Below are 131,221 nucleotides of genomic sequence, written 5' to 3'. Positions count from 1 at the left end.
GCCTCGTCCTGGAAAACGTGAGCGAGCTCCCTCTTTTCTTCCGGGAGGTAGTCACATAGGGAGGCGATCTTCTTCCAAAGGAAGAGTTGATAACGGGCCATGGTAGCCCGTTGGCCACCTTGAAGCCCAATGCCGCTGAAGAGTAAATCCTTCTACCCATTAAGTCGAGACGTCTTCCTTCTTTATCTGAAGGGGAAGCATGGGCCCTCTGTGACTTTCCCTGTGACGACTCTACAATAATGGAGTTGGGTTTAGGATGTGTAAAAAGGAAACCTACATCCTTGTCTTGTACTCGATAAAGAGATTCCAATTTTCTTGATGTGGGGGCCATGGTAGCTGGAGATTTCCACGAGAGTTTGGCTGTTTGTAGTAGTGTCGGTAGAAAGGGGATCGATACCGGTGCTGCTGCTTTGGTGTAGATGGCGTCAAAAACTGGGTCTTCAATTCTTTCTACAGGTTGATGGGTCTGGATGCCCAAGGATTGAGCCATCCTTAAAATTTGGTCGTTGAAGTGGAAGGTGTCCTGCGATGGAGAAGAGTCTTCTGGCGTTTCGACTGCCTCGACGGGAGACGGGATCGATGGCCGTGGTGACGACATCAATGTGGCATCGGAAAGGTAATCATCGTCAGAACCTGAATCCGATTGATTGTCGTTTGTGTGCCGTGTTGGTGGCGGAGGGAGTGGATGGTCATCGAAAGATGGTGCCACTGATGCTATGGCCGTTGGTTTGGCTGTGAGGGAAATGCCCCGATGTGGGACATTTCCCGTGGTTGGTGGTTGGTCCCGTGGTCTCGAGATGGTGGCTGTGGCGTGTCGGTGTGGAGTGGAGGAGCCTGATCGGGCTGCTCTGGATTCGTAAAGATCATGGTCTGAGTCTCGAAAGGCTTGTTGGTTCGATGGGATGGACCACGCCGAGGGTCGCATCCAACTTCTGTCTCTTAAAGGGGATCTGTTCCCAGAATCATAAGCGCTATGTCGAGGTGTATTAGATGCTATGGATAGGTTAGAGTCATAGGCCCGTTGTCTGGGAGATAGCTGCTGTGGCAAATCTATGACAATAATCGGGCCTGGTGGGAATGAGTCTTGAATCTCGCCCTCCGAGAGTGATGCGGTGTTGTGACGGCTTCCTCTTGATGTATGAGGCTGATCCTCCCGCCTCGATGAGTGGTGGCTATATGTCGGCATAGGTTCTCTCTGTGATCGAGAGACGCTGCCTTCTCGGATAGTCTGTGTTTCTCCATGATCGACCCTCGACATCGAGCGTATCGATGTCGACGGGGATAGGCGTGGGCGCGGCGGCGAGGTGAAAGGCGCTGGGGATGTAAGAGCGACCCCTGATTTTTTCGCCTTTTTTCCTTCCTGCTTGGAAGTATCTGCCTTCCTCTTCTTTGCCCTTGCTTCATCAAGGGATTGATGTTTGGTCTTTTTCTTCTTGGGCAGTTTTTCTGTGCCCGTTGAAAGAGGGACAGGCGCCTCTTGCCCTCGTGAGGGTGTGCCCGCTGGGCGTTCTGTCGACATGGTTCTCGGTTGGTCAACTGCGAGTAGTGCGTTCTTCCAAAGGACGGCCTTTAGGCGGTCGGAACGATTTTTTCGAGTTTGTTTGGAGAAACTTATGCAGTGGGTGCAGGAATCAACTACATGCGCCTCTCCTAGGCATAGAAGGCAGAGGGAATGACCGTCTGCCGGTGGAAGTTTGCTGCGGCACTTTACGCACTTCCTGAATGGAGCTCTAAGTGCCATGCGCTACTAGAGAGTAAAGGTAGATGTCGAAGGAAGAGAAGAGTATATAACGATTTTTTTTTTTTTTAGGAAAGAAGGAATGGGAGCAAGTTGAAGAAAGAAGAATAGAAGAAGAATACAACAAACGTTCTTGAAGAGGTTGAATAGGTAAGTATAGGAGCGAAGTCCCGAGTGTGTTGCCAGCAAGGCGGTAGAAAAGAAACTGAGGAGGTAGGCGGGAACCTGCGGTGCATGCGCACTCGGTGGTGGGGGAGGGGTTCCCGCCAAAATCAACGTTCTCAGCTTTAGAAGTTCCGACGGTTGGCTCAGCGCAGGCGCAGAGCCCATATGTGTGTGATGCACAGAGACCACGAAAGAGAAAGGGTAGATTCATGAAACTACAGACTGGTCCGCCTGAGTGAATACTGAGCAAAATTCTCAAGTGGATGATCAGTCTGTATCTAGAAAATAATTATTGATTACTAGGAGTCAACATGGTTTGTCAGGAATAAGTCATGCCACACAACCTTATTTCCTTTCCCCCCAATAGAGTTACTGGTTTGGTAGATCAACATTTTTATAAATGACGGATGAGGGTTCAGAGAGGTTACGTATCAAATTTGCAGATGACACAAAGCTACAACATGAATGAAAACATGATCAAGATTCAAAAGGATCTAGACAGGCTGGAATGGATCTGACTGACCCAGGGAAAAGCGTCTTTTAAACCTTGTCATATTTTCAGGAGATCCTTCTACACATTGCAGCCTCCTCCCATACACCCAGGAGTGTATGTACTAGAGTTTGGTCTATTTTTGGAGCTGGATTTGGTCAGAGCCCCAGGCACTGTGTGCAGCTTTTCCTGGTCAACTACTGGAGAGGATTGCAGCTGGGACCTCTGTTTGCTTTCTCCTGCTGCTTCTTCATGCTCCACCTCACTTGTCCAAATCCACCAGAAGATTTGGTGAAGTTGAGGGTGGTAATTTAGAGGCAGGAGCAGAGCACAAATGACAGGCCCCATAGTCATGCCCTCAAGGAGAGTCCACCCATCCATGGGTGTCCATAAGGATTTTTACAAGGGAGGCATTGTAAGATGTTTTTAGGGCTGCTGCACACATAACAGAAATAAAATAGTGATCACCGATATGGGCTACAGTTACAATTCCACTGACCAGAGATGGGATTTCCTGGGTATCTTTTGATTTGTTTTGATTCCCCTCTGCTGTGGAGTGAAAGAGACAGCTGTCCATAAGAAATAATGAGAAATGCAGGTCTTTAGTGTAGCTGTAATAGTGTCTCCTGGAGCCCCCCTGAAAGAAGCAACAACAGGGCAACAGTGTCCCCCAGACATCCCCCACCCCTGAAAGAAGCAACAATGGTCAAATCCAGGTCATTCTGTGTGGAAAAAGAATCAACGTGCAAGTTTTTTCCCCTTCAGAAGACATAAAATGAACCTTTCAACTCAAACTGAAAGCCAGGCAATACACACAAGTATAACCCTGTAGTATTTACCAACATTATGTACCTGGGACAACACTAAAATGCACAAGACCTTTTTATCTTTGTGTAAGATATAGAAATAAATGCAGGGGAAATGTGACTTAGTTGTGGCTTCCTGGTGCTTGTTTATGCTGTGTATACAAGGTGTTTAAAAATGATTTGTATGCACTTCAAATATTACAATTTTAGAGTTAATGTGGATATGTAACAGGTACCCACTGGCACTGTGTGCCATGTTGCTTTCTATAGGAGAGACTTTAACTTTTGTAAACTGCCCAGAGAGCTTCGGCTATGGGGCGGTATATAAATTTAATAAATAAATACATTTAAGAGGATTGTTCCCCCTGCCCCAATGGTAAATCAAAATACAAGAACATTACAGGAACATCACTTCATTTCACAGGAAGATAGCTTTTAGGGGGCATTTTGCTGTTTAGCTTCAGGTTAAGAGAAAAAGGACACAGAGCTTATATTTTAAGGCAAGGCATTTCCAGTACCACTTTTATTTTTAAAAGCAGAAAAATAACCAGAAGTGGTTTTGCTTCATTTCTCCTTACTTTTTAATACATGGGAGTTCTCTATACAGCACGTTTCTGACTTTTAGGAAATCATGATGCTTCATTTATAAACCTTTACTTCATTTAAGTATTCAAAAAGAACCGACTTGTGCTTTACTATTGGTTTTTACATGTGTGCACATACTACTGCAATGTCAGCATAACAGAGGTACAGCATAAATATACAGTGCACCTTGAGAAGGTTAACCAAACATTCACTGAATTTCCAGACAGGATAAGGGTTTGTCCTTTGGCTGAAGGAGCCTGTAAAAAAAGTTTCACACAGCCCGTGTGTACAGGTAGAAGGTTCTTTAATTTTTATAAAAGTTACAGGGAAGGAAAGTGTCACGTCACTGGAATTCCCCTCATCTGACTTCCCTTTTTAGCTATTGAAGCTGTGTTTCTCTGGATCAGGACCAAATTACCAGCCACCTATGTAACATGAATGCTTTTTTTGATACATGGCACACAACAAACACTGTACAAAAATGTTTTACCAGAAAAGAGAAGATATTTTATTCAAGAAATACAAATTGATGGTACCAGCCATCTTTGGAAGCCACTACCATGAGGCAAATAGGACATTAAACCCAAGTCCTTTACTCGTCACATTAGAGAAGAGTGTCGTTACACACCTCCAGCTGCCTAGTGCACAATTGTAGACATTGCTCAAAAGGCTATCTCCAGTTACTAGACATTCCCAGGACGTGGAGAAGAGAGGCACCAGGAAGGCCCTTAATAGAAGGCCCATTTCAATATTTCAGTAAAAGCCCCAACAAATTGTGTTTTCAAAAACAAACAAAACAAAATCCCCTTTTAAGTTGTCTCCCATCTTTGGCTGGATTCAGTTGCCAGGAAAAAAAAGGGGAATTAAATAGCCAGATGCATTCTTAGGATCTCTGATGAAAATGTTCATGCTTGCATTTTCTATTTGACAACATGGTTTGATCCACAGATCATTTGCACAATATCCAGAAATATCCAATACATAGCCTCATCCATTTCTTCATGGACTGCCAATGCCATATGGGGTCAGATCAGTGGGGTTCAAACCACATAAGGCAAGGAACTGTGTTTAAACCAAAACCAAAACACTACCCCATCTCCATATTATTCATACTCCTAAGCTTAATGATATGCATCACAGTACACTCCTCTCTCAAAATGGGAGTTACAACCCTGGAGTTAGTTCTCTTGGACTCCCTATACATGGAACCAGAGCTACATAGCAAATAAAGGGAAGAGGATAAATATGACCAAATTAAATTAAGAATACTTCTTTGACATAGAATTGTTTTTAAATCAGCCTAATTAGTACTTGTCAAAATAACTGTGAAGTTGCAAGTATGTAGTTTTATATTCCCCTTGCAATGGAATAAAACAATGCTGGAAAGGCAGTTCACTTCTGTCCAAATTCAGTTCAGTATCTCTCATACGTAATATTTCTTTACAACATTTACATACTGTTAGGTACAGATTGTTGTTTTTATTAAACACACTTGGGGAAAAGGTTGCAAGTAAAGGACATCAAAGTTGAGTATTGCCAGATAGCTGAAGAAATTGCACCCCCAAAAAAGCTCCACATAGTTTTAAGCAAACGCTACCTAGGCAGGCACAATCATGTAAAGAAAACCTGGGAAGTGCTCTCTGTTAGAGAACCAGATAGTTCCAGACATCTGATATGCATAACTGTAACAAATTTTAAACAAGATAGAGACAAATTAAGAGATATGTCAATGCTTGCAATGCTAAAATGATTTCTTAAAACAACACAAAACTGCATTAGCCTAGCAGAAATATGTTTCTGTTATTTTATTTTCTCCCTAAGGAGTAATGCACTTAATATGCAGGGCCATTTCCTCATTTTGTCAGTGACATTTGTCATCTTGTTTTATCAAATATTGTGCCACAGCTGAATATATTGCTCTATCACATCAAAAAGAATCCTGATGATTTTTGTAAAATGAATTATGGAACTACAGTATTAAGAAAAGCAAGGGATATTATCTTTCCCATCAAGGTACTCTTAAAACCCAGTTTATGACACTGAAATTTCACAACACATAATTTCCCTAACATGTCCCTTTAGAGATCAAGGGAATTATAAATACAGACAGATTTTTTAATTGAATAGTAAAATTACATGTGATGCTTATTCTAATACAGTGGATCAAAATTCCAAATCATATGTTTCTTTTCCAGAACAGAATGAAGCACAGTGAGCATTATTTGTTTCCATTCATTCTCTCTCTCTCTCTTTCTCTCTTACACAATGCAGTACAAATAGTGCTACTGTCCTTTTGCCTTTCAAGCTATTCCAGGACAAGCAGATTACAGACAGTCCATTACTTCTGGGTCATGGACTAGTGACACTTTTGCAATAACAAGTGTGAACACCAAAGCTGTCTGCTAAACAGACCTGCTGCCACCATATGTTTGTAGATATAATTCACTAGCAAAGGGAAGAATGTTAATCAGAAGTGACACACAAATTCATTGTAGCTGTAATAAAAACTGTCCTGTTACTGTTTGCTTGTTTGCTCTTGATAGCATAAAGTCAAGTGTTCTGTCTTTATAATGCATACCTCTGAACACACACTCAGCTTGGGCAAGGAGAGAAAGAGGCACAACTTCTAGACCAGGAGAGGTTGGGCTGGCCATGGGTCAGACTCCAGTCTGCATACAGATAAACTTTAAATGCACTTAACAATGCTTGTTAGAATTGATCTTCTGTTAAAAGTAATGAATGAAATTGCTTGGGGTTGGAGATAAACAACAAGGAACACTCACCACTGGCTTGCTCATTATAACTTCTGGGTGAAGGTGGTGATGGGTGCACATCCTCAGTGACAAGACATATTCATAACCTACAATCATGTTCTCCCTAAAATGATTTGTTTCAAGAGCAGTAAAGAGGAGGATGCAAGAAACTTAACAGGGTCCCACTTTGTTCTGAGATGCATGCACTTCCCACTCAAAAGTAAAAAGTACTCATACCTGAGGAGATAGTTTTGCTTAAAGAGGCAGAGCTCCAGAGGTGACAAAACTTGATCACCTTGCTTATGAAAGGACGGTAATCCTTGAGTGCCTACCATCAGTGCAAGAAGGAGGTATATCAGTTTATCATGCACATACATTTACACGCCAAGTTCAAAATTGGTCCTTCATTACTGTTATCAGAATCTTTATCGCCATTCTAAGTGTAGGAATAAATTAGGTTTTTCTTCCAAGCTATCCCATTCTAAATGCAAGGGTAGGAGCAGGACTCCCCTTTTTTCAGGGCAGCAGGATCTGGCAATTTGCATATTATCACCTTAAAAAGTGGGATCTAAATGCACATTTTATTACACACACACACACACACACACACACTCTGATTTATAAATATTTGTCAGAGCACAGGAGATGATCATTGCATTAAAGAATGAGCCCAACTCTGTCATGCAGAGCGTTTCACTGCATTCATAAATGCCATTGTGGTGGTGGGAGGGTAGAAAAGAGAGGAGCTATTCAAATATCATCTTGTAACTGTTCTTTAAGAACAGTCTGACTACTGCAGTGTTTTACAGCTGGTTACTTTCCAAGTTCTTTGCCAAATATTTAAAATACTTGTTGAAAACCTACTCTAATCGAGCATGGCCAGTGCCATGGGTTGGCATCCTCAGACAGGTGCTGACGTCCTATTTCTGAACAACAGAGATGACTGGACAAGTCTCCATCCTTCACACAGAGGAAGAGGACAGGTGGAAGTGGTTGCTACTTGCTCACCTGTCCACTTCTTGTTATGGATGAGTAAGTGGCAACAATGGCAGGGAGCAGCTGCTTTGACTCACATCGATCCAGTTCTTCCTGCCGGGCGGGTAACTGCCAAAGACAACAAGGACCACCCCACCCAGGCCTACAGTGATATGAGGAGTGGCTCAATGGAGGGCATCTTGTGTCTGTCCCCACCACCCCTGGGGCAAACCCTGAAGCTGTCCTTGTCATCAAGCAATATAGTTTAAAAACACTTTAACTAATCTTGGAGATCACGTTCTAAACAGCTGGATTAATTGTTAGCAGCTATAATTCTTTCCCTAACAATCGTAGAAAAAGAAAAAAAGATACATACTTTTGTTTTCCAAGACATGCGTCTTCTGATATGTAGTGGCTGCGGCTTGCACAGAATACACTGCATGTTTCTTACTAAGAAAGACAAAGGAACTATACCAGGTACCGACTGAATGGATGAAAATCTAGGAGACTTACCAAATACAATAGCTTTCAAAGTTTTGTGTAACAATCTAATACTCCTTTTACCTTCAGTGTCTGATGACTTTGGAAAAAATTGAAACACATTTAGATTCCATCTTAAATACTCCAATTTTATAGTCAGTATGTATGTATCCTTAGATACGGATGCAGAATTTGTATCATTTTGAACTTCATTAATGATGTGTTTGCTCCTAATATTAGTGCAAGTGAACCTGGTTACCAGGGAAAGTGAGAGACTTAGCCAATACCTAGAAAACAGATGTTCTTTTGTTGTATGCTGTTATCAGGACATTTAAATTAACTGGCCTGAAACTACACTAAAAGATCACTCAGTAGTAAACAGTGCCTAGAAGAGTTCTGTGATTCTGATGCACAATGCTACACTTGTGTCCATATTTGACAAGTGGCTCTAAATTTGGACTCCACCCCCAATATAAGCTCATTATGCTTCCCATTATAATTTCACACACCCCTTTTGAAACTAGCTGACACTGAAAATACCATAAACCTAATCTTTGTTTCATCGTCCCAGTTCTCACAGCAAGATATCAGTGGACCAGAATACTTTCCCGAAGATAAACTTTAAAAGGAGAGGGCCACATGCTAACAGACAAGCAGATTTGGTGCTTGGGCAGAAGAATGTTACTGAAAGCTGTCTGAAAAAATAATAATAGTGGTGCTAACAGGCATATCGCTTCATCGAAAACAAAGGAGAGAACCAATGGTAACAAAAAGTTCATAGACTCTAAATAAGAGAGACAGACACACTTCTTTTAAAAGGGTGCACATGTTTGACCAGTGTCAATCATCCAAATTTAAATTGGCTATTGTAAATGGAGGGCTACTAAAAATTTTGCCCAGAGCACTCTTAAAAGGATACACCTGCTCCTCTAAAGAATAGCTTGCTTTCACATTCTGAAGGGAAAATGCTGTATGATATTGCTAAGGTCACTCTCAGGCTCCAGATAAATGACATGTCAGATGCATGAGTGTGAACAGATGTAACAAAGGCCATGGCAGGTAAGATAAAGAGTGCTTGAAAAGTTCCTGGGATGTGTATTGCTTTTCACAAACCAACTGAATCCACATCTTTGTCAAAATATCTAGGGATCTGGGGAAAGTAACACAAATACACATGCAATGCAGAGTTCCCCAAAATGAACTGAAAGCTCTAATAGTGAAATGGAATGATCAAGTATACAGTATCTTCACCTGCCAGGGAGTATATTTTTAATCCTTCCTCCCATATCTATCTCTCTGGGCAAATAACATATTGTGTGCATGTACTAGTTAATTGGCAAGTAAATATAAATGTCAGTGGGAAGAACTTACAAGATGCTGTAAAGCAAGTTGCATATCCTTGATATATGGAGCCCAAGAGCTTTCTGAGCTTTTCTCCTATAATTTGTTCATAGCTACTGCTATGGATAAAGGGGTTTTAAAGTCACTATTTTGGGTTAAATCATTAGAGAGGCTAACATATTAAGTGATATAGATCCTGTATCTTTTTTTGTCTCTCAGTCTGATGGTCCTTCAGTAATTGACTTTTTAAATTAGACACAGCAGTGCCCCATTTTCTGATCCCAGTAAATAATGGGACAAGTTTTCATGTTGCCAGGAGCCTTACAGTACACAAGCAATTCTGTACAATGTATAGATTTACTAAATTATTGCCTATTCCCCCCCCCCCCAAGAAGGCAGTATTTACCATACATTAAAGCCAGTAACGACACATCATGATTTGTTGTTAACTTGGAATGTACCATAACCTGTTTTCAAAACCTGAATTTGGGTTCAATCATAATATTATCAGAGTGTACCTCAAGGCTCATACCACACCCTTCACCATCCCCTTTTAAGTAGCAGCCTTATTGAGCCAGTAAGCAAAACCATAATAGAAACAATCCTTCCAAATATCACAGCACACTAGATTTACCAGACCAGCTGCACTGATTGGCTGAACTGTAAGTGATGCCGATTTCATGAAATAATTCAATTTGGTTTAATCCTTTAAAAAGTGCTTTCCCCCTTCATGGATCAATACTTCACTTACAGTTCAAAAGCACTGTTTTAGCTTTGTCTTCCTTAAACTGCAGGCCTGGTCTCTCTCTCACACATTTTTTTCTCATTTACTTTGTTAAGAGTTTCTTACTGTTGTGTTAAGAAGTACTAAATTGAGTGAAATCTTCAGGGGTAATTTAGGAGTGAACGTTTGTGGTTTCCCTTAAAGCTCCATCACAGATGGAATTTTTGCTGGTCATTGCTTGGAACCAATCCATTAGCAGGAGAGTATGAAAATAGTGAAAAAGTTCCCACATGATAGAAGAGCAGGAAAAGGAAAAAAGAGGCATACAAGGCAAAGTCAGTTCTCCACCGGGGTCGGGCTTGTTAAGGGCTGGCTCACAATGACTTGCACCACATAGTCCCTTGGTATTTTCAGCTCCTCCAGTTTCATTTTGTCTGCCAGTGGCCTGCCTGAAAAAAACCACCGCTGACTGCTGGGCTCCACACCCTCTACTGTGTGCAGTCTTCTCTTCATATGATATACAGTGTCCATACTGCGGACCACAAGCTTGAGGTCTTTGCCTGTTGAGAGGCGTAAACGAAGCTGGCATTCGTGACCAGAGTTCGGTGGTGGATCAGGAATGTCCAGAGTCTCTAGGTCACCCTTCTCTTCTATCATGTTGATAGGTGGGGCAAGGCAGTAGACAGGAAGCTGGTATCTGTTTCCCAGTTCATCATAGCACTCTGTAAGAGCACCTTCAGAAGAGAGGGGAAAGAAATGAGGGTAAGTGTCACAATTCTGATTTAAATAAGTATTACACTCCTTGAAGTGTTTGATCTTTGATTCAGGCACAGCTTACCTTTAGGCGCCAAAACAGTTTCTAACAGCCATCCCCCACCTCTCAGCTCCAGGATTTACGTATTATTACTGTGCATCTAAACCACGCCAGGTGACATTCTCTTCTTGTGAGCACCAAGAGGGCAAAAATTAAAAATAAAATCGGCTTAATTTACCAACGACAAGTTATGATTGGTAACTATAAAGGGATTGCAACGAACCTCCAACTTTTTACCTGTGCTTTCTGTGTAAAATAAAAGGTCTGCATATATAAAATGCTATCGCAGGATATTTATGTTTTGCTTCTAGAATCATGAGAGTGCGCATTTATGTCAACAAAATAATATTTAGTGGAGATATTAAAAGACACAGAATGATCTACAATAGTAAAAAGGATGGAAACACTCTAGGAAGCAGATAAATTGAAATGGCTTTCCCATTTGCCTTCAATCCTCACAAAGTTTGCATCATGCATAGCATTCTGAGATAAAGGGCAGTCAGGTGGCTCATTTGGTATCACTAAAAAGCAAACAAACATCGCTGTATAACATATTTAGAAGAGAAACAAGACCTTGTAAATGCTCCAGATTTCACTTATGCAGCTCTGAGGGAATATATCAGAATAATTGGTATGTGTATGTAGTAACATAAATTCTACACATTTATCTATGGACCGAGGCCATGGTGGTTTTTTAAGCAAACACTTTTATTGCTGGAAGAATGCTGATTGCAAATTCAGACCCACAATAAAAATAGCTGCTTTTAAACTTGCAATAAAAATAGCAAATATAGCATAAGACTAATATGATCATAACTACCCATGTAGTTATTTCAAAATAGAAGTAACACATTTGTGATGATCAGGTTGTCCACACCGTGCTAATAGATCTGAACCTTCCAGACCACTGGATGGAGATGCTCTCTGTCTTTAGAGATCTTAAGAAGCATGCTAAACAACTGATTGATTGCATTAGTTTAGTGCAGGGGTGGGCAACGTATAGCCTGCAAAGTGCATGCAGCCCCCCTCCCAAAAATTGGCAATGTCAGAAAAAACTAATTTGCAAAAAATATTGATGCTAAACGTGCCATTTTTTTTAAAGCTATATTGTTAAAAAAGAGCTTTTAGCGTTATGGAGTTTACTGCTAAATTTCTGCCTGAGGCAGAAAGACTGACTGGTTAATCTTTGGAGATCAGTTTTGAATGCATAACTGAGAATGCCAATGAGTGAAGATGAAGTGTCCATTGTCTTAATAAGGCTAGTTTGGATTTCTAGCAGAAGATTGGACGACTACCTGGTTGGTCATTTTACATCCAGACGAATTTATCTTAAATTGCTTTTCAATGGAATTAAAAGGCATGCAACTGAAAAAGACCAGGTAAGGGCAGTGTCTTTCTGTCCGGGTGTTATCCACTACAAATGAATTTCCAAATTCTTGCCCCTAGGTGGAGCACACACACTTAGTAGATAACCCATCCTTTTGTAATTACACACATCTGAAGATAAGCCAAGCCCTTCAGCGACAACATATTTTAGAAATGCTGACTCATCTCTGCACACACTGCCCCAACTGTTTCTCATTAAAAAATAATGATTTTAGAAAAAAACCAAAAACCTAGCTCTTATGTTCATGCAGACAGCAGAGTTGTCCGAAACCAGCTGTTCAGCAAAACCTGCTAGAAAAAATTGTGACTTGGGGACACTGTACTGTGTAATGTCTCTTATTTCTTCGACGGATATCATGTTTAGCATCTAACTTTGACAGAGAGTATGGAGAACTGGATTCTGCTCTGCAAGACTATTCTTGGCTTCTGAAGACAGACGTAACAACCACCCTTTAGGAACAAAGGAGGCTGACTAGCAGGTTATTATAGGCTTGTTAAATGAGATGGGGAGAGCAATCCCATGCCCCCTAGACAACATCTGGGGACGGATGGACACAGGAGTCTAGAAATCATGCTCCCCTCCCCTTCTGCCCTTGTAGCCAGCGTGGTTCTCTCTGCTCTGGCTATGTCTCCACACTTGGAAACAGAGTGCAGAGCCGGGGAAAAGGGGGTGGTCCCAGGGGTGGAGAAAGGAAGATACCAGGGAAGCTGCATTAGGAAGCTTCCTATGCCTGTCCCAGCCTCCTTCCTTCCTGCTCACAAAACCCTTTGAGGCAGCTTAAGTTGACAGCCATTGATTGGCCCAAAGTCATCCAATGAGTTTTATGACTGAGTGGGGATTTGAACATGGGTCTCCTCAGTCCCTGTCCAACACTTTAACCACTACGCAATATTGGCTAGCATCACCGCTTGCCAGAGAATATCTAAACAGTATTAAATGACAAAATTCTTCCTGTTTCCCTGGGCAGCATTAGATTATAAACTAGCGTGAATTACAACAACATTTTAAATGATTGGGGGTCATAGGGAGGAGCACAAATTACTTTACAGTTGGCAGTTGCGTAAGAAGCGGCCTCATTTGTTGTCAACCCCACCAAGTTAAGTGCAACAGATCTAGCAACTTCATTGTAAACCTAAAAGCTTACTTAAAATTAGAGGAAGAAGCAAATGTTTAGACAAAGGAATGCTATCCTACCCCTTCCTGGTGGCTCAAGCCACCTCCTTGGTGGCTCAGGGTGGTGATTATTCCGATACACCACATAACAACAACAAAAAGCCCAATTGAAAAAAAGAAAATTACTCCAGATAACCTTAACCCCAGTTAAATGCTAGTTATTAAATGCCACTCCAAACAAGGTCATAGAGCAGCCTTCCCCAACTTGCTGCCCTTCAAATGTTTTAGACTTCAAATCAGCACCAGTCAGCATGGCCAATGGTCAGAAACGCTGGGAGTTTTAGTCCAAAACATCTGGAGGGCACCAGGTTGGGGAGGCTGTCTTATAGTGCTGTCAGAAAATTATTCAGGATGAATTGTGCTCTCTCTAAAGGAAAGGAGCTCCACAGATGTGGGATAGCCAGCAAGGATGATGTTCTCCATATCCTCACTGTTTGACTTTGGTGCATGTAGATCAGGAAGGCCCTCTTGCTATTCAGGGTCACAATCCTCAAGGCTGTGAAAAGGACACAAGGGTTCTGCAAAGCAGGAGGTGTCAAGCTGTTTATGGTTCTGAGTTCTAGCACTATTCCCAGATCAAAAGCCGGACATGCAGTACTCCAGGAAATGAATGCTACCCAGGTGTGCTTGAAGAGGGAAGGTGCCTGCTTGCTTAACAACCTTCCCCCAAAAGAAAAGCTGGAGGACAGCCATCTGGGGAGTCTCTATTCAGGGGCTAAATGACAACAGATGTGAACATCTGACAAACTGGAACACCTGAGTGCTGCTGCTGTCTCTGCTGCCAGAGACACAAAGTCACAAAATGCAGGAAAAACACAGGATAAGTTCCCTCTGCATCACTCCTCAAAGCAAGGCAGAGGGAACCCCAAGCTTAAAGGAAGTAAAAAGGAGAGTCGTAGTAGTTATTCCTTGTTGGAAAGCTAGAGCAGTCATTTACAAAACTGATATTTTGGATTACAACTCCCATAAGCCCCTGCAAACACAGCCAGTGGTCATGGATTATAAAAATTGTAGTTGAAAAATCTGGAGGGCATCAGATTGCCTCTCCCTGGGTGTAAGGAATAAGGGAGTCCATCATCACACCCTAGAATGATGGCAGCCATGTCAGGAAATGTGACACAAGTCCATGTATCTAAGAAAAGGGATGCATCCAGAAACCTGAGTTGTTGAGACACCAGCATATATAAAGTGAGTTGGTTATCCATGCTTTCATCTTTGTAGCAGTATTGCTGCTTTGCTGTCAGTTCTCTGCATCGCTAAAGTTTAGCTCTAATATATTAGCAGAACAGCTTTCATATTCAAAAAGCAATGCATCTGGATTCAAGACAATTCCCATTAGTCCAAAATAGAGTATTAATGGGCTATCCAGCTTTGGATTTCACTAGAATTATCTGCCATACATTCATACCCTTTTCAAAAATATTCTTGAAATTTCCATGGCAGCATTTTGCGATTTACATTTAGAGGACAACTTGCTGCCCCACCCCTTCAAAAGGAAGCATCTAAGAACGAATGTAATTTTCTGCTCAAATGAGTTAAAAGCCTGGCAAAACTCAGTGATAGAATCTAGTGAACTGTAGAAACTGTGCCCTGTAGTTTTTAAAGAAACAGGGACAGACATTACTAAGGCTTGGGGGCAGAAGCAGTGGAGTGACCAACTGTAAAAACCAGTCAGTGATAAGGGGCGGTGAGGGTGGGTAGGATATTTTGGATAGTTCTTTCCACTGAGGAGCCAGAAGCAGCACTGAAAATGGGGAGACTGAAAAAAGAAGAAAAGAAAAGCTTTGTGAGCAAGCAATTATAGAAATATCAGCGCCCCCGGTTAATATGTGTATTTCATTTGCTTCTAACTTAGTCCTGGTGCACATTTGATACGTGCACAACATATATGAGACGATGTGGAATTTGCAAAAATGATCCTTGAATACTGGGAAGCGTGAATTGTGAACTCTTGCTATCCAAGAGTGGGCACACTTCATATTTTACATGCTTCAGTCAACATTTGAGGAAATTACTAAAGCCTTAACGAGAATTCTTAGCACCACTCCTTCCCCAACAATCCACCCATAGCTCTAGCAAAGAGAACATTATCTGGTGCTCTGGCAGCAGTCAAAAGAGAACTGAGCAGGAAGGTGTTTGCCTGCAACTTGAGGCAGACATATGCCTTGGGGGCTTCCCCTCAAGGGGAGGGACTGGAATGTCTGCTCCTGCCTTTTAGCTCTAGGAGTTTCTGAGATGTTGCAGCATACAGGTGCAGATCCCACAGGTGTGTGTTTGCACAAGGCCCTGAAGAACCACCTACATTTCGCTCATATAATCCTCATTAACCACTCTTAAGAGCATTTAAGAACTAGTTACACTGTACTATGGAAAATATATTTTCTAATTTGTAAAAGTCAGATTATATACACAAAGTACAGAATCATGTGTTATCACTACTTTAACCTGACACAGTGATAAAGAAACAGCAGCAAGAACAACCTTACAGTAGGTCAGGTCAATTTAATTCTCTCTCTTGTCTTTTACCTGACAGCAAAATGCTTCCTTTGTTCTCTTCTCACTTATTACGTTACATATTATCTGAAGGAAGGAAGAACGTAGCAGCTGCCCTTGAGAAGGACTGACTACATAATCTTAAACACATCCCAACTTCTTAACAAATTATTTGAGAGAGGTAGCCATACTGATCTGTTGTATCAAATACAACAAAGTACTTCCCAGACAAACAAATTTAACATGGCATAAGCTTTCATTGACTAACACTCACTGGGTCAGATGCAGTGTTACGCACAGTTAAAATCTAACCAAATATAACAAACGGTACAGGATAAAAAAAGTTGACTCTCTTATCTTGTGTATATTTGGGCTCCTCATAGAAAAGTGACAGGCCAACTGCTACAACATGAATTGCATGGCCTTTTAACTCTACTTGTTTATAAACTTTTTATACCTGCTAACAGAGGGCAACATCTGATGAAGTAGCTCTATGAAGGCTTATGTCACAATGAAAATAAATAAATAAATAAACTTATTTAAAATATTTGTGTCCCACCTCATGAAGAACCTTTGAAGTGGCTTACAATCACAACATTATCTATTACATTTTATACCACCTTACTTGCAAGGAGTTCAGCCAATATACATGTTTTTCTCCCACCCACTTTATCATTACATTATTTATTTATTTATTTATTTGTTACATTTATATACCGCCCCATAGCTGAAGCTCTCTGGGCAGTTTACAAAAGTTAACATTTACCCTGTTCGGTAGGTTAGGCTGGCCCAAGGTCATCCAGTCAGATTTGCTGCTAACTCGGGTCTTCCTGATCTACACCACATTGGCTCTCAAACAATTAAAATATAAAACATTGACATGGCAAAAAAGATTTAAAAAGTATTAGGCACATGGGGGGGTAGTTAGTATCCAATAGTGGCTGTGTGTGTATGCCCAGCCCTACCAGCCCTGGTCTGCACATGCCAGCTCACCAGCCCAGGTCCGTGCGTGGCTTGCCCTTCCAGAAACCAGCGTTCTTGTTTGTGTCAAGGTTGCCCCTGGAAGTGCTATATTGTGGCCATGCGGGGACCTCAGTTAGCAGGGCTGGCTATGCACACGGCTCCTATTGGATAAAAAAAGGTTAAAACAGCAGCAGAAGATACAGTCCAGCAATAGAAATTACTATGACTCCAATAGCAGAAGGCCGTAAAATAGAATTATAAGGCTTGGGTGAACAGAACCTTTTTTATCGGGGGTCCAAAATTCATAAGGCTGGATGTCAAGCATACTGACCTATTGGAAGGCATTCGCACAGAAGGGTGCCACCACTGAGAAAGGCTGATCCCTGGTGAACACCTGCCTAATCTCAGTAGGCAAAGGTACCAGCAAAAGGGGCTCCAGAAATGATATCAGGGCAGGTTCATATGGCAGGAGGCAATCTTTGAAATAAAATGGTTAGTCTAGGGGATGCCACAAAGCAGTTGTTTTTTCTAATAAGTTAAGCAATTTGCAAACTGCCTTCCACAAGCATCAAGGTGCAGAAACATAATGTCTTGAAAGGTGGCCAAGAAATATTTTACAGCAATAAAATAAAATAAGTATAAGCCACTAATGAAATACTGTAATAAAGCAATGGAGAATAAAGCCAAATGGGCTTTTCTCAGTTCACAGGTTAAACAAGGAACAAAGGAGGGAGTTCCCTGGGGAAAGAGTAAAAGCTACTTCTTGGAAATAACAAGTCAGTCAAGGGTGTGAAATTTAAAACCCATTCCGGGCTGTGTGTTTCTGTAACAACAGGACAGGACAGAACTGTACCAGTCGCTGCCCATTCAAATCAGCAGTAGATGAAGCTACTGACATTGCCATACTGCTGGTGGGGGATGGGGTGGGCAGAGGTCTACATCATGCTAAAAAGCCCCAAACTCTGCTTTTCATTCTAGTAATAATATATTATGTGGAAGTCTCATTTACTAATGTTTATTTCTGCAACACTAGTAGTTATTTTTAAAACAGGACACAACCAAGTAGCCAAACAGAAATAGACAGAATTTTGAGCAACATTCCTCATTAATCTAGTTTCGTGCAAAACCCACTTCCATATCACTGACAGTTTCATCAAGCTGGAGATTTTTAGCATTTGGCTACTTCTTATAGCAACTTCCATTAAAATAGTGACAGCTAAAGGAAATAGCAAGTGCTAAATGGAAGCATTAATTGATACTGGAATTTCAGTCATATAATCCTCTCAATTCGTATTCAGACAAGTCTTCATGTATTGCTAACAGAGAAGTCTCCTTCTGTCTGGAAGCCATATGACAATTTTTAAGCTGCCGAATTAGCTGCTAACCAAGAATACATGCCTGCACATGTACACCCAAACTCTGTCACACAACTGATTCACACAACTGTCTCTTTCCAGCTCTGTGTTGTCAAAACCCTCTGCACCTTTTGTCATTCTCTATATGTGACACCACTCCTTAAATCCCTACACGGACTTCCTGCTTGCTCCCAAATCTGACATGAACTCCTCATCCTTACAGTCAGAGTACCACACAGCCTTCTTCCATCTTTTGTCTTACCACAGAAAATCTATTAAGGAGATAAAGGTGGAATAGCTGCACAATGCCTTCTAACTGGTAATTCTCCATCTGGAAGCAGCTGAGATCTCCTGTTTCTTTTAATGACTCCATCTTGTCTCTCTTGCTACTTCTTATGCTTGTAGCTTCCACTCAGAACATCTGCATGATTCTACTTCACTTGCTTCCTTTAGATCCCTCCTCAGAAGCCTTCATTTCCATGAAGCATTTGGCACAATCCCTTAAATCCCATGCACTACTCCCCACCTCTTTGCTAAATTACAGATTCTATCCTCTGGACAGGGCTGTCCTTTTGTACTCTGTAAAATGTCATGCACACCAATTGCACTCTATAAACACAACACCAACACCAGCAACAACGACAACTATTATTACTCTTGGGCCTCATTTTCAATCTGTGCCAAGATATTCTTTGAAAATAGAGCTTTAAATCTGTTCATCAGAGCATTCTTCCCTGATTTAGTGGGTCACTAAAAAAATAATTTGAAACATATTCAATGACAAAGTAAACCTGGATTTGGGCTCAGAGTGGCCATTCAAGAGGAGGCACAATGAACCTGCAGTGGTAGAAAGTCAACACAGAAAATCATCTTACATATACATGTACATATATGAACATGCACACAATCTCTTTTCTGCATTGCACATTTCCTCCAACCACCCCCTACCTCACAACCCCCCTTTTTCCTATATCAACAGGGCCATTTCATCCATTATTTCCTATTTTTGTTCTTCAAGCACAGTTTATTCATACAAGAAGCCTATCGAAGTGGTTGCAGCTGAATGCCATGAGTTCCTAATTTATTCCTAGTGAGTAAGGGAGGGGGCTCAGAGGAAGAGAGGCTGACATTATTCATCTTACATAAATTGAAGCTGCTACGCAGAACTGTGACTTTTAGTTAGCCTATAAGGCACACAGTATAAAGCTTTGTGACAATCTAGACAGATATTTGGTAGGTAGCAGCTGGGACAGTAGATTCTATTTACCAGGTTCTTTAGAAAGGCTTTCATAGCATGTATAGCAAAACTAGGTCCTATTTTGTCTTTTCTTGATTATTATTATTATTATCATCATCATCATCATTTAAAATTTATTGTTGGTCCATTTCATAAAGTATTTCATTCCAGATGCACCAGCATTTCTGTGTTGATTTAAAAAAGAAATATGTTATAGACATCAGATACTAGACATCAGAAAGGGCAGTTCTGGGTTCAAATCCGAAGACAATTAGGTATGCCACTGAGTGGGCTTGGGCAAGTCACTCTCACTTTAACTTCCCCCATGTGATTGTAATAAGGATAAAATGGGATAATACCAAAGCTTTGGAAGGGCAGGATACAAATCGGAACAATTTTGAATTTTGTTACTTATGAAACATAGCATTAAAACCTCAGTGCTTCATAAAAAGCATATTTTGATCAATGATAAATCTTACAATGAAAACTCGAATTGTGTTAAAAGCACTAACTTCTGATCTGATCATTTCATTGTCATAAAATCTTGGGCGTTTTTTTAGCATTTCACTGTTCAGCATTTTTAGCATTTCAATGACTGCATATACAGTATGTTGACAAATTTGGGTTTCAGTTTGGAGACCAGACTTAAGCCAAAATTTGTCAACGTATATGCAGTCATTGCTGGGATATTTTGTTTCTATTATACATACTCCATCTACACAGGAGCAGAATTCTCAGAAATATTTTGATTAATACCTTGGGGTAGAATAAAGGAATTACCCTTTTACTTTCAGATAGCGATAGTGATAAAATTGATAATTACCGGGTTCATATACAATCACACAAGCTTATGATGCCTGGTGCTATTATGCATCTACAACCGCTTCCCCCTAAAATTCTTTGCCAGCTTGGAATGTTAAATGAGATACTGGACATGCAAGGCCAGCATTCAGCAGAGTATGTATCCAAAGCCAACAGCTTTGTAGGCACATTTGCAGAGGTTTATACTCTAGTTATTTGTAAGAGAATTCATTAGCTTTCATCGAGTGTTTTAAAATTTTAAATTATACACTTTGTGTATAATTTTGTGTATACACTAATTTAACTTTACAGCTTAAATTAGAAAAGTTAGAAAAAGATGGTTTCAGCCATCTTGATGACATCATAAAAAGCTTAAGCAACCAGCCAGAACGGGCTATCGTATGAAAATACAATCTAGAAACCTACACCTTTCGAAAAATCCTAATGAAATTTTGCTATTTTATATGATACAGATTTTTAGTATGGGCTCATGGTCTGTTTAGTGTATTTTTAAAAATGTATTTCTGCAAACCTGACAGTTTCCCCGAGCACGTTAATAACTCCTTCTTGTTTCTTTGTGGCCCCACTTTGGCTATAGTTCTGTTAGCATGCAGGACCTGAATTGGCTATTAGAAGGAGTGATGATCTTATTAAATATTTATCTCTAATGGAAGGTCTTTCCTTGAGCCAGTGCAATGACAATTCTGAGAAGTTCTAACTTCAGAGAACTACTACTAGGTATGTTATTAGGGAAACAGTCCATTGATTTCTGGCTAAACATGTAATTTGCTTTTGTACAGGGAAGTTAATATCTGCAGTAGTTTTAAAATTAACCACTCTATATCTGTGATGAAATAATTACAGCACAGGGGTGACCACATGGGAATAGTACTACTCTAGAAGGGTTGGCGCACTGTATCTTACTTTAAACGTATTTAGCCTTTGCTTTACATCTGTGGTGTATATATAACTGCTAAACTGGAAAGATTCCATGGAAAGTGTCAAATATTAAATATGACAACCGTTAAGCAACTTAAAGGGGCTGGAGCTTATTTCTTTTAAAACTAAAGAGATTATTAATCAATAATTTACAAGCATATTGTGTGTGTGCATACATGCGTGCATGAGAGAGAGAGGGGGGAGAGAGAGAGGGAGAGAGAGAGAATATGTATATATAAGCCTTATTCAGACAATGTGCTAAGCCATGTTTGGCCACCAACCCTTTTGTGGTTAGTGAGTGTGTTTAAACCGAGATTATGTATCCATCATAGTTAGGAATGGTTCACACGACACACTAAACCAAAATGTTTAGCTCAAAATGCTTGACGACTGTGGCTTAGCATGACATCTGAACAGGGTCTATTACATAGATAGATAGATAGATAGATACTTAAAGACCGCCTGCCTCCAAACTTAGCTCTTTACATTAAGATCTTCAGTGGATGTTGTGCTTCCTGCAGTTACCCAATGCAGGTGCTGCCAAGACTCTTGTTCATGCATTGGTTATTTCTCGGTTGGACTACTGCAACCTTCTTCTCTCTGGCCTTCCTTCTTCTCACATCAGTTCGTTGGTTTCTGTTCACCACTCTGCTGCTAAGATCATCTTCTTGGCTCGCCGCTCTGACCATGTAACTTCACTTCTGAAATCTCTTCATTGGCTTCCAATTCACTTCAGAATCCAATATAAACTTCTCCTGTTGACCTACAAAGCTTTTCACTGTCTAGCTCCTTCTTATCTCTCCTCTCTCATCTCACACTATTGCCCCGCTCGTGCTCTTCGCTCCTCTGATGCCATGTTTCTCGCCTGCCCAAGGGCCTCTACTTCCCTTGCTCGGCTTTGTCCATTTTCTTCTGCTGCCCCTTATGCCTGGAACGCTCTTCCAGAACATTTGAGAACTACAAGTTCAACTGCAGCTTTTAAAGTTCAGCTAAAAACTTTTCTTTTTCCTAAAGCTTTTAAAACTTGATTTTGTTCTGACTTTATACTGTTAGTTTTTTACTGTTAGTTTTACCCTACCCAGTGCCTGTTTACCCTACCCTGTGCCTGTTTGCTTTCTCTTCCCCTCCTTGTTGTTTTATTATGGTTTTATTAGAATGTAAGCCTATGCGGCAGGGTCTTGCCATTTACTGTTTTACTCTGTACAGCACCATGTACATTGATGGTGCTATATAAATAAATAAATAATAATAATAATAATAATAATAATAATAATAATGAGGCAAGGTGGGTGGCTACCAGAGAGAGGGTTTTCTTGATGATAGCACTCTAATTGTGGAACACACTTCCCAAAGATGTTTGCTAGGTGCCAAGTGAAGACCTTTTTATTTTCCCAAGCTTTTAAAATACAATTATTTAATGTTGTTGAATGTTTTATGAGGATCATGTGGCTTGTGGCCTTTGTAATGTTTTGTATTCACATTTTAATTCTTTTATTCTTTCCTATAAATCACCTTGAATGGCATCAAAATATTATATTAGCTTTATTATACTTTTATCCTGTTTTTCAGATAAATATTTATCTTGCTTTTCAAACAACCCAAAAGTTCCTCATAAAAGTTTATTGCTTTTTATGACGGTAAAGCACCCCAATTTTACAAATGAGACCAAAACAACAAAATAATAACCAAGACAAAATAATAAACAATGACAATATCGGAACATTAAATACATTAACAATATCATAGAGCCAATAGTAAATTTAATGATGAGCACATAATGTGCTTATGTGAATTGTAAAGAGGCATTTATAGCCAGTAGGATCCAAGCTGATCTTCCCTTGCTTATGGTCCTGACTCAATAGTGGTGCTGCAAATGACCCAGCAGCTCTTGTTCCTCTGGCTCATGGCAGAAGTCAGGGTGCATAAAAAACAAACAGATTGAGATTTCAAATGCCACCATTATGTGATCCTGGCAGTGGGTCCTTTTAGGAATTTCCCAACAGCCCTTAATTCATTTTACTTTAAACTGAGCAGTCTGAAGCTTATAAGATGAAATGTTTCTGGAATACCTTCACAGATATCTTAAACTAGAAAAGTGGCTTTATTAAGGTGTAAGGGTAAGCAACATCAGGCAGGAAGAAAATTTAAACATTCAACTAACTACAAGCATCCTATTCTAGGCAGGCAAACTTCATCTAATGAGTTGTAGGCACAGTGCTCAGGATAAGGACAGCTACACTCTCCTATGCCTGGCTTGGGCAAGGGGAGAAAGAGTTGCAGACTGAATGAAAGCTCAAGAAGAGAAGTGGCCTCATCCATTGACCATTTAACAGAAGTAGCCTCTACCCGAAGGCACAAAAGGACAGTTGACCACAGGAAACAGAACGGTGGCCAAGCTGTCCATGGACATACTGCTGACGAGTTCTCAACTATAGATGTTGTGGCATATTGAGGACATGATTCAGTGAGTACTTCAACCATACCACGCAGAAAACAAATGATGTGCATGGCAATTCCTGCCTCCAGCAAGATGGCTGGTAACAGTCCAGATACAAACAAGGAAGGAGTGATGAATTATATGAACTTATGAGCAGAATCCAAGACTGCTTCTGTGCACGTGCCCAAACTACCCGCCCCCCAGTTCCGTTCCTCAAGCGGCTTCCACTGCTTGCAGAATGGCAATTTAACTCAGCCAACCCGACCCCTTCTAGAAATGGGTGTTTCTGCACTTTTCGGGGCTTGCTCCTGGAAGTGCTATATCGTTGTCCCGCAAGTGGTGAGAGACGCTTGTGGAACAGAATTGGTGGGGCTGGTTACATATGGACTAGAATTGGTGGCTGTAGTCTGCCCACTGCTTTTCGATAGTCACCGGGAAATTTTTTTAATGCCCCAAGAGGGGATATATAAGGGTGTGTCATGCACACCCTTCCCAGGACTGTTCTTTTCTTGAAAGGAAACAGGTCCTGTCTCTCAAACTCAATAGGACAATGGAGTGGCAGAATATTTATTGATAATCAATAAGTGAATTTATGGAACTCTGGTGTATAATGTACATACAATTTTAACTTTGGCTATTAGTGGGTAAATGTACTCTTTCTCCATGTTCAAATCTGTTCAGAATTCCCCCCCCCCAACTAATACCTTCACTATTTTTTCACCACCTGAGTAGCTCAACAGCTTAAGAGTGGTGATTTTTAATTAACAGACATAGGGCTGATTCAGATGTAATGCTAGACCATAGTTTAGTGTTACTAAAATGACCTGCACAAGCCATGAGCTCACTTGTTCCTCCTCCACAGCTGTGAGGAAGAGCTCAAAAAGGTTTTGCTTCCATTTTAGATTAACTGTAGCTTATTTTTTTTCTCAGAATCCAGACAAAGTATGGTTAACCTCAGCTACGGTTAGCTGAAACATGCCAACTTCAGTCCATAGGTTCTGAAGTTGGTTTGTTTCAACTAACAAAAGTTAAGTTTAACCATAGTTTACAGTTCGGACAATGTACTAAATTGCAGTTAGCCTAAAAGGAAGCTTCTGATCTCCTCCTTGCAACAATGCTGAAGGGGGAGAGAGGAGGGGCTGCATGCAAGTTGAGTCTCACTAAGATTCATTCTTGCAATGCTACATCATGGTCTAGCATTACATGCTAATGCAGCTATTCTGTTCATTTGTAACTGATGTGGTCACTCAGGAAGCTTAGCTTCAAGAGAGTTATCCAAGTAAAATCTATTTTCCATTCACTACTGTTATCATCTATCCACTAGATTATGGGATATGGACATACTTACCATGGGGTAATGTTATGTTTGCACCATCAATGATTGCTTGTGCCAGTTCATGATCATTGTTCTCAAATGCATGTGCTGCAGCCTTCAGGGCATCCCAGATTTCCTTGCGGCCTTCAAAAGCAGGTGCTGTGTCCCAAAATTCGTCTCTCTTGCTCCGCAGCTGTCCATCTGTCATTGGATAATCACTTTTCCATTTTGGTTTCTCCTTTTTCAAGGGCTGATTACGACCTAGTGCAACTGTGGAAAAGAAATGAGACACTTTAATAAATAAATTTGCTTGTTTTCTCTAGCTGAGTTTGAGCAACAACCTCTGGCCATTTTTGCCCACAGCTCCAACGCCTATTCTATACCTTGTGATTCGTTCCAATAGCTTCTCTAGTACTGGATGATTCCTGAGTTTCTCATAAGCAGGCTTGCACGTAATTTCACAAAAGTTACTGGCGTACAAAAATGTATCAGACAGCTCACCTTCACATACTTGTTAACATTTTATGGCCTAAGAGAAGGAAAAGCAACTTTTGTAAAGCATCTTGACCAGCTCATTTGGAAGTGGTTGTTTCTTGCCACAGAGTGTACTATTTGCAAGGTTTCTTTGATCTTCCACAGCCACTTGGTTTTTCCACATTTTCTGCCATCTGTTACAGTCTGATTCATTACTCATAACAGAAATGGTTTCAGAATGCCTTTGCTCCAGCAATACAGTAAGAGGATCCTTGTTGTCACAAAAGGCAACAATGCATTTCAATCTTCTGCTTCTTGGTTGCCAGGGATGACCACAGCAACAGACTGGATGGTTCATCATTAAAGGCAATGATATAGAAAGCACTGCCACTATCTCATCTTTCTCTTATTTGCTTGTATATTTTGAGACTTTTGAATATTTAAAGCTAGTTTCTTAGAACAGAAATAGAACTCCCCAAGGAACAGGCAGATTTTGAACATGACAACCTCAGAGCAGATATATTTTATGTATATGAGATATTTGAGAAACCACTCCATTTAATCTAGAGCTATATAATATACATATTACAGAGCCAAACATCTTGCTAATGAATTGTGTTTGGAGATTAGCATTCTCAAGGGGTGGGCTGAATTAGGCCCTATGTACAGTTTCATCGGGCACCACGTGATTCCTCAAAAGCTCCATTCTAATTTGGTTCCCCCCTAAACTCATGTGAGATTTCTAAGGGAAACTGGTGGTGCCTGGCTCAAGGGAATTTATTGGAGGAAATTAAAGTGACATGAGAAACAAAGGGAAGTGATTCCTCTCTTTCATTCCTACAGCAGATTTCAATAGACCATGTAGGTAAAGCATTGTGAAAGTCAGTATTTTTCCTAATGTGCTGTACAAATCCTAACAAAACTGACACTGAAGGGGGGAAAGAAACTGAAGGAGAAATGTACATGACACTATATGCGTATAAATATTTTCATGCTTGTGTGTGAAAACAAAAGGAACACTTGTGCAAGTGGCAACATATTCATGTTCATGTTTATAAGGAAGCAGATGCCATGTATGTCTGAGTGTACATGTGAGTTCTTTAATTCAATGCACGGTCAGTTTACAACTAGGTGACCAAGAAGCAAAATGTCCCCTTCCCGCCAATACTTGCATAAAAGATACTAGGTTTTAATTGCATTCACAATAGCCCATGGTGGGTTAATAACCTACACACAATAATTTATTTTTGAAATAGTCTACAAATTCTTGCCACTCGAATGGGCTAATGAGTAGCTTTTTAAGCTACTATGTGTAATTTGATTCACCCCTTTCCCTGCCCCCTGTCCTGCTGCCGTCCTCCCACCCAAGCAGTGGCGCTGTTTCACCGCTAAAGTGCTGGAAGTTTGCAGTCGGGAGGCACTCGATCCAACGTCAAAACCCCATGCAACAATTCACCAAGGAGAGAAAATTCCGAGTGCAACAAAAAGAGCATGATGACTATAAAATCTTGTGTTGGGGGTGGGTTGCAGGATCGGGATAAAACTTCACACACAGCCTCTCCTAATCAGGAGGCACCTGATCCAACAACAAAACCTGAATGACTACTCACCAAGGACAGAAAATCCTGAATGCACCAATCTCAGCATCTTGTGATTTCTTCCCATCAGCATGTAAATGGCAGGGCTTGGTGGTAAATTGGGTCCCTCCCCACTAGGTGAGGCTCTGTGTAAAGTTTGGAGCCCATCCTGCAAACCACCACAAAGGTCTCAGCACCTTATAGTTGCAGATGCACTCAAGTTTGCCTAAAGCTGCAAGGAAAGACATTCTTGCCACTGTTCCTTTCCCCAAGATGAGAATAGAAAGCCCATCAGCATCAAGGCACCATTCATTTACACGCTGAGGAATGGAAATTCCGAGTGCAACTAAAACAGCAAGAAGAGAATCCAGAGAGAGAGAGAGAGAGAGAGAGAGAGAGAGAGAGAGAGAGAGAGGAGGGAGGGAGGGAGGGGCAATGTGCAAGGCCATTTCAAGTTTTGTCAGGTCGTTTAAAAAAAAAAGTTTCATTTTTAAAAAAGAATTACTGTTTTACTTTCAGTTTGATAGGCACAGGGCATGCATACAGGTAGTTCAATATTTTGTTTCAGGTCCATGCTTATGACCTCTAATGTGTAACCTGGGTGGCTATCAGCAAGTACTCTATGCTGCAGGTTGGGGTGTGATGGTGGAAGTGGATATACTGTTGCCCAACCCACTAATTTCCGTGGGCAACTCTCAGTTCCATTCTTGGAGACATTTCAAAATAGCTTCTTAGGAAGTGACCTATCCCAGTAGGTTCTTTCTAATCTTTATATATCTATGCTTGTATCGTTCTCTCCCCACTTTCCAGACACTCCATTCCAAACCCAGTTCATAACAATATGGCACTGGGGTGACTTTTAAACAGGCTTTCACAGAAAGCACTCATATATCTTCAGGATCATGGAATAGCTACATAATTACATCTGCTTCTATCTCCCACTCTGATTCAGTAGACTGTCAACTCCACGTCTAACATTACACAAACCAAATAGTTTTGAACCAAAATAAACTTCTGCAGCTGCTGTACCATCAAGCCCAGAGAGCTGAGGGCTAATAATCAAAGCTTTTTTTATTATAAAAAACTTAACAAGATATTGTGCTCCCCTGTCCTCACCCTTACTTTGGAAAAATCAAAACCTGCTTCTAAGCTCCATTCTATGGGTTCTGATGGCATCATATGCCATCATATGTGTAGAAAAGGCTTTACATTTGGGAGGGTTATTAACAAGCTCACTTTCAAGGGAATTATGTTCAGAAAACAAGGTTTCACATGCAAGTCACAAGACAAAGAATAACAGTTAAACAAAGGGATACGCATTGTTCAACACTTGGGCTACTTTTAATTGGCACAACATACAGTACACGAAATGCTATTGTGTTTCGGCTACAATCCTGCGTATTTTATAGTGACTTTCCTTTTGTAAGCTGAGTATCTTATCATGACGTTAGCCAGCTCTAAGTGCTGGTTTAGACATTGCCACTTGCTTATGCAGTTCCATGGAAAAGATCTTGTGTGTGATGATGCTCCTTACTGTATGCATTGCACAATACCACGCAAGTATGTGTCAGCACTGCCACTGTCAGAGATTTGCTGGCTCACATACTCAGCACGATTGGGCAAGGAGCATTTAAACATTACTGTTGCTGTGTGCAACACCACTGTAGGGGCTCTTGGGTGGCCTGCATAGTTTAGGTGGCTGACAACATTTAAACTGGTCTTTTGAAAGCTGCTTTATACAGCAATCATGTTTGCTAGTGCAACACAAAGTGTTATGGATAGATGCACATCAACAGGCAGTCACACACACACCAGGGATACATAACTGTCAAGGCTTCTGGGTATATTTCCACACCACACATTTGGCTTCCACATTTTACATGTTTACTCTCTGGAACATGGATGCAGTCACAGTAAACATGCTAGGTGCATAAAGCATGAAGAGCCTGTTAGGATTTTAATGGCATTTTGTGGCATCAGAGTTTGAATGTTTGAAAGTAAGAAGGCTTTTATTCACCAGAGGTGGCTTGAAGATGAGATTAGTTTAATCTGGTGCATTTTACTGATCACGTTTGTGCAGATGTTATACTAAGCAACTTAGAGTGAAAAATATGCAGGTAGTCAGTGGCTCCTCAGTGTTGAACAAGTTACCTGATATCAATTTCTCAGTTGATTACTGAAGTTAGAAAAATAAGCCAACTATACTCTGAATCTTCTTGCAATGAATTCCAAATTCTCTGAAGAACATCTAAAAAAAAAGGGGGGGAGAAACCTGCACTCTAGTGAGTTGTGAGAATTCTCAAAGAATGTCATTTTCTTTCAAGAATGTCTCACTACAAACACTCTATCACTGAGCAGCAAGAGCTAGGAACAACTTCAAAAACAAACAAAAACAACCCATACAAATGAAAACCCTTCCAACACTGGTACAACAAAATGCCACTCACATAAGTGTTCTCTCATGCAAATGGATGTATTTAAGTGGCTGCCGGTAATCCAAAAGGATATATTCTAGAAAACGAATGAGATTGGAGTTTCCCCAGGCACTGCACAAAGAATTTTAAGTCAACACATATCACTTTACAAGAGAAATACATAACCCAAGGTTACAGATAGCAGTTGCATTTTTAAACTTTATTAATCCAGCGAAAACGCATTCCATGGTTACCAATTCTAAACAGCATTCAGTTCTTAGAAGCAGTAGGCTGTGAACTCATTAAAATGATATAAGAATTTCAGAGAACAAGGTGACAGTGTTGAGTACAGCTAATGGTATTAAAGAAAAAGGAAGTCAAGGTGAAATACACACAGTTTGAAAGGTTGCGAGTGCTGTCAGGAAATGCAAACTTAAATCAGCTGAAAAGTCTAATTCATATTTTGATATTTGTGTGTGTTCCTCATATTTAATGAACACAATTAGGGTTCTTTTGCTGAGCCACAAAAAGCTTATTGAGTGACTATTAGCTAGTTACTATCTGTCAACATAACCTACCTTAGAGGGTGGTTGTGAGAATAAGGGGGCAGGGATGGATGTATGCTGGTCTGATCTACATGCACACCTGCTGCTGCTGTTTATGTTCAATGTGGCACACGGGAGAAAAAACCCACTTTTTAAGAGCACTACAATCTAGAACAGCATATGCAACTGTTTACAAAACACCCGTTTTGTTGAAAAAACCTAGATATTAGGGTTCCAAATTTTGTTAAACACAAGGGGACTGATCGCTTACTGCCATCCGGTGACATACTGGAAAAAATTAAGTATCACAGACAAATACACTAAAGCTTTTCAACATCCCTTTTGCATAATGGGGGACAATTCTTTTTAAAAAACAAAACAAAAAAATATTCTATGTATGTTTTAAATCGATCATCTAGAAGCCAACTAGTATCTCATCAGATTCTGAAATGCAGATGAAGCTTACTTTTATGGCAACCCCTCCAAAAAATTCAGTGTGGTTCAATAAGGATTTGCTTCACTAATTAGCTAGCCTTGTTTGTTTGAACATAAAACCAATGAATGGCAGTATATCTCACATGATTTTTTCCTTCCTTCCCCCAAATATTAATTATAGAAATGGTTTAAGAGGCAATTCCAACCTCGTTGCTGTTCTTGAATACTTGCTTTTTTCTTCTCTCCAGGTATCTGCCCTGCTGAGAAGCTTACCCTGCATGCTGTCAGGATACTGAATTTTATGTTCATAGAATTTTCTGTTCTGTTGATAGCTTGTTTATGCTATTTTCTTTTACTCAGGGTTTTTATATTTTATCTCTTCAATAATGATGGACAGGTCTGGGAAAGATTACCTAATGGAGTCCCCAATGGGATGCCTGTGGGCACTTGGCCCCCACAAGGTTCTCCAACTCTGATTTTTAAGTGTTTTTTTTCTTTAACAAGGAAGCTGGCATGCCGGAAAGCAAAATGCCAACCTCTAGAGCTATCTTTAAGTCCAAGAGTGCCTCTGCAGCCCACATGGGTGCTAGAAACATTCTTAGAAACAAAAATGGTGAGTGGCTGCAGCCCAGTGCTTGGTTTTGAAACAAGCCCAGCGACCCAGAAAAAAGGAAAAGATGAGCAGGAGTGATCGGGATGGGCAGAGAGGGTGTTTTGCCTCTCCTCTATATGTGTGTATGACTTGCCTGTTGTTGTTTGGTGTGGTCTGTGTAAACTGGTTTGTTTGTTTTGGTGTTTGTGTTTTCCCTGGGTTGTGTGTGTGTGTGTGCATGTGCTCATTCCCTAGGAGTGTATGTTTGTGTTGCCGGGGTGCTTGTGATTGTGTGACTATATGTTACACGTGTGTGTGTGTGCGTGTGTTTTGCCTGTGTTTCTCTGAGCATCACCAGTTTGCCTCCTGTGAAACAGGATATTTTGTTGTGCTTTGTGTGGCCAAATACATGATTTGGTATTTGGGACTCACACCCCACCTCTGCCTTGTTCTCAGTTTCTTTGGCAAGTTACAAGTAAGCCCCTTCATTTTGTTTTCTGTGAAATGTGTATTAGAGCAGAAAATTGTGGATTCAGAAAGAATGTTTTTTGCGTTTTTAAGCTCACAAACCACCTTTGTCTTTTACTTAGGTTTTTGGGGAAGCTACTTTTTTTTAGCATGTTTACCTTCTGGGAAATGCTTGCTTTGTGACTGACCACACCCACCAAGGCAGCCATTTTGTGAATGGGAAATACCCCCATGACAGCCATTTTGCCAGAGTGCCCAGGACACTCTCTCAATATCTCAAATGTGCCTTCTAGCCGAAAAACGTTGCGACCTGTGACAGCTGAAACCGTTTAGGAATAAAGGTGCTTGTACCTATTCACTATAAGCCAGGACAGATCTCCAATTCCTTTCGTATAGTTGAAAACTTTAAAATATAATTATCACCTTCAAACCTTTCAAGCTGGTTAATTTAACTTATACAATAATAAAATTTGCACTTCTGTTACTCATGGTAGTCTGCCTGGTACTGCATGGTTTTAGTTAATTTGGGTTAAGTGTAAACTCTTTGACTCATGGAAATTTTTCCATTCCATTCCATCCCATCCTCACCCTCACCACTCCTTTGTCAAAACCACACTTCCCTTCCTCCCTTGTAGACAGAGAGTCCTTTGGGAAAAGAGCTGTTGCTTCTGTCTTCTTTCCATTGTCTAGTAGACCGACAGTGCTAATTAAATATTTTGTAGCCATTATAAATAGGCTACATATGCATTACACAAGATTTGAGCATGGTAGGATTTTTACAAGCAGCTTTCTCCCGTTATTAAATGATGTTACTAAATATACTTCCTATGAGACTGTTCAAAGTCAGACAATCAGCAAACATGAGACTAAATATTCAAAAAGCTAATGTAGAAGATAATATATGGAATGCCCTGACTGGGGCAGTGCACTGAGAATCTTCCAGGCGGCAGCCAAGTTGGCAGCCAAGCTGTGTGACATCCCAGTTAGGACGACAGGCCACCCAGAGGACCTTGTTTTCTGCTGCTCCCAGACTGTGGAATGGCCTGTCAGAGGAGACTTAATAGTCTTTTAGCATTTAAGAAAGCTATAAACACTGATCTATTCCAGCAGGACTATCCAGTGGAATTTTAGGATGTTTTAATGTATACTATGTTTTTAATTCTGTTTTACGTATTTTATACTTATTGTTGTTCCCTGCCTCGATCCAAACGGAGAGGCGCGTAAAAAATAAAATTATTATTATTGTGTGTGAAGGGGAATCTCCACTATTATTTCCAATCAGTGATGAGAGATAACAGCAGAGATTATTTTCCCTGCACAGTGCAAAGGGGAATCCCCACACAGAGGAGGTGGGGCTTCAGAGGGAAACTTCTGCAGGCCAGATGGCGAACAATTTAGCATTTGGCCTATTTTTTATTACATTATTTTATTTGTTTATTACATTTTTATACTGCCCATCAGCCAAAGCTCTCTGGGCACTGCACAATCAACAACCATAAAATACAACTATACATTTTAAAAGTTAAAAAGGCAATAGAAAACCAGCTAAGTTAAAATTCCGGGAAAGACTGTGTGAAAAGGCATGATTTCAGGAGGTGTTTAAAAGATTTTTCCGCCTCCTGAACCTCACGTGGGAGGGTTTTTCTGAGGGTGGGTGCTGCTACAGAGAAGGCCCTCTGCCGAGGTTCAGCATGGCGGCATTCCATTTGTTTCAGAATGGCTAGCAGGACCTCCTCTGAGGATCGTAGCTGTCATTCGGGTGCATAGAAGGGAAGGCGATCTGCTACGTATGTTGGTCCCAAGTTGTTTATGGCTTTGTAGGATAACAACATAACCTTGTATTTGGCTCAGTAGCTAACAGGCAGACAGTGCAGTTCTTTTGACACAGGTTTTATATGAGCAGAGCTGCATGTCCCCGTGAACACCCTATGGGCCAGAGCTTCCCCATCCCTGCCATAAGTGTTAGAGTGCCAATGTAGTGGTCCTTTATTTTTATCTAGAACAAACTTGGAAGTTTTTTTTGTTTTTGCCAAGAACATGCATTTCGTAAGTGTTATTGATAGTAGTATGGATTTTATTAAAAAAAAAGTTTTATGTTCAATGTCATGAATCCATGAAGTTTATTTATATTCCCATCTGCAGCAAACCATCCTAGTTGCTAACTGCTGATTTAGTTATTTCAGTGTCCTAAGGCTACATTAATTAAAAAAAATCTTGAAAATTTATAACGCAGATTTTAGAAAGAAACTACGGACCCTATTAAGGAAGTCCTTTCCTCCTTCAGTCTGCAAGCATAGCACACCTGGACAGGAACCTTCTCATTTTGAACAGCCTGTAGCCTTTGGCCAACAGGCAGTAGCCCCAGCATTATGCCCAAGGAGGAAAGCAATAAACGTATCAAGGTTTTTGCCTATCTATTTAAAAGAGGGGCGGGAATATAGGAAAGCATGCTTAGGGTAGGTTTGGGTCTAGGAGAGTACAGGTCTCACCAAAGTTGAGGGCCACGCTAAAGACAGTCAAGTATAAACAATGGTGAGGGTGGATGGATATACTGAAGTTTACGGCTCAGCAGTCAGGGCTGCCCCTCAGCTGATTTTCTTGCTATGCCATCACCATGACCCCTGTGCTCATCTTCTGCTGAAGAGTGATGTTCAAACTACTTCATAACCATAGAAAACCTGCAAAATGGAACCAACTGGCAATGAAGTCAGGAGGTAAGAGCATTGTAGAAAAATAAATCTTACAAACAACAACAATAACACTAGATGTTTACCATGACTGGACAGCAAGACACTGTAATGCTGGTTCCAAATGATGCACACAGTCCACACAGGAAGAAAGAGATACAAAATCAGTAACATTTCATATTTAAGATGTCACTCAACCAATTCCCCAACCAGTTCCCTTAACCTATTAAGGAACTGTTGTGCAATTCAAAATTGATAGATGTATGGACTCCACTATGGACTCCAGAGCAGTGGGGGCATGCAGCAGCTCAATGGGTGAATTTGGGCCAGTCACTGACCTACGGCCTCTGACCTCACAGGATAGAATTTGTTTGTCTTTGAAGTGCCACAAGGCTCTTCGTTGCTTTAATTCCAATGTCCCTGTATTCGAAAGCTATGTGGTACTGTGTTCTGTTTTGCATTTTCCCTCCTGCTCTGGAAACAGGTGTAGGATTCGAGTTTGTAGCTGAACTTGGAATGTAAAATTGTACCCTGAATTCATGTTCCACATCTGATTCCACTATCTCAATATTCAATGGAGCTCTCATGTCACAAGCTGAATGCCAGATGTCAGACCAATGACCTCACTTCATTTGGCCAATTAACTGGCAAAAGGACCCAGGTGCTGCTGCTATCTATTAAATGAAGAGCAAATTATGTGGGCAATTAGTTGAAGCAAGAGACAACTATGAATTAAATTCATGCATAACCATCGGACATTACGTTTTTGGACAAGTTCACAATAGAGACAACTGCTCTTCTTTCCCACACAATTTCTCCCAATTATCCACAAGTAGAGGATATCACTGAGAAATTTGTAAACAGCAATGTCATAATTGCTTGTCTAATGTAAGAATCTCCTTCAAATACAATGAGTGAAATTAATGGTAAAGCAACCTGAATATTACATTGTGCAATGATGTCTTTGCAAAATGCCATCATTATGAGGATATGTGCGGGGTGGGTGGGTTGAATGTTGCCAAGACTCCCAGGGGGTGCGTTACACCTCCGTGCACCAAGCACAGACATACACTACATCCCTTTGCAAGATCCCTGTTAAATATGGACCAAGCTATCCAACACTCAGCAAGTTGGCTTCCTGGATTCCAGCTCAGTTACCTGCGAGCTGGCCTGACTCGATCTGTATCAAGTTGGGTCAGCTCGTGAATTCTTGAATTCCCTCCCCTTAAATCGCCATTAAAGCAAACTGTGGTGAAAATTTCCATAATTTACACAAATTTCGAATATAATTTGTGCAAATTATGGCTGCAATATGCACAAAATTAACCATTGTATGGCTGCAATTTGCATAAATTATGGCTCAAATTTGAGCAAAATAAGCAAATTATATCTGGAATTTGTGTAAATGGCAATTTAAGGAGGGAAAGAACCCCTCAAGAAAGTTCCTGGATTTCAGGGAAACCCTGCGGCTCAGCTCACAATTGTAAGCCGAGCTGAGGTCTCCAGGGAAATCTGGCGAGCCCATAAAGGGCTGGATTTACTGGCAACAGCCATCCCTAGCCAAGAGTGAAGGACAAGTTTTGACCTCATTGCGAGCGTCTCCAAGTACAACATAAAAAAGGAGGTGGCACAGCTTTAAATCAAATCCTGAGGGAAAACCGACAGGAGCTGGTAAACTGGTTTGGGTTGAATCCTATAGGATGAAGGTGAACATGTTCTTGATTGCCCAGATTGGGATGGGAAGGAAATAGTCCATGAGCATGTAGTAAAACATCATAGCCAGACAAAGAGGCCTAAGGGCCATAGCAGAAAATGCACATGCCAGAGATATCTAACAAAGGATCCTCCACATAGCACCAACTAACTCTAATAAGACAGATCTACGGGTTTCAGTTCACACCACAGTTTGTCCCTCTATGACATTTATTAGTAGGGATCAAGTTTCTCATTATCCATTTAACAAAAAGTCATTAATGGCCCTCTTCAGCTATTTGAGCTCATCAGTTAATTAGAAGATTGGCATAAACTTGAAGAGGAAACCTTAACTGACAAACTCACTAGCAATGACTACGTTTTGGAGCTGCTCAGGAACATGCACATACCTATGTCACAAAACTGCTGTGGGAAAAGAATACGTAATGCATTGTGGGTGTTCCAACCAAAGCTTATATTTTGCCATTGCCATACCTCATTCACAGAATTTTATGGGAGGTACAGATCTCAGCTTCTGCTTGTAGCTCTCCCGTGTTTTGCATCTATTTTCCTACTACAGAAAATCTCTATCTGGAAACACGCTATCACTACTTTGCCTTATTTCAAAAGCCATAATAGCCCTTTTTCAAGCATGAAAAAGTCCTAAGTTAGGAAAGGTTATGGGGGACATAGGGAAAGTTTGTTGAGAGCCTGCCACTGTATCTGACTGTTCATGATTATACAGTAGTGTTCAGTGTGATTAGGAACTATGCCCATTCAGCATCCCAAATCGCACGGCGAACCGTTAACTGTGTAGAGCAAAATGCAGTTAGTTTCTCTTCAGACTATCCCCTTCAACATGGGGAGGTCAGGGGTAGAGGAGACAGGGCCAGTAAACAAGTCCCCATATCCCCTCCACACTTGGAATTTTATAACGCCTGAATTGGGATACTTTCAATATAATCATATTCCATGTTCAGTTAAACTACCAAAAGAATACTATATACATGCTTTCAACAAAATTCCACTTTCTAAAAATTCCAGCATCACGGCAATCTACTGTTCCAATTTTTGACATAACTATGCCCCTGTAATTTCATAAAACATCTCTGTCACTATGAAATGAATTCAGCAGCTCTGCTCCGCACGCTTGCAACTATGCTGACCACCTGCAGCTGCAAAAAGACTGCATGTTGAATGTATAATGACAGGATAACATATACTCCATGCTCCTCAAATGTCAAGCTGCTTTTGGTGAATGTCTCTCACATGCATCTACAAACAGCTGGAAGTTCAGTTCTCAAATCCCACTATCCGCCACCCCCATTCACCTTGGCACAGTGATTTAAAGGCAAAGGCAAATTTAGACGTTTGCCATTTCTCAGGTCAATGGGCTATATTAACAGATTTCTTGCAGCACTGAATTAATGGCTAAAACATCAAGGACAGCTGCAGACCTACCACGAAGGACAAAGCAGTCACTACTGCAGGACAAATCTTAATGAACACCTCAGGTTCAGCTTTGAAACAAGAACTGGATGTTGCAGGAATGGGAAAAGGGAACAAAAGGCTTACATCACAGGGCTGGTTTCATCTGCATGATTTCTGCCCATGTGTATTTTTGAAGCACCATAATAATTAGTCCAGCTTCAAACAGAAAATTATTCTATGGATCGCCAGAGTTATACCACTTCCCCTATCCTGCCGCCCTTAATTGTTCCTGTTTTTCCCAAGCCCTTCACAACAGACAACGCAGGTCAGATGATGTCTATTACAGATGGCACAATCAACACAGATAACACTAAAACATTTGTATAGCAGTGATGTGGGTTATTCAGAAAATGTTAATAGGATAGTCTTCCGAGGCACGTAAATTTTATATGCATTATAAATCTCTCAGGTTTCTCCACAAGCCAAAAGTAATTGAATGGAAATATCTGCTTGGTGGTGGTGGGAATCAGTAAGTGCATGTAATGTGGTTTAAATGTTAAATACCAACAAATTCAAAGCTTTGCTTGGATGTTATTTTTATTGGAACACTTCTAAGTATTATAAAACATGACACTTCAACAGCATATACTTCCCTTTCACTTATATTGCTCATAGAAACAAATGTGTGTATAGATATATACATGAATATAAACATACATACATAGCCACACATTAAAGTATATTTATACATATGCATGCAAATGTATGGCTTCTACAGATAGTCACTTGAGAAAAATATTTTATTTATTTATAAATTTATGAAAATCTTACAGTCCAAATGCGGCCCCCCAAGGCGCACTAATGTTTGCTGATACACACAGCCTGTTCACTCTGGGTTGGGTCCTGCCACTAGCATTAGTGGCTAAACAAAGCAGGAATGGTTTGCTTAGTGTGTCATCCGATCTCAGGATTAGTTTTTTTTTACACCAGTTACAAGGCAGGTTTGTAAACCAAGGTTTTTCTTAGCTTACATATCCTTGTAAAGGGTGCAACAAGCCAGGATCCTGGGTTCAGACATGCTAAGCCAGGGATGGAGAACCTCTGGCTCCTAGTCTGCCATCTTCTCTCCTAGACCCTGCTCCAATGCTCAGCATTAGAGAAAGGCAGACTTTCTCTAGACTGAGCAGGTAAAAGCATTCCCTTTCTCCATGCCCAGAGAGGCAGGGGCTGAGCACTCCATGCCTCTTGCTGCACAGAGAAATGAGTCAGAAGATATCAGGGCAGGACTTTGGAGAAAGGGTGGGGTTTGGGGGAGGGAGAGGCCTGCCCTTACATAATCCAGCCCACTGTGGGTATCCCAGAGGCAACCCAGCCTCTAGGGCAAGTAAAGTTTCCCACCTTTATGTTAGGCAAAGAACTGCTGATTTGTTTAGCTGCTCATGCCAGAGAGAGGAACCAAACAGGAGCAAGTATTCATGGTAAGTTAGAATCCTGGCTTGCTGGTCTATATGAATGTGAGCATTATGTTAATACATTTTATGGAACAATGCATTTTTAGGAAAGGAAATGATTTTCGTAGAAAAATACATTAGTATAAAATTTTCTACTCTATGTAGCTGATCATTAGTGCAGTATGACATGCCTTTGGGAAAACTTGCAAATGCCTTGGATCCAAAGAACTGTGAGCAGAAAGAGATTTTCCCATCCTTTCTTCCACATGCACCCCCCCCCGCCTCCCAGCAAGATGTGTGGGGTCAGAAATAAGGTGCTGGTTATCAAATGTCAACTAATCACGAGTGCTTATTAATTTAACAAAATGAAGAAACAAGGAAAGCAAGCTGTCATATTAAACACAAATGGAGCAATCCTACAGTCCCTGGGAACGTGGCATTTTTCAGAGTTCCCGCTCTGATGCCATAGACACTGGTATGACCTTGGAATAGGAAATCTGAATGGGGATTGTTCCCCCTCCACCCCTTGCACTACTAGGGAAAGAACCACAATGGTTTCCTCACCCGATGTTGGAGCTCTGTCCTCAAGTGAGGATGCAAATAAGGGGAAGGGAGGGAGGATCTGCAACAGTGTGGTGTAATGGCAAGAGTGGTGGACTGGGAGTTGGGAGATCCAGGTTCTAGTCCTCACTTGGCCATTGAAACCCACTGGGTGACTTTGGGCCAGTCACAGACTCTCAGCCCAACCCAACTCACAGGGTTGTTGTTGTGAGGATAAAATGGAGAGGAGGAGGATTATGTACGCCACCCTGGGTCCCTTGGAGGAAAAAATGCAATAAATAAATAAATAATATAAGCAAACATCCTGAAGCTTTCTTGCTCTTGCCCCATCCCCGCCCTGCTACATCACTAGTCACACCTAAAAGTAGGTCTAGTGAGAAAAAGAACAGAAAGGAGGAGGGAGAGGCAGCGATTGCCTTTGTTGCTCCTTCTGCTCTGCCGTGTACACACTGCTAGAACATTGGATTTTTGGAGTGCTCACACATCGAAGTGCTCCTTCGGAGAGCATAGGCTTGCTGTGCCCAGCTTATATAAAGTTGGAAAACAAGTTAGTTTCTTTAGCAAAACAAACCAGAAATATAGAACTATGTTTAAATTATGAAGGGTTTTTCAGACTTCCATCAATGAGAAAACTGGCTCAGGGAAAAGAAGAAGAATGGCTTTGTTAGGGAGCACCGGCAAAAGCCATAGTTGTTGCTATGCTAGGGTGGCCTAGCTCACATCCAGTCACTGTAGCAAAGCTTGAAAAAGAAATCCTGCCCATAATGCATATTCCCATTGTGTCAGACATCCCATTAGGGGCAGGGGTATCCCATGTCAATGCTCTATTGGCAACTATCTTTTACTTGACAGTGGCATATATCACTTTACATATGCTACATGATTAAGATTTATTTATTTTTAAGTAGCAGAATTTAATAGCCTTCCTCCCAAGTTGAAGCATGCCAGAATTCTTGCAGACAGCTTCATCCAATTATTACAGTGGGCAGAGAAATCTAAAAAGAAGGCTTCAGAAGCTGGAAAGAATGGTTGAGGAAAAAGATAATGAACAAAGGATCACACTGTTCTAAGACAGAACACTCATTTTGCATAAGGAAAAAGCAAAACAGCTGTGTGGACAGGTTTAAATTATGAAAACGTAATGTAATTAGAAGCACTTTAACAATTTAGAGCAAGAAAAGGTATTTCAGTTCCACAATGTGGTAAAGACTGATACATTTTCTACCTAATGTGTCATGAGATCCTGTATACAACGGACTAATCAAACAATAGAAGAGATGGTACAACGCTGTGAAACGTATCCTCTATGGACTATAATTTGCACTGCCACGATGAAATACTTCTCTAATACCTTTTGGTTATCCATTTCCTCTATTAGAAAATGTAGACTGAAACAATTGCAAAATACTTGTCAAAACAAGAGGCAGATGTAGAGTTCTTTTGCAGCTGAACCTTTTTTTAAAATAATAATAATAATCTTGATTTACGATTGTACAATCTCAATCAAACAAGAGAAAAAGAAATGATATTATTAGGTACAGAATGAATATCAGTTTAGATACTCAAGCCAAGATTTATCTTCTCAGAGTTGGCAGATATGACAGCCTATATGGCAGGCTAACAGTCTGAATTAGAAGGGGGAAATTTCAGAGAGGCCATGTTTAGGTCTTCAACATACATAATTTGTTCTCTGGCTCTTGCTTTTTTGAAGGTACTTGCAGGGTTTAATAAAGTTTAAACCATAAAAGTAGATGTTATCATAATTAGTGCCAGAACCTTTGATTAATCTATCTCAGACTAGAAAGCAATACCAGTTTGTGCTCACATTTGTGTATCATTAGTACTTTGCAATGTGAGATAAGAGCTACTGGTACCTTAAGGAAATGAGGAAAATCTGGATCAGACTTTCTTGGCATGGGATTGTTTGGGCATATTAAATGGGTTTAATTAATTACTTGCTGTTTATCTTCAAGTTGGGTTAATTTGAAGCATTAGAGAGGGGCAACAAAAATCTATCTTCTCCCATCTTTACATTAATTAAAAAGTGTTATGCTATCAAAGAACAGTCAAATAAGATTTACTTAGCATCTCTGTATATATTTTGCAGCATGTGAAAATATTTTCATTATCTGCACAGATAACAGTATGCAATGAACCAAATGGCATCCAACACTTAAATGCAAAACAACTCCATTGGTTTCAAAATATCACAGAAATCTTCTACCAAACATAAAAATATTTTAAGTATTCTTAAAATAAGCAAACATTTCAGCCATTATATCTGGGCCACTAGATTACTGAACCAAGATGAATTAAGGCAACGAGTATTTTTCTGCTGCCACAAGAGTGCAAAAATATTTAGGTGCCTCTGGGGCAAATACTTAAGATAGTATTACAGCGCCACTTAACACACTAAAATTTTCTGTTAAGGAATTTGATTGAGTACATACAGCAAGATGTTCTTCCACCCATGTGTTAGATAAGCAGACATGACCATCTACATGCTAGTTTCATGCTAATTCTGATTAAAAGGTGGCTCGAAGTGTAGGAATTTGACCAGTTTTATTTTGAAAGAAAAAAAGAACCAGAAGTTCTGGCAAAATTTGTTGGAATAACTGAATAGGCAAAAGAGTTCCCTGACCGCTGATGTAAAATGTAAAAGACATATTATTATTATTATTATTATTTATATAGCGCCATCAATGTACATGGTGCTGTACAGAGTAAAACAATAAAATAGCAAGACCCTGCCGCATAGGCTTACATTCTAATAAAATCATAATAAAACAATAAGGAGGGGAAGAGAATGCACCAAACAGGCACAGGGTAGAGTAAAACGAACAGTATAAAAGTCAGAACAAAATCAAGTTTTAAAAGCTTTAGGAAAAAGAAAAGTTTTTAGCTGAGCTTTAAAAGCTGCGATTGAACGTGTAGTTCTCAAATGTTCTGGAAGAGCGTTCCAGGCATAAGGGGCAGCAGAAGAAAATGGACGAAGGAAAAGGGAAAAGGAAAAGGGGATGAGGAGGGGAAAGGAAGAAACTTTCAGCAGGGCTAGTGGAATGGCCTTGCTTCCCCTCTCACCTCACCTCCCTCTGTTATAATCAACATAAAACCAGCAAACCCCAAATTAAGAAAAGGCCATTGAAAATAGGTGGGTCTTCAAAGAATTGCCCTCAAGACCCAGAAGCCCTGATGGAAATTCATTCCAGAGAGATATATGTGTATGGAGAGACACTATCAAAAAGGCCCTTTGCCTCATACTAGCCAACCTAACTGCCCTTAGTGGGAGGCAAATGAGAAGGACCTTTGTTGATTACCTCAAAATATGGGCAGGCTGGTACAGGTGAAGGCAATCCTTCGAGTAACTTGGGCCCAAATTGTTTAAAGCCTTAAAGAATAAAACCAACTTTTTAAAGTGGGCTCAGAAGCAAACTGGCAACCTGTGCAGCTGGTGCAATATTGGTGTCACATGAGCCAATTGTTCATGATACACTATGGTGAGATGTATTGTATTTCTGTTTTAATCAGGAGAGCAACCTTTTTGCTCTCCAGGGCCATGTGGCAATGGGCATGGCCAAAGATGGTAGTGCGCATGACCTGGGCGGTGTCCCCCTCCCCCTGCACTCTCCCACACAAAATACACACATACAGCCTCTCCTCCAATCACTCTCTCACACACCCACACACCACCACCACCACTTTAGTCTGCAGGAATGGAGAGCTTTAAAGCCCTCTTCCCTACATACTGAAATGTCATAGTACTACAGCAGGCTACAGCCAAGGCCTGCGAGGGCCACAGGTTGCCCACCTTGATTTAAATTAAACTAATCCCTTCTGGATTAGCATATCTATTTATATATAAATGAGCGTGCACAAATTTTATGCAATTCTATTCTATCTTTTGTCCTCTTTTTGGGTTATGTTTAAGTGGCAACCCTACAGGACTACCAATGCATGCATTAGACAACTAGTAAAATTAGACGTGCCTATGAACAAGTAGTATTTCCACAGACCATTACATTACTTTTATCCTTCACTTTGACACCAAGACTCCAAAGAGCACTGAATTTATTCATGCAGAGTTAATCACATAAAAAGGTGAATTTAATACATTAACTATATTGAAATATTTATTACACCTTTGGCCTCAAAATCTATGGGCAGTGCATGCACTACAGTTGTTTTTTGGTAACATGAAAGCCCTCATGAGCTCAGGGACATGTTTCCACCTCAAATGAAAAAGCATCATCACAGAATGCAACGACACTGACATGATCCTTTTATTGTAAGAACTGTGCAAAATGACCTAGATACACTAATGCAGGGAATATTTAAGCAAAAGGACCGGCATTATGTTTTCTACTTTTGAATTACACGGACCTGGCTTACTAAATGACAGTTGTCTGGCAGATCACAAAAAATGATGCTACAAGGTATGAAATTAACAGTTCTTGCATTAATATATCCTCTAGACTGAACCATGAAGTTCAACTCGCTAGGAAATGCAGCCAGTTATGGTCAATCACTGCCTCTCATTGTGGAATATTATTCCTCTAGAGATTCCTCAAGGTCAAGCCTGTATGTTTCCCAGAAGCATTCTAAATCTTTGTTTGAGCTGGATGTTAATAGCTGTTAAGCACAGGAGGGGTAATTTTATTTTCTATATTTTACATAACATCTGAATTTTCTGTTTTCTTATACTGTTATGATCAAAAAGAAGGATGACAGTGGCCACTAATTTCCTTACCATTAAATGTTAACATCTGCTCAAACCAGACATGCAAATGACTAGACAAGCATGCATTCCCTTTTACCTACCAAGGGTTAGAAGACAAGAAAACTTTAAGAAGCAACCTATACTTGCTTTTGAACTTTCATCTATTGTTTATAATTTAGGCATGAAAACAGATTAATTACTTCCATAAATACATTCAAATACTGTTAAACAGGGCTGAGCAACAGTTGTCCCTCCAGGTGTTTGGCCTACAACTTTGAGCAACCCTAGCCAGCATAGTTAATGGTGAGGGCCAATAGGATTTTAATGCCAAAAACATTTGGAAGGCCACAAGTTGTCCACTCCTGGTATAGATTATTTGTTCCCTGGTCAATATAAGAATAAATACTGCCTTGCAATTTGGGTCTTGGGACTCAGCACTGAAAGGAGACCAGCTATTTTTAAATTTAAAAAAAACCCCAATTCTGCTCAATTTAGCTCAGTTTATAATATTGGTGTATTCATGCAAGTAAAACTGCAATCCTATACATTCTTACTTGGGAGTAAGTCTCAATGAACTGAATAGGGCTTACTATCAAGAAATCATGTACAGGATTACACTGCAAAGGGGAAAACATTCAAACCCTTCAGAAGTGTAGTGGAATGCTCTTGCATATAGCTCTACCAGCCTGAGTATTGTTACTTTTAAAGCTTCACCATAGAATGATTTCCCACACTGCACAGAGTACTATATAACAGCTACATGCAATTCAGTGATTTGTATAATATGCTTACTATATTTAAAACTTATAGCCCAACTATGAGAGAAATATTGGATTCTTCTGCAACGTTGGGGAAAATATATTAGGAGGGATTATTCTGTCACTATTGAAGCTATTATCAGAGAATACGCTGGTAGTGTATGATGAACAGGTTGGTGTTCTTTTTTTTAAAAAAAGATTTAGTGGCATCTATAATCCTCTAAGCATCCTAATTTTTTTAAAAAATATAGACAATTACTGTAGGATTCTAGTCAAAAGATTAGAGAAAAATCCATTGCATGAGAGCTCAGATTTGATTGCTGTCGATAGAGAGCAACCTGCATACATTAATCACTCTGCCCAAAAGAACTACTTAGCAATGATGAAATAATTTGACAAGACAAAATGGACATACTCTTAAAAATAAATTTAAAAAGCTAACAACACATTGGGCTGGTTCAGACGACATGCTAAACCATGGTTAGGCCGCCACCCTTTTTGCAGCCAATGGTTAGTGAGCATGTTTAAATCATGGTTATGTAGCCACCATGGTTAGGAATAGTTCACACAACATGCTAAGCCATAATGTTTAGCTGAAAACATTTAACCATGGTGGTTTAATGTGTTGTCTGAACTGGATAATTTATAAACCACTGTAAAGTTCTTGGATTTCAGAAAGGATTTTGATTGCTGCATCCTTTCTGCAAATGGAAACAAAATTACTTAAGACACAGAACTTGCTACTATAGCTGAAATGAAAATACATTAATTTTACAAAACTTGCTTTATTTATTTATTTATTTATTTATTTTATTTTATTTTATTTTATTTTATTTATTACACTTATATACCGCTCCCATAGCCAGGGCTCCCTGGGCGGTTTACAGAGGGCAGTAACTTTATCAATATTAATAGACTGGGATGACATTTATTCATCACAAGCCTAACATACGCAACTTTGAATTCTATAGCAGTTGCTCTCACTGGAGACACAGGAAACAACCCGGGCTCCTTTTACAAAGTAATCAACTTGATTAATGAAAATTCTACCATGCCAAATTCAAGATACTATCTTTGACATAAAGAAATACCTATACATTTAGTCAAAAGTTGCTAGCAATTAAATATAACTATGTCAACATAACACTATAAGTTCTTGTAGTTGTTAGACCATTAATGAAAAAAAGAATAAACAGAAGACTGCCAAAGAAATTCATGGTATGTAAGAGACATCTGGAGTGGCATAAGTTGATTCAAACAATTCAAGCTTCCAACTGAAGTTACATTCCAAAGGAGGGGGGAACAGAACACATGCATTCTCTATGGCAGGGGTCCCCAACCTATTTGGATCTGTGGGCACACTTGGGAATTTTAGAAACTGCTGTGGGCACCACCACAAAATGGCTCCCACAGAAGAGGTGGCTAGTCAAATAAAGGTGCCCTGGTGGCCTGGCTAGTCAAAAGACAAGTCATTCATTCAAGAAACTGAATACAAGCAGAGCAAGGGTCTGAACTCCAAAGCCAATCGCCACAGCACAACAAAATACCCATTTAGGGTTGTATTCTATGCATGCCTACATGAAACTCAGTGGGAATTACTTCTGAGTAGCCTACATAGGATTTTTTGCTCATCCCATGTGCGCGCATACACACATACACACACCTACCCCTTTCCCTAACCCCAAAAGGAAGAAAAGTTTTCTATATCTCAACCCAAAGCTAAGCAAGAGAAAGAGCAGTAAGAGGGAGAGAAAGAGCAAAGCTAGGGACTTGGAGGGAGGGGAAAATAGTGAGAGAAAGAGCAATGCTGGAGGCTAGGAGGGAGAGAAACAGTGAGATAAAGAGGTGGGGGAGGGAAAAGGCGAGGCTAGAGAATAGCATGTCAAAGGGGTAGAGGGGAGAAAACAGCCGGGGCTGGGAGGGAAAGGTTAGTAGCGAGAGAAGGAGGAAGGCTAGAGGCTAGAATGTTGGAGAAATCTGCAATACATTCAAATGAGTCAGATTTCTATGAATTCGACCTGGGGATTCAGCAGTGGACTGGCTTTTTCCAAGTCATGTAGATTCTATGGACTGCTTTTTCACCTTTGGAGGGGATTAGCACATTTGCATAGGTGCACATTAGTGCTAATATGAATAAACACAAGTAGAACAATCCTGGTTAAAAGAAAAAAAACTTATTATGCCAAAGAGCGGATGATGGAATGAAAGATGTCTGACAATTTGAAACATAGATGGAACAAATTTAACAAACTTCTGTACATCCCTAGCTAGGAGAGGGAGAAACAGCGAAGTAAAGAGGGGAGAGATATAGCAAGGCAGAGGCTGGGAGTTGAGAGAAACAGCAATATAAAGGGGTTAGTGGGAGAGAAAGCAAGGCTAGGGATGTAGAAGGGAAAGAAACAGAGAGGAAAGGGGATGGGGAGAGAGAAACAATGAGGCTAAAGAGATCAAAGGGGAAAGGCCTGGATGGGAAGGAGGAGATTGGGCTGGGACAGGAAGCAACTCTTTCCTTCTCTTTCTGCCCATCAAGCAGCTGATTAGTGGCAGGTTCACAGGAAGGAGAATCTAGCGTTTTTAAAGTTTTTTTAAATTATTAAAACAATTTTTTTGGAAAGGGGAGGGGAGAACATCATGGGCGCTGTGCTATAAACAGCCTCAGAATGTTTCCAGGAAATCAGGGTATGTGTATTTCATAGCACTGGTCCTCTTCCCAAGCCAGTGTATAGTATGAGACCAAACATAATTTATTTGTGAAGGGCCTTACACCTGGGGATACTGTAAAATTAGACCTCTCCCCACCACAATTTGTCTGTCATTAGAAGAGATTAAATCACATTTCTTTATGTTAGCGCACTAGAAAATGAGCCAAGCTTCCTTGTACACACTCAATATAAGCAATAGGAAATTTATAACCCACTGGACATTACCTATTGAGTTAAGAAATTGCAGTATTTCTGAATTCGGTCCAAATACTTCAAAGTAATCTTTTATTTCTTTTGTAAACCGCCCAGAGAGCTTCAGCTATTTATTATATAAATGTAATAAATAAATAATAAATTTCTCAAGGAACCCCTGCACTATACCAAGGCTCTTGAAGCTTTAATAGGTACATCTTCTTAAGTCAGGGAAAATGTATTTGCCATCCCTAACTTTCTTTACAATAGTGAAAGCATGTAGTGCTGAATAGGAAGTGAATTAGTCTTCAGTTCTTGGAGTGGAAGCAAGGCTGGCCCTGAGGGAAATAAAGCGGACTCCGCACCTCCCAAAACTGGCACCTCCTTAGGGAGGTAATACAGTGGATCTCCTACTCCTGCTCCAGAGCAGGAGGCCAGATGGACTACAGTCACCAGCTCTCTGTAACCCCCAAATTCTCTGACTTCTAAATTATGACTTTGACCAACGAAAGCAAAGATTCCTCTGGGTTAATGAAGCATAAAACACTCACAAGATAAAAAAGGGACAAAACCTAAAGATCCATTTATTAAGCACTTCAGGATATAACACCTTGTGTTCAAGACTAAATTAAAATTAGGCATGCAGCTGGCGTTTAACTTTACTGTCTCTGCATACTGTCACATTGAGTGCTCCTTTCTTTCTCCTTCGTAAGTGCATTAGTGATTCCATTGCTAGAACAGATGTCTTCCCTCCCTCTCTAGCCTGAAGGTGTTTTACTGTCAAGAGTGAGACAAACTGGCTTCCAAATAATATACCTGATGAGTGGACTGCATCAAATACACTTGAGGATGCTATGCAGTGATCTCTCTATTTCTATTGAGCTTTCAAAAGAGGTCCAGGGAGTCCTCAAAGCAGCGTACATAATATGCAACTGATTGCTTAATACTTGGAAGGTACTGAACAATAAAGTGTTAGAATTTCACACTATTTTAAATTTGCTATTTTAAAATGATATGTGGCATCAATAACAGAATTAAGGTTTCTTTTGGGGCCTTCTTTTTAACTGCATAGCTAGAATGAATATTAAATTATAAGCTGTATCTGCAGTAGACATGAATGAGTTCCTTCTTACTTTTTCAATGAACAGGGTTCTTGCAAAGTATCTGTCTAAAATGAAAAGGAAGCCTACCAGGTGAACTCTGATGGAAGATGCTCCTGGTTTAACAACAGACCTTCCAGATTTCCTTATTTATTATTGTGTCTTCAATATTGCCATTCTTCATTCTATCTTATGTACATGCAGTTTTTGGACAGGGCAGAATTGATCTGCCAATGAATTAACATCCACCTCCTCATAGCCAATCTGATTTCACCAGCATTTGAAATTTTATGAAGGAAAACTAAATCCCACCCACCTCCACTCCAAAAGAAACCCAGTCTGGGAATTCTTGAGTAAACTGGCCATTGGGAAGATAAACCATCCCGATGATCATAATATATACAGAAGAACTCTTAAACCATACATTTGTTAACTTTCACAAAATACTTGCCTGCCAAGATGAAATTCATCAGAATGTTTGCCGATATCGTACGAGACTGGATCTAGCACTATACTACAGAGATAGGGAATCAATCTCCGGCACGTGGGCCAAATCCAGCTTACAAGGCTGCCTCATCCGGCCTGCGGATGCTTTGGGCAAGGTCCCTGTTCTCCCTGAATCCCCTCTCCCCTCAGAGAAGGAAGAGGCACAGGACAGCAGCCAAGCCACGGCCTCAAGAAGTGCTCCAAGAGGCCACAGCTCAGTTTTGCTCCTCCCATGTTTTTCCTTGATTGGGGAAGGGGAAGGATAAGTGAAGCTGGCATGCAACTCTGCCCGCGTCTTGAGGTGTTGTCTGTGTCTCCTTTGCTCTTCTCTTGCCTTATCCAACTGGGCAAGTTGAGGAGGGATGAAGCCGGTGCACAATACAGCCAGCTCCTTGAGGAGAGACTTCTCCAGGCACTGGTGGCGTTGTGGCTGTGCATGAGTATGTGTATGGGGACAAGTGGGTTAGGGGCACATGCCAGCAGTAAGGTGGCCCCACCCACTGCTGGCATATAGCCTCTGGCAAGCCTTTTAGAGCCAATTTAGCCTTTGGGCCAAAATAAGTTCCCCAGCCCTGTTATACTGCCTGATATATTTATATGTAATGAATTATTTAGTTACCAGCCAAAATAAATGGCAATAATTTTGATGCAGTGTCCCAATAATCCTATTTAATTGTGCCTCAAATTTTCATACCCTCACAGAGTCTCAATTCTATCTGGCTGGCCACTGGCACAATTTTTAGTTAAATGGACCATTGGCCTGGACCAGTACCATAGTTCAAATGTTTCTGTGTCTCATCATAAGTTTGTGTTCTACATCTACTGCCATAGAGCTACTTTACACCAATATAAACTTTTTACACTCACTGCTGGAGTGGACCACTTCTCCCTTCTCTCCTGGAATAAAATCTACCACTTACAGAAAGTAAAGTATTCTACTTTCACTCATTCGAGATAAATTGCCTAGCAACAGCTGGGATGCATCTTTGTATGAATGCAAATCACATACCCTTAGATGAAATATGTCGGCATTTAACCAACCACTCTAACTACACAATAACTTGCCATGTGCTATGGTTGAATCTACTAGGATACAGCCCAAGGGCCCATGTCAAAATACTTATGTCATAAGATAAGGTTTGAGTAGCTGGACATCTTACAAAAGTTGTGGCATTTCCAAATGGTACCAGTTTCAGCCATGCACCTAATCATGTAATAAAGGGTCCTCTTTTTGGAGGGGTCAGAAAGAGGGTACACCACAACAAAGTCAGTCAGTTTTGACAGTCTGGAATTATTTATTCTATTCCCACATATTTCATAGTGCTTATTTCACCCATGTGCCTTATGATGTAATTATTGGCCCCAAAAAGAAGTTGGGGGGGGGGGGGCTGTCATCCCATAAGTACCCCAGCAATTGTTCATAAAAGACCGGCATTTTGGAGAAGCTACAACTTTTCCAAGATGCCCAGACAGTCAAACCTTTTGTACTTTATGATGTATTTTGACATGGACTCTTGGACTAATAGTTGTAACAACAATAGGCTCATAGTTTTAAATAATTTCTTTTTAAAAAGCAGATATCAATACAATTTCCCAAAACATTTCTCCCAGCTTCCAATGCATCACTGCAGTTAGAAGGACCACTTCACATTTACATTAAACATGTGGCCAGGTAAGAAGGGACAATTGCTTGCCCTATCCAGGGCCACCATCTATAGGTATACAGTTGTAACACTGGAACTACTAACATGGATGACACTGCACATCTGAGTCTTGCACTGGGGCATATTAAGAAGCCATGGCATAATACTATATCATTTACAAAGGCTGCCAATGCTTTAGCCTTTGACAGCTTGAGCAAAACCATCCCTCACTGAAAGAAAGCCCCCTTTTTAAAAAAATAAAATAAAAATCACTATGTTTTCCTCATGCATATTTGATAACCTACTTTCAATCCCACATTTCAAATTATAGGAAATCCATGTGGAAAGAAATCTAATAATTTGAGAACCACACAGATTGGAAAATATCAGTGAGAACCATCTCACTGTCTAGATAGGCCATGTCCTGATTCACATTGAGAAGCCATTTTTAAATGTCACCCCAGGGCATAAGTAAGGGCTGCCCATGATTGGACAACAGTGTTTAAACCCCAAAATGTTAGCAGCAGCAAAGAGGGGAGTATGTGCTCTAACCCAATCTTATTTTGAGTAAACAAATGTAAGTTTTAAAAAGTGTTTCAATATTCAAAATAGCCCTGCCAATGCAAATGCAGGTAATTATCCCCATATTGCAGGTTGGAAGGGCCTGTGGCTGGGACAGTCCAGCAGTATAGTTCACTCTGAATGTTACAGGCTGAGGGTCAGGCCCAGGCTGGGAGTGCAGCTGACATCAAACCTGCAGTGTTTTCCAGTGTTGTTATCCCCTCATTCCACAGTAAGAGGCAATCTGGGAGAGTGTAGCTTATGACAACCCTGCAATATAGACAACTATTACTATTGCATGTCAGAGGTGGAGACAGTGATGTGTGGCAGAAAATTTCCAGTGCTTTAGTTCTCCATGGAAAAGTTTTCACTTTCTTAAGACATGTTGTTTCATGGCATATCAGGCACAATTCTTTGATTGTACTAAAATTAGTGTGTCAACAATTTAGAGTGTCTTCCTTCCTTCCTTTCTTTCTTAAATTTAAACAAATAATGTAAGGGAATAGTAATATTTTCAAGATTCTATGTTCTCTGCATAGCTTCCTACGTTTTTCTTCTCGCTGCTTCATCAAAGAGACACACTTCTATGTCAAGGTTAAATTATTGTTCAGACAACAATTTTCATTCTCCACAGAATTGTCTTGTATTCATATTTTTGTTTTAGCAAGCAGTTTATAGTGTGTCTATATATTGAAAGCTACAAAGAATTCAATTTACTGACCATCCATTCATTTTTAAAAGACCATGTGGCAGTTAATGTAACTGAAAAAACTATTAGCAAGATTTTGTAAAATCCGAGCAAATCACAGATGTTTCAAATTACACACATGTGGAATCAACTCTCAAAAAGACCTCACAATATCATTGTTTCAGTAAAAATGACCGAGTAATAAAGTTTAATTGTTACAAAGGGGAAATAAAAAATGTCTTGTGAATATTTGAGTTTTAAAGAAATTTTTTTTTTAATTTTATTTTTAAAATGTGTATTTTTCCAGATTGTTCTTGGCTATTCAGATGGCCACTTGCACCACAGAGAGCTATCTATAAATACCATGTGGTGTCTAAATGGAGAGCTGCCTGCCCGTAGCATCCAGCACGGTGAATTTTACCACATCTCCACAACCAATCAGAAGTGTCAGATTGCAGATCCATGATAACATTCACCTCGCCATAAAGCAAGATGATACCGACACTGGCTGCCCACATGGCGAGTTTGATGTTCCTACCTTTTATCCCCTCAGATTTCTGCCTGTTAAATGCTGCAAATACTTTACATTACCAGGAACATGGTTACAGTTTATTCTAAGAAATACTTGAGTTGCTTGACGTTTGTTCACAGTTTATGATTATTTGCAGAGAAACCTGATGGATTCTTTGTGGTGTTCACATGTTAGATATATGGTAGTTTGCAACTGAAATCCAGTTAAGCATCAAGTCCTCAGTTGTAATTAAGTAAATCGGGAATGTTAGCTACCACTCAATGAACACCAAAAAGTATCTGAGTACAAACTAAACTTTAATATGCAAGCATTTTACTCTGTACCCTCTCATTCCTGCTAGCTTCATGTGATGGATTACTGCAGCCTCCCCAATGTGGTGCTCTCCAGATGTGTTGAACTACAACTTCTATGACCCACTGCCAACACTAGGTTGAAGACGGTTGGATTTCTGAATAGGTTTTTTTAAAAATTTAAAATGTAATGTAAATATGAACGCTGCCAGTATAACAAGTGGGTGCTTCTTGAACTTCATGAAACTACAACGTTTTTGGTCTTTTGTTATAGTGCAGTGGTTCTTCTGCCTTTTCACTTTTTCATCATCAGCCTGAGGTTACTAGACTTAGAAGCCATGAACCTACAACCCCTTTACTCATTCCTAGTGGAGTCACATTCTAGCTTTGGGAAATATTATAGTCTTAGTACCCATACTTCTACTTGTTTAACATCATAATGACCTGGTTCACAAGTAACGGTGGCAAATCGTGGGTTAATTAAAGAATTTTAAAGAAAAAATTAATTAACCCACAATTTGCCATGGCTCGTTCCTAAGCCATTTTGAATATTCAACCTCCGATCAGATTGATGGGTGGTGGTGGTGGTTGCTACATGATGTCTGAACCCGCACACATTAAGTTAATCATGGATTAAACAACTCACATTTAACTTACAATTAGTTGTTCAACCCATAGTGTCCAGGTTCAGACATCATGTAACAATCCCCGATTGGAGGCTGAATATACAAAATGGCTGTGCAATTCACCTGCATGAACTGTGACAAATTATGGGTTAATTAGCCCATGATTTGCTACCATTATATGCAAACAGCCCCATTATTGCTTAATTGCACACACACACGCACACACACACATATATAAAATTCATGTATTGTTTACTTTTGCCTTATCACATTGCCTTTGCTACGATACCAGCATAAACCTTGAACCACTAACACTTCTAGATTACTTCTGGTAAAACTATACTGGTTTCTCAACAGTTTCAAACTGCAATCCAATGCACACCTACTTGGGAATAAGTGCCATGTAATACAGTGGAGCTTAATTCTGAGTAAAAGCATGCATGGGATTGCTCTGTCAATGCTGCAGTAGTTTATCTGTCATGAATTATTTATTATTTAGAAGATTTATATCCTGTCTTTCTATTGAATGATGATGGCTTACAATTGATTATATTAATACATACACATGCATACATGCATACACGCACACCCACACCCACGCACACCCACACCCACCCACACCAAACCCAAATAAACTAGCTTTCCTTTGTCCTCTGCCTGATATATGGGGCCAGTATGCTTCCATTCAGCTCTGCAGTCTCAAGGTAAGAAAACTGCTATTTTTTGTTGCCATAACGAAACACAGACTTTCTAACAGAAAATGCACCACTTCTTTTAAATAAGCAGAACAACAGATGTAAAATCAAACCGTTAATACACCTTGGCTTAATTATATCTACTTTACAATGAACAGGAGACTTGGAATCCACCCCCTTCAACTAGAGTTTTAAAGTCCATTTACTTCTCTTGTTCCAAATAGAAAGTGAATACAAAACAATTGCTTGAGTTGCTGGAAACCTAACTGGAGTGGAGTCTGTAGACCAGAGGAAAATAAGTACTCTGACAGGGCCCAAACCTATGCATGGTTGCTGGGGAATGCTGGGAACTGTAGGACTTTTTTCTATCTAAACATACATAGGATCGTGACCTTACACATTTAAGCTTCCTCTTAATAGTATAAATATACAGCCCATATTTACTGAAAGAACTATAATAGAACATGCACAGAGCAGATAGGTAGAAATAATGGAACTCATATTATTGGGCAATTAGCACTATGCCAATAGTTACAGTAACATCAGCATGTAATGTTAAACTGTGGAAAGTTTCTTTTACCATAAATAATGCACAATAGCTGTTCTGAGACATACATGTAGCCTGTTCAGAAGATCAGCGAAGCCAATTGTAAATGGGAAGTGGTGAAGTTATTTAGGCATTTTCAAACCTAAACATTTTGTACAGTCACTTCTACTGCAGTTTTAGAAGCATTGTCAGGCAAGCGGAGCATAGATCTCTGGGTCTTCTACACACACAGGCACTAAGCATTAACATCCTTGCTATACCAGCACTAAAGGAACAGCCATCTCCCACAGCTCTAGAATGAAATACTAGAAGCCATGAGAATGTGTTTGTTAGACCTTCATTATACCAGGTGCGACTTTTCTTCTTACAATCTTCTAGGATAAATTCAAGTTGAAGGAGTTTGCCTATACAGTTCCAAATTACTGGGGATCTATTTGCTTAAAGACCCATCTTATAAACTCTTGCAAAGATTCAAAGTACATTTAGGCCTTAGCTAGAACAGGCTTTATCACAAGGCGAACCCAGGGATCGTCCCTGTGCGTCCACATGACACACAGGGGATCCCGGGATCAGGGAGGGATCATCCCTCCCTTGCCCCGGGTTAGAGCCCTCCACTTTGAGCCCGCTTTTTCTGAGGTCTCGAGCTAAGCCTGAGACCGCGGAATGTGTGGCCCGTTGCCGTGGTTTGACCCAGCTCTGCGCAATTCCTCACGCAGAACCGGGAGCTGCGCCCATCGGGGGTAGGCTGAGGGGAGTGGGGAAATTAAGTTAATTTTTTTTAAAAAGACCTACCTTAAGCACACGAGCGTTCGTGCGCTGCTTCTCCTTTAAAAATTAAAAAATGGCGGGCGTGACGCCACTCTTCCTGAGGTCATCGCACCTCACATGTAAATGGAGGAGGGATCTTGCGTTTATCGCAGCGCGAGATCTTCCCTCCTCCATCCTGGATTATCAGGTAGGTCTAGCTAAGGCCTGAATATATTTCCATTTTTTTACAGTATATATATCCAGGGATATGCTGGCACTGCATTGACACCGCCCCCGCCCCTCACCCCACTTCAATGATCTTGCTGGTCCAACTAGAATAAGGGTATTAAGCCCAGGGTCAGCTTGCTTGTGCAGCCCTCTGATAACGGAAAGACAAATGGACTTGTTTCAGAACTCTTGTGTTTTTTGAGTTTAGGACAAAACTGTTAGTTTCCTATATTGGAAGACAAGTTTCATAATTTTCAAGGTCAACTTTAAATTTATTATTTCGGGGATGGTGGTGTGTGCGCCTCTAGCCTAAATAGAAAATGGCCAACAAACTCATTAGGAATAAGGGAGAGGCAATGATTACTGTAGCTGGAAAAGAAGGGGCTGGGAGAATGCAGCACAGTCATGGTGGGAGAGGAGGCATAGTCCTTGTTGGTATCCTCTGCCTTGGTGCTGTAGCAATCCATTCTGCCATCCACCCCAGTTGTTAGGGAAGGAGGTATGGACAGCTCAATAATCTCAAATTTCTACTTGCAGGGGCTCAGAAACTCTTTGTGAATAGAGAGGTAATTCTTTGATCTCTGAATTACTGGCCTTTAGCAAAACTAAAGTTACTGAGAAATAACTATCTTAGGTTCTTTCTTTGGTAGGGGTAATATCTGCGAGCAAAAAGTTAAAAGTAGCCACCTCAACATTCCAGAACTCCTAAGAGTTTATATCAATTCTAATCTTACCCTGGATCTCATACAAATGGTATTACAGAAGTGAAATATGTTGGAGCACACATATACAACTGTTATTTATACAGCATATTTTCAGCAACACTAAACACTTGACAACAGCACTAATTTAACTTCCTAGCTTTCTTTGCTAGAATCAAAAATAACCGAGAATATGAGCTTGTGGGGAGGTGTGAACCGCATAGCCAACTCGGAAAGTGAAGACTTAGGGGTGGAATCATAACCTCAGCTTTATCTTCCTTGATTTTTATAAAGTGAATGGACATCCAAGAACATGCAACAGCGAGACAATTAGAAATCAAGTGGCTGACGTAAGCGGAAGAAAAGTAAAGCTGTTGCTTATGCAAATGTGCCCTTCCAAATCTTTATGTTTTCAATATGATCAGTAGTACTGAATAAGTTGCCTATCCCTATTCTGAATTATGTAGAGACTTTTTTTTCTGGACAGACAAAATAGAGCCCAGCACTTGGCCTAGCAATATTTTTATTATGGCTATAACAGAGTATTATAAATTACAGTAGGACTTTACACTTATAGTAGTTATTTTAACATGCTACCCATGTTTCAATTATGTGTTTTTATTACTGTCATTGGTCATCTCAGGATACTTCAGGAGACAGGATGACAACAAAGAACAAAACTGTACTGTTGGAGAGCTTTGTACCATGAACAGGCAAGGCATGTGTCAGAAAGAGAGCAGCAGCAGACAGCTGCAGACCAAAGGTTTAATCTGTAATGACTTACAAGATGCATATTTCAAGAAGCTAGGTCTCTTCTCTCTATTCTCTACAAGTGACAGAACGTCTTGTTGAACTTTGTTTTCTTTTTGCGTTCACAATTTCTAAAGGAGATAAACCTATAACAGACAGATCTGAATAATAAAAGTCTTATCAGCAAAAATCCCAATGGGAGAACAAGCGCAAAGCTTATGATACTGTCCACTTCAGCAAAGAGAATTAATATGTTCCAGCAATGCTGGACTAAGCTGAACTGATACTGAATTAGCCACATAAACAAAACAATCTAAACCCCCACAGCACAAATGGACAGCCCACATGATGTACAGTAAAGCTTTCTAGGATGAGAGAATTTCAAAAGGCATAGTGACCTAGTGATCCGATAAACTGAATAAACTTTCAATCTCAGTTTATATAAATATAACAGCAATAGTGATAGAAGAGGTATTTGGGATATAAATTCATGCCTGGCATAGACGTTAGTCTCCTTGCAGGCTTGAGAAGAGCACGCTCCACCCCATGTAACCCAGGTAAGGCAGATAATGGATCAGACACAGTCTTCAAACCTGCATGCAAACAAAGAGCAACCCAATACACATATTAACCCTGATGCTTTCTCTCACTTGTACTGGACAAATAACCATAAAAAGTCCAATTGTATTCATGTCTTTTACCGAATACTGCAAAGAGGATAAAATTATAACAAATCGTCTGACAAAGACATAACCTGACATTTTTGATGTCATAAGCAAACCCATGTACTTAACATATACATTATGACATCCAGCTGATTTTAATGTCTTTTAATGTCTACATTATGTATAACTGATGGCAGTACTAAGAGAGAAAGTAATTATTTCATGAACGTCATTGATCAGTGGTGAACACTGATAACCTAGTTACCTCAGGGCCCGATGCAATTGCACAAGCTATATCCGCTTCTGGTTGGAGATCTACTTTGAAATCCCTCAATAACTTGTAGGAACCTGTGAATTGATATCCTGTGATCTAGCACTGCAAATGAAATTAGAGACAGAAGTGACCTAGTGAACTAGTAAGCTAGTATCAAGAACAGTAGGAGTGTTCCTTGTGCTCTAGCAGCAGTGCATGTGAAACCTTAAGACACAGCTGCTTCCCTTGAGAGACTTAATGTGCATTTACCATAATCATGTATGTTAGAATATATGTTCTACGGGTTGAAAATAAGATTTGACATCTTGACTGGTAGATTGTGATACATTAAAGTTATTTTGAGCACAGTGGCTCAACCATATCTGCTTTTATTTTAAGAATAGAAAAATCTAAAATAGATTACCGTGCAAACATACATACATACATACACACACACACACACACACACACACACACACACACAGACATTGTAGGAACATTCATACTTTAGAAATCAGGTCTGACACTTAAACTGGAATCATACTAGATCTAATTTCAATGAAATTGCTTTAAAGAGTATTTATCCTTAGAGCCCAACGCTTGCACTCTAGTACACAATTTGCACAGATGGGCATCCTAGAAAATCCAGCTGGTGTACCATGCATAGTAGGCTATTTACTCTGAAATACACAATGATGTAAATGTGTATGGAAGATATGAACAAAAACTTAATAGGTAAATCCAAGACAAGAAGTTCCTACAGTTCCACTGAGATTGCCTGGCCTGTACACTTCTATTGAATATAATGATATGGGATTAATTATAATTATATCTCCCTCTGCTAAAAAATTCTAACTGTCTTGCAGATACTCTACCAAATCCACTTGATCACAAGGTTAAGATAAAAGCAAATTCACAGTTTAGGCTGTTTCTTCTATGACCTTGCACTGCCTCATAATACCTAGGCAGTGAGGTAGTTTCTTAACAATGGGTGACATTACATAGGCATGGTGAATTATCAAGGCCCAACTAATGGTTTCAGAGGAATGACAGCTTTCACTTTATTTTATTTAAGCCTGATTAATTTTACATTATACTCCCCTGTCCTTGGTTTTGATAACTTATTTAAATAAGTCCTTTCAAATTTTGTACATTACTCAGGATGTAGGTACTGAAATCCAATTTCCTTTCATGCAAGTTCTATAACAATGTGCCATGTAACTGACAATTCAGACATTTATCCCATACAGATATTACCCCTGAATGTCAATTGTTCTATAAAGTAGCTTTATGAACCATAACATCCTAGCACTTAAAAATGCATCTAACAACAGAACACAAGCTCCAAGATTTTCAAAGCAAATCTATAAGCAATAATATGCTGCAGAGAATAAAAGTGATATAGTGACTGAAATAAACATCTTTATAAAGAACAGAGAATGCAAATTTGCTATTGCCACATCATTTGCCCTTTTTAAATAGATGTGCAGTTAAGAAGATCTGGTAGACTCTGATAGTATTTCAGATTATTTAAATTGGGAGAGATGAAAAGAATGTGTCAGTTTGATTAGAAAAGAACAGGGGACATAATGCTGAAGTAGCAGGTAAATGATCTTCACATGACAGGAGAATCATCTCAAGAAAAACAAAACCCATCATCATTTCTTTGATCATCATAGAAATCTATGCACAACTGAAAAACAGGCAGATCATTAATTGCCCCAGTCCATAACTTTTGAGTTCAGGCTGCTTTAAGGAAGAGGACGATTTCCAGTAAGAACACAATATGTGTTTCTCTGCTAAACGTGTTGTTAGGAGTGCCAGAGGGCAAGGGAGTTTTAAGAAAAGCCACATTTATGAGACAGCTTACTGCCCACACCCCTCATGCTAAAATAACCAAAGTCAAGAAGGGGAGAACTCGTGGTCCAGAGAATGCATTTATTAGGTGAATTTATACCCCATCTAACTACTTTCAAGAAAGGCTCATGTCGGGTTATAACATAAAGGTTTTGTTTGTTTTTTTTTAAAAAAAAAAGCTCAAGAAATTAAAACTATTCAGAAGAGAAAAGGAATACTGACTTTCCTTTCTCAAGGAAAGGTGATGTGGGTGATGGAGAGCCTGGGAATTGGAGGGCAAACGGAGAACAATTCCTTTCCCGTACCTGGGCGTGTGCGTGTATGTGTGTGTGTGTGAGAGAGAGAATATTCCACCTCGTTCATGTTGCCCCCTCCAGATCAGGGCCCTAGGCAGACCTCACTACAGCCGCTGCTCCCCCGCCCCTCACCCGGAAAGTCCCACTGCCTAGGCGAGCGCTTGGCAACCCTTTTACTTAAGGAAAGTTGAAAGGAGGACCTTCAGGAAGGGGGAAGAGAGGCGCTCCCTCCGGGGACAGGGAGGACTGGCCTGTGATGAAGGGGAGGATGTTGGAAGAGAAGGAGGCTGAGGAGGCGGTGGGCCCCTCCCGGTTTCTCTCCTCGTTGTGGAGCAGCAGCAGCAGCTTCTCCTCGCCTCCCTTCCCCGTCTTGGCCGAGAGGAGCCCACCCCCTTCGCGCCGCTGCCTCGCTCACCTCCGGTGCCGTCCGAGTTCTCGTTGAGGCTGCCCGAGGAGTCGTGGTGAGAGCCCACACACCCGCCCATGGGGCCCGGCCGTCCCGGCCCGGAGACCCCCCTCCTCCGCCTGCTCGCCGCCCGAGCTCCTCCGTCGTTGTCGTCGTCGTCGCCACCACCGGTCGGGCAGGCGCGCTGGCTGCCGAGCCGCCGCCGCCGCCGCCGCCGCCGCCTCGTTGCGCTCGCCCCGGCCCCGCCTTAGCTCCCGCCTCCTGCGCTCATGCGCCCGCCCCGCCGCTGGCGAGGGGAGGCTGTAGCCGGGGCAGCAGCAGGGGCCTCTCCGTCAAGCCAATCAGGCCGGCCTCGACAACAGCGCGACCGCCCGGGCCACAGAAGGAGCTCTGGAGGAGGCGGCAGCTTTGGGAGCTTTTCCCAGGCCATGCCGCCGCCTCTCGCGGAAGACCCTCCCCTTTCTTTTCAGCACGGAGAAAGCCTGAGGAAATGTGCGAGTCTTACAAGCTCCTCCGCTCCGCGAAGCAGCAGAGACCTGGTGGGGAGCCGGCAGCGTCGAAGCAAGCTCTCCATGCCAGCCCCTCCGCACACTCCAAGGCTGAGTTCGGACGACACGCTAATCAACGGTTGTTTCTCATTCTGTTCCTATTAACCGCCCCCCCCCCCCCCGTTTGATTAGCGAACTCAGCCCAAAACAATGTTCTCCACAGACCCGTCGCCTCTTCCTGCCTCATCAAAATCGGAGACCTGCAGGAGCCGAACTTCCGGTCCAATCTCAATCATTGGTACTTTCTTTTAAAACGAACAAAACCTCCAAAGAATCCCAAGAGAGGTAGCAGGCTGACTTGTGAAACTCAGCCTGCCCCAACCTGGTCTTGGACTGCAATTCCCATCATCCCCAACCAGCATGATGGGAGTCGTAATCCTTACTCGTCTGGAGAGCACCAGGTTGCTCCAGCCCCTATCCCAATTTCAAAATCGGCACTGGAGAAGCTTTAGGTACAATCACATTACCTCTACTGTTCATCCACTTCCATCAGGCAGGAGGAGGTCTTGATCTTAGAAAACTATCTTAGTTTTCATTCTGTTCTTTCTCTTCCCTTGCCCACAGGAGTTAATTTCAGTCAATGTCTAATTTGCAAGAACTTTGTCCACACTCCTCTCGCTCCACCCTGTGACATTAAAAAAAAAAAAAAATGGCACTGTTTGTGGATTCCCAAGTGGTATCTTGGGAGACAATGCAGATCCATATTACAAATGGTCCAAATGTAATTTTGAAATGGCTTGAACCGCAATTGTTGTCAAGCCCATACTGATATTAAAGTCAGCACTTGTGGTTAAATAATGGGCATTTGTGGATTTAAATCTGCTATCCTGAGACGGACAGGTGCAGAGCAGCCCAAGTTGGAGGTTTTGATGTATTGTATTATTTCTCAAGTTTTCACTTTTCATAAAATCATAGTAGAGTTGTAAGGTGCTACAAGGCCACTGAGTCCAACCCCCTGCTCAATGTAGGAATCTCTATGCTTCATTCCAGGGATTCCCAGGGATCAAGCTCATTGTATGCAACCAGGGTCTGGATGTTAGGAGATCTGTCAGAGTTAGTGAACATCAAATTACGCCCATGTGGAAGCCACATTAAATTACTCCTCATGGCAGCTATCTCCATGTGGCAAGCCGTGTGGCAATATTGTTATAGCAGCTGGCAGCCTATTTTTTTGTTAGGCAGATCACTGTTTAATAGTCCAGAATGCCCAGTTGATGTTTGATCAGTGGGAGCTAATGGCTAGGAGATGGTTTCTTGTTACACTGGGGATCTCTTCATGTTTTTAAATGAGATACCCATACCCATCAGAGTTTGTATAAGTTGACACACCCTCCAGCTGAAGGGATGGAGCAGCAGCATTTAGACATTTTAAAGGCACAGAAGCACAGAGAGCTGAGTTAGATAAGAATGGAGCCCCTCTATGGTTCTCTTGTAAGGTGAAGATCAGATATGGCCTGATCTGGCATAAGATACAAGAGCTGCATTGGAGAATTTCTTTCACTAATCCACTTACACATTGCATATATATTTGTAATAATAGAGTTATTACAAAATTACCATCAGTCTTTCATGCTCTCACAACCAAAGGAAACAAAACTCTGTGGTACGTCCTATGGAATTTCTTACCACCCTAAAAAGTGGAGATTGGACTGGGGACTTTGCTCAATGCCACTGTAATTTTTAGTTATGGAAGCTTTTGATTGGGTAAAGAGAGCTCCCTAATGACCATCAGTTTGGAACTCAATGGGAGCTATTAACCCAGCAAAGGCCTGGGAGAAGACTGAGGGCTTGTACACATATTGTCCACCACCTCTCTTCCTGTTTCAGTGGTTGCAGCTGGGGCTTTAACCACCACCACCTGTGCTATGGATTGCAGGACAACGGAGGGGAATCAGGAACTAAGGCAGGGCTTGGGATGAGGTCGAAGAGGTTCCTTGGAGTCCTAGGCTAGGCATCCCTGTGAAGGGACTCCTCAGGCTGCCCCATGTCCTCTGTGGGAGTATGGATTGGTGTAATCCCAATCCTCCTTCTCTGAAGAAGTCTCCCCTGAGTTTGGATTGGCCAGGAGTCTGACACTGGAGCAGTGTGGTGGGATACTACACATTAATGGATTGTGTGAGTCAGAGTAGGTATCAAAATAAAGTAACAGTATTTTAAATTAGTTTCCATGTAGTCTTCAGTGATTCCCCTCCCTGCTATATAATCTGGCCCTGAGATAAATTTTGAGTGGAATCAAGAAATAATACTTTGGCAAGAAGAGTTGTTCCCACCTAATGGTGGCCTATGTGCACAGTCTTATATTGGGATAACAGCCCTGGAATCCAGTTCAGCCTCTGATGTATTCACACATTCAAGAGATAAACTGGATTGAAATGAACAATACTTGATAATCATGGACTCTTGACATTATCACAGAATAACACCCCTGAAATAACACCTTCGACATTTTGCTTGTGTAAGCAAGTCCAAAGCAAGACATACATCACTCTAGCCACCCTATTCTCATGTTATTTTGGTAGGTATTTATTATTATTAATAATAATATTAATATTAAATCTGCAAAACTTCATGTCCATGCAACTACACAATGGTCCTTGCAGTTACTGCAACTCAATTCATACTATGTTTCATGTCTCAGGTCATCTCAGTTGCTTGAGTAATTGCTTTCCTGATATTTTGAAAAACAGTTGACCTATGCTGCATTCAGCAAGTATTCTATACTGGAAAGAAAAGAAAAAAACACTTCTCAGATGCATGCCAGTAAATCAACATATATTTATGACAGTGGATAAATCAGGATATTGTCATCTGAAGTTGTTAATAATCTCAGAATATTAGCTTCTTAAAAAGTCGCCACCATCACCACCATGTTACAACTTGAATCCTAAGAGCTCAGATGAATGCTGAGCACCGATAAAAAAATATGTGTAATCAAAGTTAGGTGAGTCCCATTCAGTGTTGGGATTCTATCACCTCATCGTTTTGCAGGTGTAGAACAGGCTTTTGTCTCCAACCACTGTCATGTTCTGAAGGTAACACAAAAACAAGGAACAGGTGATGTTGATGACAAAGCCTTGGACTGCACTGGCAGAAGGATTTGTTGATAGAAACCTGATGTAAGAGAGTGGACTGTATTCAAAACTGGAAATACTATTTTTGAATTTTAAAAAATAGCACATTTATGTGGGGCAAGTTGTGTGTGTTCTAATCCAGTCCAGTCTGCTCCCTGCTGGGATTCTGTTCTACTTGCACATGGTTTTCACACAGGCGAACAATCAAAAATATGACTACCAGTTGCAGTCTGTAAAGTTACATCCCATCCTACCACTTCTGCTGCCTACTGCCTCATTCTGCTGCATGTGTAATCCAGGCCATAAATTGAAAGCAGAAGGAAAGAGAACCAGCTGACCAGCCAACCTCTTGAGAGAGCTCTACCAAGACTTGTTTTCTAAAATCCCAGAAATCAACTATTTTTTCAGTCTGAGTGTGTTTTGAGCCATTCTAATTTCTAGATGTCACCTGAGTGTAGAATTAATCCTTCGGGTTAATCTCACAGTTACTAGTGATTTATGAACTTTCTCTTACATCACTTGTAGACAAAATACACTGAATGAACAATGAACAAAATTCCTTTCTTATGTTGCTGATTTCTGCACATTCTCTAAAGTTCCTTGGACAAATAACAAAATTATGATTGGATTATGCTGAAGTATGCAAATTCTCCAGATTTTTAGGGGGACACTGCATATTGCCTAGAGAATGTACAAAATCATGTTGAGATAAATAGAGGCTTCAAAGAATGTTGGAGACTATGCATATTTACCAAGGAACATATTGCCAGAGAATGTATACAATGCAGTCGACATCTGCCCATTCTCGAAGGCTTGTTGGAGAGTATGCACAATTGCTGGAGAATGTGCACAATTCCCAGCACATGAACAGATTATATGCACATTCTCCATGTAGTGTGGTGAATGTGCCCAATGCTGGTTGTTATGAATATTAACTGTTCAATTCATGTTATCCCCAGCATATACACTTCAAAGTGTGTTAATTTAACAAATATGTTTGCAAACATTTAGGTCATACAGGTACCCTTGTCAGGGAGCCAAGATTGGCTGCAGCTTCCTGATAAGTGTGACCAGTGTGTTTAGTGAACATATCTTTATGATGTGTAAGAACATTGGTCCATCCAACCTAGTACCTTGTATTCTATTTGGCAGAGATTTTCCAGGGTCCCAGGCAGTGTTCTTTCCCAGCCTTTCTATCTGCTGATTTACTGAAGAAGTCAGGGACTGAAGCTAGAACTTTTTGCAGGCAAAGCTTGTGCTCTCAGTGAGATTTCCCATGTTTTAAGGCTATTTGAGGGGAATTTGTTAACTTGCTTGGTTTTAAATATTTTTTGACCAGCTGAATCAAAATCCATCTGTGCCTAAGCCAAGAGTGGGCAACTTCAGAGGGTCCATGGCTATATCGGCACTTCTTGTTTATTCGTTCAGTCGTTTCCGACTCTTCGTGACTTCATGGACCAGCCCACGCCAGAGCTTTCTGTCGGCTGTCGCCACCCCCAGCTTCCCCAAGGTCAAGTCTGTCACCTCCAGAATATCATCCATCCATCTTGCCCTTAGTCAGCCCCTCTTCCTTTTGCCTTCCACTTTCCCTAGCATCAGCCTCTTCTCCAGGGTATCCTGTCTTCTCATTATGTGGCCAAAGTACTTCAGTTTTGCCTTTAATACCATTCCCTCAAGTGAGCGGTCTGGCTTTATTTCCTGGAGTATGGACTGGTTTGATCTTCTTGCAGTCCACGGCACTCTCAGAATTTTCCTCCAACACCACAGTTCAAAAGCATCTATCTTCCTTCGCTCAGCTTTCCTTATGGTCCAGCTCTCGCAGCCATAGGTTACTACGGGGAATACCATTGCTTTAACTATGCGGACCTTTGTTGTCAGTGTGGTGTCTCTGCTCTTAACTATTTTATCAAGATTTGTCATTGCTCTCCTCCCAAGAAGTAAACGTCTTCTGATTTCCTGGCTGCAGTCAGCGTCTGCAGTTATCTTTGCGCCCAGAAATACAAAGTCTGTCACTGCCTCCACGTTTTCTCCCTCTATTTGCCAGTTATCAATCAAGCTAGTTGCCATAATCTTGTTTTTTTGAGGTTTAACTGCAACCTGGCTTTTGCACTTTCTTCTTTCACCTTTGTCATAAGGCTCCTCAGCTCCTCCTCGCTTTCAGCCATCAAAGTGGTGTCATCTGCATATCTGAGGTTGTTAATGTTTCTTCCTGCAATTTTAACTCCAGCCTTGGATTCGTCAAGCCCAGCACGTCGCATGATGTGTTCTGCATACAAGTTAAATAGATAAGGTGAGAGTATACAACCCTGCCGTACTCCTTTCCCAATCTTAAACCAGTCCGTTGTTCCGTGGTCTGTTCTTACCGTTGCTACTTGTTTGTTATACAGATTCCTCAGGAGGCAGACAAGATGACTTGGTATCCCCATACCACCAAGAACTTGCCACAGTTTGTTATGATCCACACAGTCAAAGGCTTTAGAATAGTCGATAAAACAGAAATAGATGTTTTTCTGGAACTCCCTGGCTTTCTCCATTATCCAGCGGATATTGGCAATTTGGTCTCTAGTTCCTCTGCCTTTTCTAAACCCAGCTTGTACATCTGGCAATTCTCGCTCCATGAATTGCTGGAGTCTACCTTGCAGGATCTTGAGCATTACCTTGCTGGCATGTGAAATAAGTGCCACTGTCCGATAGTTGGAACATTCTTTAGTGTTTCCCTTTTTTGGTATGGGGATATAAGTTGATTTTTTCCAGTCTGATGGCCATTCTTGTGTTTTCCAGATTTGCTGGCATATGCCATGCATCACCTTGACAGCATCATCTTGCAATATTTTAAACAGTTCAGCTGGGATACCGTCGTCTCCTGCTGCCTTGTTATTAGCAATGCTTCTTAAGGCCCATTCGACCTCACTCTTCAGGATGTCTGGCTCTAACTCACTGACCACACCGTCTGAGCTATCCCCGATATTATTATCCTTCCTATACAGATCTTCCGTATATTCTTGCCACCTTTTCTTGATGTCTTCTGTTTCTGTTAGGTCCTTGCCATCTTTGTTTTTGATCATACCCATTTTTGCCTGGAATTTACCTCCGATGTTTCTAATTTTCTGGAAGAGGTCTCTTGTCCTTCCTATTCTATTGTCTTCTTCCACTTCCGCACATTGCTTGTTTAAAAATAATTCCTTATCTCTTCTGGCTAACCTCTGGAATTTTGCATTTAATTGGGCATATCTCCCCCTATCACTGTTGCCTTTTGCTTTCCTTCTTTCTTGGGCTACTTCCAGTGTCTCAGCAGACAGCCATCTTGCCTTCTTGGTTTTCTTTTTCTTTGAGACATTTTTTGTTGCCAACTCTTGGACAATGTTGCAAACTTCTGTCCATAGTTCTTCCGGGACCCTATCTACTAAATCTAGTCCCTTAAATCTGTTCTTCACTTCCACTGCATATTCATTAGGAATATTAGTGAGCTCATATCTAACTGATCTGTGGGTCTTCCCTATTCTCTTTAGTTTGATTCTAAATTGTGCAATAAGAAGTTCGTGATCTGAACTACAGTCAGCTCCAGGTCTTGTTTTTACTGTCTGTATAGATGTCCGCCACCTTTGGCTGCAAAGGATGTAGTCAATCTGATTTCGGTGTCGGCCATCTGGTGAAGTCCATGTATAAAGCCGTCTTTTTGGTTGTTGGAAGAGAGTGTTTGTTATGACAGTGAGTTGTCCTGGCAGAATTCTATCAGCTTATGTCCCACTTCATTTTGTTCTCCTAGACCATGCTTACCTGTAATTCCAGATGTCATTTGACTGCCCACCTTAGCGTTCCAGTCTCCTGTAACGAAAATAACATCTCTTTTTGGTGTATTATCCAGTAGGTGCTGCAGATCCTCATAGAACTGATCTACTTCTGCTTCTTCAGCATCTGTGGTTGGGGCATATATTTGGATCACTGTGATGTTAAATGGCTTACCCTGAATTCGAATTGAAATCATTCTATCGTTTTTTGGATTGTATCCAAGCACTGCTTTAGCCACTTTATTATTAATTATGAAGGCTACTCCGTTTCTTCTGTGATCCTCTTGTCCACAATAGTAGATCTGGTGCTGATCTGATGTGAAGTGGCCCATTCCGGTCCATTTCAGTTCACTGACACCCAATATATCTATATTTAATCTTGACATCTCACCAATAACCACGTCCAATTTGCCCTGGCTCATAGATCTTACATTCCAGGTTCCTATGGTGTGTTGACCTTTAGAACATCGGATTCGTCGTTCACCACCAGCACCGTCGGCCGCTAGCCGTCCTTTCGGCTTTGAGCTAGCTGCGTCATCACGTCTGGGGCTAGTTGAACTTATCCTCTGTTCCTCCCCAGTAGCATTTTGACCATCTTCCGACCTGGGGGTCCTATCTTCCGATGGTATACTGACATATCTCTGGTTGTACTGATCCATTTAGTTTTCATGGCAAGAGTACTGGGGTGGGTTGCCATTACCTTCCCCAGGGATCGTATTTAGTCTGACCTCTCTGCCATGACCTTCCCGTCTTGGGTGTCCCTTCATGGTTTAGCTCATGGCATTCTTGAGGTGCTCAAGCTCCAGCACCACGACAAGGTAACGATCTCCTGTGCGCTGATAACTGTTGGGACAGAATCCACATTCCATATACTGCTTTCATAGTGTGATATCCTGCTTTTTATTCCACATTCATAATGATTTGGCACAAGGTGTAGATCTGGCCCAGGGGCCAATTTCTGATCCCCAGAACCCACCCCCACCCCACCGAATTTGGTGTCAGGAAAAAGGCCACATTTTCACTTCAAAACACAAGGAGTGTATGTCTTCTTTCAATGTATAGTTGTGCTCCCCAAAGCCTTGGGGATAGTGTGAATTTGCATTTAAACAAGGTGTGTGCTCCCATCCCCACACGGCTTGTTTCAAAGTGAAAATGTGGCTTTTTTGTCACCACTGAAATTTGTCAGTGGTGACTTGGGATGGCAGGGCACCAAAAAAAGGCCAAAGGGGGCTGCATGTGGCTAGTGAGCCACGTGTTACCCACCCCTGACCTAAGCTATACACTTTTACTCCTAAACTAAGGTTAGCAGGCAAGATGGCTGATGTAGCTCACCACCATCATGAATTTGAACCTGGAGTCACACAACTTCAATTGTGATGACATTTTGAGTGCAATATTGGGCCTAGCATTTATCTCAAAGGCTGAAAAATTACAAAATAGCAGCAAATTAGAATCTATTTTGGGCAACAATGCAAAATCTGTACAAAATATGTTATAAAAATCAAACAATACTATCCATACAGCATTAAATGTGTAATTTGGTGTATAAAGTAACTTCTTGTGATGCTGAGAAAATGAAAATGTAAAAATCCAGAATGACTGCCAAAATCAAAATGGGAGTACCTTCTGAGTTGCAGTGGAGTCAATGGCAGGGAAGGGGAAAAAAACAGAACATACAATTATAGCTGTTTGATGTATCTGGCAGCAATACTTGTAGGAGAAGGGTGGATTCAATATTTGGTGGGGATTTGGGAGAGTTCATTTCATGTTCTTCAGAACTATAAAACGATGTGTGGAGTCTCAGATACAGATTTTACAAATGTTTATAATAGTGGGCGGAGAGGAATCTTGAACAAATAGTGGTAATCAAAATGCTGATAGTGAAAGGAGTCATTCTTTGCTGTGTATCAGAAAAGCTTTCCAGTGGAATAAACTACATATTAGTGCTGACAAAATACTCATGCACATTTTTTAATAAGGTGGACAATTTATTATAAAAGTCATAATGGGTCCAGGCAAATTCACTCCTTTCAATGACAAATCTAATAAAATATTCTTGACTATATTTGTAACTATTGGAATAGATTACAGTGAGATAATGACGTGGGATGGATTTTTCCCCCCCAGTGCCTTATTTTTCTGCAGAAAATTTTCCATTTCATAAGTTAATTATGAACAATGAATGGATGCCAATTGCAAATACAATATTAGCCAAATTGCAGTTTTAGGTCATTTATGAGTGGGTGTCAACATATCATGCACAGTCCTTTGGGTTGCTAACATTTATTAGTGTATCAACAGTTTTCAGTATCTTTGCTTCCCCCACAATTAAATTTAAACAATGTAAGAGAAGGATGTGCTCCTTTCTTAAACATTTTACAATTATTCCAGTAAAAAATAACATTGAAATCACATTCTGACCTGGGCAGGATCTACACTACAGCTTTATAATGGTTTATAATGGTTTTGACAACTGTGTTTTGACACATTACATATACCATTTTCAAACCATTTTCAAAGTGTTATATTTTGCTTGGTGTAGATATGGCCCAGGTTTGCACAATCACAGTCCACTGTGGCTTTTTGAAGCCATGGTGTGTTGTGGCACAAGCCAGTGGTCATTTTGAATATTTAACCCATTGCAGCAACGTGTGTGTGTTTCCATGGTTTGCAGTGTCATCCAAACCCATGCGGCAGGGGTTGTTGGAGGGAGAAACAACCTTCAAATAATCTTACAACAACCCATGGGTTGCCTGGGTTTGGATGATAGAGCAAATCATGGCAGCCCCTGCCAGGGGTCGAATATTCAAAAATGGCTGCTGGCCAGAGTGAGCTGCACTGATTGTGTGAGCAGGCCCCTAAGTGTGCTTTAATTCCTTCCCCCTCAAAAGTTTTAGGTGAAATACTTGTAATGTGTTGATACAAAAATTTAATGTGGGGTTCTTAAAAAAGGAGTCTTTGTTTACTAAATACAAGTTTTTTAAAAAATGTTAAATTTGATCACTCTGTTGCAAACTGGTTTGGTTTTTTTTGGATGCAGTGCAAGTACGCTATATAAAATTATCCTAAAGGGGCAATCCTATTGTTTCTGTGGAGGCTTGTAATCATCCAATGGAGACCAGGAGGCGCAGCAGAGAGATCTTTGCTTCCCTGTCCTCCTGGTTTGCATTTTTGGAGGGGGAGGGTGGGAGACTGGAGAGGCCTCAGGATAGCTCATATCCTGGCATCTCCTGTCTCCTCCCCTCCCTGTCCACCAAAATGCTCCCTTTCCTCATCTTCTAAGATGGAGTTCCTGACCTCAGAGAGCAGCTGGCACAATTCTTTCCATTTGGACTGCAAGGAGGAAGATGGTCAGAGAGCACAGATTCCCATCTCTGGGAATCTGAAATATCCTATGGCCCCTCAGATGCTTTCTAAGGGCCATAAGATTGCTTCACAAGTTGCATAGGAAAATTTTCCATTTCAAAATTTTCCAGAAAACCCAAATTGTTACAGTAGGTTAGACAGATAATTTTGTTTGTTTGTTCATTCCAAGTGCAATTTCCCTTTGGAAGGCTCTGTAAAGAATGGACTAGAGCAAATCTGTTTCCAATTGTAGCCTCTTATTTACTTCAGTGCCTAATCCTTGAATCCATGCTATCAGGATTATGTATTCACCTATTTTAGGATCTCATCACACAAGTACTGAAATTGATATTGGATGTAGAATTCAGCAGCTCATGAATCAACTTTGCTTTTTTTAAAAAAGTTTAAGTTTCTAGCCCTTAAGGTGGGGAAAGTAAGCCTAAAAGTATGTAGAGCATCCCTAGGGAAACCTTACAAACTGAAGAGTGTTTAATAGTCAGATGGTATTTATAGTGGTCAGAGACAAGATTTCAGTGATGTTCTCTGCCCCTCAACAGGATTAGAAGAAATTAAGCAAAATAAGCAGATGCAGATCCTGGATGAAATAAACATGATTTCTTTGCATAACTCGGGTACTACAGAGTCCAGCTTTCTTGGATACAGACGTTTGAGCTTCCTTAAATTTAGCAACAAGGAATAGAAATTATTTAATGATATTCTTTTGAATCTTTTTATATTGTATTTTGTATTCATGTTTTAAAATTGTTGGTTGTTTTTATGCTTTTCATGGTTTTAATTTTTGTGAACCGCTCAGAGAGCTTCGGCTATTGGGCGGTATAAAAATGTAATAAATAAATAAATAAATAAATAAATAAATAAATAAATAAATCCCCCCCCCCCCACATAATCAGGAGAATATCTTCTGATTACCCTTTTGGCTTTGCACATTAAACACAGTGGCACTGATTTCAAACACATATGCGTAGGATCGGGCTACAAGATATGATTGAGAACAGGTGGCAAGCCTGCATTGTGAATTACCAGGTTTTTTCAGCCTGCTACATCTGGTTTTGTGTAGAAGCAAACCAGCACTGAAACAAAAATGTGGAAAGCTGAGCTGCTCTAGGCATGTCCCTTCCCAGCCCTTCTCTGCGCCTCTGCCTCTTGGTTTTGCATCTCCCCCTTTCTTAGTATTACGGTGACCAGATACAAAGGATGACAAAGATTCTGTACCAAAGAGTACAAACATTAGATTCTTGTGCCACCTTACAGACAAATAGACATATTGTCTAGGTTTAGACAACACGCTAACCAATGGTCATTTAAATAATCATCAGTTGCTTATTTAACCCACCATGGGCTATTGCGTTGTGTAATGGGAGTTTTTTAACTAATGGTTATTTGTCCGAAATAACCCACACAAAGAACCAACACTCTGCAGAACAATTACTGGTTATCGTATTGTGTGGCAGGCACTGTTGGTTATTTTGCCGGCCACCGTTAGTTATTTTGTCAGCCACTGAGTGGTAAGGCAAGTGTGGACAAAGCAGCAGCTGCTACTTTAGCCCAGCCAGCAGGATAGTTTTTCAGCAGCAATGGCTGATGGAATACTAGCAGGAGGACTGGGGTTGGGGGGTGGAGAGAGGGCGAGGGATGAGTGAGTCAACTCGGTGTGGACTAATAGTCAACTCAATGCTGATCCTAATCCACACCATAGTTGATTGTTACCATGTTGTGTGGGGAGCACCTCCTAGATAAACAACTGCTGAGTTATTACCCCACCATTGACTATTGTGTTGTCTGAATGCAGCCATTATGGCCTAAGTTATAGAGCCCACTTATTTAGTTGTATGAAGCGTTTTCAGTTGGCCCATGGCTGTCACTGTGTTTATACATTTTTATTGAATATTTTATTTATTTTCTACCTTAAGAGAGTTCTACCCTTAAACACAGCTTTAAAAACATGCTGAATTATATATTATTAAATAATAACATTGTGTGTCAGTGATAGTTTCGGAACTGCCATGGGGCATTGTAATTTTTAGCTAAGATTTAATTAGAAGTAGTCTGGAAGGCTTTGGGCCTGTTCAGTCTGTGGAATGTCAGAATCTATGTGAGTTGATCCCTGTCAGCATTCTCAGAGCAGGGATGGGGAATTGCCCCACTCCCCTCAACCACTTGCTTGCCCGGGCCTTGGCAGGGAAGCTGTCTGGGAGAACCTGGTGGAGAAAGGGTGTGGGTTTGCAGAAGGCTTACCCAAACTGAAGCAACATCATGGTGGGCTGAGCAGTGCTGCCCTGTTTGGACAGGGGCATTGCTGAAAGGCCAAAAGCCCTTATCTGTCAAGTGGTCTGGAGGAGGCCTACGCCTCTTTTTAAGCTGATGCAAAGGTGCTGGGCCTTTGCTAGGAACATCTCGTCTGCAATGACCCGAAACCCTTCCCTCTTTGCATTGCTCATCATCTGGGCTTCTGAACGCACTCTGCACATGGACTCTCCTAATTGGATCTTTGCATTGCTAAGGACTTGCCATGAAAAGTACTGTGAGGCTTTTCATAGACTTGGGCCTTTGCTAGGCCTAAGTGAAAATCCGGGGGAGAGGAGGGGAGACCTCGCGTTATGATCTCGCCTTCGTTTACACGCGAGTCACAAAGAGTTCAAAAAGAGAGCCGTTGCGCGCATGCCATTTTTTCAAAAAACCTTTAAAGGGCCGGCTGTACGAGAGGACGAGCGGCAAGGTAAGTGGTTTTTTTTTTAAAAAATATCCACAAATGCCCCCCTAACTTGATTTCCCTGCTCCCCTCAACCTAGCCCTGATGGGTGCAGCACTCCTGCCCCATGCGCAGCTCCTGGCTACGTGCAAGTAATCGCATGGAGCTGGGAATATCTGCGAGAAAAAGCGGGCCCAAGGTGTAGGGCTTTATCCCGGGGCCAGGGAGGGATGATTCCTCCCTGAGCCCGGGATCCCCTGTGAGTCATCTGGATGCACAGGGGCGATCCTGGGTATCAGCCCGGGATAACCCTTGTCTAGCAAGGGCCTTGAACTCTCATTTGCTGTGGATTGTGTGTCTTTGTCGTCATCTCAGTATACTGGCAGACTGGGTTGATTTACGACTCTTGGACTTTCCTCTGCCAGGGCAGATTGGGGTTGTGTGCGCAGTGGGAGGAGGAACCCCTTTTGCCAGCAGTGTCCTTTCTGCTGGCAGATGAACACCATTGAACACAGCCCTGAGGCTGGGCAGTCATAATAGTAGGAAGCACTCATTTAAAATTAAGTGTGTGTGTGTGTGTGTGTGTGTGTGTGTGTGTGTGTGTGTGTGTATCTGTGTGTTTTAAGCTCTCTAAATCCGTTTAAGGAGCTTTCCTCTAAACTATTTTCCCAAGTGGTTTAAAATAAAGCATTTTAACAAGAGCCTGCCTTCTGGATCTTTTCAGTTTGCGACAGTTATCATATTTAGCCAGTTCATGCTGATGTTTCTCAGGGGCTGAGCTGGTTTTTTGCTTTCCGATGCCACCTGCTGGAGTCAGGCATCGACGTTCAGGTATTGCGATAGTATAAATTGACCCTCAGAGGCCCAGGTGCTCTGTGGGAATTGTCTCAGGACAATGGGAAACTGCAGTGTTGAGAATATCTGCTTCATCCAACTGAATGAGATTCTGCTTCAATGGTTCTTCTCTAAACCCCCAAATAAATTAAAATCTATGCAGAGTGAGCCTAAGAGACTTTCCTATCTGAAGCAGAAAATCCAAATGCAGCCATCTTCTCTCTCCGTTTAAGGGTAAAAATTTAATCATACATTAAATAAAAAAACAAAAACAATATTGTGCCCTTTCATTGGCATCACAAATGTATGGTTTAAGCCAGTTGCCTCCTTCAGCCTCATGGTAGGGTTGGCTTTGGCTGAAAGTCCGATTCAACTAGATCCCAGCCAGTTCTGCAAGAAGATCATACCTTCAGCACCAGGGATGGAAAATCTTCAAAGGCTGACAATTTAAAACTGAACATTTGCTTCCCTCTTGTGGTGAATGTGCTGTCCTGCACATTGGGGGACAACGACAATACTTATTTTGATTAAATAGAACTTGTAGACCATTTAAAAGTCTGGACTTTCAAGTGCAGGCTCTTAAATAAACAAAAACACCATGTTTTATATCACCTACATAAATTTGTGAAATTTCTTTTCTCTTCATTTTTATATAAAAAAAACATGGTTGAAATTTCACAGTAGAGTTAAAGATGTTTCATATCATAAACAAACAGGTATCAAGGTTTATTCCTGAAGCAGGAACCAGTGGTTATGGATTCAAGCTGGGCAGCCTCAGGAGTGAATGTCACTCGTGTAAATTTCTGGGATGAAGCATTTAGTGTGGCTTGAAAGCTTTAAGATGGGTTAGCATCTTCTTAGCATAGTAAAGTGCAAGGGAGACGGGAAAGGCTAGAGAAAGTATTCTGGGCTGAAGGAAGTAAGGCAGCTAAAAAGGCCCTGCAGATTGACTGTGTTGCTAGCAAAAGGTCTAAGACCTGTTCAGACGATACACTCAACCACGGTGGTTAAGCATTTTGAGCTAAACATTTTGGCTTAGCATGTCATGTGAACCATGACTTAGAATGTCTTGTGAACCATTTCTAACTATGGTGGCTACATAACCATGGTTTAAACAGTCATTAACCATTTGATGCAAAAGGGCTAGCGGCCTAATAGCTTAGCCTGTCGTCTGGACAGGGTTGTTGACTACTTTTGATTTGACCCAGCAAGGGTTGACGTTGCTTTCACCTTCCAGCTCAACTTTCCTTAGGCTATGTTGGCTTAATGATCCTCTGCACTCTCAGCAGCAAACTTGACAGCAAACAAAGATCACTCTTAACAACAGAAAATGCAGCCATACAGTGACAGATGACACTGCCCCCGGCATAAATACCAGTATTGCTGATACCCACTGATGATGGTGCAGCACTATGGTGACACCCCCATCATTTCCATACATGGGAGGAGCCAATTCATGCACAGTGATGCTTGAACGCATCTGTGAAGTCACCAAATGTGCCACCCCTATGTGTACATTACAGTGGAGGCTGGTGGCTCTAATTTTGGTGGGGTTGTGACTCCATTCTGGGTTTAAGTCAGAACCAGCCAGAACTCTAAAGGAGCCATCCAAGGTGCTCAACACTAACCCCCAAATAAGTTCAGCACCTTGGATAGCTCCTTTAGAGATCTGGCTGGTTCTGACTGAAACCCAAAATGGATTTACAGCCCCATCAAAATCAGAGCCACTAGCCTCCACTGGTACATTGCACAATCCAGCAGAAACCAAAGACCATACCCCCAGGCCTTCATGAAGTGTGACCCGCTGTGGCACAGCCAGCATGAGTTTAATGGCTAATAAGTTTCCAGGATCCTGCAGATGGGCTCTTGAATCACCTTATACCAGAAACACCTGCAGCCAGCACACAAAGACCCCCTTTGATGAGGGAATAACAGGAACCCACAAGCAAGGAGTTCTGTCATCAGCAACTCCAGAGCCCATTTCCATGGGGAATGATGCTTATGTGAAGGGCACCAGGAACCATTTCCTAGGAGTGGGGAATGGAAGACACTAGGACAGCTTTTCCCAATCAGGTACTGTCCTGATTCTCCCCCCCCCCCAACTGCAACTCCCATTCAGCCCCAGCCAGCATGGGCAATGGACAGGAATGCTGAGAGTTGTCATCCCAAACATCTGTAGTGCATCAGGCTGGGAATGCTGTGCTGGGATAAGCACAAAGGCAGTCATAATCGCATGTCCACAGGAAGCAAGCCCTTGACCTCCGTGGTAGCTCCCTGGGAAAGAGCACTGATTCTGGAAGTTGGATCGGTGTGCGTGTGTGTGGTGTTGAGTACAGCATGGACAAATGTGAAAGTGGGACCTGCGAGTCAAAGCTTGCCTTTTGGAGGTTTGGGCAGCAACAGTCATGCCAGATGCAGGGCCGGGCATCATGTAGATGACCTGCTGCTACTGCGAATCCACCCTGGGCCAAACCCTTTGTGTAAACATGCCCCCGTTCCAACATCAGGAAAATCCAGATGTGAGGGAAGATAAGGAGAGATGTCCTCTCTTATGCCTCGGATAGATGGATGGATGGATGGAAATGGAGAAAGAATCCAATGGGGTGGACAGGGTGAGTGGAGGAATGGATGATGTGCATGGCTGTGGGGATGAGAGGACTGTAAGAAACACAGAGAGAAAGAGTATGAGTTGCTGGGCAGGAGGAGGAGGAAGAGCTATAGGGAGGGTCATGCATCTGCATGAATAGATGGGGAGTGCTGGCTGCATGTCTGTGAGAACAATAGACAGAGAGAATGGGGTAGGAAAAACACACACACACACACACACACACACACACACACACACACACACACACACACACACAGAGAGAGAGAGAGAGAGAGAGAGAGAGAGAGAGAGAGAGAGAGAGAGAGAGAGAGAGAGAGAGAGGCCCTTTTTACACCTAAGGATTGTCCCAGGAAAATGGAGGGATTGTCCCTGCCTGCTCCTGGGATACCCTGTGTGGCATTTGGATGCACAGGGATGATCCCAGGACGATCCCGGGATATAGGGCTGAGAAAAAAGGCAGGTGAAGAAATGGAGAGAGCGAGAAGGGAGGCACTTGCAAACCATTCTTTGCTCCAAAATTCTTTTTAACTTTGGTTAAAAAGAAAAGGGATCATTCACGACCAGAGAACAACAACTGCTGTAGACATATATCCTTAATTTGATGTCCTACAGTGGACCCTACATTTCAGTTTCCATGTTAGTTTCTTGCAGCAAAAGGAACCGAGTCTTGTGCCAACTTAAAGACTAATGCATTTTTTTCTGGCATAAGCTTTCATGGAGTGGAAAGTATTTAGGGTATTTCCAGTGTGTGTTCTCTCCAGCGGCCTGTCCATAGGTGGCAGCAAGTTTCTAAAAATAGGCCTTTTCTGGAGCAGAGGTTTTCATTAAAAAGAGGAGTAAGCCACAAGCATGTCCATTTCAGTATTTAGATGTCTCTCTCTGTGTGTAAGAGAAAGAGACAGAGATAGTGCATACACATACATACATACACATACACACACACACACACACACACACACACACACACACACACACACACAGAGTTTTGCTGCAGAACAGTTTACTTTAGCTGTCTTGCTCAAAGCAGCACAGATGCTATTCATGGTATATTAATAAATTTTTGCTACAGTTGAGGAAAGGAGATTCATATGTAGTGCTTAAACAGATATATCACCAGCATTTGACAGATTTATGAGATCAGTGGCACTAAAATAAGACAAGAGTGGATTTTTTCCTTTCTTGAGAACCAGTGTAGTGAAGAGTGGGTTCAACACAACTGGCCATGAAGTTCACCAGGAGATCTTGGGCCAGTCACTCTGGCCTAATCTACACCTGCCAGTTATCTTGGGGTCAGCTCAAGGTTGTCCCTGTGCATCCAAATGATACACAAGGGATCCCGGGGTCAACTGGGGATGACCTCTCAGCTGTCTACAGATAACTGGGACTATGGTTTTCCTGTTTTTCCCCACTGTCTTGGTGACAACCCCGGGTCCTCCCCGTGAGAAGCAGGGTTCTTCAAACTGGCACAGAGCAGCGTGGGGTGACTCTTTGCCCATTTGGGGGTGTGTGCAGAATTATTTTTCCATCACTGGGATGGTTGCCAGTGCTTTTGGCACCAAGTTTTTAGGTTGTTTTTTAAACTTACTTTTTGCACAGGATTGGGGCCACACAATTGCGTGACCGGCTCCTCCTTAAAAACAACAACAACAACAACAACAACAACAACACACACACACACACTGTACTGGAATGTCCCTCTTGACTTCCAGGACGTCACGCTGGCGTTTAGATGCAGGGTGACGATCCTGAAGCAGGTAAGCCTAAGATCCTCCCCACCCCCATTCCTGGAAGCCCTCAAGGTGTAGATGAGGCCTCTGTTTCAGCCTCACCTCTCTGACAGGACTGTTCTGATGATAACATGGCAGTGTAGGATCCCTATATATTGCCTTGAGTCCTTTGGAGGAAACGTGGGATATAAATGTAGTAAATAAATATATAAATTACATTTTTTTAGTTAAACCAATTCACAGTGTGGTCCCATATAGGTTTACTTAGAAGTAAACCAGAATGAGTTCAATAGGGCTTACTCCTGTATAAGTGTGTAAAGGATTGGCACCGGCAATTACTTAACTTCTTTGGGTTGGATGGGGACTTAGCCATACTTCGAGTAGATCCACTGAAATCAATGGGACTTAAATTAACCATGGTTAACAAGTCCTGTGGATTTTAGTGGGTCTATTCTAAACATGACTAAGTCTGGATCCAACTCATAAGTGGATCCAACTGATAACTGGATCAGTTATGATAATCCTTAGCCAGGTGAAGTGGAATGAATAGTCTTATTGATTCACTTAGGGCTAATTTAGAACAAATGGCTGGGAGGATTGCACCTACAGACTATTGCATGTCCATCATATATCTAACCCATGCATGTGATTTATTTAAAGCACTTTTCTTTATGGCATATTGGATGGATATTGGCAAGATGCAAATCTTCAACCATCATTGTGCGTGTTGTGAAAGAAACAGACTGGCTTCCCATTCATAAAAATTAAGATCTGGACATGATTAACATCAGGTGTAAAAATGAAAAATGTTGAACAATAACAATAAAATAATAAATAAAGATTTACCAAGAAATAAGTTAAAACAGATTTTAATATTAAGTATTTAATAGATCTGGGGAAATTTAAAAAAAGCATTCGTCTTGAGCCAAAAGGACCACAAAGTAAGTGCTGGGCAAGCCTCTCTAGGGAGAGCATTCCATAGCCAGTAGTCCACCACCAAAAAGCCCCTTTCCCCAGTAACCACTCCTCATTGCGCCTACTTGGTAGAGGCACCTAGAGAAGGGCCCCTGAAGAGGATCTCAGAGTTGAGAAGGGACATATGGAAGAGCTGATCCTCCAAGTAAACTGTTCTCCAACCATTTAGGGTTTTATAAGTCAAAACCAGCACTTTGAATTGGGCCTGGAGATGGACTGGAAGCCAGGGCAGATGATGAAATGCTGGCATAGTACGATTGTATTGGGCTGTCCCAGCTAACAGCCTTGCAGCCCTATTTTGGACTAACTGAATTTCCCAAACCAGTTTCAGGGATAGCACCAATGTAAGTGAGAAGACACTGCAAAGGTGGATGAAGACTGTAATAAAAAATGTATTTGGATAATAAATTATTGGATAATAAAAATGAATTTGGATAATACATTTGTGCAATTAATTATTTAGATAATAAAGTAGTGGATTTACTTAATCTAGCCCAAGGCTGTAAAAGAAATGGTGATTTAATTGTAAATTGTTTTAGCAATATTTATTATCCCACCTTTCCTCTAAAGAATTGGGAGCACCCAAAATGGCTCCCCCCTCTATTTTCTTTGCACGACACTGCAAGGTAGGTTAGGCATGGTCAATGGATGGGGAAAATAGGAGTTGTAGGCCAAAATATCTGGAGAGACCAGATTGGGGAAGGCTGCATTAGGATTGCTAAAACAAAAGGTGCAAAACAGCAACTCTCAAACTCTTTGAGGTTCTCTGGGTGTGTGTGTGTGTGTCCAGGTTGGGGAAGGCTTTTTAGTGGTACACAAAGGGGATAGAAAGGGGCAAAAATATTTCCCATGAAACTTAAAGTGGATCCAGATTTCTGATTAAATGTTACCAGCTGAATTGTACAGGGGAAGAAAGTATAGAAGCAAAACAGGCATGGATCAGTGAAATAATGACCTGTTTTCACAGTAAGTAAGAAAGACTGGTCAGTAACATGACTGTTGGTCTACTTATTCATATGGCTTTCTAAACATGTGGGGGGAAGATGGAAGCAATAAATGTAATATTTGTAGATATAGTTAAAATCTGGTTCAGGCTATTATTTGTGATTTGCAATTCTTGTGCTGCTGACATTGCCATGAGGTCTGTTTATTTCACATTGCAGAGCAGCTAACTTTGGGGCATGGGTTCTGTCAACAGTTTTACACAGGGCAATACTTTGGTGTGTGTTTGTGGTAAGGGAGAAGTTGTGTTGCTGCTGCTGATGTTGTTGTGTAAAAACCATTACATCCTCTTGAGACAGTTTAAAACAGCCTGCCAGGTTCTTATATATGGCCACTGGCTTGTTAAACACACAAGCTTCATCATATGAAATGCAGAAGATCATCAGATAAGATCTCCTGAGCAGTAAATGCAGAAGATCATCAGATAAGATCTCCTGAGCAGTAAATGGCCACATAATTCCTCCTCAAGTTCCTATGAAAAAATAATAATCCAGAAAGCAGGTGCTTTGGCTTGAGATTGATTATTACTAAACACTGATTAATAAACAAATGGATGTTAGAGCCATTTTGTACCCTGAAACAAACAGTGGTCTCTCAGCATAGGTTGAACCCCAGGAAAAGGTGTGGGAGCTACTGCTCCCACCATTGAGCTCATACCATGTTGGTCGCTTAGAAAACCTCCAGCCCTTTGGTTTGAGCGGCCTGTGTGCTGCTGCCACAATGTTACAATACAACATATCTGCAGGATTATTGACTGGGCAGTTTTAACGCATTCCTGTTTTAACCTTTAAACCCCTAAGAGGCTGGGCCTAGGTTACCAGAAAGATCTTCTCTCATATGTACCTAGCTGAACCTTAAGGTCTTCTTCAGAGGCCCTGCTCTGAGCCCCCCCCCCCATCAGCCCACATGAAGTGTGGCAGGTGATCACAAGGAAGACGCCCTTTCAGGGAGTGGCACCCCAGTTATGACTGGTGTCATCTTTGTGTTCTTTTTATTGTCAAGGGAAGACATTATATTTATTGTTCAACCAGGGCTTTTAAATAACATACGTTTTATGGCCTGGTCTCTGGGATGTTGCAGCTGCTCAAATAAGGTCTATAAGCAGAAGCAATCCAGTTATTCCCATTGAGGAGTGTGTTTTCTCTCTCAGTGCATCCTCCTTAATATTCGCTCCATCCTTAAATTAAATCTATTGGACTTTTTCTCTTAAAGCACTCAATATACTCACAGTTTCAGGCCATGCTGTGCTATCAATATTTTCAGTGTAATTTTCCAGAACAAAATAGAAACATTTTAGAGGGTGCTTTAAGAAGCATTAGAGTGTTCAGATTTGTTCCGTTTGCTCAGCATTCATTAGGCAGAATGATAGGGAAATGAATGCCTAGAGCCGATCCTGTCAGCAAATAGCCACAGTTCTGAAAGAGAGAGCTTAAATCACATTAGGTGTAAAACTATATAACCACCGTGTAAGGATGGGCTCAATTAGTCAACCAGGCCTCCACCAGAGATGCATTTGAACCAATAAACTATAATGAGACCTTATTTGCATTCAGACCAAGGAACGATCAAATCAGGACAACCAGTTTTCGGAGCATTGGCTGATCTACAGGATTTTCTGTCTAATGGCTGGAAAATGTAGAGACTTCATCACTTCCTCATTTCAGGGTAGCGGCGTGTACCAAAAACCCACGAAGACTGCAACATGTGTATAGTTTGCCAAAGCTAATAGGCAGTCCCCCTGGACACATCCTATGAGTAAACACAGAGTGCAACCAAATAAACAAAACTCAGAGGTATAAGAGAATCTATTGACACCTCCCCCACCCCCCAAACCACCACTCTGCTTGAAAGGCAGGAAGATGAGCTGTAATCAAAGCATTGTTTTCTTCCCCATGGATTAGTCAAGCAGGATGGATCAAACAGGAATCAGCATGTAGTTTGTCAGGTCGTTTCCAGATCTTCATTCAAGGTCCTAAAAGAGAGGCTCACTGCAGGCAGAAAGGATAACAACCCCAGTTCCAAGATGTACTGGGAAAAGTAAACATTGAACACCATTCCCTGGGAGGCTGTAATATTACCTTTAGCAAAAAAGAATAGTTTTCCCATGGTTTAATCAAGATGTGCCGAGTTAGTTAAGGGTGTAAAATGACGTGATAGAAGATGAAAAGGTACCTGAGGCAAAGAACCTCTTACCTGAGATACAGTATAAGTGCAAGATGATGAACACAGATACAAAAGAAAACTAAAAAACTGCCTTCACATATGCAATATACATTTAATCAGAAATGATTGTCTGGAAACACCCTAAGGTGGCTGTAAATATGTAGGAAAGAGATCTAGGGGTCATAACATAAACAACAATTAAAGTTCCAGTCCTACCTATTACATGATACAGCCCCCTCATTGATGCTAACTGGGGGGGGGGTGACTTCATGGTGCCGGGTTGGGGCAGAGTCCCTTGAAAAACCCATGCTTTCCCTCCCTCAGGAAGGAGGGAGCACAGCATTTCTGGGTAGCCATCTGGGGATCGGAGCCACCCCACCCTCTTCCTGCTGGAAGAGGACTAATCACAGGTAGTCTTCTACCAGGCACCACCCAGCCATACTTCTGCTGCAACTCTGGAGTGAGGCTTTGGGGCTGTCTTGATGCACGTCCTTGCCTCGCTCCAGAGAAAAAGGCTGGGTAAGTCCCCAGGTTTTTCTCTCCGCAGCTTCGGCGGAAAGCACTGGGGTGGGTACACGATTGAAGTGGTTGTGTATAATTGCAACCTTGCCACCGTGCACCCACCCCAGGCTTTCAGAGCATTTAGACAGACCTCAGGGCCACATCTGCACTAAGCAAGATATGACACGTTGAAAACAGTTTGGAAACTGCATATGGAGTGTGTTCTGGGCCCTAGCAGTTGTCTCTACTGTTATAAACCATTTTAAAGCGGTACGTTAGATCCTGCCCAAGTTTGGATCTGGTCAGTACCTGGATAGGAGAACAGGAAATCCCATGGATACCATCTTGAGCAGAAGAAAGACAGGATATTGTGGAAGAAAGGTGGGGTATAAATAAATAAGTTGTATCCACTGGGACTTACTTCTGAATAGAGATGTACAGGCTTGTACTGTAGACTCTGGATTACTAACGACCAATGTTTACTCATGACTAATCCATTCCTAACCTTGGCACAAAGGCAAGTGTGTAACAAAGTGTGCAGTAGAGCAATCTACTTGATATGTGTGCCTGTGTGCAGCAGTTGCTGGGGAACATGGGTGGGAGGGTGCTGTTGCACCATGTCCTGCTTGTTCATCCCTGGCTGATGGCTGGTTGGCCACTGTGTGAACAGAATGCTGGGGCCGATCTACACCAAGCAGGATATAACACTTTAAAAATTGTATGAAAACGGTATATGTAAGTGGCCTGGGCCTGGGCCTGGGCCTGAACAGTTGTCATAACCATTATAAATCGTTATAAGCTGTAGTGTAGATCCTGCCCTGGACTAGATGGACACTTGGTCTGATCCAGCATGGCAATTCTTATGTTCTTATCTCTTGTGTGAAATATGAGTACAAACATTAATAGTCAAAAGTCTTATAAACTTTTAGCTTACTTAGACTGATGCATTTTCTTCCCTGTTTGGCTAAGAGAGAATGACCAGGAACGTCTTTAAAATGTGCAAGTTCCTGAAGTTCTTTGTTCAAAATGGCATTGACTGCATGATACTTTGACTTTTCAGTGGTCCCCAACCTAGTAGACACATCTGGAATCTTGAGGGAGTGTTCTGAGCACTCTCAAAGAACTGCAACCCTCCCCCCTTCCTGTTACTTGCAGATGAGGTTGCAATATTCCCAACAAATTTTGCCTCCCTAGGGGGCTGTCTTCACGGCACCATGATGCTGCTCCATGGCCAAACCCTGCAATATTGCTGGTGCAGGTTGGTGGTGAATAATCCCCACTGCGGGAGGCAGCGTGGGCTTTCCAGCAGCCATTAGGCTCACCAGGCCCGCCCCCTCCTCGATCTGTGGCTTCCAGCTACCAATAGGAAGTTGCCTTACCCCCCCCCCCCCCCGAGAATGCCCCCTGGTGCAGCACCTGAGCAAGGACAGATAAGAAGAACTGCACCACTGACTTTGCTCAGGCAGGAAAAGTCAGATTACTATTTTTAAATGTTGTAAACCGCCCAGAGAGCTTCGGCTGTGGGGCGGTATATAAATGTAATTAAATAAATAAATAAATAAATAAATAAATTAAGTCCCTGAGTTTTCTGCTGAGGATCTTTGATTCTTTGCTCCAGGGTGGCTCTGAATCGGCAGCTGCGTCACATAACTGATGCAGTGCGGATTCGGAGCCACCCTGGGGCTTCCAGAGAGTATAGATTTCCCCTAGGCTGGGCTGGTGAATAATTTGGAAATTTCCTTAGAGCATTTTCAGGAGGCTTTTGTTGCAGTGAGCAGCAATTAGTGATTTACTACCTGCAGCCATGAAAGGTAGGGAGCGCTAGGCATGCTGTGAGGCTGAGGAGGCAAAATAATACCTAGAACAAGTAGAACTGCTTAAACTTTGCTGCCTTCCAAAATGGACTTTGGGCACTGAAAACCTTGTCAAATAAACACTTATCAAATTACCACCCAAAAGTACCCTGCCAGAGGCTGATTTTAGAATTCTTCAGAAAGAGGTTAAATATACTGAGGCTTAAACTAGCTTTTCTATTTTCCTCCTCAGCACATTGCTTTTTTGCTTTCTTTGGTTGACTACTTTGTTTCCTAATATTTTATTGAATGACTTTATTCTTTTATATTCTTGATAGCTCTGCTGGCCTTGCATGAAGCCAGTTCTAAATTAGGATAGTTGCACTTTTATTTAGGGTGACCATGTGAAAAGGAGGGGCGGATCCGCACGTCGGCCCCAGAGCACATTTATGCGACTCTAGGGCACCCCAGAAACGATAGTCTGTACTTGCCTGTAAAAAGAAACTAGGAAGAGACGGAGACGCCGCCGACGCCACCCAGCTCTCCCCGGCCGGCTCAGAGAGCTGTTTTTGAAGAAGGCAGGGGTAGAGAGCTTCTTCCGCTGTCCACCCAACCTTCTTCCGCCGAGCTCTCTGTCCCGGTCGAGGAGCGGGCCGGGGAGAGCTGGTCGTCGTCGTCGTCGTCTCCGTCTCTTCCTAGTTTCTTTTTACAGGCAAGTACAGACTATCGTTTCTGGGGTGCCCTAGAGTCGCATAAATGCGCTCTGGGGCCGACGTGCGGATCCGCCCGAGGACAGGGCTCCTGTATCTTTAACAGCTGTATTGAAAAGGGAGTTTCAGCAGGTGTCATTTGTATATATGGAGAACCTGGTGAAATTTCCTCTTCATCACAAAAGTTAAAGCTGCAGGTGCCCTGCCCTCTTTTAAATCTGGTCACTCTAGTATAGCTCCTGCACTTTAACTGTTGTGATGAAGAGGGAATTTCACCAGGTTCTCCATGTTTGTATACTTGTTTTTACCTCAATTTTAGAATCTCTGTAAACTGCCCAGAGAGCCCTGGCTATGGGAGCGGTATATAAATGCAATAAATAAATAAATAAATAAATATACAAATGACACCTGCTGAAATTCCCTTTTCTATGCAACTGTTAAAAATACAGGAACCCTGTCCTCCTTTTCATATGGTCACCCTACTTTTATTATCTCCGAGTATGGCAGTACTACGTACCTTGTAACTGCATCCAACCACTGTGTATGGTCCTACTGGATATAGCAGGAGGCCTTCCTTGGAAAACAGTCTCTGTCCAGTTCCTTTGCAGTTAGTCTCTAGTAGCACAATTCTGTGTCTGCCTACTGAGAAGTAAGGCCCATTGAGTTCAACAGGGCTGACTCCCAGGAAATTGTGTGTAGTATTGCAGCCTAAACTGCTATAATGCTTCACTGCCTTTTATTTTCTATGATAGAATGCAGACGCTACTGACAGAAAATTAGATGTACCTAAGTCCCAGGTTAATCGATGGAGGCAGCATGCTACATTCCCTCTGATCTCAGTGGGAACGAGCCACTCTTACAATTGTGCCACAACACCACTTCTGCCACGGAACTTCCCCAATGGAATATAAGAGATATGTTCCCTTCAGGCTGCAGCCACTAGAGGGTGACATAATTGTGCAAAATTTAATTTCTATCAAAACTGGTAAGGGTTGATAGAGGTCCTGCCATGTTCATTATGCTGCATAAGATAATATAGGAAAACATACCACCATGGCACTGAAGCAAAGGAAGCTAAATGTGCCAACCTAGATAAGACCTCCAACATTATCGCAGTGAGCTGAGTGAATTATGCCTCTTCAGCTGCCTTTAAAAAAGCAACCAACCAGAAAACTGTCTTTCCTTATTTATTTAACTAATAGATTCCAGCAGCTCTCACTCTCTCCCCATATCTGCCATATAAATACATCCATGACCCTTTCCTTCTGGTGTCACAAAATGGGAGCTTGAGAGGAAGCTGGTGGTGACGTAGAAGGCCCAGCGTGTTGACATGGGAACAGCAAACTCATCACACGGCATGTTCTCCCTTCTTAGTTAACAAGTTGATTTAAGTATTCAGAACAGCAGCTGGTTCTCAATAAAAAGAATTTTTTACCAAACTAGTCTACAGTTATCCACATGGCTACATCTTCTGAAAGTTACCAAGAGATTTCATGACAGTACAGCTAACAACAAGTCTGTAAACTGTGCATACAACAACTGTGTTTTAAAGACACATTTACACCCCTGTGCTTTCATTAGTACTCGTCAAGTGCACTTCTTTACTGCTTCATTTACAAATTAAGTAGGGTGACCATATTTTGGAAACCAAAAAGGAGGACAACATGGTCGCCCCCAAGGGGGCGTGTCCAGTACGAAGGGGGCGTGCCCACCCGAACATAACCTTGGTCACATGTCTGATTTTACAGCACACATTTAAGACAAATCTGTTCTACATAACATCTTAATGTTAAAATCACTGAAATAAAGAACAAGTGAGAGATTCAATGTATCTGAAATTAACTTCACTCACTCCTACTATTGCAGGTTTTGCTGTACTTGGAAGCTTTTGCTATGCCCTGTGTGTTACATTCTCCTCTTCCCTCAAATATCTTTTCTGACTGTATCTTCACTCATTGCAAGTTGCTGTTGTTGTTAACAGGGTTTGCTACTGGCCCTGGATCTGTTTCAAATTTGGTATGGCTAAAGCTCTACCTAAAAGCTATCATGGTGCCAACTTTCAAATCTTTATCTTTAAAAATGACAGTTTTAAAAATAATTTTAAAACCTCATTTTTTAAAAAATTCCTAAAAAATCAATGGATGAACAGATCTGATTCAAATTTGGTGTGGCTAAAGCTCTACCTAAATCCTATCATGGTACAAAGTTTCATCTCTTTATCTTTAAAAATGACGATTTTAAAAATAATAATTTTAAAACCTCAATTTTTAAAAAATCCCTAAAAAATCAATGGATGAACGGAACTGTTTCAAATTTAGTGTGGCTAAAGCTCTACCTAAATCCTATCATGGTACAAAGTTTCATCTCTTTAACTTTAAAAATGACGATTTAAAAATAATAATTTTAAAACCTCAATTTTAAAAAAATCCTTAAAAAATCAATGGATGAACGGATCTGTTTCAAATTTGGTGTAACTAAAGCCCTTACTAAGAGCTACCATTGTGCCAAGTTTCATGTCTTTATCTTAAAAAATGACAGAGTTATAAGCATTTTTGTTAATTCCCATTAGAGCTGCTCTTTGGAAAAAAAAATCCGGATTTCCCCTCCCCCCTCCTGGATTTGCCTTCAAAAGCCTGGTCAAATCCAGTCATATGGCCACCCTAAATTAAGCAAACAGATTTTAGTGTAGCCCAAACGACTGACATTGAAATATGGGTTAAAATTATACTTCTTATATTATTCACATCAGTCATTGGTCAGTTGTGTAGTATTTTGTGCTTTTTCAAGAAATTGTGCTTAGAGGTTAAGGTCAGTTATCTCTGCTAGGCAAATCTGTACCTGGTCTTAAAATAAGCCAGGATGATGGGTTTATTGTGTCTGTATTTGAATGCTAATTCCCCCCATTTCCTTGGCAGCCCATTCTTCTAAAATGGACACTATACCAATATAATGTACCAATATAACCACATGCTTGATGAGCATGCTACCAAGGCTGGGCTGTGGCCAGCAGTCTGAATTGAGCTAGGAGTTGTGAACAAGGCACCTTGAGACACAGTCAGGAATAAGTCAGAACCAAAGGATAAACCAGGAGATAGCGTCAAGAAGAAAACCAGAAGTTAGGACCAAAGAATAACCAGGAGTACACAGAAGCAGAGGCCTGGGGCCATGCAGCCATTAGGTTGACCAAATGCAGTCTCCCGTGCCCCCCCGTTGGCACTCTGCTTATGCTCCCTCTGCTTATCCCCCCATTCTTTTCCCCATTTCTTTTAATTTTTAGAAGAGTTTGAGGGCACTGCATAGGAAGCTGCAGTTGCTCCCGACATCTTCAATTCTCCATATGGCCTCTAAATGACCACATGGGTCCAGAGGCAAGCTGGGGGAAGCAACATACTGGGTGTGAGTGCAGCTTCACTCTGCAGAATGCCCAAATGCTTCCAAAGTTAAAAGTAAGACAAAGGTGCTGCTGCTGTTGCCTGATAAAGGGTGGTGGAAAGAGTGAGCAAAGAAAAAGCAGCTGCAGGGTGAGAGAGGATGGACAAAGCACACGGGGGTGGGGGGTGGAAAGAGCTCAAAGAGAGAGGTAGAGAGGGAGGGAGGGAGGGAGAGAAGAAGAAGAAGAGCACAGAGATAAAGGGAGAGAAAGAACACAGATGAAAAGAGCTGCAACACCGTGGCCCTTTTTAGACCTAAAGATTATCTCAAGAAAATGGAGGAATCGTCTCTGCCTGTTCCTGGGATCCCCTGTGTGGCATTTGGATGCACAGGGACGATTCCAGGATGGCCTGGATGTGCAGAATCAGTTCAGGGCCTGAGCGTACCTGCCAACTGTCGTTCAGGAGTTTACCACAGAAGGCAGCTGTCCACAGATCCTAGAGGCTCTTAGTACACCAGTACTAGTTCATTACATGTGCATGCGGGTGGGTGGTTGCATGAGGACACTTGTGCAGATCTTGCAACAATCCCCCTCCCCACTATCAAAATATTTATTTTGGTTCAAGGAATAAAGGGCAGGATTGCAACTTGTTAAAAATGAGCCATGTCTATGACATTAATAGCGGTACAACAGGCAAAATTCAGCAGGCGCAGTTTTCCAAGAATGAAGAAGATGCTGCATTAGAGAAAGTTCCATCTGTTGATTTCTGCCTGTTATGCAGCTGTGAAAAGGAAAGAGCTTTTATTCTTTTAAGCAAATGTCAAATGCCCTAACAAACAAGTGTAGGAGAGGAGAGAAGGGGGAAGCGCACTGCATTGAATTTTACAGGCATGTTTTGAAAAAAGAGCAGCTTAAAGTGTTGGAGGGGAGATGGGAGGCAGAGAATTACTAATACGCTACTTAGAATGACCACACTATCCAGCCGGGAGTAGCATTAGATGAAAGCATGATCTAAAGCAAGATAGGGCTACTTTTAAGTGTGAAAACAAATCTCACTCTTGCGATTTGATTTGCAAATGTCCGGCAAACCTTGCAGTTAACTCTAATACAATTCAATACCCCATCCAGCGGGGCATTGCCTATAAATTGTATAGGGAACGTTACAACTTTCTTTCCCTTTATGTGGGTTGAAAATTGACTCGGAATTAGCTATGGTAACAATCAATACACCCTTAATCCACTCCTGTCTGAATTTATTTATTCTTTCTACACTAAAGAGGACAAAGAATTCTCTCTGCATCAATTGGCTATTTAGTGGTCTTAGAGAATAAATGGCACACTGTGAGGCTAGCCATTTTTCAAATCAAATGTGAACTCATAGGCTACCTTTATAAAAAAAAAGTCAAAACAAAGAGGGTTGCACTGATTTGAACTAACTATGCACAAACTAAGGCCTCACCATCCATACCTATGAAGAAACAGGAAGAACAGCCATCTTATGGTCATACTTCTTTGCCGTCTTTAGCATCAGCTATATGGGGATAAAAAAGGGTGATGGTAAATGGAAAACACCAGACCCCCCTGGCCCATGTCTTCACTCCCAGTTGGGAATCCAGCTTGTGCTCAGCCCCACTCTAGGGTGGGCAATTTCTGGCCCTCAAGAAGTTTTGCCTACAACTCTCATCCTCCTTTACCATTGTCTATGCTGGCTAGAGCTAATGGGAGTTGTAGGCCAACATATTTGGAAGGTCAAAGGTCAATGACCCTTGCAGTAGAGAAAGAGCCCAGAAAGCCTGTTAGTCTGCTAATTTTTTGAGACAATGGTTTGAAAATTAAGAAACACTGGAGATGTAAAGTTTGAGGAGATATTAGGAGTATGTGTATTCACAGATAAGGAGAGAGAGAGAGAGAGAGACACCCCCTAGGACCCATGAGAGAAGCCCCACTCTCAACCCATTTCTTTTTGGCTCAACAGTGTGGCTTCTCTGTTCTTTCCTCCTTCAATCTTTCAACCAAGTTTCCTTTAAATCCTTGATTCCCAGTTTACTGTCTACTCAGTCCTTCTTCATAGCGAAGCAAAGCTTGCATTTCTTATTTCTATTGCCTCCTTGGTTGTTTAACTTCCTCCTTCCCTATAAGTCTGATGCTCCCTGCCCATGTATCTTCCTGCAAATAGCACACAAGCCTCCTGTTCTTAGGGCCTACTTGAAGTTCCCCTACCACATTAGGGGAACTTCAGAGGGCCTTTTCAGTGGTTGCCCCCCGACTGTGGAATGATCTCAACGAGGCTCGCCTGGCGCCAACATTGTTATCTTTTCAGCGCCAGGTCAAGACTTTTCTCTTCTCCCAGGCATTTTAACAACATTTAACAACATTAAGTTTGTTTTTAATGGACCCCAGAATTGTTGTTTTTAAATGGATACTGTTGTTTTTATACTGTTTTTTATGTTTTTTACATTTTGTATACTTTTAATGTTTACCATTTCTAATTGTTGTAAACCGCCCAGAGAGCTTCGGCTGTGGGGCGGTATATAAATGTAATAAAATAAATAAATAAATAATAAATAAACATTAACCTGTAACTTTACTTACTGTACTTGTTCTGTTTATGAATATTCTATAGTTGCCAGGTTCCTCTTGAGTATTCAAAAGGTCTGTGTATATTCCATGACATGCTGTTAGCTCAGGTGTTGCTGATGATGGGTGGAGGAGCTTGTTGTAGGCAACAGATACATAGATACATGGCAAGCAAGAGCAAGTTCTCCCAAAAGGGTCACCCCTGCATTCCCAGATGCTGTTAGCTTATAGCAGTCTTTTCTCACCCGGTGTCCTCCAAATGTGTTAGGCCCAGGTTGTGGGATGTCCTCTTCAGAGAAGCTCACCTCAGCACCTACATGATGGTCTTTTAGGCACCAGGTAAAGGTCTTTTTATTCTCTCAGGTTTTATAATCCTTCACTTAAAACACACACACACAGTAGCGCTTTTTCAATTCTTGCAGTATGGAAGCTTTATTTGTGAACTGCCCAGAAAAGCTTCAGATAGTAAAGAAATGTAACAAATAAATCATCCACCTCCTGACAAGCAGGGCCATTGGTCCTGCTGCCTGGGGATTATGGGAGTTATAGTCCAACACATCTGGAGGGCATCAGGTTGGGGAAGGCTGGCTTACATAATTCAAAAGTTCAGCTCAGCTCTCTCAGCTCCCTCCTCCATCTCTCAACATCTAACTCAAAGTGCAGTTTCTTTTAGTATCTTTTCACATACAGTGACCAAGATCATATCATCCTTGGTGCTTCTATACTTAGCCATTTCTTCCTAGCAATTGGGAGAGCATCTTTTGGTGAACATTCTCCCTAGCAAAAAGCAGCTATAGCTAGACCTGGCCACTGAATGTTAAGCAATCTCTTTGGCCCTATTAACCTTCCCAGGCCCAAATCCCCAAATCTACAACAATATCCTCTTCCCATATGCTATATAAAGAAATTGGGTTGGATCCAGATATATGCTGGATCAACTGCATTGGTGGAACAAACTTCCCTATTCCCTCAATCCCATGTCAGCCCCTCCAACCCCCTGAAAAGGGGTGAACTGCAGTGTGCCTGTGTGTGTAGGGCTGGGGGAGCAGGGATCAATAATAATAGTAGTAGTAATAATAATAATAATAATCAGGTGGATCTTTAAAAAAATGGACCTTCCATGAGTGAAAGACAGATTCTGGATCCAATCCACTGACAGTTTCATAGGGAGAAGGCCAGTCTTTCTTCTGTATTGCTTTTAATGCATAGGTAGATCATATGAACTGTTTTACGTACTGTGCCTGTTGTTACAGCCATTCACAAGAATGATTTGATTGAATGATATGGTTTAGACATGGCAGGGCACTTTTAATGAGAATCATATATACTGCAGCTCATTGCAGTTATAATCAGATAATGTTATTTTTTTGGGGTGATCCTCATTCGTTCAGTGCTGTATGTTACCTTGCTTTAATCACTGATGGGCTTGGTAGATTTCAGAGCCAGCAATGGACCATTTGGGACTGGGCATAAACTGAAAAAATTATCCCACTAGCATTTGAATAAGGAGCAAAAATTAGATGGCAGCTACAAAACAGACAGAGAGCCAGATAGTGGGAGTCAAAGACTAGCAGAAACTGTTCTGAATAGCAATATTGCTTTCTTTTGAATTATCTAGCAGACAAGTGTCATTTGATTTTCCTGGCAGTCAGGAATTTAAATTTAAATTTAAATACCTATGTAATAATTTCTAACATTTCCCAATAATACAGATTTCTTTCTGATATAGGAAGTGTATGATGCTGATTGCTGATGTAGTCCTCTCTGATCCATTTCGATGAGAGCTTTTTTCCCCTGTTTGAAAATTTCCAGAAATTATGCTAACACTGCCTCCGTACAACCTGATAAACGAGCATTGGGAGAGAAACGGAACTTACAGTGAGTGTGATTCAAGGCCATGGGACAAAGGGAACAAATTGTTTAGCCGTTTGCTGGCTTTCAGCATCCACAGAACCTAGCGGGAAATTATTTGACAGGAAAGCATGTTCTCCGACCACCTGTCACTGACTGATTTCCTGAAGTTCAAAGTTTAAAGGGGTAAAAAAAAAGAGAGAAGGAAATAGGCATCTCTCCTTCCAGCTGTCCGAGGAAAAGCTCAGCATTTTTGTTTAACTCTCTTGCACTGCTCATGATATCTCATAATGTTAGGATGGAATTACAAACTATATTGTTGTTTATTCGTTCAGTCGTTTCCAACTCTTCGTGACTTCATGGACCAGCCCATGCCAGAGCTTTCTGTCGGCCGTCGCCACCCCTAGCTCCCCCAAGGTCAAGTCTGTCACCTCCAGAATATCATCCATCCATCTTGCCCTTGGTCGGCCCCTCTTCCTTTTGCCTTCCACTTTCCCTAGCATCAGCCTCTTCTCCAGGGTATCCTGTCTTCTCATTATGTGGCCAAAGTACTTCAGTTTTGCCTTTAATACCATTCCCTCAAGTGAGCAGTCTGGCTTTATTTCCTGGAGTATGGACTGGTTTGATCTTCTTGCAGTCCAAGGCACTCTCAGAATTTTCCTCCAACACCACAGTTCAAAAGCATCTATCTTCCTTCGCTCAGCTTTCCTTATGGTCCAGCCATTTTGAATCAGACCAAAGGCCTATCTTGTTCAGAATTCTGTCCACACAGTGGCCAACCAATTGACTGTGCAAGACCCACAAGTAGGACATAGGTACAATAGCACTCTGCCCCTCATCTTTCCCTCTCACTGTATGTCAGCAACTGGTATACAGAGGCATACTGTGTCCCATACTGGAGGCAGGCAAACATGTATGCATTTGCTGGTGAATGGTGATACAAGCATGGGAGCCATTTAGAATCAGTAGGTAGGAGGGGGTGCTGGGGGGAGAAATGGAAAAATATGGCCAGATGGGAGGGGTCAAAAGGGAAATTAAATACCTTTCTCCCACCTGCTGGTCCCCCTACCCTTGCAATTGTGTTAGGAGAACAACACCATTCTCTGGGACATGTTCCATATCTGTCCCTACCGGTCTATAGACATGCCTTTGCACTTCAAATGTTACAGTATTCACCTGGATCTACACTACTGCTTTAAAGTTGTCAAAACTGTTATAAAGTGCTTTAAAGTGTTTTAAAGCAGTAGTGTAGATCCTACTCGGGTGGCAAATAGCTGAAGTTGTATGCCAACTGAACACTGAGATGGATTTTAGGAGAGAAAATCAAAACAAGGAGCTTGGAATGTGTAGAAATACTGGGCCATTTTATTTATTAAGATACTTTATTTATTGATTACACTTCTGAACCCCTCCCTCCATAACCTAACCTCTGTGAGAAATACACAAAACTTAAAGCCATAAAATAAAATGCAATACAGCATAATATAAGAACCTTTAAAAGTTTTAAAAAACAATAAAACAAAAGTAAAAGTCAGAGTAAAAGTGTTAAGAACAGCAGTGTAAAATTTTTTAAACTCAATAACACATCAAAAATAAGCAAACACTGAAGCACTAAAAAGCCTAGGAGAATAAAATGGTCTTCAACTAATGCTGGAAAGACCAAAACATAGGTTCCAGGTAAGCCCCTCTGAGGAGTGCTTTCCACAATCGTGGTGCCACCACTGGAAAGGTCCTCTCCTTAGTGGCCACATGCTTTAACTCAGTTGATGGGGGCACCTAGAGAAGGGCCTCTGGAAATTATCTTAGGGTCCAGGTATATATGAGAAGAGAGGATCCTTCAGGTAACCTGGAACTAAGGTGTTGGTGTTAGTACCAGCATTTTGAATTGGAATTGTAAACAGACTGGAAGCCAGTGTAGATCACAAATGATTGGTGTAATATGGTCATATTGACCAGTTCCTCTTAACAATTCTGGTGCCCTAGTTTGGACTTGGAGAAGTTTACAGACCATTTCCCAAAGGTAATCCCATTTAGTAAGCTAAACAAACAATTACCAGGGTGTGATAGGGTGTCCAGATAGTGCCTTAGTTGGTATATCAGTCTAAGCTGATAATAGGTGTTCTGCACCATCGAGTCCACCTGTGCCTCTAGTGCCAATGAGGAGTCCAAGAGCTATCCAAACTACAATCCTCTTCATTTAGGGAGAGTGCAACCCCCTTCAATACAGGTTGATTATCACTCAGGCAGACAAACAAACCATTTGCTAATCATGTCTGGATTGAGTTTCAGTTTATTGGCACTCATCCAGTCCATTACCACACCCAGGCACTGATTTGGAATATGCACTGCCTCACCTGGATTTGACGAAAAGGAGATAGAGCTGGATGTCATCCGGTCTATCTTGGTGACACTTCAGAGACTAACTCCTCCCAGTATCCCAACCCAGGTCTCTTGTCTACAATGATGGTTGTGAAGATTGGTTTTGGACTGGCTTTGCATCCAACAATAGCACCACTAGACTCAAGGGCAAGCTGTTGAGGTGGCCAGGAACCATCTGGATGGAGGAAGAAACAGGAGAAGGAACAGGCATAAAGCATCTCACTCCTCTTCTTGCTTGTTGCACAAGAAGACCAGACAGAAATGGTTGACTAATGTTATTGACAAGTTCTGCCCATTGACAGGGCAGGGCCAGACCAAGATGCTTTGTTGCTTGAGGCAAAGGACAATATCTGCCCCCCACTTCCAGGTACAGAAGTAAACCAGACTGGAAGTTGAATTTTACTTCAACACTGCTGACAAGAGGGCAGCATCTCCACTGCACCTGGAGTCGGCAGGCTAGCTTAAAAGGTATGGGAGAGACTGTGTAACACATACTGCTGTGTTCTCCCACATTGGTTAACTGTCAGGGGGTTCAGGAGATATGGACAGGGGGCTGCCCCCCATCACCTGCCACCCGAGGTGGCTGCTTCACTTTGCCTAATGGTAGGGCTAGTAGTGCTTTTTGGAAAGCCCAGATGGTAGTGGCATTTGAGATGTGCTTGTGCATGTGGTAAACCGTGTTTGATTTGCTTTCGTGAAAGCAAATGCTGCATATACTGTCAACATGATGCATCTGAGTGATTTGTTTATGGTCAGCTGGCTGATGGTTTAAAATGTTCAGTTGACTAATGTTTTAAGACTGTTTTATGGTCTCTTTATTATTATTGTACTGCTGGAAAGGCAAATCGCTAAGCAGCAATAAATAGTTCACAAGGAAATAAAGATGAGGAAGGAATGGCAAAGGATGTTATAAGATCATGGTGTGGTGGAGGATTTGCTGCAGAAATGGGGCAGGAGAAATGACGCAGAAAAGCAGCTGAGAGGGAATGTTTTTCGTATCAAAATATGAAACCAGAGCAGAAACAAGGGACAAAGAGACTTCTTGATTTGTCTTTCAAACAAGACATTAATAGATGTCATCTATCTATCTGTCTGTCTGTCTGTCTGTCTGTCTGTCTGTCTATTTGTCTATCTATCTGGATCCAGATTTTCTGTGAGTGGAATTCTGCGGGAATCCAGGGGTCGCTGCTACTGCTGCACCAGCCCTCCTTAAACCAGCATCTCCTTTCTTGACTAGAGTTGCTCCAGTAGGAACCTTGATGGGAGAAGGCAGGCACACGATCAAAGGAAGCTTCATTGGCTGGAGGGAAGCAGCTGGCAAGTCCCTTCTCACCCAGCCTAAGATCCCTGACCAACTAGCTTCGATTGGCAGCCGAGTACCAACTGCTGAGGCTAGTGTGCAGACCATGTGCTTCTCAATACAAGTTTGCCAGGACTGGCCCAAGACATTTTGCTGCCTGAACATCCAAAAAGCAAGATGGCCTGTGAAGGCTGGTGGCTCTGATGTCAGTGGGGCTGTGAATCCATTCTGGGTTTCAGTCCGTACCAGCGAGAACTCTAAAGGAGCTATCCAAGGGGCTGAACCTAGGTTGGGGATGAGCATCTTGGAAAGCTCCTTGGGAATTCTGGCTGGTTCTGGCTGAAACCCAGAGTGGATTCAAGCCCCACTGACATCACAGCCACCAGACTCCACTCATGATGGCACTCCCCCATTCCATGTATGGAAGCCAACCAGACTGGCAGTTCAATCTTACTTCAATACTGATGAAGGCTCAGCATCCTCCACTGCACCTGAGGGCAGTAGGTTAGCTTAAGGAGCACAGGGCAAGCCACATGGCACACACACATCTCTATCTCCCAACATGACTCCCCTCCCCCCAACAGCATCTGCTGCCTGAAGCGGCTGCCTCACTCTGCCTAATGGTAGGGCTGGCCCTGCCAGTTGCTGTGGAAAAAGAACAGGAGGGTGTTGTTGTGCTTGTGTCCTGCTTGTGGGCTACCCATGAGCACCGGATTGGGCAATGTGGGATATGAATGTTGGACTAGATAGGCATCAGTGCAGATGGGCTCTTCTTATGTGCTCAGATTTTGGGGGATGGGGGCAAGCAGATGTATAAGTGAGCCCTCTCTAGCCTGCTTAAACCAGCTTAAACCTGCTTACTGGTCCTCCAGTAGCTGAGTTTGCTAATGCTATACCCATGCTCCATCATACTGCGGAAAGATGATTGGAGAAATGTCACATGTGCGAGTTCGCAATAGATATTCTAGCCTTTTTTTTTTTTTAGGACATCACACTTTAGTGGCACAATTAATTGACCTCTTAGGCAGAGCTACACGCCACCTGCAATACCTGATGCTCCATCTGCTTCCTTGGGGGTTACTGAAATTTCAACCTGCCATTCTAAACATCTTGTTCTTTCGCCAGGGGGGTGACAAAGTCATGTCGCTCAGTGTGCTCTGCCGAGTGCACGGCCAGCACGCTTGCTGTCTTGCCGTTGAAATGGACTCCTTTGTAGAGACAGGCAGTGATCTGTAAGAACTAATGCCTAGTCAAATAGGATGGAAACAATCAAGACAAAACATGATACTGATAATGCGTCATCAAGCAGGACTGATGAATGAGCGACTGAAATACTAAAGCACATTCAAAGAAGCTACATGAAAGGGAATGTTCGGTTCTCTGTATTTTTGCATGTAATTGTGTCTATGCGAAAAGGGGGGGGGCATATTCCAGAACAAAATTGGCATTTGTTCCCATTTGTGCCTACTTGAAAACCCTTTTACCAAGCAGGATGGAAATACAATTTGGCTGCAGTATTTTAAACAAATGCTATAGGTGTTGTATCCAATGGTGGCTATGCACTAGCCCAGGGGTGGGCAAATTGCGGCCCTACACAAATTTTTGGAATGCAACTCTTGTCAACCCAGCCAGCATAGTCAATGGTGAGGCATAATGGGAATTGAAGTCCAACAACCACAAGGTGCCCACCCCTGCATTAACAGAAGGGTCTTCACCCAGGTGTAGTGGGACATCTCATTTTCACTGACCCCCCTCTGTGCCACATCCCATCTTTTCCTCCTTAAGAGATTTTTTTATTTCTCTGTGTGTGTTTGTGTGTGTCTTTTGAGCACAGCCATCAAAAGACCCCAAATCTTCACTAGAGAAGTCATTTAACCTCTGCTGCATTTAAACAGCCCTGTTGTGTCAACAGCAAGCCATGAGCTCCCTGGATACTAATGCACCTGATCGCAAACAGCCACTTAGGCAGACAGGACAAAAAAAGAAAAGAAAAGGCAACAGTGGAAAAAACACCCAGAGATCCTTTAAAGTCCATTAAACAACTTAGTGGCTTAGAGCTTCCCATGCAGAGCACTCCTGAGTGAGAGCTAAATCAAATGCCAGACATTTTGTTCAGTGAGGGTTTTGTATTCACAAAGATAATTTGGTTTAGCCAAATTCAATTAGACTCCACAGGGAAAGTCTACATTAGGACTAAAAATAACGTTGTAGTGATCACTGTCCCAAGCCTGTTTACGGTATTGCCGCAGAATTGCTTTGCTTACCTGGGGCTTTTTTGCTTCCTGCTTTTTCTTGTGATTGTTATGGGCTGCATTACATGGGCAGAGAGGGATGACCATGTGCTTTGAATTGAATTGATTTGAATTGAATACTACCCCTCCATTCACTTCATTGAGACAGCGAGATCCACTGGTGGAAAATCCCACTTTTTTCTGGATACCACTTTAAAAGTGGTTCTTTTCATAGTGGAATTTCTAGGAGATACTGTGGGAGACGTCCTGGTTGTTGTTGATGTCATGTAATGGACCCACAAACTTTCGTGAGTGTCCAGTCATGAGTGTGCAATAAATCACTCCTTTAGGGGAGTCTATAATCTGAATGAAAAGGGTTCATAATATGCATCCCAAAACAGCTAACTTAGTTTATAGGGGTGTTTTCTTTCCAACTCCAGGACAATTTGTTTGCATGCACATGACATGGGCTGCATGTTTGTGTCTGTATCTATAAAGGAATTTGCTTTAAAGTTGATGTTTTTTTCAGTTTCCGGTCCAGATAAACATCTAAGATATGCATAAACAGCTCATAAACAGCTCATCCACACAGCAGTCCAAAGCTACAACATAGGCACACCCCCACACCCACACCCCCATCATTTTCTAGTCTAGAATTTCAAGTAGCTGGGTTTAACTAAGGAATTGTGGACAGGAGAAAACAACAACAAAACTTTATTCATCATGGTTTCAAGTCAGAACTAAATCTGGGGCCACGGTATCAGGAAGATAGGAAGCTGCCTTATACAGATACAGACGATTAGCACATTAAGGGTGTGCTGGGGCAGACTGAGGGTGGTCTTGGATCTGCAGGAATTCCCCCTGATTCCCCCCTAGCCAACCCCATAGGATTGTTCTGTAAGCCTTCATAAGCATTTAGGATTTTGCACCTCTGAAGACCTGAGATATGGAGATAGTTATATGTACTGTTAGATGCTGAGTGCCAAAGCAGATGCTGCACTAAACATATGATAACTGATATATATGGCAGATCTCTAAAAATGGACCTTCCCGTCTTCTTCTGAGATGTCTAGTAAAGCTTACTTTGCGCTTCAGCATCACACTGTATTGCATTTCTTCACTTTTACTCTACATCATATGCTGCGGCTAGAAGGGTGCAGAAATATAAGATTTTGGCCTGGTTCAGACAACACGCTAAACCATGCTGCTTAACCACAAAATGGTTAAGGGAATGCCATTAACCATTTTGTGGTTAAGCAGCATGGTTTAGCGTGTTGTCTGAACCAGGCCATTGTGACATCATAGCATGGGCAAATTTTGCTAGACATTATGGAGGGGAAAGAAACGCATGGTTACTACTTTTGACTGCAATCATGTGTCTAAGGCAACACCTACTTTGGCCCCGAGACAGAAATTTGATATACCCTGCTGTGTTCATTAATTTTGGTGGTGCTTTTGAACACAGTACAGCCATTTTGGGCAATATTGTCAGGACTGCCAAGGCTAAAGAACTTCTCTAAATAAGGCTGTTAATCTGCTGTCTCTACTTTTGGTTTCATTGCAGAAATAAGATTGAACTGCTACACAATGAGTATTTCCTGCTTTTCCACTACATAACACCTAGGTGACACTGTGATATAGCAGAACAACACACAAAAGAAAGGAAGAAAGAAAGAAAGAAGGTTGTTTCACTTTTACAAATAAATACTGCATTTCCCCTGCTCTAAAAAGGCTTTACTGCACAAGGCATCTATTGTGTGCTTGTCATTCCCTATTCATGATTGTTTCCAGGTTCTTTAGTCAATGTTGTGACCCTCCAGGTTCGTTTCTGTGTCTAAGGGGCACTTTTGGAGAGTTTTTCTTTGAACTGGGAAAATGCAGCATTTAATTGTGAAAGCAAAAGAAACCACTTTTTCACTTGTGTTTTTGCACTATCCCCCTATACTACAGTGCCATGTAGAGGTTATGAAGCTGAAAAGAAGGAAAGGAAATGCTCTTTGTGCAGTGCTCAGATCTCAATTCTGCAACGAAACTGGAAGTAGATACATCAGATTAACAGCCAATTAACAGCCTTATGTAGAAAACCTCAAAAAACTTGCTGAAAGAGCTGTTTAAAAACAGAAGTGAAACTGGAGGGTCATGTCATCATCTAAAGAACCTGTAAATAGCCATGAATAGGGAACAATGAGAACATGATAAATGGCTTGTGTAGAAGAGTTCTAAGCTTGCTGCTGCTATTGCCGTTATTATTGGGGTTTTTTAATTGCTACTTTATTGTGCTTACGTTTTCATTGCTTTTAATATTGCTGCCTTGGAAGAGCTTCTGCCCTGGAAGGCGGCCAAGAAAAGTTTTAAAATAAATAAATAAATAAATAAATAAATAAGCTTCAGCCTGCCCCTGCCAAGCTATTTTGTTCCTTTTAGTACTGTCTAGATTTCACAGCTGTTCAAGTCTGCTCTTAAGTGAGATACATTGTGGGTATGGCCAGATGGGGCGCTATCCCAGGGATCGCCCCAGGATCGTCCCTGTGCATTCACTTGACGCACAGGGGATCCCGGGAGCAGGGAGGGATCATCCCTCCCTTGGCCCGTGATATTGCCCTACCCTTTTAGCCTGGTTTTTCTGCAGTCTCGGATTGATCCCGAGACCGCGGAATGTGTGCCAGGCATCGTGAGTTGTTCTGGCTCCTTGTGGGTAACCGCAAGGAGCTGGGACCATTGGGGGTGGGGTGGGGATTTTTTTTTAAAAAAACTTACATTTTGCAATCGAGCGCTTGTGTGCTCCTTCTCCTTTTAAAAAAACCCAAAATGGCGGGTGCGATGTCCTCTTCCTCCTGGGACGTCGTGCACTGCATGTAGACAGAGGGGGAGATCTTGTGATAACCGTATTGTGAGATCCTCCTCCCTCCATCACGCTAGACCTGGTAGGTCTAGCCATGGCCTGTGTGGACTCTTCTCAGTCAGTGTTCACCACTCTTTATTAAACAACACTCCTTTTCTTTCCTTGGAATTACTCATTTCAAAGCCTTTTGTCCAATTTCACCTGTAATCAAGATGCACACCTACATGGGTTTGTGGTGTCACTTAACCAAGAAACCACTTCTGGGCTATGTCTGCTCTTCTATTTTGCATACTTGGCTAATCAGGCATTAAGAATATGTCTTCCCCGCTACTGGGAAGAACTCTGTCTTTGGAGAACGGGACTTTGATTCACATGCATATTGGTCTTCTAGCCTTGAGCCACCCAGTGTTGGCTCTGGATTGACATTTCCCAGCTCTAAAATGAAAGCAGTGCAGAGCAGAATGGGGGTGGGCAGAAGGCAGACTGAAATCTACTGATTTGCAGTTGCTCAACAAGTGTTTCTTTCTGGCTCCCAATTGTTTAGCCACAGCAACAACAAAATGACTCTCCTCCGCCCTGAATTCTACTGCTGAAATGAAGAATATTTGGGGTGAGGTGGAGCAAACTGGAGTGGGGTTTTGCGTGGAAGGATTGTGAACTCCATTACCTTCTGGTACTCAGTGTACTTTCCTGGGTTCAGAATTATTTGATTCTAAGTATAGGCTGGACCTCGAGGTTCTAGTAAAAGCAAAGTACATCTGCAAGCCTGACGATTGCCCAATCTTGGAGTAGAATGCAAAGGTTCAGGTCTGGACTCAAATGAACCTTTAACCCTGTTAGTTCTATGGTACTTGGCTAATATTCTTTAGGAAGGAGGATGGGGAGACTGGAAATAAAAATGGAGTGCTTACTTCATGTCATTTCAGTTCTTGCCTGTTGTAACTTGGGCCTTAGCTAGACCAGGCATCCACATGACGCGCAGGGGATCCCGGGATCAGGGAGGGATCATCCCTCCCTTGCTCCGGGATACAGCCCTACCCTTTGGCCCCACTCTTTCCACGGTCTTGGGCTGAGACCGAGGCCGCGTGGCCCGTTTCCGCGGGTTTACCCGGCTCCGTGCGATGACTCGCACAGAGCCAGGAGCTGGGCACAGGGCACAGCACTCCACAGGAGCCCATCAGGGGTAGGGTGAGGGGAGTGGGGGAAATATTTTTTTTTTTTAAAAAAACCCTCACTGTTAGTCGCTCGAGCGCTCCTGCGCTCCTGTCTCTTTTAAAAAAAATATGGCGGGTGCGACGCCTCTCTTCCTAAGGTTGTCATGCCTTATGTGTAAAAGGGGGGCGAGATCTCGCGTTATTCACAACACGAGGTCTCCCCTGAACTTTCAGTTAGGTCTAGCTAAGGCCTCAGTTTCTTTACCTATTTCGATGTAAGTATGTGATAATGTGGCAGGTACCTTAGATGTCCTAGTATGAGAGCTACTTCTCTTAATCTGCCATGCTAAAAGTTCCCTCTGGGATATTATAGTAATAGAAATAATTTCCCCCTAATATCCTGCTTTTCAGCCAATGGTTGTGAGTGGGAAGCATGTTAGCAAGCATAAGGCATGAACTCTGACTATTTGACAAGTAATCTAAAATCCAAGTACCTCTCTCTTACTGGTTTTTTCCCCCTTGAAAAGACAGGAGTTGAAGCTCTTTGGGCATCTCAGGTTCACATTTCAGAACAATTTAATACAGGGCAGGACACATCAGGAGGATGCAGCTATTTTCTCTCTTGGTTCAGGCTATTTTAAAACCCATTTTGGTTTTCGGTTTTGCTTTATTTCTGGTTCTCCTGGTTTCTACTTTCTTTGCTCCCCTTGAGATGTTGCTTTCTACCCTTCATTATTGTGTTACTTTCCACCCTTGCAAAGACCCAAAGTCAAACACCTAGGCAAAGATGAAAGGTGAAAACATAGAACATTATTTCTGAATAAAGAACTTAACCCAAACCTTGACCCCAGGAAGTGGACAGACTCCAAATCAGCCAATTGAAGCAGGCCATTTTCTTAAATGCCAAATCAGAGTGCAAGTTGAGTTTTGGTTTCCTTGCACTCAGCAGGCTGATTTGATTGCTCTCTATTAACTTCAGTCTGCAAGGCCTTTTTGTTCATATAATCCAACAAATCAGCCCTTCCCCAACATGGTGCCCTCCAGATGTGTTGAACTACAACTCCCAGCTGGCTGTTGGATTATTGGGGTTGTAGTCCAACACATCTGGAGGGCACCAGGTTGGGGAAAAACTGCAATAAATTAACCAAAAATGGGTGTCAGGAATCCGGTCTCCATTTATATCAGCAACATAAAGCTGTTCATGGCACCAAAACCATTAGGGGCCTCATCACCTTCACTTTGCTACAGATGCCTCTGTGGTAAGAGGGTCAGATTTCCTTGGTTGACTCTCTTGTTAAACATGAAGCTTATTTTCCCTTGATTGTGCACAGCCAGAGACAAGCTTGCCCCTTCAACAATTACTGAATACCTGCTAACAGAGCATGTCATCAGCCCTGCCCCTGGAATTCGGCTTAAGAACATATTATTTATTAAGTCAATATACTCTCTTTTCCGTAGGCTTCCTTTAATTGGGTTTCTTTCCGGCATTCCGCTACCTCCTCTCTCTCCCCCCTGTACATGTTTCCCTGCTTTTGAGCCCAGCAATTCTGACTTTTGAGTAAGAAAATGGTGTGAGAACGAATACTTTCTCTTTCCCACGTTGCTTGCACTACAATGAATAGAGGTTATGCCTAGCTTGAGATTCCTTCCTGAAGCTTTGCTTTTTCCCAAGCTTAATACTCTCCTATATATATTGAGACAGCTCCCAGGACTTCCTTTGAAAAATTCTCACCCATGCTGTAGTTTCCTGGTTTTATATTTCCTGGGCTTCCTGGCTGAAGAACAGGTGGCATTTGATATCAATCCCTTTCTGAAGATAAGCAGATTTAGGCCTTGCCAGTACCTGATTGGAGATTACCTTGAAAGGAAACCTGTTACACCATCTTAGGCTTCTTGGTGGAAAAGGAGGATACATATAAGGGGTTGCATCTAATGTTGTTCTAATTTAATCCATATTCATTTCAATGGGTCTACTCTAAGTAGGACTAACTTTGGCTACAACCCAAGAAAATCCCCTGGCAGAAGAAGTGGCCGGCACCATGTAGCTCCTACCCGAGATGGGAAATGGTTCTGCAGAAGAATCTCAGAGATATGAACTCAGAGAATAGAGAAGCTGACATTAACTCAATGTCCATTCATAACCAACATCCAGCCTGTTATCTAGAACAAATATTATGTTGAAAAGCATGACATGGGTTTTGTGGCTGGTTGTGCGCTGAATCCTTCACAATCTCTGTGGTGGAAATACATCAGGCAAAATTTCATGTATAGTTTTGTTTTACCTAAAGCAGCCTTCTCCAACCTGCTGCCTTCCAGATGTTTTGGACTTGAGCTCCCATCAGTCCCAGCCAGCATGGGGCCAGATCTACACCAAACTGGATACAACACTTTGACAACGGTTTGACAATGGTTAGACAACGGTATATGGAATGTGTCCTGGGTCCCAACAGTTGTCAGTGCACTTCAATAATGTTATAAAGCAGTAGTGTAGATCCTGCCCAGGATTAGTGGGAATTGCGGTCCAGAGGGTGAAAGTTTGGGGAAACCTGACCTGAAGTATTCTGCATCTTCTCAGCTTGATGGAGGAGGGACGAGTTATGTAGACCACTAAAGCTCCCCCATCCGATGACTGTCAAAAGGCTTCATCAAAGCCCTTCTCAGGCTTCTAAGACTTTTCTTTAATCAGATGCTTTAAAAATGTTTCTCCTAAGGTGTTAGACAGGGCTCCATTACCTCAGGCTCAAGGCCATGTTTGGCCCATCTGGGGACCCAATCTGGCCTTATGGAGTTCCCCAGATAGTCCCACGTCCTTCCACTGGCTGTTTAGTAATTTTGTGCAGTTCCCTCCCAATTCTAAAAGGTTGAAATGCCTCTCTTAAGGCTCAGCTACTGGCAGTAAGAGCTTGAAGCTAAAATATGCTGGTATTTTGGCCCCACCCCATTTGCTTTCAGCTCCGCCCTCCACTGGAACACAGTCCCCAAGAGCTTCCCCAAAATGGAATTCATCCCTCAGACTGAAAGAGGAGCAACACTCCTTGCCAAAAGGGCTAATCCCCCAAAAAGAAATGCACCCCAAGACTTTTTTTAAGTGACAACTTAATATTCCCCAGGATGTAAACTTTTCCCCCAGGCAGCTGCATGAATGAAACCCGTGATAGTACAGTAACTATGGGCAGGAGTTTTGAGTTGGGAAGATCCTGGTTCAGCATTTCACTTCCGCCAAAAACTGAATCAGTTGCATTAGGCCAGCCAGTCTTCACCCTCAGTCTCTCTCCCTCTCTGCTGACCCCTTGACATTCATCTGTATCTTGGAGATCAGAAGAATGACTATTTAACACTCAGAGCTGTTGTGAGTATTTCTGGGGCAACAGATTTTTGGATGTGTTTTGAAGATATGAAATGAGCAATAGAAAACTTCACTGAGGATTCACAGAAGGGCTGTGCTCCACTCTGATTTGGATCGCGAATCTGGAGCGGAGCGACCCGATCCGCCTCCCCCAAAGGTGGATCCGAATCAGGTCAGGGGAGCTGTGGATCGAGGCAAAGAGGTTCGCCTCCATCCGGAGCTCCAAATGCAGGTAAGTGGGGGGGAGGGGGGCTCACCTGGCGCCGCTGCCGCAGTCCATGCGGTGATGACGGCGGAGCCAGGTAAGGGGGCAGGGGGGAGGGGGCTTACCTGTATCCATTGCGGCCTGGCGCAGGCTTCAACTGATGCCCAGGCCTCAAAGTGGAAGCAGGCCACGATGGAGGCAGGTAAGTGGGGGGGAGGGGGCTTACCTGGCTCCACCACTGCAGTCCATGTGGCAACAGTGGGGGGAGGGGGGCTCACCTGGCGCCGCTGCCGCAGTCCATGCGGCGATGATGGTGGAGCCAGGTAAGGGGGCAGGGGGGAGGGGGCTTACCTGTGTCCATCACGGTCTGGCGCAGGCTTCAACTGATGCCCAGGCCTCAAAGCGGAAGCAGGTTGCGACGGAGGCAGGTAGGTGGGGGTAGGGGGGCTTACCTGGCTCCGCTGCCACAGTCCGTGCGGTGACGATGGTGGAGCTAGGTAAGGGGGCAGGGGGAGGGGGACTTATTCAGCCTCCATGTTGTGCCTCCTTCCCCACTTGCCTGCCTCTGCCATCTGCTGCGGAGGCAAGTAAGTAGGGAAGGGGGGGGGGGCAAAATCTCGATCCGCCTGGGTCAGATCGACCCAAAGCAGTTTGGGCCCGATCTGAAAGTTCCAGGCCATGAAGTGGTTCGAGGGGGTCTGTGCACAGCCCTAACCCAAAGTATTAACCAGCAAGAACTTTACTCAGGAATCTTAAACATCTATCTAGGGCTATATCCACACTACCGCTTTATAGAGGTATTGAAGTGCACTGATAACTGTTGGGGCACAATCCACATTCCATATACTGCTTTCATGGTGTTATTTCCTCCTTTTTATTTCACATTCCTAAGGTGTAGATCTGGCCTAGAGTCCAGTCTTAATCAGATATTCTTTCCTGATGAATTGTCATCAAGGACATTTTGATCCCTTATGCAGGTCAAGATATCCTAGATGATATCCTAAGATTGATTTATTACTAACATTTATTACTATACTGTGGAGGCTGATGGCTCCAGTTGTGGTAGGGCTGTGATTCCATTCCGGATTTCAGTCAGAACCAGAAAGAACTGCAAAGGAGCTATCCAAGGTGCTGAACATACCTTGGGGAAATCGGAGTCACCAGCCTCCATTGCACTTCTATATAACGCGAGGGCAAGGCATTTGGTTGCCTGAGGCAGAGAAGCAAATAACACTCCCCTTGCCCACCCAAGTCAGGGTGCACCCAGAGCCAGGCAAGTTATATTGGCACGAGGCAGATGTCCCACATGCACCTCTCTCCATCCCTGGCAGTAAAACTACAATAACAACAACTTGAATAACAATTTCCTGCCTTTTCATAATACCCAAAATCCATTTCCTGAAGCAGCCGCCTCACTCAGTCTAATGTTAGGGCCAGGCCCTGTTTAACACCTTATTTGCTAAAAAGCCATCAAGGCAGTGAACAACAATGTAAAACAATAAAACCTTAACACAATAAAAAGGACATCAAAAATGGTAAAAAATGCAGATGTATTTTTCTTGGCACCACCAAGCTGACACTATCTGCAACTGCATATTTGGGTACAGCCAACACCTTCTCCATGCTTTCTTTGAGGAACTGGGAACATGAAGAGAAGTTTAAAAATGAAAAACAAACAAATGCATTAAAATTTTTCAAGGTGATTATTCTAGGATAGATATGTGGCAGAGATTTCACATAGTCCGAGGTGGACAACATGAGATCTGATGTCACAATGGCAGCACTGGGACAGAAATGTCACTTCTGCTCCAGGATGGGTGCCTGCAATTTACAAGATGGACATAATGTCTCAGGGGCCTCAGTAATTCTGGCAGTCAGTGGCTGCTTCTTCACTTTCAGTTGATGACATCTTTTCAGCACATGAAACATTAGGTTGGCTTTATTTAGAATCCTTTTCCTATCATACATACTCTGAAGAATCCTTGAAGCTAAAGAATAAGTAGAAGCATAATAAAAATGGTGAGTAAGAGATAAAAGGATCTCTTATCTCACCCTATGCAGTGGCATATTCGATTCAAACAGCTTTCTTGATACTTTGTAGGGTTTTGCCTTTGAACATACTGCAGAAGAGATTGGAATGTTCTGAACCCTACACACTTTTTAGCTACAAGAGGTCTACCTGCGATAGACCTCTGTGGAACTTCAGCATTTGTCAGGCTTTTAGTATACTGGTGAGAAATGGTTGATAAGCCATGTTGGAAGGGTGGGCAAACAAACAGTGTGTGTGTGTGTGTGTGTGTGTGTGTGTGTGTGTCCGTGTCCGTGTCCGTGTCCGTGTCCGTGTCCGTGTCCTAAAGCTGGGTCCAGTGGAGGCTGGTGGCTCCAGTTTCAGTGGGGCTATAAATCTGCTCTGAGTTTCAGCCAGAACCAGTCAGAACACTAAAAAAGCTATCCCAGGTGCTGAACCCATTTGGGGCTTTATGGAAGTTTCATAAGAACCTCAAGGCCAGTTTGGAGATGCAGTTGAAGCAGAGGCTAGAGGCTTCATACAAAAATATTTGAACCTTGTTGGATCATGGGCTACAAGGACCTAAGGCTGACCTAGACACCCAGTTACAGGGCTCCCAAATTGGTTTGGCAAAGTAAATTGAGGAGGTGGATTTGAGACTGACTAACTTGGGCTCTAAGACATTTGGAACAGTAGCTGAAAACCCACAGACTTTAGTCAACTCTGAACTGGCCCACCGGGAGGAAAAGGAAAAGTCACACAAAGAGTTGCAGGAATTGTAAAAAAGCTGCAGGAGGTGAAGCAAGGGAGGCAGTGCATCATGGGAGTGAGTGGCTTGGTGGACCAGTGAATAAGAACCTCCACCCCTTGTGATCCCCATAAAGGACTGGAGAGAAAGGAGCAGGTCCCTTCAATGAGAATAGTTCAGGAGCCCACTGTCTATGAAGGCAGGATATCGCTTATCTTTCCCAGTTTGACATAATTTCCTTGATAAATGGCTGGGGCAATGGGCAGAGAGGTGGATTCCAGCCAATCTGAGTGGATCAGCTCTATACCTGTTTCAGAATATGTCACCAGATAAACAGCAGAGTAACCCAGATTTAGTAAAAGCCTTAGATCTTCACTTTGGAGCAGTGCAATAACCTGAGCTAGACAGGGTTGCAGGAGGAAGAAAAAAGGGAACTCTGCCAGAGGTTGCTGAGGCACTTGCTTTGCCTGAGCCAGGTGACTCCACAACTATGGCCACTGAAAGCAGGGGTGATACAACTGCACAATGCATTAGGAGGCCTCAAATAAACAGAACAACACTGCAAAGAGGGAATCTGCACTTACCGTTTTAGAACATTTCTTACCGGTTTGAAGTGTGCGTTTCATGGTATTCCGCCACATGACGTATACTTTTTGACGTATTTTTCTTCCCTTTTCTTTGTTTTATTTTTCGAACTTCTCACGAAAAAGTCATTTTTTTTGTATGTTGTTTCTGAATTCTTTGTATTATATGTGTTTCCAAACACCTACGTTTAAAAACGTTTTTAAAAGAAAAGTTTATATACTGTAAAAAAAAAACACTTTTCATATACAAGTGTAGATGTCTCGGTCTCTGAGTTGGTTTACAGATTGGACTCTGTCTGTGTTCTGCACATTAGGAATTTTTATTGAATTTTGTTGGAACTATCCCATTTAGGTTATTGCTAAAAGGTTATTTCATGCTTTGCTTGACACTGTGCATTTGTATCTTACAGGAAAAACTGTCATTATGGTTTGCTTGTCTGTTTTCTTTTAGGGTCCAGACCGGTTCAGAAGGGGGAATGGTGTTATGTGTTTGGATTCAGGCCAGATCTACACTAAGCAGGATATATGACACTTTGAAAATGGTTTAGAAACTGTATATGCAGTGTGTCCTGGTCCCCAACAGTTGTCACTACTGTTATAAACTGTTTTAAAGTAGTAGTGTAGATCCTGCCTAAGTTACCTCCAGGGGTACCTTACAATTCAGTACAAAGAGACTGACTGAGGATTTGCCGCAACAACTCTGACTCTTAAATTGGTAAAATTTGTTCTACAAGGCCTGAGGAGGTAGGAGGAAATGAATCTGGGGGGAAGGGTGAATGTAAAACAAAAGGAGAGATTGGCTTTGCTCTGGCAGAAGGAGATCCCTGGGCAGCTGAGGGGAAACAGTTTTTTGCTTGGAGTTGTGATGTTGTAGGCCTTCGTCCGGAGCACAGTGTAAATAAAACTTTTATAAAAGAAATGCCACAAATCTCCTGTGCTCTCCTTCTAGGAAACTGAAATCTGAGTAAGTGCTGAAGCCCCTGCAAGTTTACCCCTCTCAGGACTGGGATGCAGGAGTGTAACAGTATGTATTTTCTCTCTCTGTTTATATATATATATATATATAGTGGCAAAACCTATGGTGGTTCATGAGTTATGGTTGAACTGAACACACAGAAGCTGGGAAATCATTTTACCAACCATAATGCCAGCCCCCTTTCAAACCACAACATGCCTGGGGCAAAGGGACCAGCATGTGTGTGGGAAGTGACAAAGGGTAGTGACTGTTGAACCACAGGGCTCTGGAACCTTTCAGTCAATAGCCTGAGTGCTTGGACCTGTGAGATGTTATGCATGCCATTTGCCTAATGTAATACGTTTTAATAGGAACTGTGCTCCTAAAAGAAATGGTTTCTTGGGGGGAACTGCAGATAATGCAATGTGCTGATTTTCATTGGCGAAGTTCTGTAATTTATTTTTTTCACATTGAATGTTTAAGTCATAACATTAGGGCAATAGTTAGCAGAATGTCCGTATTCTCTCTCTATAAGTATTTTCACAATACATGTCTAATAATAGACACCTGCTGTAAACACACCACTTGAGATCTGCACTCACAGTGGTTAGCCATGAACATTTTATTGTTTGCCTAATCATTTCCTTAGCAAAGTTGTGTCTAAGTTTTACTTCCAGGACACTTAAGAAGATATCACGACTTCTAAAGATGGTAGCCAGTCAATCTTCCTATATATCGCTATGAAGGTATTTGGAGACCTGAACACCAGGGCACTGGAGATCTGCAATCTAAATAGTGTCAAGGCCCTGTAAATCTAGTGTCACTAGTAAACTTTGCTTATTATGACATCCCCTGCCCCACCCACACAAACGCCTTTCATGATGTGCAGGAAAGCAAAGCAGCTGTGATGTGCAAAGTATGGAACAGAATGATAAATTGCCGCGCACTGAGGCAGCCAGGCTGTTTCCCCACTGCCTAGGAATGGTTGTATCTCTGCTTTATAGGACACTAAATCCATGGGATTTTGTTCTCTAGCTTCAGTTTTCTTGTCCAGCACAGTGGAGTCTGCTGACTCCAATTTTAGTGGGGCTGTGAATCCATTCTGGGTTTCAGTCAGAACCAGCTAGAACTCTAAAGCAGCTATCCAAGGTGCTGAGCCTATTTTGGTAATAGGGTTCAGCACAAAAATAGCTCCTTTGGCATGCTGTGGTTCTGATTGAAATCCAGAATGGATTCCCAGCCCCACCAAATTCAGAGCCACCAGCCTCTACTGGCTCAACTTACACCATGACAAGGAGTAGGCTGCGATCCTGCACATGCTGGCTTCAGAGTAGGCCTCATTAAACTCCACTGGACTTACTTCAGAGTAAATTTCTCTGGGGTTGAACAGTACATGTTACAAAGAAGTCCAGACATTTAGACGATAAAGGGCAGAGGGAGCAAAGAACCGGTGCAACAGGAAGGAGATTAAACAGCTGGGAATTATCATCATTTCCATCATATAAACTAGAGGAGAAAAAAAGGGAGAGAGTTATACAAAAAGGTTTCAAGAAAAGCAGACCAAATATCTGTATATTTATCCTCTTGCAAGTTGTGTCTATATAACACTCGTTCAAAAGTCGATAATGTTATTAGGTCCTTGATCCATTGCATTATAGGAGGTGTAAATTTGTCCTTCCAATGTAATAGTATAAGTCTTTTGGCTGTTATAAGGGCTCTGAAGATCCATCTGTGCTGACCATGCATTAATTTCCAGGAAACTGGTAGGTAATTTAGAAGGACATGCACAGTCTTCCACTTTATAGATTGTTTCTGTACAAAGTTCATCCTTATTATAACCTCCTCCCCAAAGGAGGCAACTACTGGGCATTGTCAAAGCATATGACTTAAAGAAGCATTAGATGTATTGCATCTCCAGCAATTATGCAAGTTAGACAAACCCTTGTTGAAAAGACGTTGTGGAGTCCAATAAACCTGAAACAAAACTTTTTGTGGAATAAGATGTAGCCTAAGATCCATAGAAGCTTCAGAAACATCCCGTTTTCACGATGTGTTTCTGTTTTGCTTGTTGATATTCACAATAATTTTTTTTTTAAAAAAAAGCAGCTGGGAAGACTTAAAAGAAGTACCAGGAGAGCTTCAAGAAGATACTTCCATTTCTCCATAGGTAGAGATGAATGGATTTTGTAAAATCCATTCTGTCTGCATTTTGTGGATTGTCAGGCATTTTTTGTTCTGTTGTCCGCTCATTGACACAATTGGAATTCTTTTTTTTAAAAGGATGTTGGAGAATTGTTTGGAAATGTGCATTAGTGCAAGTGTGCATGTGCACAACCCCCTCTCAAAGTTAAAAATTGCTTCCCTAGTCCATGGAATCCAAGCAACTTGGGAAAAGACAGTCTGCTGCTGAATCTGCAAGTTGGATACATAGAAATCAAACTCATTTGAATTTGTTGTGGATTTCTCCAACATCCCTACCTCTAGGACAGCCATTCCCAATCGGATGCCCTCCACTACAGCTCACAACCTTCTTCATCATTGACCGTTCCTTCGGGGGCTGATGGGAGATGTATTATTATTTATTACATTTATATGCCACCTTTCTTCCAAGGAGCCCAAGGCGGCATACATGATCCTCCTCCTCTCCATTTTATTCTTACAACAACCACCCTGTGAGGTAGGTTAGGCTGAGAGTCAGTGACTGGCCCAATGTCACCCAGTGAGCTTCATGACCAAGTGGGGACTAGAACTCAGATCTCCTGAGCCCCAGTCCAATACTCTAGCCATGACACTGCACTGGAGCTTGTCTACTCAAAAATGTCCAAGAGCACCATGTTGTGGAAGACTGCTCTAGAATTGCGGAAGACTGCTCTAGTTTGTCTGTAAAGAAGAATGATTTTCCTAAATTGTAGTAAGTAGAAATCCTTCCCACCAACACCATACCGTCAATGGATATTGACAAGGAATTTGAAGTGTAGATTTTGTAAACTCAGCTTATTTTAATGTATACTTTTGAGACATTGTAAAGTAGGAAATGCCTTCTTATGCACACATTTTAAAGAATCCTCCCTGTGGGGTGTGGATGGGTGTGGAGGAGGTCATACAGCAAACACTCAGGTTTCCCTGTCTTGCCCACCATTTGCTTTTCTGTCCATCTAGAAGTAATGTATGAACAAAAATTGAGTCCTTGTTTCAGATCTTCCTCTTGTCTGTCTATTTATCTATTGTAAATTGGCTTTTGTGCATGGAGCATATCTGAGCTTTTGCTGTAGATGCCATTCGGCTTTGGAATGATCTTTCATTACTCATGAGGAAGAGACCATCTCCAGCTGTTTTCTGTAAAGCAGGGATGGGCAACGTCTGGCCCTCCAGATGCCTACAAGTCCCATGATTCCTCACCATTAGCAATGCTGGCTATGGCTGATGGCAAGTTGTAACCCAATCAGGGGACCTTAGGACTGATATATGAACATTTGTTTGCTGTTGTAGAACTATAAATGGGAGATGAATCAGTGTGCATACAAAGTTTTCATGGAGAAATTTGTTTTGGAAGACCAATTTGCTTATTTGAAGACGTAATTCTCTACAGCATCACCCAGTTTTTAAGGGGCTGTAAAGTAATGCTATACCTGACTCATCAACTTGACTTCATCTTTTCCATTGATCACGCTATGTCCTGTGATTGGCGGGGCAGGGGGGGGAGAATGGGAGTAAAAATGCCTCGGCTGGAAGGCATTCAGTGCTGAAGCATGCTGAAACATGGGCACAGTGCTCACAAACCTCTGCCAGCATGGAAAGAATCTGCTCCTCAGGAGAGGAATGGCTCCCTTTCACCTTTACAGCTTGCCCAGTCATTGCAATCTACAACATGTTGGAAGCAAGAATCTCATTCCTGCTGGGCAGAGAAAGCAGCATTGGCTCTGTGTATCCCACCATTCTTTGTTTTTTTTACGATTGCTGGACAGGAAAGGAGAGAATGGCTCTGATCATCCGCCTGCAGACACTGGCTCAGATTTCCTATGGTCCATTCATCATATGCAGTACAAAAACAACAACCATCCTGCAGTGACTTAGAGGTGGACACAGAAAGCAGAGACTCTCACTGTGTTCTGTCTATGGCCGTAGCTAGACTTAAGGTTTATCCCAGGATTGTCCTGGGGTCAAACCTGTTCATCTAAATGCTACACAGGGCATCCAGTGCTCAGGCAGGGACGAACCCGGGATGATCCTGAGATAAACCTTAGGTCTAGCTATGGCCTAAGAAAATCAAACCCAGGCTAGTTTCTGCCATTGGTTAAGAATTCAAAATAGTGCATAAGATTTTATTTCATATAACGTACATAGAGAATCCAGGGGAAATGTTCCATCTAGAGACTGTGAAGAGAGTTGTCTTGTCTGAGTGTTCCATAGACTCATAAGAACAAAATGTAGTTCAGCAGAATCGTGCTATTATCTAATATAACTGATACAAATTTCTTCCAAAGGGATCCCCACCAACCATTTTGGACTATTAAACTGATGTAGAGATAAACACTTACATTTTATAAGGATCCCCTTCTCAAACTCAAGTTATTATCACTGGTAGCAGGGCCATGATTAAGATTGGCATCTAAAAGCTTTTCTACATGAGGCTTTCATTGCACGTTTGCCATTTCTCACTCATGGTCATTTACAGGTGCCTTAGACAATGTTGTAACCCTCCAGTTTTGCTTCTGTTTTTTTTTTAAGAGAACTTTTGTTTGGGGTGTGTGGAGCAGGGAAAATCTGGTAATTTTTGGCATCATGAATGCGCATGTCTCCATCAGTGTAATTGCTTTATTCTGCTATAACACAGTCCCACACAGAGGTTATGTAGTGGAAAGTATGGAAAAGGAAAATAACTTCATATAGATGTCTGTTCTTAAGTCTGCAGCAAAACCAGAAGTAGAAACAGCAGGTTAAACAGCCTAGTCTAGAAAAGTCATAACTTCTCCTAGTAGTATTCTGCTTCATTCAAGGTCAGTTCACACAAACACTGTTTGATCTAGTTTGTCAAGCCAGGTATATAGGAACATAGGATGCTACTTTATTCTGAGTCAGGCTAGCCCAGTATTGTTGACACTAACTGCAGTAATGGCTCTCCAGGATTTCAGCCAGGAATTATTCCAGTCGTACCTGGAGATGCTGGGGATTGAACCTGGGACCTTCTGAATGCAAAGCACGAGCTCTATCACTGAGCCACAGCCCCTGCTTAGATCAGCCTTTCCCAACCTGGTGCCCTCCAGATGTTTTGGACGGCAACAATGACCATTCCTGGTTATGCTGGTTGGAGCTGATGGGATTTGGAATCTAAACACGGGGGGTTGAGGTTGGGGTTGGGGAGCCTAGATGGAGTAGGTCATGTGACTAATGCTTATATAACATGAGCATATGGTGCCTTTGCTGATTTACAGTAAAACCACATAGCTCATTTTGCTGCGAATGTCTGATAAGAGTGACTGGTTGAGGGCAAATCCATACCAACCTGTTAGAAGCATATTGCATATGGGGAGATTTAAAAAAACCTTCATAAATTGAAAAGCTGATCTACAATGTGATTGCCTGAATCCCCCCCCCACATTTTATGGGAAGTTGATGTGTCCCCCAGTTTAAGGTTAATGGGAAGCAAAGAATGAATAAACCAATTCAAAGAGACACAGAATAGGCTGCATTCAGTATAAGATGAAAGCCTGAGTAATTCACCTAAGTCTTGGTATGTTTTCTTTTTCTTTTTCTTTCCAGAGGCTTTTAGAAGGTGAGTCAGATGACTTCAAAATAAGATGGTTGGTGGTAAGCAGGGCAGCGTTACATGTATTGGCAGCAAGAACATTTAGAGCAATTTTTCTGACCCGCAATAGTATTTACTGCCAAGTGGATTCCCTAACTTAAATGCTTTTAATTTTGGTGAATTTTATTTCTTTAATTTTATGTTGATTTCTCTAGAGTAATTGTTTTGTGATTTATATTGTTATGGCCACTGGCTATAAACAATACATTTGACTGACTACACTGTTGGGATCATCCATCTATGCATCAACTTTAGCTGCAGGATAGTTAAGTAGTGAGATGTTCAGCTGCAACTGCATCATAAACCTCTATGTCTTGGGAATAGTAGGATATTGCTATTGGCTCTTCCCTGCTTTCCAGGGAACTGGCTGGGTCAACTGACTTCCCTGGGTAAAAAAAAAGGAGCAAGGAGCAGGAGGAAACCATTCCGCATTCTCTTTTCCCTCCCATTTGGGAGTGGGGTTAGTAACAGAATTTTAACTATTGTGGCAGCTGACAGTAAGGCTGTGTCTACCCCAGCCTGATAATTCGGGCTGGTCACAGCTGAGTCCCTGTGCATCCAAATGACACACAGGGTATGGTATGGGCACGGGGTTTACCAGGGATAAAAAAACCCTGGGAAAACCCCATTCTTCCTGTGGTCCCGGGATGATCCCAAGGACTGTGGGTGATATGGGTGCCCGTTCTGGATTCTTCCTTCCTCCCTGCAAGAAGTGGGGGCTAGCAAAGGGAAGGAGCTGGGCTGGGGGCAGTCCAGGGATATCAGGGGTGAGGTGGGGAGCAGGGCCAGGGCTTTTTTTTAAAGTTACATTTTGCTGGAGCGCAACTGCGCTCGGGCTGCTATTGCTTTTTAAAAAATGGTGAACACAACGGGCGCGACGTCCCTCTTCGCTTCCAGGACGTCACATGGCTGTCTGACTGCAGGGTGACGATCCCAGGAGCTGGAAATTCCAGGATTGTCTCCCCTGCGTCCCTCTACACCCTTAGTTACATCATCAGTTTATTGTGCTAGCCGAAGGCCATGACAAATAACACCTTTAGTTGTAGAAAGGGCCTAAATCTCAGGTGTGAAAATATGTGCCATGAGTCTCGGAAGTTAAGTTGGAATAGACAATTAGCACCAGTGCAGGCACAGGAAAAGTAATGTCAAAATCTCTATTTTTATGTTTTGTGCTTTCAAGTGAGGCTCAGCCCAGCCTCATTTGTGGCATTTTACAGGGGTCCAGAGATGTCATTGCCTGCCATTTGTAACCTTCGCATTTTCCCACTGCTGCTTCTGTCTTTTCTTACTTCAAAAAAGAATCCATTAAGGAGGGGAAGATGGAATCGTTCTCCGTTCTAGAAGCACCTGTTGTGCCTGCATTTCAGATAGCGCAGTAGGTTTTCACTAAGCCAATTCATTTCAGCACAACAAGTGACTGCTACGGAATGACAAGGCATTTGTAACGGGCCTGAAGAAGAAATGATGGTAACTTCACTTATCTTATTTCACTCTGTACCTGTGCATACAAATGAAAAATGCCTTATCTTTGACACCCAGAAAGCTTGCTTTGGCAGCTCCTGGCTTGTGGTTAGAATGAAAGCCTTGGGACAGGCTTTCTAGTTGCAGCTCCAGTGTTTGCAGCCTAGTCCCATGCATGCTCATTGAGAAGGAAGCACCACTGAAATTGATGAAGCGTACAACCAAGTAAGGGTGAAAAGGATCGCAGCCTTTGGTGATTTTAGGAGGGAGTGATGATAAAGCAGACACAGGGGTCCTCTGACCCATGGTGATTCTCCATCCAGCCTGTGGAGTTTTGGGCTCTCTCCACAGGGCCCTTCCCAAGCTCTGTCCCTGGTCTGGAGGCTACCAGGAGCTTGGGGAGATGCTGGGATGAGGAATCCATGGATTATCTCCCATTTATGATGGGAGATAACAAGGGGATTCCAATTGGAAGGGGGAATTGGCTGAGGAGCAAATGATGTCAAGGGGCATGAGGAATCTTGAAGCCAGGAGTGGGGAACCTGTTGCCTAACAAATGGCATTTCTAGTTTCCATCAGCCCCTCCCAGTATGGTCAATAGTCAGGAATGAAGGGAGTGGGAGTTCAGCAACATCTGGATGGCTACAGATTCTCCATTACTGCTATAAGCACGATAGAACTGCATGTCAACTACATAATGGCTGGGTTCGGACGACATGATAAGCAATGGTGTGTATATGTAAAGAGTCAATCATCCGTTGTGTTGCTTATTGTGTCATGTGCATGTGTGGGGTGGACACACAACAGGCATACAACTCATGGTATGCTATTTTTTCCATTTGACCCATGGAGAAAAAACAACAGGCTGATCCATTGCTTATCCAGAGACGCGCTGATTGAAATGTCGTGTGGCGGGCTTCATTGCACGTACTGTGTGTTATTTCCATTGGCCATAGAGTTCTCTGGTAGGAGTGCCTGAAAGTGCCCTGGCCACTCCTGTACAGAGGACTGAAGGAGGAGCACCAGCTGCCTGGAAGGATGATGGGACTTGCAGCCATGCGACGGGAGGCAGGACAACATGTCGTGTGGGGAGTACCGGCAACATAATGCATGGTGAGTTGCCTATTCTGCCCCCCCATTGCCAAGAGTGTCATTTGAACTCAGCCAGTGAGTCAGCGAGTTGTAATTCATACGTCTGCTCTGCCTGCACAAGTCTACCCCGTTCCCATAACTCATCGAATTTGCTTTATCATGTTGAGCTGTTGGGCTAAAGTTCAATGGCTTGTTGACTTTGAGATTTCTTCTGAGATGTCACATGGGCAACTTCTGATTTGATACTAGAAAGACAGCTCAGGAGACAAAAGTGAATGAACTGAGATTTTAATTAAGGGTTATTTATTAGACGATGAACATGTGCCAACCCAGACCCACCTCCCCCTCCAGTGCTGCAATACTGATGCAAGCTGCTAATGGTGCAATATTCACTCTGCCCATTGTGTTATGGGAAGATAGCCTGGCTGGCTGGGACAGCTGTGCTATAGTTTGCCCACCTGTGTGTATGCCCTTTAAAAAACAAACAAGCAAAAAACCCTCTAAGGCTTTGACATAAGAAAGGAGGAAGAGGCAGGTGCTAGACGAAGGAGGGGAAGTGGCTTTTGCAGCTGCCCAGTATCAAGTCCAGCGGTCTGGAGGCAAAGTAAGCCCAGGAAAGCCAGCTTGGGAGTAATTTGGTCTTCACTCAAACAGCCCATGATTCAGATACAGGCCTTTGGGCAGAGTCTGATGATTTTTAAGGCTTAATTGGGACTGGGCCCTCCATCCACCATCAGCTCCAGCCAAGATGTCAATGATCAGGAATGGCTCAAGGCCAACAACCTCTTGGTGTGTGTGTCATGTGTTCCCTATCCCTTGGCTAAGTGGTACCCGATTGGCCTCTTTCTATCACCTGATAACTGTAGAACTAGGGCCAGAGCTACACCAAGCAGGATATAACATTTTGAAAACATTTGGACAACTGCATATGGATGTGTCCTGGGCCCCAACAGTTGTCACTACTGTTATAAACTGTTTTAAAGCAGTAGTGTAGATCCTGCTTGGGAAAGCCTTTCCCAAGCCAGTGCCATCCAGATGTGTTGGACTATATCTTCCATCATTCCCAACCACTACACCAGTTGGGGGTGATGGGCATTGTAGCCCAACACATATGGATAGTGCTGGGCTGGAAAAGGCTGAATTAGAAGCCTAAGCACACCAAAGCGTAGGCTAACAGCTCTCTTTTCTAGCAAATCACTAGGAGATGGCATCAGGCACATCCAGTTTTACACCCACCTTGGGAAATCCAACTGGTTTTGATGGAAAAAGCAGGCCACATAAGACCTGCTTCAGATGTTCAAATAAAAAGAGAAGAAAATGAAAGACACTTGACTAGGTAAGTGCTCCCACTCTGGATCTGTAAGCCAAGTAAGCCTGGAGTCAGCCCTGAGTGGTTCAGTCCTTCAGGAAGTCCATTTGTTAGGCAGAGTTCTTGGTTGACATTTATGTCTAGTGTTATACTACTGTTCATCTCTGGGGTAGGCCACTGTTTAGTCCAGGTTACATGGGGTCTCTGTGGTTCCCCTATCCTAATCCATACCAGAGTTTGTACCAGAGTCTAGACAGGTGTATGAGTCTAAATCAACAGCATATGCTGAGTTTTAACTAACTCAAATAGCTTTATCCTGGCTGAGTGTTTAAATTTTGTTTTAAATGTTAATTTTATGTTTTTATGTTTTTAAATTTTGTATATTGATTTTTAATGTTCAATCTTTTTAAACCAATCTTTTAAATCTTTGTAAACTGCCCAGAGAGCTTCAGCTATGGGGCGGTTTATTATTATTATTATTATTATTATTATTATTATTATTATTAATAATAATAATAATAATCTGGCTCACTGAATTTGGGTCATTACAGGCTTGTTGTTTTCAGCCATACCTTGTTTATTTCTGGCATGGCCAATTGGCCCACAGAGATGAGAGCTAGCAATATGGTACCTCACAAATATGGTCTTCTCACCATTGGCACATTCTAGCCAAGAAAACTGTAGTGTTCAGGTTAAGTGTAAAACAAAGATATGGTAACAGTTTGCTGACTTGTCTGTGATGTCATAATAACATCAGGAAGAGTGAAGGATCTCACAGCCAATTGCAGGATAATGGACCTGAACATTCTACAGCAGTTTGCAGTGTCCACCAGTGGAGCTGGTGACGGCTTAATTTGTAGCTGGTGATCAGGATAGGATAAAAGATTAGGTATTAGGATGGGCAGGTTTGGGGGCTGGATGTTTATCTTATTTTAGGTGTCCTTATATTGATTTCATCCTGGGCTCTTGAATTGTCAGTCATGAGCTAAGACAGTCTTCCCCAACTTGGTGTCCTCTAGATGATGCGTTGGACTGTGTAACGAATCCAACCTTCTCTCCCCCTCCCACCACTTCTTTCTGGAAATATCTTTGAACAAAGAACAGGTCAGTGTGTGATAGACCTCAAAATCATCATTTGCAGGTGGACTCAGTTTATGTTAAAGTGGTTCTGCAGAAATAATTTGGCGTTGACAGATGCATGACCAGGTCCTCTCAGGTTATTGAGTGGTCAGTTTGAATTGCCCTCCCTAGACGAATATCTGCATCTGAGAAGGAAAATGTGTTTGTCTTCACATGGATAGCAAAGAGGCAACATTAGGTCTCTGCCAGGGAGTCCCAGGTACGTCTCTTCTTGCCGGCTCCCGGAAGCTGCTTAGGTGAGCTATTTTTCAATTCCTGATAACTTTAGTTGAATATGTCATTTTATTTTAAAAGTGACTTACTATTTCTCCACTTCTCTCAGCTTGCTTCTTTAATATATTGAATAGGAAACAAGAGTTCATTTGATTCTCTTGCCTTGCCTAGAGTTTACCTAACCCATGTGCTGGACTGTTTGGAAAACACACTAGTCTGGTTTTTAAGGAGTTTAAAGAAAGCTCTAGAAAAGGGTACCATCATCTCCATATATAAAAGCCATAGGCCTGGATTCCCATTTTTCAAAGTTATGTGATTACATTAAATTACATTACATTAAATTAGAGTTATTAATATTTATTTATGTATTGCATTTATACACCGCCCCATAGCCAAAGCTTTCTGGGTGGTTCACATAATATGTAGTTGGTGGTAGCCTACCTTTGAGGACAATGGACAATGGTGTCTTTGTCCTACTTCACGTGATGGATGTCCCAACATACCATCCCACCCCCACAGAACGCAACTCCGGTAATTCTCAGCCAGTATGACCAATGGCTGGGAATTATGGGAGTTGCCATCCAAGACATCTAGAGGGCACCAGGGTGGAGAAGACTGGACTAAGATAATGTTGACGACATTGCCTGTGAATGCCTATAGATTGTTGAGACTCAGGCCTAATCTACACCTTTGGCCCTTTCGCAGTGGAGGAAGGGTGATTTAGACTGTTCTGCTTCCATGATCAGCACTCACGTGAGCAAACTTTCCCACAATTACAGGAGTGCTGTTGCGGAAGCATGTGTGCCCTGTTACAGTGGTTCTGCATATGTATTGGTAGAAGTGGGCAGGGCTAGGCAGATGGGTACAGGGCACAGGAATTTTTTTTAAATTACTCCCGAGGGATGTGCACCAGTGCAGATACACAGCAACTTATGGGGGGATATGAAAATTGCTCCTGAGCAGAGATATGCTTAAAAAAACACACATTGGCAGTAAAACACACCGATACCCATGCACACTGAATGGTTGTTCGCTGAGCCCGGAACACGCAGTGAACAGTAACGACCTTGAAAAGGGGGGCAGGCACACAACAAACATTCTTTGCAATGGAAGCAAGAGAGCTGGAAAAAACATGACAAAAGCAGTCAGGGGTATTCTGGTAAAACTGAGAGGTGGAGCCGGGATCACCATGGAAGCAGGTGAACATCCTGTGGCGCTTTACTGATGGCTACGATACAATCCTGCAATAAATGGCTGGTGTAGACTCCTCCTCAGATGGAAATGCTCATCCCAGGTTGGTGTGAATGGAAACTGGGCTCTTATCAGGAAGAGCTGACACCCTGAACGAAGTGGAGGAACTGAGATGCCTTAGGCTGGAGGAAGATCGATCACCACGGGGAAAAAAGTGACAGCATGAAATATTGGCCTCTTTTGCTTAGGCTTAAGAAAAATCCCTTATTCCACTCCCAAATGTATTCCAGAGTTTCCAGGTCCTTCTAAAGCAAGCAGTTGGGGCAGGGGGAACAACCACAAGTCTCACGTCCCAAAGAACACTCCCAAGTGCAGACAGTACAGTGTGTACCCAGCTAATCAGAACGTGCTGAATGCAAAGACCTCGACAGGAGGCTTTTGTTGAATAGCCAAAACACAGTGCTTTGAGGTGGAGCTCTGTCAGTGTCCCTGTATAACAACAAGAATAAAGGCAGCAAAAGGAGCAACACCAGGGTCAGCTGAGGTGAACGCAGTCAGGGATACAGGTATTTCTTCTATCGCATACAGGTAGATACTGCTTTCCCATTTATGAGTGACCTAGTCTAAGGGGACACACAAACTTGTTGAACCGTTATTGCAACATTTTCTCAAAGTGGCTCTTGGAAGCTTGTGTGGAAGTGGCCTGGCTTGCCTTCCAGAAGATATTTATCAGAAAGAATCAGATGATGGTCTTTAGTAGACCCTCACAATTAGGGCTAGGAGTGCTTTTGCACAGGAGTGAATGCCGTTCAGCTGGCAATTGATGTACATTGATGGTGCTATATAAATAATACTAATAATAATAATAATAATAATAATAATTTATTTATTTATTGCATTTCTATACTGCCCAATAGCCGAAGTTCTCTGGGCGGTTTACAAAATTAAGACAATTCAAAGTGTAAAACCAACGGCATAAAACCATTATATAAAATACAGTATAAAAGCACAACCAAGATAAAAACAGCAGCAATGCAAAAATACAAATTTAAAATACAAATTTAGAACAGCAGAGTTAAAATTAATTTATAGATACTGGATGTTTAATTCCAATAGAAAAGAGTGCTGTAATCTTAGTTGGGGGTGGGTGGGGACCCCAGTTCAGGACCATAATAGGTTGGTCATCCTCTTAGGAAAACCAACCCTGGGGAGATATCGACAGCGACTTCTGTTTCATTGGAATGAATGAATCAACACACCTGAAAAAATCTTCCATGAGACCCTATTCTGTTAGCCCAAAGGACAAGAGAGATCTATCCAAAGTCATTATCATGCTAGGTTTATATGAGGAAAGAGCTGAGCAATACAGGGAATAATGGCTATATTTAGTGAAGGGGGACACAAACAGAGTAGGAGGAGTGTCAGATATGGGATATTTATAGCTCAGACATAGCAGGAATGTCATTTTGGGCACTGATGCACAGTGTTTTTTCCAGTTGTATTGCTGGTTGGCATTGCTGTGATGGCACCCAGGTAGGGACGATGGAGAAATTTGAGATGGGCTAAAATAAGTTTCCATAGCCTCAGGCTGCGTGGAGTCTATGGACTTTCAGATCCTTTTATTTTACTTTCCTGAAATTTATGGAAATTTATTTGTAGGAAAAGCCACAAGCTTCTACTGAGGCACATGTCATCCTGGAAAATATACATGGGGAAAAGTTGAAAAGAACAGGGAGACAATATGCTAAATGCTTACTAACATAAATTGTTGCAAACCCTCTTATAGAATTATTCACGTATTTTTCCGTATAATGAAATAAACCCCTAATCTATGTGTCAATAGATGCCACAACCGATGACACTGTACAATCCACATAAAACACAGGGGATGTATTTCACAAAATCCGGACATCTGTACACCCAGGTGAGCAGGCTTCTTTGGCCTTGGTGCAAGCCGCATGGAAAGAATACAAACCCCAGAATTTCTCAATTAGCTTTTCCTGACCCTCCATATAAAGTGAGTTTCAAAAACGCTTAAACGGCATGTGATGGTGATAGACCTGCTTAAACTAAGGTCTGTCCCAATGCTTTAGGTAACTGGGTCCAGGCACAATTTTAAGAGCAAACAGGCCATACCTGCAGCCCTTTCCTCCATGGATGTTCCTCTGCATCATTCACATAAGAGCATAACAATGGGCATTTAGAAGTGCCCTGCTGGATCAGACCAAAGGCCCACCTAGTCCAGCACAGTGGCCAGGCGATATTCCAGTGATTGCCCCAGGATCATCCCTGCAGCCAAATGATGCACATCCTTGGCCTGGGATATCACTCTACCCTTTCCCCCTGCTTTTTCTGCAGTCTTGGGATGATCCCAAGACCACGGGAGGTGTGACTGGGCATCGCGGGTTTCCCCGTCTCCTCATGGAGCCGGGAATCAGGCATGGGGCATAGAACTCCTCAGGAGCTCTGTGCCCATCGGGGGTGCGGTGGGGGGAAGGAGAGTTTTTTTAAAAACCTTACCTTTCGTTTGAGTGCTTGTGCGCTCCTTTTCCTTTAAAAAAAGATCCAAAATGGCGGCCGTGATGTCGCGTGCTGCGTGTAGACGAGGGCAATGTTCTCAGGATCATAAAATTGCGAGATCGGCACCCTCAAACCCCCTCGTCTAGCCATGGCTTTTGGGAAGCCCACAAGCAGGACATGACTGCAGGAGCCCTTTCTTATTCTGGCACCCGATATTTTTGATCCTGGTGGTTGCAAGTAGCCATCAGGAGTAGTAGCTACATATAGTCTTCTCCAGGAATTTGTCCATCTAAATTGGTGGCCATCATTACATCTTGTGGTAGCGAATTACATAACAACATGTAGTGTGAAGTAGTACTTATGCCTGTTCTGAATCTTCCACCATTCAGCTTCATTTAGGATGGCAATTTACATATCATCCAAAAAGATGGCAGATCAACATATGTATATTAATTTATATGGATGAGTGCAAATTTAGAAACAATTTCTATCATTCAAATAGAAATACGATGCAACTCATCATAGTGGGGAAGATGGTAAGCAGTTGACGTGTATTCCTACTCACTCTGCTGCTTTATGGTTCTCTATATATACTTGGGAGTTCAAATTGAGATTTCAAACAGAGGACTGTTCTCTGTAAAGTAGGATAAACCATTACATGGGCTCCATTGGATGACTCCCAGTTCTAGTATTATAAGAAAGGGAGAAAAACGTGCATTATTTTACATGCCTCTATCATGGCCCCTTCACTCATGACAGGGGACATGGAGTTGCTGCACCCACTAATAATAATGCTTGCTCTTTTCTGCACCTTTCCCACCTCTACAGTCAGAGGTGAGGTGGTAAATTTTTAAGTGCCGGCATTCATCATGGCAGTCTCCATAGCTGTGCCCTCAATGAGGGTCTAAAAATGCAGGCAGATGTGTTGCTCCATCCTTCTCTGTATGTCTTTTGAAGGTCTTTCATACAGCTCATGGGTCTTAATTACCCACTCTAGAACAAGTCACCCCCCAAAATACTTTGCATCATAATCCATTTTCCCACCAGCTACCCTATGCTCATAGGGAACAAAAAAGCCTGAGAGGGTGATGGAGCAGATGATGTCAGCATCCCTGCCAATCAAAAACTCCAGGCGCTTTGACCCTGGTAGCCTTGGTTCCACTACAGTACTGTCTACAATATTTTTGATGTTTTGTGACCAGACCTGTATGAAGTATTTCAAGTTCCCACATGGTACACATCTACAGAATTGTCCCCTTGTGATTTAACTCTTGGCACACAATGCCCTTTACTGTGCTCTTGTTTCTGATGATCGATATGTGAATGGGTAATGCCTACCTTCTCCTCAGGTTTAACCAAGGTTTAAGGAAATTAGCTATTCTATAAATTTGAGTCTCAGAATGCATTTTTGTGTCTAATGCTCCCTGTGTGTGTGTGTGCGTGTGCGTGCGTTAATGTGTCATGCAATGGAGGAAACCCTGCACAATTTTGGTGAGCTTTTGATTGGTCCAATAAATTGATTACACTTGATATGGATTCTGAAACTTATTACTGGAGCTGTTGGGATTGCATAGGTGTGAAATGAAGCAGAATGAGAGGCTTTTCCTCCAGGTATGTAATCTGATTCATGAAGAGGCCTATGGCTTGCTTACTGGTTTGCTCCACGTGCACATGCATCTAAGAGGGTGTACTGCCAAGTCTGGTGAGAACGTCTTCCAATGCAAACAAGGCTGGACCGCACACCAGGATGTCTCAGCAAGAGATGCACTGCATGCGTACAATGCGTTTTTCATTTGCAAACGCTAAGGGTTCTGTTGGTTAAACAACAGCAAAGCAATTTCAAAAGGACTGCTGTGCCAAGACATGCAAGCAAATATTTTGCATTCTTGCCACCTCTCAACAGGTAGGTAAATATGGCATGCCATAGCTTATATAGCACTACTCAAGCGGCTGGAGCATTTCCCCGATGAGGGAAGGTTACAACAGCTGTGATTGTTTAGCTTGGAAAAAAGGAGGCTGAGGGGAGACATGATAGAGGTGTACAAAATAGAGGTGTGGAGAATGTGGATAGGGAGACATTTTTCTCTGCCTCTCAAAATACTAGAACCCAGGGTCATCCCATGACAGAATAGATAAAAGGAAGTACTTCTTCACACAGCATATTGTTAAACTCTGGAATTCACTACCACAAGATGTAGTGATGGCTACCAATTTGGATGGCTTTAAAAGGGGATTGGATAAATTCCTGGAGGAGAAGGCTATCAATGGCTATTAGTCCTGATGGCTATGTGCTACCTCCAGTATCAGAGGCAGTAAGTCTGTGTATGCCAGTTGCTGGGGAACATGAGTGGGAGGGTGTTGTTGTACCTGTGTCCTGCTTGTGGGTCCCTGGTCGACAGCTGGTTGGCCACTGTGTGAATGGAGTGCTGGACTAGATGGACTCCTGGTCTGATCCAGCAGGGCTCTTATTATGTTCTTATTAGTACCTCATATGACCAAATATCATTCTGAGGGGCATCTCATTCTTTATTGCTTTTTGACAAGATTAACAATAGAGAGTGGGGGCAAGGGAAGGGATGCTCAGGATATATATATATATATATATATATATATATATATATATATATATATATATGACCTATAAAGCCCTATATGGCTCAGGTCCAGGTTATTTGAAAGACCGCATTCTCCCTTATGAGCCTGCCCGTGCTTTGAGATCTTCTGGAGAAGCCCTTCTGTCAGTCCCACCATCTTCACAGGCACGCTTGGTGGGAACATGAGAGAGGGCCTTCTCGGTGGCTGCTCCAGTGCTTTGGAACTCCAAAGTATTGGGCAAAAGGCGGGATACTAACAACAACAACACAGATTACATGGGAGACTAAGATCAGTCCCTTGATAGTATGGATGGTCAAGGGTCAGCCCTAGAGGAAAACCAGTTGTATCTGCCGATTTGGATTTTCTCTTACTTGAATACAAGGAAACCCACTCTTGTAATGATTTAGTGCCAACATTCCCCTGGAGGTAATAAGTAGTGATGGCAAACTTACCCCAAGAGAATTTGTTATCTACTTGGAAAGTAGCGAATCTGTCCATGTGAGCTCGGATGAGAGTTCTTCTTTAATGCTACCTCTTGGGAATGGTATCTTTGGAATTACATAGTGCAACATGACATCATGTGTCACCACATTATGGGGTCACTTTCTGATTGGTTGTTTTCGTGTGGCCTGCCTGCATGATGGTATCACCTGATGTTTACTCGCCATTGCTGGTATGAAGATGGTCCTGGCAGAGTTGTCATTGCCATCCTCCTTCTTTGGAGCCAGAGCTTCGGTAGTGACAGCAGCAAAGAGAGAAGCAGCAAAGAAGACTGCTTCAAGTAAGGTGGGGGTTTTTTTTTTGGTGGGGGGAGTCTAGGTGGTAGGCTGACCAATTTTTTGGGGGGGTAGTCCATGTACTACTTTATTGCACATGCTCCAATGCTTTCAATGAATTCCAAACTTAATACCGAATTCATAATACATCAATCTAGGCTTGCTACAAAGGTGAGCATTACAAATGAACAATTTTTGACTGTAGAGCTGACTAATTGCAAAATTTGGCCGGGGTGCTAATTGTAACATTGAGACATCAGAATCAAATTTGGTATGTACATTATTCTGTATTTCACATCTGAACAGTTGTTTGCCCCCCCCCCCCCCGGGGACACGGACACTCACGCACACACAGACACACACACACGTATTTTGGGGGAACACACATAGACTACAATGTAATATCTGAAGATGGGCCTTTTGTAAACCACCCAGAGAGCTTTGGCTATGGGGCGGTATATAAATAAAATAAAATAAAATAAAATAAAATAAAATAAAATAAATAAATGTATGGATGAAAAAAATCTGAGTTTTAAATCTTGTACAAAATCAGATGCAAAAGGTCTTTGGGTAATTTTGCACCCAAGTCTTCATATACTTAACACAGACTAAAGACATCATGCACCATATGGTTCGGAAAAAGTCATTGACAAATCTCCTTTAGGATACAATCCTTTATACACTTACATGTGAGGAAGCCCCACTGAGCTCAACAGTGGTTGCTTCCGAGTAGACATGCAAAGGACTTCAGTATTAGAAGATTTTCTGTCTGACCATCCATTCTTAAAAAGCTTCCATCTGTTTTAAAGTTCTTCTCAGAGGTGCAACCACATTATTAGTCCTTTTGCATGGGGGCAGAGATGTAGAGAAATACATAGAAAATGTACAAGAACTCACTACCACAAGATAGTGATGGCCACCAATTTGGATGGCTTTAAAAGGGGGTTGGATAAATTCCTGGAGGCGAAGGCTATCAATGGCTACTATCCCCGACAGTTGTGTGCTACCTCCAATACTGGAGGCATGACGCAGTAAGGCTGTGTGCACCAGAT

General features: G+C 42.1%; 1 protein-coding gene across 1 annotated transcript; it reads right to left on the bottom strand.

The window, feature by feature from the left end:
* Positions 1-10,308: 10,308 nt before the first annotated feature.
* On the bottom strand, positions 10,309-60,834 carry UBTD2 (ubiquitin domain containing 2). Its single transcript, XM_063120603.1, has 3 exons — positions 60,748-60,834; positions 25,005-25,241; positions 10,309-10,791 (listed from the first exon to the last, which is right to left on the bottom strand). Exons 1-3 carry the CDS (start codon positions 60,815-60,817, stop codon positions 10,394-10,396), a joined length of 705 nt encoding a protein of 234 aa, XP_062976673.1. The 5' UTR covers positions 60,818-60,834; the 3' UTR covers positions 10,309-10,393.
* Between the last annotated feature and the right edge of the window lie 70,387 nt (positions 60,835-131,221).

Source organism: Elgaria multicarinata, chromosome 3, assembly GCF_023053635.1.
Source record: "Elgaria multicarinata webbii isolate HBS135686 ecotype San Diego chromosome 3, rElgMul1.1.pri, whole genome shotgun sequence".
NCBI classification, from domain to species: domain Eukaryota; kingdom Metazoa; phylum Chordata; class Lepidosauria; order Squamata; family Anguidae; genus Elgaria; species Elgaria multicarinata.
The sequence above is the reverse complement of the archived record's forward strand: the minus strand, read 5'-3'. Positions and strand labels throughout refer to the sequence as shown.

Coding starts and splice junctions, on each gene's coding strand:
- UBTD2 (XM_063120603.1), bottom strand. CDS start 60,817: ATGGGCGGGTGTGTGGGCTCTCACCACGACTCCTCGGGCAGCCTCAAC. Junction 25,242..60,747: donor GAACTCGGACGGCACCGGAG/GTGAGCGAGGCA, acceptor TCTTTTCCACAG/TTGCACTAGGTCGTAATCAG. Junction 10,792..25,004: donor AAACATAACATTACCCCATG/GTAAGTATGTCC, acceptor TCTCTTCTGAAG/GTGCTCTTACAGAGTGCTAT.